Source organism: Xiphias gladius, chromosome 11 (assembly GCF_016859285.1).
Source record: "Xiphias gladius isolate SHS-SW01 ecotype Sanya breed wild chromosome 11, ASM1685928v1, whole genome shotgun sequence".
Lineage (NCBI taxonomy): Eukaryota > Metazoa > Chordata > Actinopteri > Istiophoriformes > Xiphiidae > Xiphias > Xiphias gladius.
This window is the reverse complement of record NC_053410.1, coordinates 24,635,971-24,780,149: the sequence shown is the minus strand read 5'-3', so window position 1 is coordinate 24,780,149 and position 144,179 is coordinate 24,635,971. Positions and strand designations below refer to the sequence as shown.

Here is a 144,179-nt window from a genome sequence, read left to right as displayed (position 1 = left end):
ATCTATTTCTCTCCATCACTTATGTTGTCACCATGTCTGTCCGCTGATCTTTCAGCACCCGTTCCTTGAGCCAGTCAATCACAGAAACCCCATTCTTTAAATATCATTGCAATTCCGATCTACTATTGCGCAACTCCACTCCTCCCCATCACCACTTCATGATGTCCAGTGTCACTCGTCCAAGTTAGACTCCATGGAGTCTAACTACCAAAACCGTCTGTTGCTCACCTAATAAGTTTTCTCATTCACATTCATTTGATTATATTACATAAAATATACTGTAGCAACTACTATGTGCTTGTGCAGCAATTTGGCAGCAATTCTCATTGCTGGAATATAAATGAACAGGACCTGCTTTGCTGTAAATACCACATATTTCTGTAAATGGTATAATTCACAGAGGTGATAAATACAAAATAATTAGATTTTGGATCCTAGATGTCAGTTAAGGTGTCTGAGACACTTCATAAGGACAATTGCCTATTTTCCTACTTCCACAACATCCAGAGGAAACTCTGGCAGTCTACTCCATATCATCAAGTGTCCTGCTTTTGAAAATACAGTTTAGGGGTTCTGTCCACACAAGTAGTAAGTTTTAGTCGTAAGTTTCTGAGTGTTCGCAGTCCACACTGAAGTAAAAACACAACAGAAAAACAGCTCCTCAGTTTCTAAACAACAAGATGCTGCATTACAGCTATCTTCTGGTGAGAAGTAATGTTGGATGTATACTTTGACAGAAAATGGCCTCAAAACTCCACTTCCTTATAGGAGTTCATAGCTCTTATATATGTCATCTCCAACTCTGCAATTACTTATTTGTACTTCACTGTAATTTCACTCATAATTCAGGAGTTCTGTTTCAGTTGTCAGACTATTCCTCAATATAATTTTGTGATTTGAGTCTCTGCTAAACAAGGCTAACATTATTTTTTGTCTGCTGCGAGACCTTTGATAAAATCAGTTTTATACTGGCGCATCGATCTAATGACATTAGCTGCAATACACTCACAGAGCAATTACACAGAGTTTGAGGTGAAAGCAAGCTGGCTCCATGCTGCTTCATAAAGTCCTTGTCAACGTCTGTAAAGATTGCCAATCCTTCTTTAACGTTTCTGAAAAGCTCAGATTTCTATGTCAACATGTGACCAGCAGAGACCATTTTTTGAAAAGGTCAGTTTTCAGTTACAGAAAACTCTGCTTAGTGCAGACTGATGCCCAGAATGTTAGAATTAGCACGGACATAGACATGTTTTTCTCTGCCCCCAGTTCCGGTTAGAGTATAAACTCAGGTTCGTAAGTGTGTGTGATATTCACACCTCAGTGCGTCTAAATATGGCTTGGAGTAGGGTTGAATCCAGCAGCGCTGTCAAAAAAAAATCCACCAGGGCATGTGCTTCAGTAGCAAACTACAAATGTTATTATTAAAAGAATTGATTGGATTTATGTTCATGAAATGATTATTCATGTTTACTGGACATGACTCAAAGAAGATTCTGTTGAATGGAATGAACATATGTTGGACCCGCGAGAACAAGATATTTCAAAACACTCTTTCAGACATAACTAACTTTTGTGCATGCTCCATGTTCGCATATGTGGCTGCCATTTCTAAACCGAGTCTAAATTTGTAAGGAGCCGGAGACACCACTTGAAGACACCAGTGAGTGAGATTAGCTGTTAGGAAAATATGGTTTTGGTGTTTACAGTGCACGCAGCTTGTCCTCTCTGCTCTCTGTGTCGTTGTTCAACGGTTTGACAAAAGGTGGGGCTCAGCTCCTCCACACGCAGAGCAGCGATGTTCATAGCAGTTTTTTTCAGTGTTCCGACTAACTAAGATCAGTTCATTCAAAAGATTTGTTCAAAAGATTTGTTCACCGATTCGTTCAGTGCCTGACTGGAGCTCCGAATGCACACTGAAATGAAATATGACCAAACGGTGTATATTCATCATGATCCCCAGCTTCCAGAGCCAGAAGTGCTGTTGCTCTGACAAACACACACCAAATTCTTGATTATTTTAAAAGTTTTGTCTCTGAATATCACTGGTTTAAATTACTTTCAAGTCTTTTCAACTGAGCCACAGTTTGGCAATGCTCTTGAACTCGCTGGGCCCGATTACAGCAGTTTGAGTTCACATTCACTGTGTAGAAGTTCAATGAACACATCGCTGAACATCAACCGTTCCCCCACAGTGAAAAGTATCTGAGACAATCTTCAGCCAGAAGAGCTTAAGAGAAAAAAATCAGTCCCAGTTCAGTAGGCTACTCGATTCGCATTAGCACTTATAAAGTAAAAAAAAATGTTTTTTTTTTTGAAGCTTCAAAATGTTTTTTTTTGATTGGACCTGACACTGATATTTATTTCAGTGACCTGACTGATATTATTTTCACATTTACTTAGCTATTCATTCAGCAGTAATGTCAAGTTTGCTATGTGCAGTTTAATGGTGATAAACCAATATTGGCTTTCACTTTAACATTTCCTCCTGAATTTATTGTATATTGTTGTGATTTTGTTCTGATTTCATGGACTCATTAATGAGTTCATGTACAATATCCAATATATCTCTGCTGTCTACAATTTTCCTGCGATAAACTGGTACTTGCGATGCGAAACTGGGGCAACTGGCAAACAAATTAAGATATATCATGGTGCTCACCTCTCAGATTTGTATTGACTTTAAAGGGATTTTTTTGATAAATGTGAGGTTACAGTTCTCTAGTAGAGAAACCCTGATGCAGTGTTTCCCATTTTATCCCTACATCATTTACCCATCACTGCGTGGTGGGTAAATGTGCCACACCGTCTAAAGAGTGTGCAGATTTTCACGGAGCCAAAAACTGATTTCCTAATCTATAGACAGAGTGAAATATTTTGGGAAGAGTGAAAACCAGCATATACTTTGCACACTGTGGTACATTGTTGTGTTGGGACACATGGATGAGACAAGGTTTCAAATATTGAACCAGCTTGTTTTTAGTCTTCCTAGCCCAAAGTCAATGTTACTGTCAGTGTTACAATGTATACTATAACTATGTGCAAGAACAATGCAAATTAAAACTTGCTAACAAAGCTGCTGAGGGTTTCTTTCCTCTAATTGTTATAGTAGCAATAAGTAACTGTAGATCAGTCCCAAAAAAGCACCGTTATGTTCTTGGTTGAAAGAAATACTGTCCTGCTGAAAGACTAAGATTCTCTTGTGGTGGCTTCTTTGATTTTGTTCCTTTCTTCTTCACTTTAAGCAACATGCCATGGCTCTGCTAAATAAACTGTATCCACATTTGATATTGCATCAACCGTATTTCACAGTACCTGGTAGTGTTCTTGAGGAGGTATTGTTTTCAACAACAAATCCCTCTCCAACATCTTGGATGTCACTCAGTTCCGCTCTGGGGGCGGTGCCTTTGTAGCCACACTCCCACTGTCCAGTTTCATGCAAAGCTCTTGGTGTAACTAACTGATGCACCTTCACTCTCAGCAGCTGAGGTCTGTAGCTCGTTTATGTCTCTTCTGGCCACGTGTTTTGTCTCTTCTTCCATCATTACTCTCACAGTGAATACAGCAGTTCTCACTGGGATATCCAAGCACTTTTATTTCCTTTTTTTTTTTTTTTTACCATTTTAATTATGAATGCATCTGTATTACTTCTTCACATCACTTACATCCACCCGATGCTCTTACGTCTTCATTTTCCCATCTTTTCTTCATAAAATGATAATTTTTGAATACGTGACCCAGAGCACATTGGTCTCCTGGACATCTTGGACTCTTGATCAGAATGGAAAGAGGTGTCCATCAAAAGACCACTTCCTGAAAAAGCTGTTGGTGTGAGTGAATTTGAAAAAGACTGGTTAACATCCATGTAAAAATCATGCATATATCCTGAAGTATTTGTCTCTATCCCAGACACATTTTGTGTTTTTCCACCAAACCAAGTACTATTTGTTAATTTTTCTTAAGTTTTCTATCCCACACATTTGTGTGGATGGAGCAGTAAGACTTTTAACTTGGTAATATACATGCAGTGTTTTCACAATGGATATTTAACAGCTTGAGCAGTAACACACCCTTTCACCTCTTGTATGTTTCCACAAGAGCGTTAAAGTGAGTGGTGCAGTCACGTTTGAACCTTTTATGAAGGTTACAATATTCCATTTTTGTTGAAACAGGTTGAAAGAGGTGTTTCCAATATTTTGTTCAACCAATTTTTCTATAGAGGATTGACCAAATATTAACACTCTCAGTATAAAGTAATTCAACTGCAACACAAACTACATCCTCCATCATGATCATTCACTTGAATCAACACCTTTCTAAAACAAAAACTGAACATTACAACGTTCAAGAATGTAGAATTTATGACAGGCTGCTGGATTAGACTGCACTAGTTTTAGCTATGTGTGCCTGTGAGTTCATTTCATGCACTGAAAAGGATATTGAGTATCTTGGCAGGTATCTATTGTTAATGCCAGAAAACAAATTAAATATAAAATTGTTTTTGTAAGTTAGTGGACCTTCGGTAATTTAATCGGAACAAATGCTTTTTAGTACTAGCAATGAAAGCAGCATTAAATGAAAAACAACAAGACTGGTATTAGAAAAGCTATCAAAAATTCTATTAGTTCATTCAACTAGACTTATATTATAAAACAGATAAAACCTCTACTGGTTCAGGCAGCAAGGTTGGGTTTTGTTTTACTAAACAGTCTGACTAATGTTCATTAAATGACAATGCATATAACTGAACTAACTAAATAAAAACAATTTCATTTAACAGAAACCAAATCAATTGTATTTAAGTATTAAAATTAAGAGTCTCAGTCAAATGTATTTGCTGTTCAAATAACATAATCAAGACAGTAGGAATGTTAGCATCATTAAATTGCATTCATCCGATAATTTAATTTTTTTTGAATGTGTTAAATATGCACAGTGAAATCCATCTTACACTTTTGGTGAGGGTGCAACCATCCCCACTACCCTGTCCACCCAACCTGGCAACGCACAAGTGTCAGCCACATCACCAAGCCCTCAACCTGGCAACACATAGGTGTGATCCTCACTACAAGGTCTATAAATTATTCAGGTCAGACGGTGATGATAAACCCGTCAAATTTCCTTTCTTGTCAGGAATGCTTGATGTTGAGCAGGCGGCAGCAGACTGGAACTCTCTGCAGGCATGAGGGTTTATTTCACCCAATTATAATTCAACCTTACGACTTCAGGTGATCACCTGGAAAAACAGGAATAAAGTAAGGAAATAAGCAGGCCACAGAGTTAATGTAAACACGCAGAGAAGAACGTTTGTAATAGGTTCCAGAAAAAAGAGTATTCCCAGTGAAGGATACGGATCATGTCACATCCAAATGAAGGCAAAGACGGCTGAAACAGCTTAACTAGATTTACCGACACTTTTCTTGACCCCATTTGACTAATTTTCACAGACATGAAGCTTGTCTCATTCTTCCACATAAGTGTGCACTGATCTATAGAACCATTTTTTTTTCTGCTGAAAAACATGTTAGCTGTTTCCCAGATTCAAACAACATACTAGTTCGAAGCAGGTTGTTAATATCTACTGTGTCCACACTGGAAAAGTGCCAAAAAATATACTCATTACCCAAGCATGTTTTGATATCCGTGTGTACCATATATCCAACCACTATTGTCCCACAGTGCAGCGCACAAAGGAGATGGAGGAGCTTAGATGTTATAAAAATGGGAAACTTGAAATTGAACATTTTTTTGACCGTGGAAACAGCAATTCAACAAAACTCAACTCAAGCTTGTTTCAAAACTTTTGACTGGATCACACAGTCTTAATGGAGACAGTTGGGACTGCTTTGCTGAACCATTGGAAAAACATTTTGCTTTCTCTTGTGTTAAGTTTAATTTGCAGTGGCATTCCAAAGTCACAGTTTGATTGATGTCTGTTGCATGTATTGCACCATAGTCTGTTAGTTAGTTTAACATTCTTTTCAAATATTAAAGTACATTGACCTCTTTTTGGTCAATTGCAATGCTGCAATTTGTAGTTTGGTAGTACAACACTGTGCTAAATAAGGTGATGGCACATTTTTACAGCACTGACTTCTCCATTTCCAAACAAAGTGAATTACAGTTTCTATTGCTGACTGTGCTTATTTAGAAGGCAAAGTTGAAAAAAAGTGAAATTTTCACTCTGAGGAGACACGTTTTTTTATTTATTTTTTATTTGTTACACGTACTGACTTTGATTCAAGTCAGTGGGAGACAGGCCAGAAGTGTAGTGTGACTGTACCTTAAGCCATCATGTTTAAACACACAAAGAAGACACAGAGAAGAGCAGGGGCTATCTGACTGGTCCCTACATCTATGATCCAGCCATGTCTTGCATTGCCCTCTCAGAGACAAATTACTAATTGTGCGGTCAGTGTTGAGGCCCAATCACACAAGCCTCAACATGAAAGCTGGCTACTGGTTTTAATGTTGTGGCTGATCAGTGTAAGTTGAAGGTACTTGCGCTTTACATGATTGTTTCCAGTTTGGCCAACTTTATACTCCTGCTTCGCAACAACAAAGAGGGAAACAACGAACGAAATATTGTACTTTTTAGTCCACATAATTTATATGACAGCATTTGTTAGTATTTTCTTCTTAAAAATAACCCTTTTCATACCGAGGAAATTATGCGCTTATAAAATATTACATACTACTATGGATTACGCTGCCCAACAGTATATACAATAGTTAAAACTAGCTCCAACTCGACCAACTACAAAAGTAAAATGCCATTTTCACATTACTCTATCAGTCATAATAATTCAATAATATAATATACAGTGGCAAAGAAAAATAAGTTTAACCTTTTAGAATTACCTGCATTTATGTATAAATTTGTCTTAAAAGACGTCAGATCTTCATCTAATTTATAGTTATAACAATAATACTCAAATCATTGTCTTATTCTTGTACGTATTGAATACATCATTCAAATACTTACAATGTAGTTGGAAAAATTTATGTGAACCCCCTCGGCTAATGTCATCAACAAAAGCTAAAAGGAGTCAGTGGTTAGGAAAGATGGAGTTCAGTCAGTGAGACACGATTGGAGGTGTGGGTTAGAAACACTCAATCTCTCCGAGTTTGCTATTCAAAAGAAACATCTGCTGATGTGAGAAGACTTACAATCAAGAATCGTTGATTTGCATAAATCCAGAAAGGGTTACAAAGTCATCTCAAACAGTTTTGCAGTAAACACCACCGATTACTTTACATGAAAGACTGTAACCCCTGTAGTCTGCAAGATGTGCACTGATACAAATCTGTAGCTATTTTAGGTAGGAATACAGTAAATCCCCCCCGCCCGGAGGTGGGTACGCGCCGTATACCTGCATATATGCACCACTGCACCTGTGCCTCGCCAGTTTCAGTAGTTCCTCAACTAGCCCTGCCAGCAGTTACCATGTCACGAAGCTTCAAGCACCTATTTCAAAAAGACACATTGATGAAATTTCAAATTAATTTAATTTGAACAACATATTTACCTTTTGCAGCGGCACTTTTTTTCATTCATCAGTAATGTTGGGGTTCTGAAGAAGTGACAAAATGACAAAATTTAAATCGTAACATATCACCAGCACTTTCATCTTACCTTATCTCACTTTTATCCTAGCAGATCTCTGGGATTTTGCTGCACAAAAAAAACACAGTATTTCAGTTATTTTCTGCAGTTGTTTTTCATGTTTTTGATCTCTTTTCAACAGCACCTTGTTTATGTCTCTGCTGCCACATTTTACAACACACACACACACACACACACACACACACACACACACACACACACACACACACACACACACACACACAGACGCACCCTGCCAGACTTTTATCCACTATTTTTCAATTCATATCAATTTGCTCCTCATATTTTACTGATATTTCACTTTCCTACTGAGTATCATTGGAATATGAATATCTGTGGCCATCTTCTAGTAAAAATTACTCAAAAGAATTTGGGTATCAGTTAGGAAATAAAAACTTGGTGACAAGAGATGACAAGAGGTGACATGCGTATGCCTGTGAATGAGCACTGAGTTGTTTGGAGATGTCTCGCGTTTCCTGGTACGTGTGTGTTGATGTTAAAACCTCATACGCACATTGCTGAGCACGTGGCTGCTTGCCTGTGTGTGTGTGTGTGTGTGTATGTGTGTGTGTTTGTGTGTGTCTCGTACGCAGCCGGTCACAGGTGAGTGTCATGTGTGATGATCATTATTGCCATACACCTGCTCCGCTCCCGCAATTAACTTTGCCGATGCAAATGAGCCTTATTGCATCACCGAGGCTTAGCCTCCTCCCCAACAGACTTGACGATGTTCATCTGCTGGATCTAATTAATGTAATGAGAGAGGGAGGGAGAGATGAAAGGATGTATGGAGGAGTGGAGGAGAAAAAGAGAGACAGAGGGAGAGTGGGAGAAAGGCAGAACACTGAAAGAAGTTGGCACAAGAATAGAAAACGAAGCGAAATGGGAGAAAGAGGTGGTTTATTTGTGTGTGTAGGCTGGTTTTACTATATTCTTGGGGTCTGAAAACCGGGAGCCCACTATACTTGCGGGGTCCGACAGCTTTGTGGGGACCAAAATGCCGGACCCCACACATTTAAATGCCTGCCTGAGGGTTAAGACTTGGTTTAAGGGTTAAGGTTAAAACTAGGTGTGGGTTAGGTCAGGGTAAAACTTGGGGTTAAGCACGTAGTTGCGATGGTTAAGGTTAGGGTAAGGGGCAAAGGTAAGTTCAATGACTGCTGCCCGCAAATATAGTAAAACAAGGATGTGTGTGTGTGTCTCTGGGTATGGTTAAGTTAAGGTTAGGGTTAGGCATGAATTAGTTACGGTTAACGTTAGGATTTGGGTCTGGGTTAGGCTGTCCACAATGAATGGAAGCCAATGCAATGTCCTACCAAGGATAGCTGCACAAACGTTGTGTGTGTGAGTGTGAGTGAAATGATGAAGTGTTGGAAGAAAGAAAGGAGGAGAGAGAGGAAGGGAGGAGACAGCAGGTGTTCTGACAAGGACAAAAGCCGTCTCTCACACACTCACACACACACACACACACACACACACACACACACACACACACACACACACACACACACACTGACACACACAACAGAGTAAAATAAAATTATACACATGAACATACAAAGACACACAAATGTATAGTTTCCCTCCTTCACACACCTCTACAAACACTCAATTACACACATGCTGAGACCCACATTGATAGGTGCACCTTCCACACTACACTGGTATGACAAACACAACTGAATGTTCCACATCCTCATCATGCAAATAACTTCCTTTCTCACATATCATGCATTTTTAAGGCTAATATACGGTTTCCGCATACCCTCGGACGTACGTGGACAGGCAGGCATCTCTGTACATACTGCAATTGGGGGTACGTGTACGGGGACATGTTCCACACATGACATGACATGACCTCTGACAGCAAGAATAAGAGCTTGTTTGTTTGATGTATTCGTCTGAACAGCAAGAAAAAGTCAAATAAAAGAAAACTGTGTGAAACTTCTTCACGAGAATCACCAACACTGCCATCCTTAGGGGCCTCATTAAATATACAGGAGCTACTCCTGTATATTTCTGGAACAATTTCAGGTAGACAGCAACTACGCAGTGATTTTTAGCTGTGTCTAGTCTTACTACTAGTGCCTTCTGCTTTCACTTACTATAAAGAAAATGGACGCTGCTGAATGTCCTATGAGAAAAAAAAAAAGATTTACCCACATACCATTTCAAATGATTCTGAATCCATATCTGCTAGAAATGTTCTCATTTCAGATAAAGTTGCCTGAACTCCTGTCATTACACACAATATCATGCCATATTGTGTTCTTAGGTGTTACTATGAAACACTACAGCATATGATCCACCAGGTGGTGTTCTCAGCACTTATTGAGTAAATAGGACCAATCTTCAAAAGCTGCTGTAGTCATTGAGCACATCACTGAGCAGGTGACGTGTATTTATGTGAAAAGACAATACAGATATTTCACACGTACTATTTTTCATTGTTTCTTTGTCTCAGTTGTCCTCTCCCTGTTTCTCCTCTAACCCTCTTTCTCATCATTTTGTCAACCTCTGCTGGGTTTAATCTGACTAGCTGCTGGGTTGACTGATTGACCAGCGAATGAGCTGTTTATTGGATGCAAGGGAAACAAATTGCAGTTTGACGTGTATCCCGAGTCGTCTAATGAGAGCCAGGATGAAGTATATCACTCTCTGCCTCTGCTCTCCTCCTCTGTCAGCATGGGCTGAACCTAAAACAAGGTTTGGACCTCTGCAAGGGCAATCTCAATCACTCTGCTGCACAAAGTACAAGCACAAGATCGTGTGTGCGCGTGTGAGTGTGTGTGTGTGTGTGTGTGTGTGTGTGTGTGTGTGTGTGTGTGTTCGTGTGTGTATACTGCATCTGCTCAGTACTCAAAATCATACATGGATGGAACACTGATTCATCAAGTAATAGGCTTTAGCTTATTTTTTTTTCTTCAACAGAATAGAACTTAATCATTTAACAGCACTTAACTACTCTGAACAATGAACACACATACAGTATATTGCTTTAAGTGTGCAGTGATTTCTCATCGGTGATATCATTTTATTACTTAGAACATGTACATCAGACACCCAGGCATCACTGATATAGTGAAGATTTCTTCCTCATAACAGTTATGGTATGGTACAAAAAATGTAGCCCATATGCTGTTGTAAAGGCTTTTCCACTGTCACAGAGATGACACTGTATTGAATGACCAAATGAGATGGACAGAAAATACTTGCAATTCTTTGAGTCTTCTTGCCTATCTACTTGAACAGCACACATTTTCAGCAATTACAAGACATTAGCTACTGTAATCTGTATCATTTGCGTAAATAACAAAATATGTTGCGCTAATTTTCGCTCCAAACTCTAGGTGTTAAACTGTCTGAGTAAGCCAAGGTAATTTGGTGTGCATGGGTCCATGTCCAACTTCTGACAGAAAATAAAAATGAAAGTAGTATTTATTTTAAAGGGCCAGCTAACTCAAATTATCAAAGAAAAGAAAAACATATATTTCTCATATTAAGCAGGACACAGCAGAACAATGAAATATGATCATTTTTTAAATGTGTTAGCAAACAGTTGGAGTCATTTTTCTGGTAACCCGTTGGATTTCTCCTTTCAGCTCTGTTTTGGTGTCTGTTATCTGGCTCTTTAGCCGCTAAATGCGCCACCATGTTCACCAGCTAGTTGCTAACTTTATCCTTCTGCTCTTTGGGGCTGACAGGTAGCGTACAGTGGGTTTATCTGAGCTTTTTCACTAAAAACATCTGCCTTCTACTGCTTAAAAATTAGATTGGTGACACTGAACCAAAACAGTAAAGTTGTGGGCCATAAAACCAAAAAAAATGAACTGAAAGATGCTAAAAGACAGTAAAGCTGAGGGAAACTGAAGTGTCAGGCAATTTTTCTCTGTGGGTTTGTTACTATCAGAGACTCCTTTCACATTGCAAGCAATCATTTAATCCATTTTTAATAGACAAGTATTTATTAATGCAGCCTTAAGCTTTGGACTTACTTGCTTTTAACTACACATTTGTGTCAATGATGGTCACCCCATGTAACCTGCAATCATTTGGAACATTTGTTATATGCATCCTCAGAAATTAATGCCACTTCTCTGCAAGATATAATAACAACAACAATGGCAGAAAGTTTTCAAGAGAAAAGAATCTATGATGATGCTGCTGCAGTATTTTCTGCATTCTCAACATTAACAACAGAGTAACCTCTACCACTAAGTACTATATATATAAATACTACTCTGTTTGGTTGTTCTGACATTGTGCAAAATCAGACATTCTAAAGGAAGATACTTCAATGTTGGGATGATTGGCCCTTGATCTTTCCCTACTGGGTATACTTTTTAATTTTTCACGTACACATAAAGTACGTGAGTACGTAAGTATATGAACAATATATACATATATTATATTATATATATATAATATATATATATATAAACAATGCTAATTGCATCGCAGCTGCTTGTCTATGCATGTGCTAAGTTAAAAAAAGAGTTTGTTTAGTCGTGTCCAGTCCTGCTGCTTTCTGCCAAAGAAATAGCCCCTATGAAAACTGTTGACACCAAACACCGATCACCCACAAAATTAAAACAAGTTACCGGTTATAATGTTGTGGCTGAATCTTGTATTCTGTGGCTTAACCAGACTTAAAGGGACAATCTCTCTGGAAAGTGATTTGGCCGTTGAATTTTATAGACATTTATTTTCTTTTTTATTTGGGTGCATACAATTCTTTAAAAAGGCACCTGCATTGCCTAAATTGATTACTTTTATTTTACAGCACAACTTTGGTGTATCACATGACCATTATAATCAGGTATATTTGTATGTAGTCTTCACCAAATTTAACACAGTTGCGGGTCTCAAATTGAGCCCTTTTACAATTACATTTAGCATATACACATTATTCCCCCAAATTACTTACATACAATATTTCAATACAAAACATCTGACAACCAAGCATCAGTTAGTATATACAGTTAGCGAATAGATGCAATATATCCATCTTTGCTCAGATACATATTACTCAAAAAGTTTGGGGCACATAGTTATGTTTTGTATACAGTGCATTCAGAAAGTATTCAGACCCCTTCACTTTTTCACATTTTGTTATGTTGGAGCCTTGTGCTCTAATCGTTTAAATTAATTTTTTCCCTCGTCAAAGTACATTCAACACCCCAATGACAAAGCGATAACATCTGTCTAAAGAAGGTCTCACAGCTTACAATACAAATTAGAGCTACAACCAAGCCATGAGGTCGAAGGAACTGACCGCAGAGCTCAGAGACAGAATTGTGTCGAGGCACAGATCAGGGGAAGGCTATAAATCTGTTGCATTGAAGGTTCTGAAGAGCACAGTGGCCCCCATAAAGTTTGAGCCAACCAGGACTCTTCCTAGAGCTGGCCACATGGCCAAAGAGAGCAATCAGAGGAGAAAGGCGTTGGGAGGAGAAGCAACCAAGAACCAGATGGTTACTGTAGCTGAGCTGCAGAGATCCTACGTGGAAATGGGAGAAACTTCCAGAAGGACAACCATTACTGCATCACTCCAGCAATCTGGGCTTCATCGCAGGGCGGCCAGGCGGAAGCCTCTCCTCAGTGAAGGACACATTAAAACCTGCTTGGAGATTGCAAAAAAAACACCTAAAGGACTCTCAGACTGTGAGAAACAAGCTTGTCTGGTCTGTTGAAACCAAGATTGATCTGTTTGGCCTCAATTCTAAGCGTCATGCTCATCATCTGCCCAATACCAACCCAACGGTGAAGCATGGTGGTGGCAGCATCATGCTGCGAGGGTGTTTTTAAGAGGCAGGGACAGGTAGACTGGTCAGGGTTGAGGGAAAGCTGCACGGAGCCAGGTACAGCGGTATCCTTAATGAAAACCTGGTCCAGGGCTCTCAGGACCTCAGACTGGGCCGAAGGTTCACCGTCCAACAGGACAATGAACCCAAGGTTAAGACAACGCAAGAGTGGCTTAGGGACAAATTCTGTTAATGTCCTTAAGTGGCCCAGCCAGAGCTTTGACTTGAACCCAATCGCATATCCCTGGAGAGACCTGAAAATGGCTGTCCGCCGCCAGTCCCCATCAAACCTGAAAGACCTTGAGAGGATCTGCAGAGAAGAATGACAGAAAATCCCAAAATGCAGGGAATTCTTGGGTTTGATGCTTGTTGCGTCAAACCCAAGAAGTCTCGACTGTAAATATATATATTAAAAAATAATTATATATATATATATGTATGTGTGTATATATACGTATCTATGTATGTATATGTATATATATACATACACGTATCCATATGGCCACACACATGTCAATGTGATAGTTCAGTTTTCCTTTTAAATAAATTAGCAAACATTTTCTAAAGGTCTGTTTTTTGCTTTGCCATTATGGGGTATTAAATGTAGAATGATGGGAGAAAAAGTGAATTCAGACAATTTTAGCATAAGGCTGTAACAAAATGTGAAAAATGCAAAGGAGTCTGAATTATTTGTGAATTTACTGTAAGTAGGAAAAACAGTTCTACACAAAGGAGAGCTTTACAATCACTACACCGCTATTCAACAATGTAGTGTAGAATTAAAGTTCCAGAAGTTAAGAATAACTAATGCGTGCGTAAAAAAAATTTGGGTGGAGGCATAAATCTCAGAGATGCATATCACAACACCCAAACATATACAATTCTGTACAAGGCTAGATACCATTAAAGGTAAGTGAGAATTTTTTTTTTTTTTCATTTCCCACTGAATCCATATTCACCAAACAGTAACGTAACGTTAGCAGTAAAGATTTGGTATTCATGAGGCGTGCCGCAGGATTGCAGCACACTCATAAAAGCTCAGCCTGAGTCCATCGCCAAACAAACGGGAGCTGCATTTTTTTCTGATTTATTAAAGGAGCTCTCCCTTCTTGTTCTCACCCCCCCCCTCTTAATCTTTCATTATAATCTTTTCTCTCTCTCTCTCCCTCCCCTCCTCTCCCTCTGTGTTAAAGTGTGAGGGCAGCACACATCCGCTTTTCGGCGTGTGTGCTGCTGTCATTGTGTGCTTGAGTGCAAACATGACGAGTGTGTGCCTCTGCGAGGATGTCACATGACGTCCTTAATAACAATCTGTCTGTGATCTCACATTTCACCCCTTAGCCTCTCCTGTTGATGAAGCATGATGCTTTCCTTTTGTTGCCTTTAATGGAGGCTTAGCGTCTCTACTCACAGATCAATATGACTTTATGAAATATTTGCTACGTGGCTGATTTCTCTCTCGCTTTCTTTTTTTTGGTTTTTGTTTATTTTTAACAGGGCCTACACTTGCTCATTAGCATGCCGTCTTTATAAGCCAGGGCCACCAGTGCCTACTTCTGGTCACGTGCGTGTCCATGTGTGCATGCATGCATGTGTGTGTGAACATGAAGTGTGTACTTTAGGTGTTTTGTGTGTAAGTGGTGGTGTAATTAATCTGCTGGCCCTCAGCTCTGATTAAGCTCAGATTCTTCCACACAGCTGAACACTCTCCACCTCCCGTCCTTTTGGCTTCTTCTCAAAACACTGCGAAATACACAGACTAATATGATGATTTATGTTTCTGTGTGACATGGAATTCAAAGACTGATAAAAGAAACAAGAGAAGAAGCAAGAATTTTTTTAATTCTCTAATATGATATTCCCAAAATGTTCTCTGTTTAATGGCTGAAGGTCAACACTTTTCTCAAAATCATGTCAGTAGGAAAAAGTGTAACTAAATTATTTCATTGCCCCAATCAGCTGATATAAATATATGTATACAAATATATGTGTATAAAATTAGCTACAGCACCCGGAAGAAGGGGAAGCAATTCCCACATGCATACTCCAAAAAACAAAATTAATATAATTCCCCTATTTCATGGGTGTTGCCCTTTAGGTAATATGAGAAGTCAATAAGCGCTATTGTACAGTTCTAATAAAAAGCTGCTTTATGTGTGTGTAAGTGCACTCACAAACACACACACACACACGCGCGCGCGCGCTCTTCTCTTCCCTTGACGTAATCTGCAATAATTGTAGCTGTAATAATCTAGCAAACAGAGTAAAAGGTCAAGTCTGGGAGGTTAATATGGGAGGAATGAGGAGGAAAAAAGAGAAGAAACAACAGGAGAGTGATTGAGAATGAGAGAAGAGGTAAACAAAGATGATGAGCATCTAACCTGTAATCCTCTGGAAAACAGAGGAGAAAATTCAGCGTACCACCGCCTTTGCTATCTTTCACCACTAGTCTCTGCTGTTGCATCAAGGATGAATGATCCCTTTTCGTCATTGGTTTGGACACTGCACAGTTTCCTCCCTCTCCTGTTTGTTTCTATCTTTCTTGAAAGCCCAAGGTCTCCCAGGCAGCGTTGAATTCCTGTCTAACTACACGTACAGCGGTGTTACAGCCTGTGCTGAGAGTTGTATTATTCCATGGCAGAGGAAAGAGTACGTTGTTTCACAACAATGAGCTCCACTAACCATGTTTCCTATGGAGAACGATGGTGACACAATACTTAAAGCATTACGTGGAGCATTATCATTATAGAGTATTACATAATGTTTCTAGTGCGTTCATTATATTGTCATAGTGGGTCTAATAAGCAGGAGTGAATTGGAGGGTAAAAGCACCTTTACTCATTTTAGTCACTCTTTTACAATTGCTATGTAAGATTTATTATCAAATCAATCTCTATTGCGTGTTGTTGAATTTGCAAAACCACACACAAAATGAGTTGATGCAGTTAAGGTCAGGTCTCCTTGTTGGACGCTGAACATTGTGGGAAGCCTTGCTTTTGCAGTGTTAAATAACAACACAGTAACACCTTTCTGAAAATGCATTGTACTAATAACTAACACTTTATTTTAATTCCCCCTTTTATAAGCAGTATATAAAGAGTTAACAAATGTTTTAATGTCACATTATAAGACACCATAATGTAGTTGTAAGGCAGAAATGAGGAAATATTTTACTATTTTAACTTCTCCTGTGAAGCACCCACAACCGGTGTATAAAAAGATCATGAATGATTGACACAGTAACAATTTATGTACATCTGAATTATGAAGTACTTATGTATTAATTAATACTAATTATGTTTTATATATTTATTAATTAAATATTTGTTATTTATAAAGACTTTGTCACTATCTGTAACAACTGAGCAAACTCCATGTGCTAATGAAGGCCATGAAATAAAGCTGAAAGATGTGGAAGAAATCTACTCAATTGAAGTTGTTAATAATAATAATTCATTTTTTACAGTCTCCAAGGTCATGAATGAACTTTCATGCTCAACATGTCTTCATGAGTTTTGCACACATTTATAAACAGTTTTAAACCTGCTTCATTGTCGCCATCAACTTAACTGGATGTTTGCTTGCAAACTGAATACGAGCCTGGCGATACCCGATGTGAGCTAAATGTCCACAGGGACCACCTGCTATTTCACAAAAACAATAGGGAACATACACAGCTACCTTTTAGAAATTCCACTTTGTGTAAGATTTTTTACACATTTTGGAAGGATGGGGTGATCTTGCTCTAAGGGCAGATCCACCATTCACAATTTATCTGCTTTTTTGAAGCTGGAGTCTGTCATGCATATGGCGTCCTCTTCCTGCTGAACTAACAGCATTTGGATGTCACAGATGCGTGATGCAATCCATTTCACCCCGGTTATCATTTGGAACTAACATCAGAGTAGGAAAGGGAAGTTTGGATCACCTGCATCTGCATCTGTATGTTTAATAGTTTAAAGGTTTGGCTAAAGTGGAGAGGCTGAGCTTCTGATTCATGAGCAGGGCACCTGATTGGACCCAATCCTAGTGTAGGATGTGCAGTCACTTGCTTAAGTGTCTCTTGACATTACCTGGCTAATATGCTCTTTTCTTTGATGGGCTTTTCTCATAAACAAGTAACAAACGTCATGAGTTTCATAGAGATCATCTCTTATTTTATAGATAAAAAAACACATTTGAAATTATACATACCACAAAATTTAATATTGTTGTTGGCCAGTGAAAACCACACATCTCCACATTTGGGGATTTTTTTTTTTTTTTTTAATTAAATACTATTTGCGGAAATTTTGCTAGTTCCTCAACAAGTTTGAAAATGTGGGGAAATGGGATTCCACAGTATTATATAATATAGCAAGGGAATAGAGCCAAGAACTTTAATGTTGCTTTTTTAAAAAAATATCTTTTTATTTACTTCGATTATACCCCAGCTGCACTTTCCTGTAAGTTCTCATTTAGACCGTAATGCCCAAAACTTGATGTTGTCTGTTGACCTTTCATATTAGACATGCCTGTAAGAACAGACTGAACTGGGAGGTGAATATCAGTATCCCAGATATCGGTTTTACACAGAAATACACACATTCCTTTTTGCTCCTAAACCCCATCTTTTCAAAGGTGTTCCATGACAGACAGACAGAATCTGAGGAGAGAACTTTATTTCAAAGTAAACTTTATGTGGCTTTGGAAGAAGGAAAAGAGAAAGGGAAAGTCATGCAAGGCAAATATCATACAGCGCTTATTCATCGTGTGACCAAATACTGAGCCCAAGTTGAGACTAATGAAGTCTTTAATTTGGTTATAGTTTATTAATGTCAGAGACACTCTGCCATTAATCATATTATAACGCCCCTGAGTGTGCATGTGCTCGCACTAATGTGTGTATAGCCTGAGTGTGAGCATGTGTGTCTCTTTGTAAGTGTGTTTGAGCATATGCCTGTGTGTTTCTACGTGTGCTTGCATATGTGCACACACATATGTGTGTTTGTTTGCGTGAGAGAGACAAGTGTGCTGGTCTCCACCAGCAATAATATTGCATACATTATAAAGGACCGCCATTATCGCTGTGGGTTACCCCGCAGCCCCCCATTACAAACCCCACAAACCATTTTCATTCCAAACTCATTAATATGCAAACATATTCAAATGAGATTGTAATTAAGCATCTACTGAGTGGGAACCCTTTTCATGATAATTTATGATAAACTCCTTGCCACCTTTGATTGAGATTGATTTTCGGCGCAGGCAAGCCGACCTGAATACAAAGCTACACCTGAGAGACCTGGAGGGAGAATAACACTTTTAAAACAGCAAACTTATTTCATGGCTGATTGTGCTACAATCATCTTGGAGGAGTAACAAAGATCTATTTGAATAATGCATTCCCACTGTGCTGACTATGTGCTCAGCGTAAAAAAAACCTTGAAAACTTGGGCATATCTGTTCTTGGCATCGAGGTGACAAAAAGTAATGTGTGTGAATGTGAGTCTGGGTGAATCTTTTATAATGGAAGATAAACCAAGAATAACTCAGTTTATGCAGTATTTTTATTTTTTTTAATATTTAGCACCTTTTCTGACTGAAAATGATGACTGTTTGAAAATATTATCAGTTTTATATTCATTTAGATGGTCTGTTGTCCTTATAGTGTTTTAATTTAACTATGACTTCATTATTATTCCTTGCATATAAAATTGCATGTAGACATAACAAAATGTTGCTCCAGCACAAAAACTCTTTTATGTGGGAGACATACATCCAGAGTGAATTAGTGGTGAAAGGAGCATACCAATGTTGTAACCTGTTTTAGCTCCTTAAAGGTGTCAGCCAGGTATTTAGTATTGCACTGCAACAAAGTTAGAGGACTCACAAAAGACAGATTAAAAAAGAATGGAAAAAGTCAAAGCGACACTTTGATTTTTACCTTTTAGTGCCAAGGGTCAAGGTCCAAAAACTCTGGATCGTACACTTCCCATAATGCATCTTCTTTCAAACTCCATGTGTCCAGTTAGGGGCCCATGGAATATGGATAATCCCGATGACATGAAAAGCCCACAAGAGCCACAAGAGGCTATATAGACACGACACATAGGTGGAGTGCCTCTTTAACTACAAATCATCACTTTTTTTTGCTCTGCAGTTTTAGGTTTTTGGATGTATTTTTGGTTTCAGGACATACATTTGTTTCCAGTCAGTTCCGTACAACATGAAAATCAATTAGCAGACTCTGGACAGTGTTTGGTCAGTGTTGTGTTACCACAGCAGTAAGTGCAGATTGACTTAAAAAACTTTGCACCCCGTTTCCTCATGACAATACTGTAACTTAAATAATAAAAAAAATAATGCAGACTTGTTCACTGTGACCACTCAAGCAAGTTTCAAGAGTCTGCTAATTGATTTTTCTATTGTAATGGAAACTAACATATGGCTGGAATATTAAAAAAAAAAAAAACTTTTGAGAAAGGAAATCGTACATTTTTTCTCTTACAAATGAAAAGTTGAATCCACAAGCAATAGATCCTTGCAACCTTGCACCATTTCAATGGTTTTGCTGCTATAGCCTTACTTGGTCTGGTATGACCAGTAGCCTATTTTAGCTAATGTTAGCAAACTTTAGATATTTCTTCGTACCTGACAAAACAGTTCATTGACTCAATGACTCTTCTGTACTTACGCTATTGTTACACCATGTTTTAGCAGGACACACATAAGCATTTCAATCAATTTATCACAAAAGTAAGTAAAAAGTGAATGAGGTTGTCTTTAAAGCAATTGACTCAAGAGCATTAGTTTTCTCTCTTGAGTCAGACATTTTGATATGTCACAATTAAGGGACAGGTGTAAATAATAAAATGAATGATGGTCGAATTCCATTAAGCTGGTAAACAGTATAAAGTGTCAAAACTTACTGCAATTGTTTGCTTACCTTTTTACATGACAAACAGGACAAACATCTGTCTTATAATCTGATTTGTAGCCTTCCTCATATTTTTTCCGCTCACTTAATTGCTTCACTTTCACCAATTTTTGTATTTAAAACCAAATATGACCGTCTGTAGAATGCAGCACACCATCTAACATGATGATCCACTTTCCACCTAACTTAAAGTCCTCTCCAGAACTCTGTGCAACCCTCATCGGAATCCTTACCCACCATTTGGGAGACAGTGGTTTGGATGCAGATGGTAATCGCCTAGGTAATTAACACTCTGTGAATACCAGTGAGGGATGAAGCGAGGGAAGGCATTGTTGTTTGAGGAACAACATCAAAGGTAGTTTCCAGCAAATGATAGTTGTGTAATTGCCCTGCAGTACCTGCGAGCAGTATGACCGTAGTCTCCGAGCTAGTTAGGAGACCCAGGTGAGAGAACAGTAGGGCCAGATCTCTTCATACCCTGTAGTCTGCACAACATACACACATCTGCTTAAATTGGAAAGAATCTTTGGGATCAACATCAGAGATTCTTTTGTATTTTCAAAAGTATACTGTTTATTGGGGTCAGAATGATTTAGGGGCAGGACTTGGGATGAAAGAAAAGAAAGCAAAGTGCTGTTTGTTTGTGCAACTACAAACTCTAGTTAGCATAGAGAATGAATCAATAAATTCTTCTCTGCCAGCAGTGTTCCTTTGTTGTTGTTGCTTTTTTTTCCAAAGGTTTATGTTGGACGCTTAGAGTTGCTGTAAGGAGATAAAATAGGTGAGTCTTGTTAGAGTGAATGGCTCGCAGCCTTTCTCATGTTTGTGAGGCGTATGTGAAGCAGCTTCAGGTGTTCACAGAAACAATGTGGAAAAACATGCAAATTGAATATGGACATGGTTTTGCAGTTTTATATTCATACTACAATTGGGGGTATGCGTACGCAGATTTGTTCTACACATGCGCACGACAAAGTATGATGCCAGCTTTCTGACAGCAAGGAGAAATGCTCCTTTGTTGTATTTTACTGAACAACATTAAAAAGTCAGAAAAAAAGATAGCAGTGTGTGCGGCCACTTAACAAAAATATAGGACCAAGGATGGGAAATAAACAGTACATACATACGATGGACGAAATGAGCATCCAGTGTATTTGTCGGGTGCATGTGCGGTCGGTATGCTTGCAGTGCGGACGGTCCCATATGGAAAAATAATAAAAAACTTGAACATATATGCCCCTACACCAGTGACATTGTGCCATATTTTATATATACTGTACAAATACATTGTAAATACAATGGTAAATACAGGATTGTTTATGTATAACACATCCATGTTACACATATATGTTGTACATGCCGTACATCTCACATAAATGAGAGGAATATATAATAAATCTTTTTTTGTGCATCATGTAAATGTGCTTCCCCTATATGTCACCATTATGGTGGTAGACATACATGTCTATGATGATACATGAAGAAACCATAAATGTCAAGTAAAAATATCAATGTAGTATTTATGTAAATCATATATGGTGCCTTTTTTTAATCTATGTCAATGTGTCTGCTTGTCATGAATGTTCACGTATCTTGGAAACTTGTACATTGCATGTTTAACAAATACATATGTTGTTGTTGTTATATATTGTTTTTGACGTGCATATCAGAAATATTCACATACAATTTTAATATGTAGTTATACTATATACATTAAAATTACATTCCCGCCCAGCACAAGAAACTCGTGGATGTTGTTTTATTGGGCTAAATCAGGTTGGCCAGTCATGGCCATTATTTAGCCCATAAATAGATGTTTTAAATATGTTTGGTCAGTCCATTTCAGTCCACATTTAGTCCAAATGTAGACTACCACATAAGTGGAAATACAACATAAAATAATGATTTATATTTTGATGAAAACTGTTTTTTTCGTTAAATTATCCCAAAGCTTCTTGCAATACTAACCTCGGTATTAAATATATGTAACAATAGATGTAACAATACATGTATCATAATGTGCAATACTAATTTTAGTTATGATGAAAACACAAGCTTGGCTGAGAGCCCATGCTGGGTAAACAGAAGTCTTGGCACATTTAGAAAGATAAAACCTGATTCGTAATTTGGTCATGAGCATTTTATTATAATACGGGCTACACGGACAAATTCTCTATGAATAATTCATAATGATTTACAATTTCTAAACTTAAAAAAATTCTTTGTTGTATTTATTGACTAATGTGTGAAAATAGGGGCTGTTAAACTGGCTTGCCGGTTCAGACCGGAATATTATCTGGAACATCAACGTCTCTGTAGACACAACATGTAATGAATCTGTTTTCTACTCCTAACATTTGAGTTGGAATTAAGCTCCTGTGTCCAAAAACCAAGCAAAACAGCTGAAGTCTTTTGTTAAAAGAGCAGTAGGTTAACGCGCATCACGTTGCAATACAGCTGTGACAATCTGAGACACATGGCTAGCACTAACACAATGTCTGCATTTTGAAAAGATTTGCCAGAGTTACATTATGCTAAATGTTTTCAGTGGTATTGAGAGCTAGAGAGCCTTAGCCAGTTACATAGGTCGGAGAATTTTGTGGGGGCTTATTGTTAACAGTACTGGGAATGTGGGAGTTGCTAATAATGTTAGCTTCCTGTAACCAAAGGGTTAACTTTCTAACTTCTTTCTTTGGGCAGAGGAGAGCAGCCGTGAACATGTTCCTTCTCATATCTCATACTACACAACACCAAGGTAAGTTTCATTTCACTTACTCCTCTGACTAACAAAATATTATTCTTAATATTAATATTATTATTCTAAAACATCAACAGTGTAACTGGAAAGCTTTCAGTGGCCGGGGAGGATAGTTAAATGAGTATAAATATGCACATCAGTGCTATTTAAGGAAATTGAGATTTTACATTTTTGGCAGAATGTATTAAATAAATGCCACTTGTTACCATAAGCCCTATCAGCTCTTGGGTATATTTTTATAGAACAACCTTTTTTGTATTTTAAATTAAATTTTAAACATTTTGAGCTGAATAAGATTCAGTCTGGATCAAAATTTTCTGCTTTAATGGCTTCAAATAAATGTGGAGGTGCTACTCAAGTCATACGGGAAAAGATAATTTAAATCCAAAGCTTTCCTTGAGGTGTTGAAAAACGAAAACTAGGTTCTGTTGCTTTAAAGTAACAAAGAAAAAAAATGATGCTGACATGAATTACTTTTTGCAGAGGAACCATTTAAGAGCAAGGATGTAGGTGATGGAGTATACTGTAGTTTTGATGTTACCCCTCTACAAAATCACTATCACCAAGGGAAGACGACACATCTCCTGCAGGTACACACACACACACACACACACACACACACACACACACACACACACTTACTGTAATAATACATAAGAATTGGTCAGTTATGTCCAGCATTCTTATGTTTCATGCTTATTATGCTTAGTTTTTTATTTAGTACTGTTGAGATGAGGATTAGAACTGAGGCCAGTCAACAGAAACAAGCAAGAACTGGACCAGACCATCAAATTCATCTTTTATTGCCTATGTTGTGTACAAGTTTTATTTGATTCCACATTGTACCTAAAACCTTAAGATTGCATGAAGTTGGTTCAGATATGTGATGAATCTGAGATTCCTCATTCAGCAACTGAAACGCTGGTCCAACAGGCCAAAGGAGTGGACAATGAAAATCCCTTCCCAACTTAACACCAGAAAGATACTGCTTACTCGCCAGGGACCTCCAGAAGTATCCCAGTGTGACTCGCTAGGTGATGGGCTGTCGCACTTCTAACCAGTCAGTACTTACTACGAATCACTGAAGACCATCAGCTCAGGTAGGGAAGACCAGAGTGGTGTACCACATCATCATGGCATCATATGTGACAGCAGGAAACACTACATGAGTGAAACTCCAAGGCCGCTACAAGAAACTGAATGAACGCTTAAACACAAGGTCTGGAACACCAGACGAAAACCAGTCACATCATAGTGTAGGAAGAGGTCAAAGGTCATTGACCAGGAGAAGTGGAAAGGCATAGAAAGATCAAGAAGGACATCTACATTTGCCACTAAAGACCATCTTTGAACAGTGATAGGCTTTACACATGGGTGTAAAATGATCTTATGCCATTATTTACACGTTTGTGTGGGGTGCACATCATTCCCTCCCAACTAATAAATGATCTCCTGCTCTAACTACTCTTCATCCTGAATCTACACATGGGTAATAACTTAAAAGGATAATCAACATTAAGTGTCTTTCTGAGGTGTTCCACCATTAGCCCCCAGAAAAGCTTCACTGGTCTCTGTCATACATTCTCCAACTCTGAAGAAGACTCAGACCTGTTGACCAGTAGTGGAAATTGTCTCATTTTCATTTACTCAACTTGACTTAAAAGTAAAAGTAAAAGTAAAATTTCGGGGTACTTGTACTTGAGTAGTACTTTATACTTCTCTAAATGGTAAATGGTAAATGGACTGCACTTATATAGCGCTTTTCTAGTCTTATCGACCACTCAAAGCGCTTTACACTACGGTCCACATTCACCTATTCACACACACATTCATACATCGCATTCACACAAAAACTCACACATACTAATGGCACAGGCATCAGAGGCAATTTGGGGTTCAGTATCTTGCCCAAGGACACTTCAACATGCGGACTGGAGAGCCAGGGATTGAACCACTGACACACCGTTAGTGGACGACCTGCTCTCTAATTTATTTGACAGATAATTTACTAATTAATTTACAGATTATTTTTTTAAACTAAAAAACATGATCATCTTAAAAAATAAAATACATTATATATTATATGTATTTTAGCATATATGACTAATATAGGTTTTGTACTGTACATTCAATGCCTCCAATACCAGAGGCAGCAAAGCAGCCCCACAGCATGATAGAACCTCCACCCTGATTTACTGTAGGTAGGATGTTCTTTTCCTTATGGGCTTCATTTAAGTGACTATAAACAGACTGAAGCACTGCATTCCCAAAGAGCTCTACTTTGGTTTCATCTGTCCATAGAACATTATCCCAGAAAGACTGTTGCTTATCTATGAACGTTTTTGCAAACATTAGTCTTGCCTTTTTGTGCTTTTTTTAGAGAGTGGTGTCCTCCTTGATCTTCACCTATGGAGGCCTACTTGGTTTAGTGAGTGGCGTATGGTACAGGCTAAAACCACCACTCCAGATTGCATCAATCAGCCACAAGCAGTTTAGATGTCTGGCCTAAACCTTCGCAGACTTCTCTCATTGAGCTTCTTCTTAGCACCAAGCCCTGGAAGCGTCTTAACAGTTTTGTGACTGTGAAACTTCATAATAACATTACAAACTGTTGAAACAGGGATATCAAGATCTTTGGTGATTGCCTTTTAAATTGTTATGTTTTTTGATAATAGCAATAATATAATGATGATAATATGTTTTTTGTCTTCGCCATTGTGAAAAAGAAACTGGAAACAATCAGGCCTTTTTATGCAGTAAAACCATCATTCATTGGTTGATTCAGGTCATGCTAACACTGGAAATTAAGCACAGGTGGGTCTTATTTGTTTTTTATTTAGTTGAGGAACTAATTTGATGTCATCACAGGGGTACCAATAATTGTGTCAAGTGTACATATATATATATGAACTGAGGGAAGACAGCACACACATATATATATATATATATATATATATATATATATATATATAGTATTAATTATTCAGACCCCTTCACTTTTTTTTTCCCATTTTGTTATGTTGGAGCCTTTAAACACAAGAAAACATAGGAAGTTTAAGTTTTATGCTCTCCAACAAATTATATAATACTTCAAAATGTATAAACAAATACCATATCAGGAATTCTGTCCATTAGGATATCAAAGCTGTCTCTTTGCTGTTAGCAGAAGTTAAACATCATATTAATTTTCCATGTATTTAATTCTGTAAAACTGAATAATCAGAGCCATTACAAATGTAGTAACTGCAAAGAATTTTGTGCATCAACCTGATTCCAAGCTGGTGTCAGCTTATAAAGTCAGTTATATAGTTATATACTATTATTATATACTTATATTTTTTGTATTAAGGCAAAAATGTTTTGATTCACTTCTCAAATTCCAAAAGACCTAGAAGGATTCACCCTGAGATTCCTTTGAAATCTTACAAAAATTTCATGGTCTCATATTTAGACATGAATGGACGAAAATCTAGTGAGTGCCAGTCCTGATAACAAAAAATAAGTGTGTGTCCAGATATGTCTACATTCAAGATAGAGAAGATTTAGTCATGTCTCTTTTTCAGATGCTAGTATTAATACATGAAATAGTACATATAAGTCATAAAACACTGCAATTTTCTTTTGACTGATTACTTTTGCTAACTCTCAATTTAGACTCTGGGGGTACAACGACAGTACTGATGTGATGTGGGACTGCTTTGCTGCAGTGACTGCAGTCCATGAACTGCCAGACAAAGCCACATAGAAGAGCGAAAAGTGAAAGGAGGCATGGTCAAGCAATGGTTTTAAACCATATCCAATCAACGTGGCTCAAGGTGAGTCATGGTCGAGGCAGATGAAAAGTGTTTCAAAATTCCTTGCGCATTTTCTTTCTTTCTTTCTTTCTTCTTTCTTTACTCCCCTCACTAATGCTGGACTTGGTGTTGCCTTGGCCAAGGTCATTGAAGTGAATGCATCAAGCTGTGAATGTGTCAAGTGCTTGAGCATTCTGTACAGGGCACACTGCTTTTTATGACACACAACAAAGGCAGCTGGGCCACTGCTCCAACCTTCCATGCAACAGATAAGACAATTGATTTAGTGCAACTTTCTCTTTTTACTTTTTCTCCATGTATGCAGGAAAGCATAGATGATGTAAATTGAGAAACATTTGACTGAAGAGCTTCCAGTAGTAATGTATCGACCATTGTCCAAAGAGGTAACTGATACTGGGTGTTTAGCTTAGGCTATGGCTACTGTCAGGGAGACCTTGAACAAATACAGTGAGGCTGTGAAGGGAAATGATCTCAGTGCCAATGTTTCCAGATCCAAGAGTACAGAAGAATTTTGTTTCAATTTTAAATGTTGAAATTTATTAATTTCCGAAAAGTGTGGATGTTTCCTTCAAATAACAAGTTAAAGGTACCCTGTGCAGTTTTCTTGTAAATGTAAAAAACAAGAATAAAGTTGTTTTCACACATGCACTGCTCTTTTGTGTGCTACATGTTGGAAAGGGCAACTCTGGACAATGTCCAGAACTGATTCTCCAGACATTGTCCGAAATTAATATAGGAAAACGACCTAAGAGTCAGCAGCCATGCTTGCGACTCTGTGAGGCTGTACTTAAACATAATGGTGCTTAGTGTTAAATGTGATCAAGCTAGCAGTTTGTTCCCCCAACCTCTCAGCTTGTTACCGCTATCAACTGTTGATTAGTGGAATAGCAAGAAAACAAGGGACGTAATATAGCCTCCTATATGTTGCTAATCTTTGAGGTTAATGCCAGTTGACTGTTCATCGTCTTCTTCGTATTTTATGGCTTGCATGCACCACATAACTGCTTTACTGCCTTTAGCAAGCAGCAAGTATTAGTATTGTGTCACCTGCGAGATTGTGTGTGTGTATGTCATAAAAGAAGTAGAGTCTTGCCCATTCATTCCAATGATAACTGCCAAGCCAGCACATATGCCAAAAAAAGAAAAAGAAAACAAAAAACACAGCCTCCCGGAAAGTGCCAGCCCACTCGATTCACTTCACTCTACAGCAACATACTTAAGATAAGCTTCTATGTTTTTTTAAGGCTTACAGATATTAAACCAGCTTACCAGATATTAAACCTTCATGTCACATTGACATTGTTTTCAGGTCAAGGAGTGTGCTGTGGCCAAAAAGCTTCCCTGTACCAAAAAAGTGTAGCAATCTTGGAGTCCCATACTGGGTGGCCCTCACCAGACTGAACTGTGATCGTTCGTCCAATGTATTGATTAGCTAATCTGTCAGACTAACAACATTGGTTTCATAGCTGGTCCAGTAATAGTTTGTCTACCTCTGATATGATGGATATGAGGCAGTATGATTTTATTGCAGAATTGATCCATATTGTTTGTTTACGACAGGCCTCTAAGCTGATTTGACTGCAATGCAACATTTTAATCCATCTAGACATATTATTACAGTTTCTATTACCAATGAAAAAGATTTAAAAAAAAGATAAAATATGAAACAAAATAATTAATTTAGAAAATATCAATATGGCATGTCGCGTCCAAATAGTATTAAAAAATCCTGTATTGTGTAAACCTTGATGTGTTTGCCTGGCTGATAACCAACAGGGGAAAAAATAAAAATCTAAGCACTTAAACTAAGTACTGAAATCATTCAGTTCATCGGGAGGGGGCTGCTGAGTGGACGCAAATGAACAGTGAAGGCATCATAATGCAAATCCAGACATGCATCTTTGTTCATGTACAGCATCCTGTTCAATGCGATGTTTGCATGAAACAAAGCAAACTACATTTAAACAGTTACATGTCTCCGTTTTCCACTTGCTGGTTGACATCAAGAAATGTAAGGACTAAGTGATGTTTGGTTTAGGGTTTTACATTTCAGTTTAGCCCCAGGCCTGGAAGCCATTAAAGCCTAATCTGAATCCTGGTCAGTGCTTGCTCCCTGGAGCAGAAAGTATGGTTTTATTAGCATCAAATCATACACAGCATTGAGAATGCACACACACACACACACACACACACACTGGCATAGACCCAGCCCACATCCAATAATGGTGAAACAGCATCTCATTACTGGCCATTAGATTTGTATTACTTTCATTTGAACTGGCTTAATTTCATATTCATAAGGGAAACAAAGTCACAACATGAAATAGTGGCACAGCTGCATGATAGGAGCTGAGAGACAAGACCAGGAACAAATGATTCATAAAATGAAACAGTTTGAAAATGTCGTTTATGATACGGGGGCAGGATGTCCATAATTACTGACAAATTGTAACGCCCACTAATGTGCTGTCAAGTATGACTACTGTAGGTAATTAAGCACATAAATACATCAGGTTTTTGGGTGACAAAGTTTTTTTTTATCAAAGCTGAAATGTAAATGTATGTGTGTATGTGTGAGTGGGGATGGGGGTAGAGTTGGAAAAGAGGCAAAGAGAGTAAAACCTCCTCCATCTTTTTGGCACAATGTCCATACTGAGTAGCTCTTACTGATGGACACAGCACATTAACTGGCTCATTATCAGCCTCCCACCATATGGACTAAGGCTGGGGTGGGTCAGAACCACAGCCGCCCCAATCCATGCCCCTCTAATTAGGACAATCATACCATCTCCATCATGAGGGCCAGTTACAAAAAATGGTGTCATGCCCTATGTGAGATTGGTGTCACCAGGCCAGGACTACGAGAGGCAGGGAGAGGAAACCGTAGTGTGATTCAGCAAGCACCGCCGAACTCACAAAGCAATTACACCGGATGAGAGTTGGCAGAGTCAGAGGGGGAGAAGAAAGAGAAGAGAGCAAAAGAGGTAGAGGGCAAGTGAAAAGAGGGAAGACAACAGAGAGAAAGTGGTACAGAGATGAAAGGAGGTGAGGGTTAAAATCTAGGCCACAGTGTGAGGTTACAGTATCAATGAAGTTAACACTGGTGACTTCTGGATCAATTGGGTGTAAGGCCGTACAGCTGTATCCTGCTGGACAAGGACAAAGAATTTATTCGATGCATTTATCCTCTTTTGGTCCCATTGAAGTTACGAGTCTCTTCAGTTCAAAACTAGCTGTGGGAGCTATAGGAGTTGCATGATATCTCTCGGGATCAAGAGTTTATCCATCCATTCAGCACTTCTGTGCAGCATCTCAAGCTGTAGCATGGGTTGCCAGATATTGTCAGTGAGCAGCTTTTAGTATGGTGCACAGACACAATGGTACCAAACCTATGTCACTTTGATATCTCGACTCCAGGAAATCACTGTGTCCCAGATGTATATCTTCCCCTAAAATGAAAAATGGACATTTTACTCTTCTTTTTGTGTACAGATGAAACCAACAGGATGCAACATGTTAATTAGTGAGCTTTAGAGGTGATAGTAAACATATTTCCTAATTTTAGACAGTGCCTAGTTGTTGTCCCCTGCTTCCAGTCTCGATGCAAAGCAAGGCTAACCAGGTCCAGCTCTGTTCTTTCAGAAAGAAAGCGATATCCATCTTTCTTCCAGTGTTTAACTACAATTTACAGTCCTGGTTGAAATAATCTGCACCCCTGAATTTTGAGTACAGAATGCAAATTAACCAATTTTGTATAATCAGAGTATTTAATTAAAGGTTCAAACTAAACAACAACAAAAACAACAAAAAATGCTTTCATATACTGAAAATAAGTAATATAGGCATAAAATATAGTTTCACACAATTATTGACACACTTTTGATTAATTTAAATTAGTTCCTCAAACAAAATAAAAAACAAATAAGACCTACTTGTGCTTAATTTTCACTGTTCAAAAAAACATAACAACTCCAAAGGGTCCAAGGCAATCGCCGAAGATCTTGAAATCCCTGTTTCAACACTTCTTAACGTTATCAAGAAGTTTCACAGTGATAAAACTGTTAAGATTTTTCCAGGATGTGGTGCTAAGAAGAAACTCAATGAGAGAAGTTTGCAATGGTTGGTGAAGATTGTGGAAAAAACCCCATGCAGGACATCTAAGCAGGTTCAGGCTGACCTGATGCAATCTGGAGTGGTGGGCTCAGCCGATACCATACTCTGCACACTAAACCAAGTGGGGCTCCATTGGCGAAGGCCCAGGAGGACACCACTATTGAAAGAGAGGCACAAAAAGGTAACACTAATGTTAGCGAAAACTTTAATTATAATAAAATAAACTACAGTCTTTCTCGGATAATGTTCTATGGACAGATGAAACCAAAGTAGAGCTCTTTGTTAATAGTCACTTAAATGAAGCCCATAAGGAAAATAACAGCCTACCTACAGTAAAGCATGGTGGAGGTTATATCATGCTGTTTGGGTGCTTTGCTGCCTCTGGTACTAAAGGCATTGAATGTATCAAAGGAATGATAAAATCTGAAGATTACCACAAAAGTATGGTTGAAAAGGAAAATATGGACTGTTTTAAACTGGCCAGCAATGAGTCCTGACCTAAATGCCATTGAAAACCTTTGGAGAGAGCAGAAATCTGCCATTGCAAAATGGACTCTTGCAAACCTAAAACAGCTAGTACACATAGCAAACTACCAGCAGACAGGTGCAAGAAGCTTGAAACATTAAGAGGCTGCCATTGTTGCCAAAGGTTCTGCAACCAAATATTTGTGAAGGGTGCCAGTAATTGTGTCTGGGGTACATTTTATTTTCATGTTATTTCACTATTTTTTTGTTAAAGTATTGTGGTTGTACAGAATTGCTTCATTTGCATTTATATCTGAAGATATTCTGAATTATGTACTTAAAATTCAGGGGTGCCAATAATTTCAACTGGGACTGTACGTACACTTTTACTGACCTAATGAGCACTTCTGGAATAGCATATCCATAGTTTTTCCATGTTGTGTTATTTAGCACTTGAGAAATCAAGGAGCACTAGATTATACAACAAAAGCGGTATAATTTTTAAAGGGGATATGTTATTCTCTTCCTTATTTTCTGTCATATAAATAATGTGACAATGTCAGATGTTCATATTTAACGTGGCCAGAGTTTTAAATATGGATGTAAAAATAATCCCTGTGAGACAAAAGTTCTGGTGTCAGACTGCTGTGTACGCTTGGATTTTTTTCAGCTCGTCACAGATTTCTTTATACAGTAATCTGCTCCACGCACAGCTCCAGGGACACTGTATTAGTATTTGCGTAGTATTATAGGCATTTAATGTACTTCGGTATACAAATAACTGACATTGCAGGTTTACTATACAGTGATTTGGCGACAGAAGAATAACGATTTTACACAACATTACCTTTGGTATTTCCTGATAGCACTTCTGTCTGCATTTTAGTGCATTTCCCACAGGTACACCTATTAACGGGCATATGTAAAAAAAATGTATATAAACGGATGATTGAAAGACTAAATCCAACTTTTGTCACACAATAAGTAGGTAATGGGTTTAATATTGAACAAACAGAGACGTTTTGCTGTAATCTTTGTTGCTGTGGATGTCCGTGCTGTCCATTTGAATATTCCGCATCGGATTTGGGCTATAACATGCATGGATGGATTTTAAAATTTGACATTTCCAATCAAATATGTTCTGTTGCTTTGTAGGCTTAAAGTTTGCTTTCAGAACCACACTGGTAAGAGTTTGGTGCTGAGTGCTGCCCTTTGGCAGGCTTCCGGAAGTTGGCCAGTCAGAAGAAAAGAGGGCTTGTAGGGAGGTGGGCCATAAAGAGCCCAGAGCTTATATTGCCTGTTTCAGTCAGAGGCTCAACTGAGGGATTGCATAACAGGCAGTATGAGATAAATAAGGATTTTTTTGGAAAGGTGAATCATGCAAAGCTACTCTAGTGCACTCCCAGAATAAAAATATAGAGCTGGGAATGAACATAATAGGTCCCCTTAAACAGTCCAAGCAAAGAATCCTTGAGTCTTAAATTAGGCCCTATGTTTGCATGTAGATCGACAGACAGGTGCACACCGACAAGAGCAACGAGAGGAGGCATTTCCCCTCCACTTTCATTGGAATAAGACGAACTTGATGGGGAGTGATGAGAGGAGAGAAAGGTGAGTTTGTGTCCACCAACTGTTACAGCATTTCATTTGTTCCTGCAGTCTGTGTTCATTAGCCAGGCGTAGTATTTGCCATGTTGTATAGCTGTAGTTTATTAGATGGTGTTGATGATGTGAAGAGGATGAAGGAGACTCCGCTGACACCGTCTTGATTGCATATAAGGGTTTATTACAAAGAAGTACAGCGTCAAAACAAGCATCTGCAGATCTGCTTCTGAGAGGGTGTGAAGCCCATAAACCAGTCTGAAAATCAGCCTTGGTCACTGACTCTTAAATAGGGCAGTTGTTTTCCTGAAAAACGTCACTAACATATGGCTTTAGCATTACCTCACTTTTCAGACTGCAAGGCACCTTCTGAGGACCTTTGACCTAAGGCCTTTGACCCATGCCTCTATTTAAACACATGGCTTCAGCTCTACATATATGACCATACACCTCATAGCAAAGAGAGATGAAACAGGGTTACAACAGGGATGCATTAATTCCTGAAAACCAACAGTTATTGATTGTGTAAGTAAGGTGAACAAAAAATAGCGAATAGTGTAATACTTTGAAGGCCAAATCCCATGTTAGAGTCCAGCACCACCCCTGGTTCCATTTTACTGCATGTTGCTGCTAACACCGTGTCATGGCCTAGGCTGCGACTCCAGTTTTTCCCCCTCATGTTTCTAGTGTTTCCCTTTTCATCATGTTTTCTGTCTTTCCGTCTGTCTTTCTGTGTCTGTGTGTCTGTGTGTGTGTGTGTGTGTGTGTGTGTGTGTGTGTGTGTGTGTGTGTGTGTGTGTGTATGTGTGTGTGTGTCTGGGGCGTGGCGCTCCTCCCTCTCCCTCTCTCCCTTTCTCTCAGCCACCTGGTGCCAATCAACCAGCACACCTGCAATCCATCAGCTCATCAAACTTGAAGTATGTGTGTGTGTATATATATATATATATATATATATATATATCCTCCTTGTACTTCCAGGTCTGGTAGATTATGTGCAGGCCGCTTAGAACTAAACATTGTAAGTTTAGCTCCAGTGCTCTTTTCTTGATTTAATATTTGTCTCTGTGTGTCCAGGACCACTACTCGCCTGCTTGCCTGCCAGCCTTCTGTGTGCGATGCTCCAAACCTCTAGCTTGCCTTGCCTGCCATCAGCCCTCTTCCCGACCCTGCCTGCCTGCTCATCTATTCCATCTCCTGACTGCTGTGTCGCCTGCTTCCCTCACTGCTCCCTCTCCACCTGCTACTCACTTCCCTCTGCCCCACCAGACCCTCTCTGTCTGCCCCCTCAGCTGATCATTCCCCGGCACTCAGGATTTCCACCTTCCCCTCACCCTTGCTGCCTGCTGCCTGCTCCCCTTAGCCCCATGCCCAATTTCCCCATTACTTTTCCCAACCTCACCTCTGAGTTTAAAATAAAACTGGCTTTTGTTGATTCTGAACTCTGAGTTTTGTGTCCAGCGTTTGAATTCCTTTGTTACTTGTGACACACCATGTGCCCTTATGTACTATTTGGTGGATAGAACAGGATATGGAGGAAATACACAAGTTTAAAAACACACATTATATGAAAACGTCAATCTTAGTGGGACATCTAGTCACCAAGTTTAGGTTGTAGATTACATCCACTGGTGAGTCAAAGGAGATCTTCTGTGCCTCAAATAAAAAAAGTATTATTTTTTTCTACAAATGCTGGGGCCACATTCAGATGTGGTCAACAATGTGAGCCAAACTGACTCTCTAACTCCAGTTAGTCTCCAGCCATATCCAGGGACTGAGTCAGTGACCCCTCAGGTGGGTGGAAGCCCCAACAACGTTGGCTTATTCTGTCTGTTCTGGCTGAACTGCATTCACCAGCTGACTCACAGACAGGGTCCTTTATATGCATGCATTCTTGAAAATCTTGATGATAAAGAGAAGTATCATATAGTTAATCTTTTTTTAATTGAAACAGTGCTTACTAGGTGGGATTTATCTTGCTCTTATTCATAGATTATCCAATTTGTATAATATGCATGTTCTACCTTTCAGTCACCTATAAAGTATTCTAAGCCTTACGTTTTACAAAGTCAAACAATACACGAAGGTATCAAATTTTAAATGAAGACCATGGTCTGAAATAATGAATCTGGGGTTAGCATTTATTTCCTCAGATAATAAATTACATGTACAGCATGTTGATTTGTCAGTATGAGTGCATATTGCTGCATAAACCCGCCTCCTTCGCCTCTCTATGGCCATTGGTTGTTGAGAAACATCGTGAATGCTACTGGCTGGGCGGGGTAGCGGGAGGGACAACTTTCAGGAAGTGATAAGGTTTTGTTTTCTGTTTCGCACCGAGCCATTAAGAATCAGTTTCATGGGAGAAGGCTAAACATTTCAGGAAGGCATTTACTTTACACTATTAATTGCTACACCTTATCGACTTCTTTCTGCCCAAAAAGTCCAACTGACGACGTGCGGTTTCGATTCCTTCGGAGGTCGGTGCATATTTTAGTTTTGCAAGTGATATTAAAGCGGTTCTAGCTAAGTTAGCTGCTAGTTAGGTGCGACTTACCGTTAGTTTTCCAAACGTTGTCTTCTGAGTTACCCTAAAGACTTATTTAGCCAAATCCTTACTTATCGCATGTCAGGTAACGTAACGGTTCATTTAACCGCTGCAGTCAACAGTCGGGCTATTTCGGCTTGTCGTCCTTTTCCCCAAGTGTTGAATTATCAAAATTTAAGAATGGTGTACAGGTCGTTACAGCAGTGTTGTTGATCTTTTGTTTTCATATTTGACCTGGTATTCTCATCTATAATTAAATTATTATCTCCTTTAAATTGTGTCAGAGGTTTGGGGGTCGCAGCTACAGCCAAAAATGTGATGTTAATCTTTTTAGCGAGATTGTGTTATATTTTCCTACTATTAAAAAAAATATTTCCTGACATATTTTCTGTAACTTGTTCAGTTTCCATGGCACCACGAAGAAAGAGTACGTTACCGAAACCACTCCCAGACGGCTTCATACTGACAGATACTGTGAAAAAGAAATGGAGGCTGGGGAAAATCATCGGTCAAGGTGGCTTTGGACTGATCTATCTCGGTATTGTAATGAGCACACTGTGCACACACCCTGTGCATCCACACTCTGCCACATACGTATATACATGGATGCGGACTAGTAGAATCACTATCACTCTTTCTCAGCCAGATACATACTGTACGTTGTTTCAGGAAGACACTACTCTGATTGATCTCCTTTTCTCTTGGTTGTGAAAGCTGTTTGAGCAAACAAGATTGCTACAATAATTCCAATGCATGTCATGTTCCCTGTAACAGTTCTGTGCCTGTCTAATCTATGGAATCCTTTGTTTTCCAATCAGCTGCTCAATACAGCATTTTGTAAATTCCCCACAGGTCTTGGATAAATTTTAAAAATCCATAGGGTTCCATCAAATCTAAGAGTTAAGACTTATCATAATGTATCATAACTTTGAATCCTTCATTTTGTCCCACCTTTCCTCACTGTCTGCTGTCATCCTCAAGCCTCCCAGGTTGTGGACAGACCTGTGGCAGCAGACACTGACTTTGTCATAAAAGTGGTGAGTACATTTGTGCTGCACAAAGGCAGCCTGTCCATCTTCTGGGACACATTAATGCTTTTTGAAATTTTAGTATATACTTCAAGATGCCCTTACCGCAGTCTCTGCTGGAAGGAGAAAAAGAGCCATTACCATGACTATGGACAATACTGCATGGATAAATTAAAAAGTGATATTTCCTCTTTTCTAGTTTCAACTTCACCAAACAGCATGTGATTAAGTTGAAGCCACGGTGAGAACGTATTGAAAAATGCTGCAAAATTGAACTTTAATCAGTGTAATGGTTCTTCCAACTTTTCTTGCACATGCACTACTGTTTAGGGGTAGTAGAATATCCTAAGGTGGCACAGATGCATTGCACAGTCACTTGCTGCTGGGTTATATGTTCCATGTCCACTTTCCATTAAATGTGGAAGATTGGCTGAGTGAATAGAGTAAGACTGCAGAGGCAGGTTTTAGTTCAGGCCTTGGACTGTATTCAGTTTCAAATGGGCAAATCGTCATCCCTCGACATACGCCTTGTTGTTTAAGGGACTGGACTAGAGAGGGAACAGAACTCTATTGACAGCATTGCTACTATTTATCATAGTAAAGAAGGTCACCAAAACAACATGCAGACAACAGACATAATCTGAGTTCTTTTTTTAAATTTTTATTTTTTTACTTTTAAACAATGATGGATTTTACTTCAAACAATGTCACAAATATGCATTGACAGCTTGAGACAGGATTTGGATATGTAAAATGAAAGGTTCAAATTTTTCATGCCCATATGCAAATTTAATCAACAGCCCGTGTTCCATTCATGAATGCCTTTTACATTGCAGCTCAATCCAAACAAAAACCAAAGTTTAAAACTGACATTTTGCCATGAGCAGTAACTTCCTGGAGTATCTGCTAGTTGCCTGGCAGCCTCACATTGACTGCAAGATTTAAGGAAGTTACTCCTCCCAGCCAGGTAATACTCTGTTGCATGGTTATGATTATGTAAAACCACAAATGTGAATGATTGTGAATGTGAATGAATGATTGATTGATTGTTTTTACACCTTTGTTTTTGTATGGATTGAACAAGAAAGATTAGAGGTGTTAATTAACGGGATTTAGAGGATTTAGAACTTTGGACAGAGCCAGGTTAGCTGTTTCCCCTGTTTCCATTCATTATTCTTGATTAGGCTAAGTGGCTACTGGCAGAACTATTGCTATATGTACTGATACCTGTAGTATTTACACCTTTGGTTGAAGGGTCGAAAGAAACAAGGGAATGAGAGGAGACAGATTTTCCTTTCTCTTCAGTTAATTCAAATGGAAATTCCCTTTGTTCAGATGCCATGTACTTTCAAGGTATTTTGGAGTTTGTGCTTTTATGTGCAGGAGTACCAGGAGAATGGTCCCCTGTTCTCGGAGCTCAAGTTCTACCAAAGGGCAGCCAGACCAGAGAGCAGTAAGTAGCACCACCTGTCCAGTGTCCCAGGAGCTCGCTGGAGCACAAGTGTGTTTGACTGATGAAGTGGCCGCAGACAGAGGCTTTGCTGCGTGCCGCACAGTAATTAATAATAAGCCAAAGCAAACATGCACCTCAGTGGTAGTTAGCCCCCCTCTCCATGCTTGTCTGGGCTCTCCAGTGCCTTCTCTTGGAAAGGAGCAAGAGAGAGGAAGCCACTCACACGTAATGATGCCCGGGCCTCCGCTGAGCCCCTGACCACCTGCTAGCCTGGTTGAGCGCCAGTTTCAACCAGTCGCCATCAAGCCCCGAGCCAGACCCACTGCTTTGTCTGGGGCCTCTGTGTGTATGTGTTTGCAGTTGTGTGTTTGTACCCTCAATACTATATGATTGATATTTGTATGCATGCATTATTACACTTACAAGTACAAATGTGAATTCTGGACAAAACATTTGCCTACTTTTCACAGAGTTTAGGGGCTTTTGGTCAGAATCCTCTTTGAAGAGGAGAGCTTTTAGACAGGGGCTTAGGTCAAGGTCAGGAAATACTAAGAATCTGAAATTGTTGGAATAAGTAAGATAAAAAAATTTTCTAGCTCCTGACCATTCCCTTCACAGATTCAATACTACAACTAAGTGGTCCAAGGTAACAGGGTTTCTGCGCTCTCAATATAGCCATTGTGGCTTTGTGTTCTAATTTATTTGGTAGTTTGAGTCCTGTGATTCTTTTCAGTCACTCCATATAAGTACCTGAGGAGTGTAACAATAGAAATGTGTGTACACACATTTACATTATTCCTCTTCTAATTTTGTTTCAGTGCAAAAATGGATGAGAAGCAGGAAACTGGACTTTCTGGGCATCCCAACCTACTGGGGATCAGGACTCGCTGAATATAATGACCTCAGGTATTGACATAGACGGCAGGGGCTGGACAACATGTTATTAGATGGTTAGATAATGAAGATGTAACATGTCTGCTCCCTTTTTGAGTGTAAAAACATATAGGTTGGCCTAAATGTAACCAGACTTTTATAATAAGTTGGTCAGTAAGATAACATTACTATTCAAACAGAGGCCATTTTTCTGACCGGAGTATTTTATCTCTGAATTGTTTTAACATAAATGAGAAGAAATGCAAATAATAATTGCAGGTTTATTTTCTTGAGGTTTAGTTTCTTAAAATGAGCTAAAGTAGACTTTATGGGCAGAACTTCAAAATAAAAGGTACTTCACACAATATAAAGTATTTGGAACATAAAGTAAATTACCTGCTGCGCTTTTACAATAAGGCCAAGCTGACTTGTTTCCGTGTTTTTACATTTGACCCAGCGGGCATCTGTATTTATGTTTGTTGTGCGTACAACACAACAATCATTGTACATTTGGGATGTTTGGGCATTGTGGGGGGAAAAACCCGTTATATTGTTAGCCTTGAAGTGGGTTTCCCCTTTTAATTTTTACACTTACATTTTTCACATTTTTTGATATGAGAATTTTTTTTTTTTTTTTTGAGACTTGTGTCTACGAAAATTATGTTAAAAATCAGCCCGTTTCCTACTTTTATTGCATAACCCTCGACTTGGTAAATTAAACATCTTTTTGAGACATAGAATATTAAAGTCATAGCCGCTTTCATCAATGCACTACCTACAAGTGAATAGTTTCTCATGAAATTCCATAGCATTTATTATTTTAAGTTGTTTAAAACATGTAATTTCTGGTTGCTAGATGTCTGATTCAGACTTTCTACTTTGATTAGTTTTGTTTTTATAGTACTCTCAGTCCAAACAGCCTGAGACATATCAGGAATTAGGAGATGGGGTTTCATTTAAAATCAGGAATAAGGTTTTGACCTCTGATCTTCCCCTCTTCCGCTCAGGTATCGTTTCATGGCCATGGACCGGCTGGGCTGTGACCTTCAGAAAGTCTGTGAGCACAATGAAGGTCGACTGAAAAAGGCAACCGTGCTCCAGCTTGGTCAAGGACTAGTGAGATCATATTCATGGAATTCTGTTCTTCTGATGTCTATTGATTGTTGTATAAAGAAGCTGGATGGAGCTGGAGCTCTAGCAGTTCAGATGGAAAATTCAGAGTCAAAGCCACTTTAACAGATAATGTCCTCTGTCCTTCTTATTCTTGTGTCTAAATGCTCTGACATTGGCTCTTTTGTCAGGTGGATGTTCTGGAGTATATCCATGAGAATGAGTATGTCCATGCAGACATTAAAGCTGCCAACCTCATGCAGGGTTACAGAGACCCTGAAAAGGTTTGTCCACTGTAGCTCTCTGATGATTGCATGTGTATAGTAGTGAGGTCTGTTCTGTAGTACAAGCTATACACTTTATGTAGCACAATCAAGGGCTATGCTTATGTGTGTAAATTATAGAAATAATGCAAATAGTCAGTTATCAGCTATCCATTTTAATGATTTATCCCATCTCCAAGAAGATGGGATAAACTTGTTTTTTTTGTTGTTGAATGTCTTTGTATTAACTAATGTGTGTCCATTCTGTTGTGTTCTGTAGGTCTACCTAGCAGACTATGGGCTGTCCTACAGATACTGTCCTGATGGAGTCCACAAAGAATACAAGGAAAACCCCAAGAAGTGCCACAATGGAACCATCGAGTACACCAGTCTTGATGCCCACAAAGGACTTGGTAAGCCTTCCATTTCATAAGCAGATAAACTCTAAAAACAGACTGTGTGCTGTCTAGTTGATGGAAAGATTATGTGCTGGAGCAATCACAATTGAATGAATTCTCCCCACTCTTGAGCAGTTGATTTTGTCCATAAAGCAAAAATCTGCCTAAAACTGTTCACCTATGCCCAGGGAGTCTGTTAGGTGGAGCATAACTCTTTCTGTCTGGTAAAATGCACAGTCCTTTTACAAATATGTCCAGTAGAAAATATGACCCAGAAATTGATCAATTAACAACGTATCTAATTGGCACTGGAGGAGCTATAAAACTTGTTTTCTAGTACAGGTTGTTACTGTAGTTACCATTTCATTTAATTTCACACAAAACAACAAGGACTGCTGGGTCATGAGGTGGGTCAGTAGACAGGCTGTGAGCTGATGAAATATTTAAGCAAGTAATTCAAGTGTTACCAAGACAAGCAGTTTTGCTAATATTCCAAAAGGCCAGTATTTACAATAATATGCCAGATTAGTCATTTTAGCAAGCTAAACTTAACTCAGATACTTCTGAATGTGTTGCAGTTATTGTAAAGAATGAGTCATGTTAAGCATGAGTGAGAAATGAAAACATGTGACATTATTTTTCTCTGTTCAACCAATAAGTTTTATAAGAGGATGTTGGGTAACATAATCATTACCAGAACATCTATAGATATGCAATGTCAAAAACTTGGGTGCCTGCATCATTCAAATTAAAGTTGTTTCCTTTGCCCCTTGTTGAGTCCTAAGTTAAATTAACATACAGTAGCCCTGTGCAAATTTAATCCTTACCAGTTTTTGACACGTCAAGGCACTTAAGGAAGTCTTTGCTTTTGTGATGTTGACTTTAAGTCCAGATCCTACTGCTATAATTGGAGAGGTGTGTGTGTGTGTGTGTGTGTGTGTGTGTGTGTGTGTGTGTGTGTGTGTGTCTCTCTCTGTGTGTAACTGCTCCGTCAAGGAAGAAGCTAGGGGCACGAAATTTTGAAGCTACCAATTTCTTAATGAGTCCTTTCAAATGACACCAAGTTTGCCCAGTTTGGTCGTTCCATTCTTTTTTCCTTAGTGCAAATACTGTGTGATATACTGTCAAGAGCCAAGTCTTCTCATCTTTTCAGTCAACCTCACTTCTAAAGCAGTAAGTAATTGATTCATAGTTTGTTTAAATTTATGAATGGCAGTATTATAAATTGATTTTAATATTTACACTTTCTATCTATCAGTGATCTATTATTTATCTATCTGTGTAATGCATAAAAACAGTGGAAAATGAAGCTATACAATTCATACAGTTATTTGGTAATATATTTTACATGTTCTTCTTAGTTGTGGACATGTGGACTCTGTGTACCAAACGCAATTAACACTGGTATTAACATCACAAACATTAACATTTTAGTAATAAAGGAGTCTAAATTTTCCCAAACAGACCTTACTGACCTATTGAAAAAAACAAACTACCAACTGAACCCTGCAAATTTTTCAAGGTATTTAAGATGAATCAGAAAACATTATTTCAAAACTTTCTCTACAGTCCTAGGTATGTAACTATAGGTACTAAATCCCTTGTATTTTGATTTTATTTATTTGCCATAAAACTGTCATTTTTAAGATATTTGATTTAAAAAATATCAGTCTTTCTTGAAAAGACACGTATCTAATATGTGTAACCAAAGAATTTAAACTCTCAACCCCCCAGAAGTCACAGAAATATTACCAAGGATCTGTCCCTGGTGCCCTCAATTGTAACTATGGCCCTTTGTGCATGTGCAAGTTAGGTAACAAACCTATCTAGCTAATTATCTTATCTATATACTGTATAAGAGGAAGGCCCAGAGGAACCTGAAGAGACACGTCTGTTGACAAGTTTAATACTGCACTTAAAGGTAGAACCCATTGAAAACCAATATCGTAAATACAACTTACTCTACTAAAACAGAAAGTAGACATATAAACCAGAAAATTAAGTCACTACAAGAAGACTCTGACAGGTAATCACCAGAGGGTCAATAGTTGTGTCAACTTTATGTAAGTGGTCTATAGACATTTGCCTATATCTTACATACATTAAGGTGTCAGGATAGGTTCCCTCTGTTAAACATTTAGAAGCAACAAATGGTGACACATGTTTTCAGTTAACTGAAAGATCTAGTATAAAGCTGACACAAAGTTTGTTTTTTTTCAGTTGCTTTACAGAAAGCTACTATTGTGTTACACAGGAGATGTCTTTAATTTACAACTAGTACAAGCAAAGGGGCACCTAAAGGAAACAAGACCCTTACACCATATCACTGACAGCAAAAGGCTCCAGGAAACCTTTCCTACTGTTGGTTGGTTAAAGTGAATTTGTTTCATAAGTTTTTTACATTTATATGTATGTTTATACTTATATTTATGTTGCCTATTTTAAAATGTCAGTCAGTAAATGGCTTACTTGTCTGGAATCCTGAAATCTTAAAAACTACACTAGGCTGCAGAAAAAAATGTTGACAAAACATCTTATCTCAAGTTCAATTTAATAGCTGTTGTTGAGCTTTCAATCATATTACACGATCTTCATTTGCAGAATGTGTTTTTCAGTTTGAAATTAATATTATAGAGGTTAAAATGTCCTTTTTTTGAGCACTCTTAAGGAATTATTGCCCATATTGGCTTAAAAGTTGAGCTTCATAAATCAGTGTGGAATGGAAATAAAGAACAAAGCAAAAATAGAGCAAAAAACAAACAAACAAGATTTTCACCAGTTTGGAATTGAATACTGTTAATTTTGATAAAGATTCTATATAATTTTGAGGTTTGTCTGGCAAAATAATGCATAACTGGTCTTTCTCTTAGGACATTTCATTTTTTGAATATTGAATTCTCCTAACATTATCAACAGGTTGGTAACAAATAATTGATTACCAACAGGTCCTTCAATCAGTAGTTTCAAACATGAGCAGCTCATTGTTAAATGTAGAAACCAAAACAACCAACCAAGACAAGAGAGAGATTTGCTTGATTGAGAGTGTGTAATTTACCTACATTAAGAGCAAAAAGGGTTGGATTTGACTTTTTTCAACTTTATCCCCAGACAATACACACAAGCCATATTGAAACTGAAAGACTTATTGGTCACTGTAAGTATTCCTGGGCTACACACTGGCTATGTAATGATTCCTTTGCAGCATGACTACACTGTAAGATATGGGGTACAAAATCCATAGCACTCATTCCATTCAAAAATCTGAAAGTTCAGGCAAAGCAAATCTGAAACTTGAGCAGGCTGTGTTGGCCATATTGAGTGGGTAACTTCCCAAAATTTCAATCTTTTTATCTCCAAACTTCATCTTTTTTTCCCCAGACAGTGTTTCCTTGGTGAGCCATGGCAAGTATAGTATGTCCTGGTAGGTGCATTACTGGGACAAAACATTGGCAGTAAACCTACACACAACTAAGAGGAAAAAGATACACCTTTGATTTGTCTCTCAGGCTTACTTAGTAAGTGTGGGAAGAATGATAGGCATTCACAATGCTTGCATTTTGATATTTTCTGAGCAATTATTTTAACCCTACTCTAAGCTTCATCCTTAGAGTTTGCAGTCTTTGTTTGTCAATACATGTAAAATAATCTCTCCGCCCTGCCACCCTGCTGATACTGGGAACACATTAACTGGCAAATTGCCTACATGCTCCCTCCCTTCATTGACCATCGATTCTCCATCTGCGGCCCCTGCTGAATTCCCTGGCACCGTCCTATCTCTATTTCCTATTCCCTAAATAGCTGAAGTCATAACCTGCATCGTGTATTCATATCCCATTAATTAAGGCTTAGGTGTATGGTTAGAGCGAGGCCCGAGCCAAAGATAACCTCTGTGAGCCCCATGCCGACCAACTCACCTACTCCCCCAGTTCGACACTCTACATTAGCATGGCTCAGACTGCCTAATCGCCCCGGCAGTGTTTCTGTCTTCATGATCGATAATTAAAAGAGGCAGAAAATGTCCTGTCAGCAATCATCAAATGGAACTCATGTTAATTTTAATATGATTATGAAAGGGGGAGGGAAGGAGCTGCAGAAAATTGTGACGTCTTCTAACATGAAGCAGCACAGGGTAAATGTTATAAGTGAGCATCCTTTTTCCACCAAGCGCTCTCATTGGAGAAAGAAGTTTGCTGGAATCCTGACAAAGATAATGTTAATCATTGTTTTTAACACAAGTTAACCTCAACTGTTTATTATAGTAGTCCTTCAAATAATTGAAAAAACCTCCAGCTATGGGAAGAAAACATTAAAATGTGTATCCCTGGATTTGTGTTAGAATTTTTTCTACCACCATATTGAGATTGTAACCGAGGACCAGGTCCTTGTTTGCCCTTCTCTATCCTGATGGCACAAATACCCACAAAGATGTTGACAGGTTGCCATGGTGAGGTTTGGCAAACACAGCTTGCTAATGGCAGGCCTTTGAACACAGAGCTAATCGGTGTAATTATCGCCATTCGGTGGGCGTCCAGTGGACAGAAGGCCGTCTCCCAACGACAAGACTGTTAAGCAAAAGGGTTAAGAGTGTGACTCTGCAGCACGCTTTAGGGAATCTGAATAACAATAGGAGATAATTAACAACATCATTGCTGCCTCACCTCCTTGTCTAAACCATGTAGGGAATGTGTGTGTATTTATTTGGGTGTTTTGCATTTATGTATTGTGCATGTGTGTGTTTTTAAGCATGTCCAAGCTCCCTTTGAGAGCTGTGTATGTGTATGTGTATGTGTATGTGTATGTGTATGCACATGCATATCTCTTCACTGTCCTGTGCCATTCCTCATATGAGGGCAAAACACATTAAATAGAGAACAGGAGACACACAAACACTATTATGAGTTGTGATACTGTGAGTAGAGCACTTGCAAAGGGCAGCAACGCTTAATGTAGTTGTTGATCTTTTTAATTGTTAATCTATTATGGTGCTCAGGGAGTTGCTATACTTTTTCCAGTGTCAGTATCATATGCATTTTTCATCTTTATTCTCCTTCGACAGGCTCTTAGTAGCAATGAAGAACTGTAATTATTTAAAATAGGAAGCCAAAGTGTAATGTTGACTTAATACATACTTTACAACTACAAAGGAAAACAGACCTAACTCTTATGGTCAGAGTTGGTGAGATTAAGTGTAATAGGCAACGACCATTTCGTATTTGAAGCTAATGTACACACTTTGCTGTTTTTAACTGCAGGTTTATGCACACCTTTTCGGTTTAAAAAGTGGCCATTAAAGATATCAGTCAACACCAGTTTTACTGCTGAAATATCTGTGCTTTGGTCCCTTTGAACAGGGATGCAATATTTCAGTCAAGTAAGTAGTTTTATTTACTACACCATTCAGCCACACCATTGAAACCAGCTACTGGTTTTAATGTTGTGGCTGATCAGTGTATTTCTTAGTTGTAGATAAAGTGTAATGAAGAAAAGACATCAGTGATAATGTTGAGTATTTATAAAAAATAAGAAAAAGCATGAGCGGAGCATGCACATTAACATGTAATCAGATTACCAGCCTCACATTCCATGTAATCTGGTCAAGTGTGCCAGTGACCATGCTTCCTCTTTAGACCAGACTGTTGTCTGGGGAGGATCAATGCTGGCTGTAGCTCAGGGAGGAGATTTCTCCTCTCTGATGGAGACAGTCAATAGGTAATTTCTCCGGAGACGCTTGGAAGCCGTAACAGTATTGAGCTGCAAAAATTCCCCGGGCTCGACCCCTCTGGATGGACTTCATTCACATGTATTGATAGATCTCACACATTGATGTAGACCCATGCAAGCACAAACACACTCTCAGTGAGACACAACACCCTCTTGATTTGTTCTTCAGGAAGTCTTAATTCATGGGAAATCACAAAAATATTACAATCACAATACGCAAGTGTGTGTAAATGTGTTTATATATGTGTGTGTAAATATACGTAAGTGTATATACGTGTCTGTAAATATATGTATGTGTGTATATGTGTGTGTAAATATTCATGTGTCTATGTGTGTAAATATACGTGTGTGTGTGTGTGTGTGTGTTTGTGTGTGTGTGTGTGTGTGTGTGTGTGTGTGTGTGTGTGTGTGTGTGTGTGTGTGTGTGTGTGTGTGTGTGTGTGTGTGCGTGCGTGTGTACGTTTGTGTGTATACACATATATGAAAGAGAGAGAATTGAAATCATTAGCTTAATTCAAAATTGCACTTTTTCATAATGTATAAAATGTGTACACTGAAAATTGAGCTATTAAAAAAAAAAAGTCACAGATCATAGCTGGCTACATTTGCTGACGTGAGTCTCAACAGTTTCATAAACTGTGATGTGCCACAGTTTATGTCCCTGTTGTGACTCCTGATGGCACTGTTGTGATTCCTGGTGTCCCCCGACTTCAGGTGGCCAGCTGCCTCTAGCTGTTGTTTGCACCTGCAAGTGATATAGACTGATAAAAGGTTCTGCTCACTAATATGTGGTCTTATTCTTCATATATGAAAAAAAGTTGGGTTTTTTTCCCAGCCAAGAACAAAATGCTGAGTTTTGACCAAAAAAAGTAAAAGCTTTCAGAAACTGGAACTTCTAATGGAATTAGGGGTAATTTATGAATAAAAGCAGCAAGTTGGATTTAAAAATATTAATGGCAAACCAAAATTCGTTTTATTGTAATTTCTAACAACGTAATTTTTCTGTCTTGCTATAGCCCCATCTAGACGTGGTGACCTCCAGATTTTGGGTTTTTGTCTTCTTCAGTGGTTGTGTGGGTCTCTTCCTTGGGACAGTGTTCTCAAGCACCCGGCTCAGGTCCAGGAAGCCAAGACCAGGTTGGTAGTCCCTTGTACTGTTTCTGCAGAAGAGATTTAATGAAATGTAATGAAACATGTAGCCAGATACTCTTGAGGGAGAAGTCACGTGTGTCCTAACTTAGAATGTTTTGCTTTAACTTATACTGTTAATTTGTGCTGATATACATAATAGTATCTTTGGTTATTATTTGGGTTAAGGATGCAACAGCTTGTTTGCAGAGGCAGCAAGGCATTAGTATAGGTAATGTAGCTATTTTCAAAATCTGGTAGTGTTTCCATTATTAAACTTTTTCTTTTATGGAGTAGTACCACAGCATAACAAATACTACATGCCTGGATAAAGCAATGATTAAATTGCATTTAATGTCTGATACTCCAACAGATTTTTCATTTCCAATCCCCCGTCTCTTGAAATAGGTACATCACGGTCATGCACCCTTCACTTGATTTCTAATAAAGATTTTTAAAAGTCAGTATGTGTAATGTCAGTATTAGTACCCATTCTTCCACTATTTTTTGTCCCTCAACTGCACCTAAAAAGCTGTGCATAATATTGCACATTTCAGCTGTCCCACTGTCACGTTTTTATTTATATTTATCCAAAATGTCCTGGTTTATAAAATACAGTGGAAACACAAGGCATAACGTAGCACCAAACCCTTACAGGTTCTTAAAATTTCTGGTTATGGTAAGTTCCTGGTGCCGGGGCGAGAGCGAGAATAACACAGGAGGCAAGGGGGCTCTGAGAAGTGTGCCTCTCTATAGTCTGAAGTATGGAGATACAAGACAATTTGATTTCACAGCTGCAGTAGGTTCTTTATACATCAGGTGCAACTAGCTACAATAGACCTTTCCGAAGCGCAAACACTTCGTACCGTCGTTTCTGACGGACCACATTATATCAGTCAAATGTCACAAATTTTCTCTAGCATGACGAGTTGGTAGAAACCTGACCTGGTCTGGGTGGAACAGGATGGGAACAACCTTCTTTAACCTAATCTCCAGGACTTCTGAGAGAATACAGCTGTCATAATTAGTCAAAGAGAGAAGTCTATAACTTTTCATCCTTCTTAAGAATAAGAGTAATTAGGACCTGGGAAAGTGTTGGTGGCAGCGAGCCCCTATTAAGAGAGTCAATAAACATATCCAACATCAGGAGAGCAAGTTTATAAAACTCGGTGGTGAAGCTGTTGGAACCTGGGGCTTTCCTTTGAGGTAAATTTGAAACAATACTTAGAATTTCATTCACTGAACTGTCCAGTGTAACCCTCTGTTCAACAGTGAGTTTTGGTAGGTGTAAATTCTTAAAAAAATGCTTTATTTCTGATTTCCCTGCCTCTAATTCAGATTCATACAAATTCTCACAGAAGTTTTTGAAAACATTATTTATATCACCTCTGTTTGTATATAATATACCCTGCTGGTCTCGAACCTCTTGATGCTTAATAAACAGCAGTTAGCCAGCATACCCAGCCTTGTCACCCTCTTCAAAAAAGCACTGTTGTTGCCTAAACAAAGAGAATTCCACTTTCTGAGATAACAAAATATTGTATTTATACTTGAGCTGAGTAAGGTTTCGTAAATTGTTCAGACATTCTAGCTATAAAGTTATGCTTGGCTTCTTTCACCTCATTCTCTAAGCTCATGAGATCAAGTGTTTTTGCTTCCTTCTTATAAGCAAAATACTGTATCATAAACCCTTGCAAAAAAAATCTTTTAATGCCTTCCAGGCTATCACTAGAGATGGTGCTAAAGGAATATCAGTTTCTTAAAAAATATTTCTGTTCTTGTAGTAGAAGTCTAAAATGTTTTTCCTGTAGTAGACTTGAATTTGGTCATCTGCATGACTCAAGGATATTACTAAACAAGGACATAGATCAATTTATTACTGTATGGTCAGATATTAGAATACACCCTATATCACATAAGGGTACATAAGAAAGTAGGGGATGGGATATCAAAAAATAGTGTCATAGTGTAAATCCCGATGACAGGCAGAATAAAATGTATGATTTCTACCAGTCAGATTAAATACTATCCACACACCCACCAAAACAGCAACGGCTCTACGAGGTCTGGAGGGCTGGAGTTGTTGGGGGTGCTACGATCAAGAATTTATCTTGGAACTGATTAAAGTCCCATGCAATATCAAAAGATAATTATGCCCTTGCTCTAGCTCGCCAATTCAACACTATAGCATGCCAAAATAAGTTAGGTCACCTAAATTGAGTGCGTATATGTTGGCAAGTATAATAAGGTGGCCTTGAATTTCAGTTTCAACAATAACCATTCATCCATTATCATCTGAAATGATTTTTTTAGTCTTAAATGGGAAATGTGTATTATTAAAATTGTGATCCCTCTACTTTTACTTGACCCCACAAAATAAAAACATCTACCCACTTTGGAGCTTCATATTTTCATTTACCAGATATGTGTCATCTCAAGAAAGACAGTGTCATATTTCTTTGCCTTGAGACTACTTAGAACGTTTTTCCTTTTAACAATATGCCCCATACTCTTTACGTTCCAGCTGCAGAAACTCAGTTGCCCACTATGGTCATTTCTGCTCATAATATGAGAGGCAAAAAATCTGAACTAGACACAGCCTCAAAAAAAAAGAAAAGAAAACCAGAGTAGTGCTAAAAACAAGTGACAACTGACAAGTGACACAAAGAAAACAAAAAGAAAAAGACAAAATATAATTGGTCCATCCACAATACCTCGGGTGGACTGTAAAACAGAAAATGCCAAGTTCATGAACTGCACACTTCCTGCCCACCTGCAGAGGCGCCTCTACATGGTTGTATTTATTTCTTCACTTCCTCACTGTATTAACTTCCTTTACTCCTCTCCCAGAATGATGGATAATCTGCCAGACTCAGTCCAGCAGCTGTCAGTGAGCAGAGGAAGCACAGGTAAGCCAGGGCTGCAGGGCATCTTCTAATTCAGACTAATTCAGGTAGTGGGCTGACTTCTCAAACAAAATGAATCAGTAAACACTGACCAGGCATTCTGACCACGGTTAAAAGCTTTCCTGTAATTTTAGAATCATGACTTATTGGGAATTTATCACTATTTTCGAGGGTTTCTTTCCATAAAGCAAGTTTGATTTTAAAATCATCACTGCAAATAATTAATCAGGAAATTTTCAGGTTTATTCTAATTTTTCCGATGTTATCCTTTTGTAATCATTAGATTATGCAGTATTTTTTAGTACTTTTAGTACTTCCTCTCAAAAGTACAATTTCTTTTTTGTGGAAAAAACACAATGCTACAGGTACAGAATAATTTCTTGCTGTTTTTCAGTTTTACTTCTGAGTGGTTTTAAAGGAGCAAATGAGCATCTTAATGGAGTTGATCTGAGGTTATTACTGCGTGTAATGGCAGGGAAAGAAAATCTGCCAAACAAATGCAGGCATTTCAGCATGTCATTTCTAACAGTTCACTGTAATGTTGGGTTGGTAATTGTTTTGCAGAAAGGTATCTTTGTTTGTCTCCTATATTTTACAATATATGTACATTCCTGGCTGAAATTTATTTTAAAATTAAAATTATTTTTGTATTTTAAGTACAGAATATCTTGAGAAATAAATGCAAATTAACCAAATTTGTATAATCAGAATATTGAATAAAATGTCCAAAGTTGTTGGACAATAACAACAAAAAATGCTTTAATATAGTGAATAAAAAAATACAGACGTAAAATTTACGCTCAACACAATTATTGGCACCCTTTTAATGAATTTAAATTAGTTCCTCAAACAAAATAAAAAACAAATAAGACTCATCTGTACTTAAATTTTAGTGTTCACATGAGCTGAATTGACTATTGAATGATGGTTTGACTGCATAAAAAGGGCTGATTGTTTCCGGTTTCTTTTTCACAGTGGTGAAGACAAGAGAGCTGTCTGAGAGTATTAGAAAGGGTACTATCAAAAAAACATAATTCCAAAGGCTACAAGGCAATCACCAAAAATACTGAAATCCCTGTTTCAACAGTTTGTAACGTTATTACGAAGTTTCACTCAGAACTGTTAAGATGCTTCCAGGACTTGACTCAATGAGAGAAGTCTGCAAAGTTTGATGAAGATTGTGGAAAAAAACCCCACGCAAGACATCTAAGCAGCTTCAGGGTGACCTGGATTGATCTGGAGTTGTGGTTTCAGCCCGTACCGTACGTCACATATTAAACCAAGTAGGGCTCCATGGGCAAAGGCCAAGGAGGACACCACTATTGAGAGAGAGGCACAAAAAGGCAAGACTGATGTTTGCAAAAACTTTCATAGATAAGCCACAGACTTTCTGGGATAATGTTCTATGGATAGATGAAAGCAAAGGTAGAGCTCTTTGGGAATGCAGTGCATCAGTTTGTTTATAGTCACTTAAATGAAGCCCATAAGGAAAATAACACCCTACCTACAGTATAATATGGTAGAGGTTCTATCATGCTGTGGGGCTGCTTTGCTGCCTCTGGTGCTGGAGGCATTGAATATATCAAAGGAATGATGAGATCAGAAGATTACCAAGGCATTTTAGAGAGAAATTTGTTACCCAATGTCAGAAAAACTAGGTTTGATGCAAAGGCCTTGGGTCTTTCAGGAGGACAACAACCCAAAGCACACATCCAGCAGCACAAATGAATGGTTGAAAAGGAAAAGATGGGTTGTTTTAAACTGGCAAACAATGAATCCTTGCCTTAATCCCATTGAAAACCTTTGGAAAGAGCTCAAATCTGCCATTGCAAAAAGGACTCCTGTAAACCTAAAATAGCTTGAACGAGAATAGCAATGGAAGACTGGCAAAAACTACCAGCAGACTGGTGCAAGAAGCTTGTAGATGGTTACAATAAATGTTTAGAGGCTCTCATTGTTGCCAATGGTTCTGCAACCAAATATTACTGAAGGGTGCCAATCATTGTGTCCTGGGTACATTTTGTGTTTGTATTATTTCACCATTATGCAAGTTTTTTTTTTTTTTAATGTTTTTTTTTTTTTCTTCAGTAACCTTTGACATTTTATTACGCTATTTGATTATGCACAGTTGGCTAATTTGCATTTATTTCTACATATTCTAAAGAAGATTCTGTTCTCAAAATTCAGGGATGTCAATAATTTGTGTGTTTATTATGTTCAGTTTTTTACGGGCAACTTTGCACAACACATGCCTTTCAAATTTTTTAGTGTTTATCTCCTCTTTATGAGGAGAGGTCACACAAGTTTGAGGGCTTAGTGTGTGTGATGTATGGTTGGGACCGGATGCTTGCTGCCCACCACAGATAAGAGGCAGTTTATGCATCAACTAAGTGTGTCTGTGTGTTTGTGTATGTGGGAGAAAGATACAAGTTCTACTGCAGTATGTGTCATATACGTCGTCTGGCCAGTGTGTGATGTATTGAGGCTGACTGTGTATGACACTTCCACACGTAGACACAATGCATATCCAGAGGTGTGCGCATGGCTAATCTGCTCTCTGTGGGGAGATACATTGCCAGGCTGATATATATCTGGACTCTGACACCCTCAGCTTCATCTTGCCTTTGCTGCTGCACGACTCAAGACTCCCAGAAATGTTGTAATACTGAGGATGCGCCAGAACTGAAGTTGGTAGCAGTCCAAAATAGTGCCTCGCAGTTAGTAAAATTAAACTATACTGCTTGTGCAATGGATCACAAATAATACCAAATAGGTTGATTGATCTGGATTTATTCAGTATATTCTATAAGATATTTGAGTTTAAACATTTTCACGTGCTGCAACTCTTGGAGTTGTTGTTTGACTCCTCTGTTCCTGTCCATAGATGAGGTGGCTGCGTTCCTCCTTTATGTGAAAACTCTAGACTACCAAGCTAAACCAGACTACCAACATCTCAAAGACCTGTTGGCCAGTGTTGTCAAGGGAAGACTTGACTTCTCCAAGCCTCAGGGACCTGCAGGGAAGTCATCCACCAAGGTAGTAGATCCTCGCACCAGGGAAAAGGTGAGAACTGAGGCCTCGTGTCTAAACTTTTAACTGCATCAGTGTATAATTCGAGCAGTGGCTAATACATTCAGTATATCTTCTTCCTTAGAGTTATGCATTGAAATATGAGATTGTGTCAGTGACTGTCACTATTTGAGCTAAATTAGTCTTTGATTGATTCCAACAAAAGATTTTTAACACTGACTGAAATGTAAAAGATGTAACTTCCTGTCTGCCTGAATGTTTTCCACAAAAGACCTATTTCACACAGGATCATAAAGGGTGCTTTCACAACTAACCTGTTTGGTTTGGTTAAAGCGAACTCTACCACATTTACCTGGTTAGTACCATCCGTTTGGTAACTCGAGCATGAACCAAAACAACTGGACCAAGACCACTTGAAAAGGAGAATTTCGGTCCACTTCCAAGCAGACTCTGGTGTGGTTCATTTATCATCAGAAAGCAAAAACGGATCAACCAAAGGATTATTTTGAGATAGTAGATTTTTGATTTTAGCATGAATTCCTAAAATATTAATAAATCTATCTGCTGATAGTGTTCAAGAAGCAATGTATGCAGTAGCTTCAGAAAGTATTAAGACCCTTTCAATTTTTGCACACTTTATTGTGTTCTACATTTCATTTTAAATGGATAAAATTGCCATTTTGTCCATCAATCTAAACTCAATAACCCACAATGACTAAGGGAAAACATGTACTCAATTATTAGATTAGATTATTTTTGAAAATGTATTAAAAATCAAAAACGAAAATCTTTTCATTTTCAGAAGTATTCAGACCTGTTGCCGTGGCACTCCAAATTGTTGTTAGGTGCATGCTGTTTGCTTTAATTATCCTTGAGATGCATCTAGATTGTGACGGGAGTCCAACTGTGGTAAAATGAATTGATTGGATATTGTTTCGAAAGGAGGCACACACCTGTGTATATAAGGTGTGCCTTTATATAAGGATAGAACTCACAGTTAACACTGCATGTCAATACAAAAACCAAGCCATGAAGTCCAAGGAACTCTCTGTAGACCTCTGTTATAAAATTAGATCAGGGCAAGGGTATGAAACCATTTCTAAAGCTTTGAGGACAACCATCTCAGCTGCACTCAATCAATCAGGCCTTTATGGTAGAGTGGCTATGCGGAGGCCATTTTGAGTAAAAGACATACGACAGCTCACTTGGAATTTTTAATCAAATTATTCTAAAAACATGTTTTCGCATTGTCGTTATGGGTTTTTGAGTGTAGATTGATGGTCAAAATGGCAACTTTATCGATTAAAATTTAATCGACAACACAATAGTGTGTTAAAGCAAATACATTCTGAAGCCACTGTATATTTAAGCAAATCATTTAGTAACCATGGTAACTGGTGAGACCAGACAACATAAATACACAGAAATGAAGCATTGACGCACTGCATGACCTGCTGTCTGTCACCAGAATTTAATTTCCCTTTGTGGATCCTGACGAGGAGCTAATGATGCAGGTTGACATCACCAAAACTGTCCAATCATTGGGTTACCTGCCCGTCTGTATAACTTCATGTTTACAGCTCTTGGTTCATTTGTAAAACGTCAGAGTGACCATGAACCAGACCGGAACTAAAATGCAACTCATCATTTTTAACCTTGGTCCAGGCCAAATGAACAAAACTACAGGTGAAAAAAGCACCCTAACACAGTCAGCAATTAAGGCTACCAACAAAAATTTGAACCCTTTGCTGCCTCCAGTCATTTATAGATCTGACTGATTCAAGTTCTAGATGGGTTCAAGTCAGATAATCACAATACACATTTAGCAGGGCCAGCCTTCTGTGAAAATGTCCCTGCCCTTATGTTCTTGAGCTCTACAAGCATGTCTACAGCAAGTCCACCCTATCAAATATGTTTGCCAAGGACTGCTGTGTCATTCTTGGGTGACCCCGCCAAGTATAGTATTGGCTGCACACATATATCATAACCCATTTTAACAATGGCTTATATTCTTACACTCAGTTTGTCCCAAGCAACAGTCCTGCAACTTGTAAACGTCAGCTCTTGTTAATTTGACTAGAATGGAAGCAAGGAATGATGCTCAAATAAGAAAATAGTGCACTGTGTACACACCAGCCCCAACAGAAGATAGTTTGGAAATGATAAGATGGCTGTGCTGCTCGGAGACGTTCACATGGGATTATGTATAAGTCCTCCCAAGTATATTTTTGACCTGTGGAAAACGCTGAATCTTATTTGTCATTTGGGTGTGCGGTCAAATAAAGAGAGAAAGAGAGGTCATGCCTTCACAAAAACGTGCAGGATTTTACAAAAGCAAGTGAACCTTCCAACAGTCTTCTCCTTGTAGCGGACTACTTTGTATTAACTTACTTTCCCGTTTAAGTGATACCATAAGTATTAATAATATTTCTGTATCCTATGATAACTATAGCACAGAGTATGGTGCACATACAGTAGACAAAGTAATATTACAATAATGACAGACTTCAGTATGGAAATGCTAGTGTGTAATGCACACAGAGTTTTGTATAGCGACAATACTGTGTTTGAGGGAGTGTATGTGCAAGATCAAACTATTAACAAGTGTGAAAACTTTCAACACTTGTTAAGTTTGATCACTGGTGTTCTAGCCATTTTATCATTGGTGTTTATCCATCCATCCATTAGCTATACCGCTTATCCTTGGAGGATCGCGGGGGGGCTGGAACCTATCTCAGCCAACATTGGTCCTCACTGTTGAACATTCAACAACTTCAGTGTTGGTCACAAATTTTCCTGTTTCCCTTACTGAGTCCTTAACCCCAGAGCGGGGAAACGTGACAGCAGTAAAGGGGAGGGTTAATATCCTCCTGAGTTCCCCCACTGAGAATGTCAACCAGAGGTGGTCAGGTCTAAAGCTGGAGGAGAACCGCGATTCTCCTCAAATTCACCAGAATCACATCTTGACCCTTTGGGCCCAGAGAGCACCCTCTCAATGGCCCAATTTGAAGAAGTTGATGACACATACTTTACACAGCACAGGATGTCTCCAATTATGCTCCTGATTTCCTCTCCTCTCCTTGTGTCATTAAATTTCCATGCTGAAGTGCTGGCCAGTTTGATCCCTAGTTAAACAGAAGTGGCCATTTACGGGCGGTTTAGTGAGGAGAGTAAATGTCAGCTGAGATAAAGGCCATTCAGTGGGCATGCTCACTGAATCATTTGCCACTAGTGTCATATAAATATATTATTTTATATTTGATAATGGTTATGAGGAGTCAAAGTTTTGTTTAATAGAAAGTGGTCCCAGATAGGTATAAAAGGTTTTTTTTTGTTTTTAAATCATCAGGAAAATAAAGTTACCCACCTTTTTGGAAGATATTTCATGACAGGGTTTAAAAGACAGGAAGTACAGGAGGGTATGAAGTCTAAACCAGTGCCAGCACATTACAGAAGTAGACCACTCCTCACTAAATGTCAGTCAGAGGTAAGGTCTGAAACAACTCAATAACACCTGCGTGTATGTATGGTCTGTGTGTGCTTTCAAATTACATCAATTTAAGATCATTTAACAAAAAAACCCAAAAACATATGGTCTACTTAATATAATCAGTGGCCACTTTATAAGGTAACCTACCCTCCGAACTGCCTGAATTGTTTGTGGTATGGACCTAACAAGGTGCTGGAAACATTCCCTAGAGATTTAGCTCTACATTGACGCGATAGTATTCATGCTGCACATTTCTATTTCCACCACGTCCCATAGTTGATCTACTGTTAAATGAGTTATTGTGAACTCAAGGTTCATACTGGTGAAACCAGCTTGAGGTGATGTGTGCTTTGTGACGTGTGTTACTCTGCTGGAAGTATTCATTAGAAGATGGGTAGACTGGCCATAAAGATATACAAATAGTCTTGCATATGCTTTCACAGCATGCCAGGATGCACCTGCATGGAGACATGTTAAGGGTAATGGGACAGGATTGTTTCACTGAAATAACTGTCGAAGTTTTAATTTCTCTTGTCATTAAAGAAAGCCTTTTAATATGGCCACATTCAGGGTGTAAACACAGATACATGTTCATCATATAACTGCAGTTAAACTGAATAATACTGTCAAAAATATTCATAAATCAATAATACACTTTTTTGCTGCTTGCTCACAGAAGGAAGAGGCTTCGCCTGCTGTCAGAAGATCACTGAGGCCAAGGCCTGAACCTGTGAAGACTTATGAAGATAATCGTGAAGATGAGGATGAAGATAAGACCAGACCCAGACCCATTCTTGCATGCTATCTCAGAGGCCCTCCAGTAGGCCCCAGAACTCAGTCTAAGCAGGTGTGAGGTTAAGATTTTATGTATGACTATGCAGTTTTACACAGACAATTATAAACACTTTTACTATTTGGTTTGAATCTGTTATTGATGAAGTTACAAAAATGGCTCCAGAGCAAGTGTTTTACTGTCGGGAAGTCTTTGTACCTAACTCTAAAACATTAAGACTTCCTGTTTTGACTCAAGCTCTCAAGGATACAATACAAAAGTTTTCAGTTGATAATCAGTCTTTCACAAGTTTATTTTAGGTTATTCACATATCACATAGTGCAGTCGAACAGTTCATGTTACAGCCAGTTCTAGAAGAGCAAACGCTTGAATTATCCTCTTTAACAGAAAAATAAATCAAACGGGACCCCCAGGAGAAGAGAAAACCTGACTGTTACCTCAGCAAGACAGGAACAAGGAATCCACCCACAAAGGAGAAAACAAATATTCCTGGACTGTGACAGTAAGAGTGGTGGTACAGTAACCTCTGTCATGAACACAGAGACAGCTGTGGTGATTGGTAAAGGTCTGCTGCCAAAGGTCCAGGACAGTAACCTCTGTAATGAACACAGAGACAGCTTTGGTGATTGGGAAGGGTCTGCTCTCAAAGCTCCAGGACGGGAAACTGGATCCGCAAAGAGGAACAGGCGGTTGCACTGGTTTGTCTTTGTAGGTGTCTTTGTTTTCTTGGGTGCTTGGAGTTTGTCAAAGTGCATTTAAACCCTTTTGAACCAGAAAACTTTGAGCATGTTTTGAGCAGGTTCTACTAGTTTTACTTCTGTCTTCTTCAGCTATTCCCCAAAGCCACTTCTCAGGTTTTCTGGACTGACATTTTCACTGTAATAGGCTGCAATAGAAAGAGAAGCCTCAGTTTATTCTGCTTACTAAATAGCCTTCATAGTTATATGTGGTATGAAGGATCACTTTATATAAAAAGGAAATGGTCTCTCAATTCTGACTGGATTGTAGACGAAGAACTGCCGAATACACTGAAAATCATATGCACAAATAAAGCTGAATAAATATGCTGCATTCACAGACATTCAGCATCACATACTTTACTCCTTTATCACAGAAGTAGCCTCAGTAGAACTGACGGAATGTAGCATATTGTTGTGAACACACTCAGCCGCCTTTCAGAAAGGAGAATGCCATTTGATGTATAGAGCCACGCCAATTAAGTATGCTGAATATCTACTGACTGTGCAGACGTACCTTGCTGCAGTAAGGACACTCTCCAAAAACAATGCTGAAGCTTTGCCTGCTGGAGGGTAGTGCTCGCAGCCACTGAAGGAAAAGCAGAAAAGACTACTTCATCACATCGTTACCTTGAATCTGATGTGTCAGTGTGTCAAGTGATTATAACACTTGTTTCAATGTACACTTCTTACTGCACACTTTAATGGTATATTCAAGATTAGAAGACACTTGGAAGCATTTTAAGGGCTTTTATGTGGAACTTTAGAAAGTCCCCCTGTCATTTTTTCTAGGCCTTTAAAATAAAGATCACTGAATAGAGCATACAGTATATAAACGTAAAGTAATCCCCGCTCGGGCAGATGGGTGGAAGACAGGAACAAGCTTTCAGGAAGCAGCATCAGTCCACCTCAACAATCCCTCTCTTTAACTGAGTGCCAAGCAGAGAGCATTGTGTGTGCGCGCTATGACTCAGCCAGGGATCCCACTCCACTGTCAGCTTCTGAGTGTCATAAGCAGTGTGGCTGTTAAAACATTTGTACCCAAACGGACAAGTAACTGTGACAAATGACTGTGACTATCCAAGTATGTTTAAATGGAAGAAAAAGCAGTGCTTTGCTCATGCACTGTCTGTATTCTTGTTTTCCCAACACCTCTAATTAAAAACCAGTTTGCTTTTACCTGCTGCATTGAAAACCTCCAATTTTTCTTTTCAACATTACAGGAGTTTGTCTATTGTAACAGGAACATTCATTTATGTACTTGTGTCACAGCAATGAACACAAAAAAATGTATGAAATGTATTCAATCATTATTCAATTAATTCACTGTTGGTTGGCTGCCTCCTGGCCTAAATAAGACTTTGTTTAAGAAACATGAGAAAACTACCGTAACATCAGTAATTTTTTTCATAATATGAGTGTTGCACATATAGTTATATATATATATACATAAATAACAATAAAAAACAAAACAAAAAAAACGAATAAATATTTTGCACAAACCGGCTCGGGTTGTATCCTTCAGTTTTTGGTCTAAAGATCTTTACAAACACTCTTCTGAGCTGTGTTGGTAAAATCCTTCCTACATTCTTAGTAACCAACAGTGTTAAACCAGTGATTTACTGAATCTGGATGCAGCATTATAACTTCTGGAATGTCTAAGCTAGCAAAGAGTAATGTGTAAATCTCTTTCTAGAAATCTAATGCCATTTAAATCTAAAGCAATTAACTATGTTAACAAAGTCAGTGTACACTTCTAGGAGGTCACAATATGTGCGTTTCAGAGTTGCTGTAGTTGTACTTATGCAGTTTAGAAAAACTGAAAAACTTCTTTTACACTAACCTACTATCTTTAGTTAGTGCCATAACATTTTGTAGTTTGAGATATATTGTTATTTTTGTAAAATAAATTTTTTTCCCTTATTCCACTTGGTCATTATTAAACAGCATTTTGATCATATGTCAGGTCTTATGTATTAAACATCAGCGACTTAAAAAAAAGAGTAATAATTATTTGAATAATTATTCAAATTATCTTGACAATTATATGACAAATCAGTAGATTTTACTGTATAAATTCCCAATTTCGATTATGAATCTAATGACAAATATATTTTACATGCTGAGTGGGTCTGATCAAAACATCACATATTCAGGGTCAAGGCGTCACACAGCTAACTGGTGTAGTATTGATATTTGATGTTATACCATTATTTGGAATAAATAAAAGTTCTCATATCCATCACACTCAAGCCAGACAACACTTGGCCAACATTGACCTATTATTTGATATATGAATTTAACACCAGTTAACAGTTTAGGGTTTTTTTTTTGCCCCAGTGGTTAAAAATTTAATTAAGCAAAAAAAAAAAAAAAAAGTGGTGAAGTTTGCCTGAAGAGCACTTAGAAATGATTGCATTGTTACTGGACACATTTGTCCATTCTTATCATAACTCTTTCATTGATCAGCGCTGAGGAGAGTCCCTAATCTGGAAAGAAGCCTGCTGACAGAGCCGAAAATCTGTGTGTGTGTGTGTGTGTGTGTCCGCCCATACCTCATGCAAGCAGGCCTGGTGGAAGGGTTGGCCACAGCGAGGGTTGTTACACACCTGATCAGGGATCGCAGCTTCAAGGCGATAGGAGTAACAAATCCCACACTCAACGCTGAAAACCTATACACACAATAACATCAATGAATGGAAATGTTCAGCATGCCTGCTCACATACACTCTAGCTACAGATGCTGAAGATTTGGGCAGGGCCTCTGTAACCACCATGAGACAAACATTCTTCTAGTTAAATCTAGTTTTGACCTCACCCTCTAACACCCTGAACTGTCTCTCTCTCCAGTCCCAGCATCACACACATGCGCGCTTTCTGATCTTGTTTGCATTTTGGCGTAATGAGAAGCTCCTGTTTTTGTGGAGCCATCCATTAAGACAGAGGATGGCAGGTTTAAAAAAAAAAAAAAAAAAAAATCAACATCTGGTCAACTCAACTTTTTTGCACTGCTCTGAATGTTAATGAAGCTGAGGCATTAATCACTGCGGTGACAGGGGATAAACACAACGCCCTTTCAACCCATCTGTAGAGAGGGGAAGGGAAAAGAACGTGTGTTTAAAAAAAGAGAGATAAATGGTTTTGCATAATTAAAGTGATTTGATAGTGCAGAAAATTCTGCCATCTCTGTCATTCTAATGATCTTATCTGTTAACAACCCAATTAAAGGAGAATTTGTGCCCACCTCTTGGAAAAACAAAACACACAGAGAAAGAAAAATATGGAAATGGACAGAAAAAAAGGCAGTAGTGTATGTCCGCCCCCTTCTAACTTAAAGCTGAAACAGACAGACAAACAGAAGTATGCATGCATAGATGTCAACAGACACAGCTCCTTGAGGTAATCATGATAGGAGGGAGCAACTGCGTGACATACAGATTTTTCGTGGGTGGCAGGTGATGGGAATTCGATCTCCAAAACATCCTGGAGGTTGTGCAAGACGCTGGAGTCCGGGTTCCTGCCAGCAGACCACAGACAGCTCCTTCACACACTAATTAACCACATGCAAATAAGCCTGCAAAAACACTGGGGATGATTAGGAGGCTTTCACCAATGGTATTGAAACAAAAAAAAAAAAAAAAAACAAGAGCATCTCTGCTGGTTCAAACTGAACTGTGGTGGAGGAAGATTTTCCCCAGAACATGTTTTCGTTTTGTAATAAAGTACAGATTTAAATGTATGTACTTCATAACAAAATGAAGCGTGATTATGTATTTTTTTTTCCTGACTGATAAAAAGATGGTTCTTTCCTCTCAAAGTAGTGGAGGTGGTATGCGGGTTGTGATCTTGACGCTGATAAGGCTACTGCATGTAAGGGCAAGAAAGAGCCCAAGTAGGGCTGGACAATATGCTCACGAGCTCCCATGGAAAGACCAAAGCCAACAATGAATGCATCCTATTCACAAGTATTGTGTGTGTGTGTATGTGTTTGTGATACACGTCATTTCTCTGTGCCAGAGAGCTCAACTGTTGCCCAACACTGGTTAAAAACACATCAATGAGCCACACCGTTGAACTCGGTGACATGGTCCTTCATTACCATGAACCCACACTTACTAGTGAGTATTTACCATCCTGCTAAATACTCACTAGCTCAACAAATGTGTTAGTGATTATTAACCCCAGCAGGCAGTTAAAATAGTCTGCAGCAAATGCACTATTACCTGCTGCTTAAGTAACCTTAAGTAAACAGCGGCCAGCTGTTTTAAGAAACTACCGAGCCTTTTTTCATGAAACTAACATTGTTTTTAAAGCAACATTATTCAGTGTTATGGCTCCGTGGGCACAGCACTCTACAACAAACTGAACATCACTCACAGGTTAGAAAAAATGGCTAACGTGTAAGCAAGCAGTTGCCTATTCACACATTCAGCAGGCAAAGAGCGACATTAGCATCCATTTGGAGTTGTGTTTGTGTCCACTTGAGGAATGCAAGTTGAAAATTCACTTGCTCTTTAGCTCTGTTTTTGGTCTGTACCAATTCTTGAGAAAAAAAAAAAATCTGGCTCTTTAGCTGCTAAATGTTTCAGTATGTTCACCAGCTCTTTGCTAACTTTGCCTGCTGTTTGGGGCTGAGCAGGTAGTGGACATTGGGTTTATCAGAGCTTTTTTCTTTTTTAATGAACCTGGTTGATGAGAGTTGATGAGACTGAAACAAAATGATAACTTTGCAGGCCCAAAAACAAAACACAGTGAGCTGAAAGATGCTAAAACACTCTGTGGAGCAGAGGGGAACTGCACTTGCAGTTCTGGGCAACTGCACGTCGTGCCATGTAGCAACACAGTTGGTGATAATTCTCTCTGGGTTAGTCACTACAAGCGATTACACACAGTCATTTGGCTCATTGTTAGTATAAAAGATTGTTAAGTCCAGCTTCAAAGTTATACGTCTTTAATAGGAACTAATAGGCTTGGAGCTGAGTGTAGAGAGATCAGAGAGTGTTGGAAGACCGACTAACACATTGTTGATTTTGGTCTTTTCATTGGCACTCTGACAATAATGCAAAATCCCATTAAACAATGAAACTGATTTACACTGTTGTACTAATCCATTATGAATGAAACCTGCCAAACTGTTCATATCTAAAACACAACCTTTAATAACTAATTCTGTTCATTTTTAATTACAGCTTGACAACATTTAGACAACAGAAATTTGGAAAATAACATGGTAATCATACCATCCTGACAGGATTCCACTGAAAGTTGATATAAATTACTGCACTGAATAATCACACATTCATTTATTCAAGTAAAAGCTCGGCAGAGGACCTTACCACAAGTGCATATTGGCGTTAAGCTTATTCCTCAGCGGAGTCACCACTGCAGCAACAAAAGAGAAGAAATTATTTGGTATTGGATATAAATTGTACTACTAATAAAAGCCTTAAATTTGAGTCTTTTTTCACACATTTCAAATAGCTGCGGATACACTATTGCATAAAGTATAAGCCCTCAGAAAATTAGACTGTCTTGGAAAAACATCCTCTGCATACCCTCAAACGCTGTCTTATGTGACAACAGCCCAGTTCACCACCGACAGCAGTGACCAATGTCGGATATGAGCCATCGTTGCTTCTTCTGTTCCACAGGGGAACTTTGTCTCCGTGCGGCACTCATCACTTTCGATATTTGTTATTCCTACATGCAAAAAGCAATATTTCTACGTGAACCCTCTTATATGAGGGTCACCGCGCGCCTCCCATCTTGGCTGAAGTGTGTGTGTGTGTGTTTAATATCTTCTGCGTTGAATTGCTAGGCAACAGGCTAGGAGTTGCATGACCTTGAGTTTACAGAAACAATAGCCAAAAATGACAGGGACTTAAATAGAAATCTGAAGCTCGCGGGTTGGCGTGGTGAGAATGAAAATGTGCCATACTGGGAGCAAGTCCTCTGACACGGCGACAGACAACAGTCAACACAACCAGCCCGGTTGAAGCCGAGACACGTCGAGATCAGCGGAAAAGAAGCACTATTCCTTTGTCATTCTTGCCTGATGGCTACTCGCTGATCTGAGTAATGACAGCTCAGGCAGAGTTTAAACTGCCTGGGCTGATCCTCAGTTGGCATATTACTCACCATGGTCGGGCTTTCGATTATGAAGAGGCACAGGACACAGTTGGTCCAACTAATACTAAAACATATGGCGGATTAGCTGATCAACAGCAAATTAACAGATATAACTAATCTGATTAATTATTTAACCAATCCAAGAAAATATGGCAAACATTTGTGTTTTCCAGCTTCTCAAATGTGCCTACTTTTCTTTCTTTACCAATGTAAACTGAATATTTTTGGGAGATTTAGCTGGATAAAAATAATGTCGGTTTGTGCTCGGAAATTTTGATAAGCATTTTTCACTGTTTTCTGACATTTTATAGACAACATGATTAATCGAAAGAAATAGTCAACGCATGAGCCAATTAGGTTAAATAACCCTAGCTTCACAATGCAGATACACAAGGGCATGGGTTTTAGGGCTCTGTCAGTCCAGCGTATAATGGCAACAATTCTGATCTAAATCAGTTCATTTGAATAGGATGAAAACAATCCGCGGAGATTCTCTGTGCTACTTCTGCATAGAGTTCAGTTTTGGTGAATTTCAACATGTCAATTTCATGGTTCTCGATCGAAGTACTCTGTTAAAGTAAATATAATTTTAAGGGTTAGCACATTAAGGAGAGAAAAATAGGCCACAATTTGTATTCTTTTGTTAGACCTCTGAGGCACAATGACCAAATTCATTTGAATGTGATATTAGCTAGGTTAATATAAATGCATGTAAATAAAGTTTTAGTTTTGTCTGGTTAAAGGACTCCACACTTCATTCTGTCAGCCCTCCTTCTGAGGCCAAACCCAGCTTGACGGTGCTGACCTCTGACGGATTTGAGACCCAAGAGAGTCCAAAATAATGGAAGCTACAATGTTAGGTGTGTCGCCTGCCAATGATGCAAGAAGCCACCTATTGTATATATAGTTTTTTTTTGTGCTACTTTCTGGTGTTACCTGACACTTGCACTCTCACTGATCTGTCAATAAAGTCAACAACAAAAATACCTTAAAAAAAAAACAATCAACTCACAAACCTCATTGGCACCTGATGAATGCATTATAATGAGGGGAGGATTTTCCATGCCATAATATATTATGTCAGTTTTGGGCGTGTAATAGAGCAGATACACTTCTTATGCTCTTGCGCTGCCTGAGACCTACGCACCATGCTCGGCTCCCAGCAGGCAGCACTCTGGCAGCATCTTAGGGTGTCTGGGATCTACCTCCACATTGATGGATGTGTTGTGTCCTGCACACACAGACAGGAATGTACCCATCCAAACAACAACCTACTTTATCATATGAAAAAAGTATTAGTATTACTGTATGTGTAATAATTTACGTTGATCAGTTGCATTGAACTGTCCAATGAGACACTGCAGAGTATGTGATACTAGATCATAGAAATAAAGTGTCTGGATGACTGGAATTAATTGTGCTGAGATCTGCCTGCATGTGTTACGCAGTACCAATGGTGATCCGCCTCATGGTGTCGGACCGGCTGGGTTTTTCCGGCTCCAGAATCCAGGTCTTGCTGTCAATCTCATCCAGGACGTCCCAGAACTCTGTCAAGGACTCCAAAACCAGTAGAAACTGGTTGTGGAGCTCCTCCAGAGTACTCTACAGAAACAGACCAGGACAAAAACAAAGGTCATTTACAATACTAGAGTATTCCAAAGTGCTGCAATAGCAGTGAAGCCTCTGTAATAAACTACCTCTTCTCTAGGCCACTATGTCCAAACTGCTAATGCCACTTCTAGCTAGCCTGGCTCTGTCCAAAGCTCTCAACTAGGCCTACAAACACCTCGAAAGCGAATTAATTATCACCTTGTTTCACGGTTGATCAATCTCCACACAAACAAAAATGTAAAAATTACATTTCTTTGTTTTTCGGGGAGCTACGTGCTGTAACTATTTCTTAGCAAACAGCCCGTTGCAGAGGCCTTCGGAAGGATTATCACCACAGTGAGATTGCCAAGTTTATTTATGCCTGCACAGAGATCTATACCCATACCTATCTGTCTTCACCGAGCATATCTACTAAACTAGGCTATTTCTATCTTAGGTTGATACGGTGAATTCAGAAAGTGTTCAGACCGCTTCACTTTTTTCATATTTTGTTATGTTGCAGCCTTTTACTGCAGTCATTTAAATTCATTTTTCCCCCTCATCAATCTACACTCAATACCCCAATGACAAAGCAAAAACAGAATTTTAGAAATGTTTGAGAACTTACTGAAATGGAAAAACTAAAATATAAAATAGACATAATTATTCAGACCCTTTACCCAGTTTCTAGTTGAAGCACCTTTGGCAAGCTTTGCACACCTAGATTTGGGGATTTTCTGCCATTCTTCATTGCAGATTCTCTCAGGCTCTGTTAGGTCAGCTAAAGGAAGAGTCCTAGTTGTTCCAAACGTCTTCATTTGAAGACTTATGGAGGCCACTGTGCTCTTCAGAACCTTCAATGCAGAACATTTTTTTGGTAGCCTTCCCCTGATCTGTGCATCGACACAATTCTTTCTCTGAGCTCTGCGGTCAGTTCCTTCAACCTCATGGCTTGGTTTTTGCTCTGATAAGCATTGTCAGCTGTGAGACCTTGTATAGACAGATGTGTGCCTTTCAAAATCATTTCCAATCAATTGAATTTACCACAGGTGGACTCCAATCAAGGTGTAGAAACATGTCATTGATGATCGAGAGAAATGGGAGGCACCTGATCTAAATATCAAGTGTCATAGCAAAGGGTCTGAATAATTATGTCAATGTGATATTTCAGTTTTTTTCTTCTTAATAAATTTTCAAAAATTTCTAATATTCTGTTATCGCTTTGTCACCATGGGGTAAATCAGTGTAGATTGATGAGGGAAAAAATTAGGCTATTTCCCAAAACTTCAAACTATTCCATTAAAAGAGCAAAAGAAATTCAAAATATTGTCCTACTTTTAGTGTTCTGCTTACACCTGTAAGCAGTTGCTTAGCAGATAGTAGTTGGAAAAGTTATCAAAACAAAAAACCCTAACCAAATCAGACTGCTTTTTCATTATTGGTTTGGACATTAGTCAAATTTTTATAAAAACTTAAAGATCAATGTTGTAATGTGACACTGGGAGATATTTTAAACACCAAAGGAATCTGTGGATTAACAAACTACTGTACAGTGAACCTACAGTGAAGTACAGCTGAAAAGATTACTCGACTAGTTGATTCACAGAAAATTAACAGGCAACTCTTCTGAACATGGATTAACTGTTTAAGTCATTTATCAAGCAAAAATTCCAAACATGCTCTGGTTCCTGCGGCTCAAATGTGAGGATTTGCTTTTTCTTTGTCTTGAATAATTATAAATTGAATATCGTTTGGTTTTTGCTGGTTGTAGGATAACACACAACTTGAATTCCTCAACTTGTGCCCTGAAAATTAATGATAGGCATATTTCATCGTTTTCTTACATTTTATGGACCACACTATTAATCAACTGATCTATTAATCATGACAAGAACCATCGGACTGATCAATAATGAAAATGATTGTTACTTGCAGCCCTGCTGTTAAGGGTAAATAAAGCTAATTGCTGTATGAAAGGCCTCCCACAGTAGCATGGAAACAGCAAATTGTGGTTAGGTTTGTGTTCAAGAGAGGTCCCCCAGAATTGTTTAAGTTCATTATTAATTTGAAATTAAGTCAAAATACCGAGACCAATACTGAGACTTTAGTTTTTGATACAACCAAATTCGGAGGGCTTCTACTGTCTCATCTGGGGTACTGGAGTGAGCTGAAAGTTTAGACAGCAATCGACCAGTTGGTTAAAACCGAAAAAAACTTAAATTACACATATGTTCGTATACACACACACACATGGAAAAGAGAAAGGGAGGCTGATGGAGGAGTGTTAGCGAAATACAGATGGAATGAGAAGGAAAAAATTAGGGGAAAAAATGAACCAAAAATTATGGGTCATTGTGCCAGCAGAGTGCACACAATTAAGCATCGTCCAGGTGCTGAGAGCCTCAGCAATTACAGCCCAATTAATGCCAGTGGCATGATTACAGTTACTGCTAAGGAGAACTACGCTAGGCCCAGTTCAGAAAGAAAAAGAGCTGGTAACTGAATCCCTGCCGTATCTGAGCGAAGAACACGGGTAAGGGTGGAAGGCTGTAAGAAAGTATGAAAGACTCCGAATCTGAGCTGAGATTTGCTCCTTGGCCATCTCAATCAGTCCGTGTTATCTATTTATGATATCTCTGACTGACCTCAATTTAGCTCCAAAAGCAACCAGGCTGAAAGACTCCACTCCTCTGTACATGGATGCTACTAAATTTAACTCTTTTTAACCTTTTTTTCAATGAATCCTTTACTCACTGAGCAGCCCCTCATTGACAAACGATTTAAGAATTATTCTTAATTATTGTAAAAAAAAAAAAAAAAATAGACTACTCTCACCCTATATTTTCATAGAATTGCACAGAATTGGTTATATAATTTGCGGCTATATGTATGTGTTATAAGCTACTATAAGCATGCCAACATTACTGTATTCGCCATAGAAGACATGAAGACACCTGAGTAAGAAACAAAATCAGGTGAAGCGATCGTAAGTTAGGTCTATAACAGTGTGTCAGTGAATGCACACTGGAACCGCAGACTGTTTTTGTTTGTCTAAATGAACAGATCACAGCTGAGAGAACACACAGAATTACTGAAATCAAACTGATCAGTGTTTTAAATGGTCTTTTACACTATTTGGAGAACACTTCTGACTGCATGTTGATTGTATGAGGCATTTACATTTAACAATGGACTTGGAATATGAAAGATGACCTATATTTGAATGGATATGACCACCTCTGACCTGTCTGAGGTTCTGCCCTGACCACGTTTTTTTTCTTATCAAAAATGTATGTAGTTATTATTTTTATATCAGGTACGTCAAAGAGGAATCATTCCAAAGTGCAGAGTCTGTCAAAGTTCATTCTTGATCTTGCAAACACATATCTGTACTAAAATATTTTAAACTCAATGCTAACTTACTAGCGTTCTCTGGAGCTTTTGACTATATATAATGATCTTCAGCAAACTGTACCTGTTCAGGTGTCATCACCTGACCTAAGTACAGAACCAAAAACATAACCAAAAAACCTCAATTACGTCGCCGGATGACACCTGAGTTCCATTTGCTGAACAAGGCTGTGAGATACAGCGGAAAGCTCTGGTAAAAGCTAGTGAGTCTTGAATTTAGATTACTTTTAAGGAACTCACCTAAACCAAATTCATTAGTCCACATCCGGCCATGACTAAACACCTGTAAGAAACATCCGCTCATTGTAGGGGTGGACAAAAGGGGTAGTTTATCAAAGCATATGTATCATGGAAGATATTGTGTTATGATTAATCATCTCAAAAATCAATTGAGAGACTGTTTATGGATAAAATATGACACAAATGTCAATCTTTGGATCATCTCGTAAATTAAACATCTGAAAAATAAAGGTACATAATCACACAGATGCAAAATTGTGCAATTTCCTGCTCATTGATTTGTAACTTTGGCCACAATGGCTTAATAAAATTAGACATATTAGAGGGAGAGATACTAGAGTATAAATGATGTGACAAATTCTCTGAGGGCAAATAAATTTATATTTTCATATGGTAAATATTTTCAGATTGCCCTACCGGTTCCATTTATAGATATTAATAATTTTTGGCACAACTGTCAAATAGTCAACCTAAAATAAAAAAAGATGAAATATTGAAAGTAAAATGCTATATACTGGCTAGGGCTGAAACAATTAGTTTAGAACTGAATCAAATCAATAACAAGAAAATTAAATGATCATAAATTTGTCATTTCATACATTATTTAAATATAAAAATTGTCAAATATTTTTTGGTTACAGACTCTGAAGAGTGAGGATTTTTTGGTATATTCTGGTTCATATGCAAGTAAAATGAAAACTTGGGATTTTTTAGATGCCAAGGTGGGAATCAGGGCCTGCCCAAGGAGCTGGAAGATAAATCTTATGGTTGCGAGATGATCAATGGGATGGGAGAGAAGAAGAGATACATTTTTTTACATTTCTTTTTTTTTCCTCAAATTTTGCTCTCTTCTTGTTAAATACTGAAATACATTTACCTCCTCAGGTATCAAAAACTATCAAAATGAAACATTTTAAAAAGGGAATATCCTTCTTTGGTCAACTTGTTCATAGACATACTGTATGCAGCATATGATGAGGGGTCACAACCTACAAGTGTTGGCCGTGTTTTAGTCTGTTGATCAGACGAAATGAGCAAAGTCGAAATGAAATTTTATAGATGAAGTTAATCAATAACAAAATTAATCACAAAAATGATCAACAGACCAATCTGTATCTATAATGACAATCATTATTTTTAGCCCTTACTACTGATAGCTTCAACCCTCAGTCCTCACACATTCACACTTAAAACTTCCTCAGTATCTTAATACATGCACACAAACTACACACACACTTGTTTTACTATATTTTTAGGGACCTGTCATTGACATAAAGCTTTCCCTAACCCCTTACCCTACTCTAAACTATCACAAAAAAATGCCTAACCCAACCCTTACCCTAACCCTAACCTAAACCTAATCCTGACCTGAACCCTAAGACCCAAGTCTTAACTCTCAAACAGCCATTTAAACTTCTGGGGTCCAGCATTTTGGTCCCCACAAAGTTGTAGGACCCCCCACAAGTACAGGCGGCTCCAACACACACACACACACCCACACACACCCCCACCCAGAGGTTTATTTTTCTTCCCAATCTAGTTCCACACAAATGCACAGAGTGGCACGTCTTGGCCCTGCAATAGAGCAAGCAATAATTACTCATTCAAATGAACATGTCAGGACTGCCGACAGACAAGCCCTTCCCCCCGCCCAACACAAACACACACACACACACACACACACCACACAAAAACACACTTGGCACACACACACACACACACACACACACACACACACACACACACACACACACACACACACACTTCATGTTGCAGTGTGGGAGAGATCCATCAACAGCACAGCAGGCAGACAGGCTCCATACGGTACTGCTGTTCTAAGCTGGTCCTCACTGTACGCCTGCCATGTATCAGCTCAGCAACACATACACATACACACACGTACACACATACTTGTACTTCTGTCTTTGTGAGAACACTCATTGACATCATGCATTCCCTAGCCCCTTACCCTAACCTTAACCATTACAACTAAATACCTTACCCTAACCCTTACCCTAACATTAACCTAAACCTACTTCTAACTTGAACCATAAAATCAAGTCTTAATCCTCAAACAGCCCTTTAAAGTTGTGAGGACCGACCAAAATGTCCTCACTTTCTCAAAATCTCCTCACTCCCAAGGTTTAAAAGTCAAGACTCGCAACCTGTCCAGGGTGTACCCCGCCTCCCGCCCAATGTCAGCTGGGATTGGCTAAAGCCCCCCCATGACCCCTCAAACGGATAAGCAGTATAGCTAATGGATGGGTGGAAGCGCATTGTGGACCTTTTTTGTCCTAACTTTAATGTCTTGGACATCCTAGACAGTATGTGCATGAGCAAATGTAGAACCTTGTTCATTAATTAGTGCATCATCTCTTTGCAGCTTTTAAATTCAATTGGCAGTTATTTTTACAACTGTATATAACATGCAGTTTTTTTACACACCTGTGGTGTCCATGTTATGGCCAGAGGGACTGGCAGGTCAGCTGAGCATTCGGGAGCCTCTGCAGGGTGCTGTTGGTGCAAAACATGGGACAGTTATGTACCATAAATTAAGGCTTCATTAAAATATTAAATCTAGTTGATCCTCTCAATCCCTTCTTTACCAAGGCTGGGACAGGAAGCCAGATTCGGCTGCCCTTTCTTTTTCTCTGTCTTTAGTTCTTTCTTTCATCCTTGCACTTCCCTCTTATGTGATCACGCTATGTAGGCTGTCCATGAGTTTCTGTGACTTAGAGTAGATTTTTATTCGATTGTTTCACTGAGTGTAAGGTACAATGTACAGGCAGACAACCTATTAAATAGACCAGCTAAAGTTTAAATGCAAACTCAAAAACACAAAATGGCTCTAAATTACTTTATCTATAGAGGAAATTCAGCATTTATCTGAAACGGGCCTCTCTTTCCAATTTTCCCAGTTTATTAAGATTACTATTATATTGTAGTAAAAAGCCTCTGTTTTCTGACCTGCACCCATTTAACTTGCTGTTGATACTGTTTGCTGTTCATGCAAACAGTACTTTCCAAGTTTACCTGTTGTCTTGAAAAATTCTATACGATACATATTTTCACAGCACTAATTACATCAATACAACAACACAGTCATATCAAACAGAATTCTGCTTCTCTGAGTTCCTTTTATTTACCAGAAACTGTGTTTTCATACACAAATTATTTCCAATCACTTCTATTTTGATGTTGTTTTCAACTGCTGTTAAGCTGCTAATAATAAAACTAGACACTTGTACAGATTTTTTCACATTTAAAGCCCTCTAGAGGCTCAAAGAGCATAATCCCTATTGTTCCTTGTATGCTTTTAATGTGAAATGTTTTTTTCTTAAGGAAATAATTAGTGGATGAAAACAGTATTTCTGTTAAAAAGAGAAATTTAAAGCAGTACAGAAGAGAGTAGAATTTGTTGTACTGATGGAATATATGCCGCGGAAATATACATTATGATGAACTGATCAGGTTAGCTTTTAAAGTAGAGGTAATTCTACCTGTCCTCAAGGTCTTGTTATAGCAACTGGTCTTTATTTGTTTGTGTTTATTTGTTGTGACTCAGTCATTTGTATACCATCTTTTATTTAAAATTTTCAGAAAACCCTAGCATCAGTGCTGGTCAGCCAAAACTTCATTAACTCTTCAATAAGAAGCTTGACGGAGACATACAAGCCAGGACTTACAAGCCAGATTTCCTCTCTCCTTTCACCTTCAACATCACACTACTCTCTGTCCTTTCCCAGTGTTCTTCCTTTCTCACTCCCCTGCCAGCCAAGCCTCCATGTGTCCGTGCCAGTGCTGCCTCCTCCCTAACTGTGCCTGGTGAGGGATGACCTGGCGCCGGATCTGATAGAAGCAGGTGGAACGCAGGGAGGACTCCAAGCTATTTTTACTTCGTGCCAGAGGGGTGAGGAGGGCCAGGTGGGCAGGTGGGCACAGAGTGAGGTCCCACCACCCTTCTTTGTCCCCAGTGGATGTCATCTGGGCTTAGGTAAGCACCACCTCACCATGCCACCCACCCACCATTCCGTAGAATCTGCAAGACCGCTAGAGATACTTACAATCCTGCCAGCTACTAGACGCTCGACGATTTTAAGAAACGAGTTTCAAAGAGGCAGGGGCGAGAAACATGTCTTTAATTGTACAATAGTAAAATATAACTTAAGTATTTGAAGTTTTTTGAAGTGACAATTTTCTTAATTTTGCCTCTGTACACCACCACAATGGATCTGAAACAAAGCCATCAATATGTAATTGAAGTGTAAACTTTCAGCTTTAATTCATGGGTTTAACAAAAATATCACATTAACCATTTAGGAATTACAGCCATTTTTATACATAGTCCCTCATCTTCAGATGCTCAAAAGTAATTGGACAATTGTATAGTGTATAGCGTCACACTATCTGCTCAGATTCAGTCAAATGCTGCAAAACTGATGGATAATGACCCAAAACTTGCAATAGAAAACAACAAACAAACAAAAAAATAGAAAGAGCCTCTCAAGGCACAGAAAAATGAAATATTCTTCAATGGCCAGGTCAGTCACCTGATCCCAAGCCAATTGAGTATGCTTATCACTTACTGAAGACAAAAATGAGGACTGAAAGACCCACAAACGGTGGCTGCAGTAAAGCATCTCGAGGGAAGAAACTCTGCATTTGGTGATGTCTATGGGTTCCAAATTTCAGGCATTCATTGACTGAAAAGGATTTTCATGTAAGTGTTAAAAATGATCTTTATATTTAAATTTATGTTAGTTTTTCCAATTACTTTTGAGCCTCTGAAAATGAAGAACTATGTATAAAAATGGCTGCAATCCCTAAACGATTATTGCGATATTTTTGTTAAACCCCTTGAATTAAAGCTGAAAGTCTACACTAAAATCACATCTTAATAATAAACATTATCATAAACATTTCAAACACTATATTACAGTACTATTCCACCAGACTACCTTTATCTACAGTAGATAAAGCTTCTATTTACTTCTTCAATAGCAGCTATGCAGCTGAGTGTGGGTGTATTGGTTTTTTTTCTATGCATAGAGGAAGCTTTTCCATCATGCGCAGGTCTGTGTACAGGTGTTTTATCTGTGCAAAATTTTAGTCACAGTTAGGTATCAGGTCTTTCGACACCCTCTCCAGTTTGATCTAGATTTAGGGGTGCAGATATACTCATTTGCTACGACCAAATTTGACATCCAAAATGCATTTGGTGAAGTTGACCTGTTGGGATTTGGATTGACTGTAGGTCAACTTCAAGCTGTAGAGTATTCCATGATGACTAATTGTGAAAATTATTCAGTCCTTACAGGAAACTTTGTGTCTGTTCCTGTGCATGCAGGAGAGTGTGTCTTACCTTAGGCTTAAGTTTAATAGTGAGAATGTGCTGCCTTCCAGAGGAGTCCTGCGCTTTCAGTCTCAACGTTCGGAACTCCATGTCTATGAAAAGCAGCCTGAAGATGGACACACAGTACAAACACAATAAATCAACATCCATTCGCAGAGAAGAGTACACACAACGTTGTACACTGACAACAGCCATCATCCATCATTAATCACAGCAGCAGAGAGCAATATTGAGATATCAACTCTCCCTTCAGATTTATTACTTTGGGTAACAACACAGTGACATCAGGCTACATCTCCACATTTACAACCAAATCTGGCAAGATATAACTTATATTCAAATTTGTATTCTTCACCAGCAAGTGGTTTTTTAATGCTTTAATAGTGGAATATGAAGAAACCCAATCATGTTTAGGCTGAGTGCATTATTTTCATCCTGAATCAGCAGAAACACAGTGGATTTTATGCTTTCTAATAAAACTCTAAGGAAACACACTGACTATATGTACACTCTGTTGCATGCACAACAGTACATAATCTGAGGACTCTTCCGCCAGCACATCACCTGACTGATGGAAAAGAACTGGTGTCAAGGTTATATCACTACAAGTCCTCATACTGTGCTGTTTTAATACAGCTTTCATGACACTATACAATAATGTTGCAACTGTATACTAATCTACTCAGACACATTTGAAGAATAATTGTGATAAACAGGGGTATATTTGATAAAACAAATCCTATGTACATGACAATTTAAAACTTACTCAAAATATTAATCCATTCAAATAAATTCTAATTATTTCTCAAGCAGTTCCCAACAACCAAATAGGATATTCGGTTGTTGGGAAATATCTGCTTATCCTATAATGATTTCATCAATGTGGGTTTCAAGCAAGTTTTACTGTCTGGTTCAGTCTCCCCGCTCTCATTAACCCAGTTTTTATTCAGCAGCAAGCAGCTCTTTTCAGTGAAAAAGCTTTGGTAAACCCACCATACACTGCCAGCCCAGCACCAAACAGCAGATAGAGACCAGCTGGTGAACATGGTGGAGCACTGAGCGATTAGGGGACCAGAAATGTTTTTTTAGGTATTGGTGGAGACCAAGTCAGAGCTAAAAAGAGGAGTCAATAATTGACTTATTTTCGTCAGGTATCAAGAGACAAGACTCGAAATGAATTCTAATGCTGGTCCATGTCTGCTGGATATGTAAATAACTCCACCTCCTCCTGCTACCACAAGCTGCCTGTTAAAAATCTGCAGATGACCCTTTGCGCAGGAAAGGAAGGGTCACATGTCTGACAGACTTGTCTTGATTACCTTACATTATAAGTATTTAGTTAACAAGGCTACAGAAAACTGGCCTACCGATGACTTTGACAGTCTCCAGCTGTTGTGTGACCCTTAACTTGCATGTCATACCTGTCCCTTGAGAGTGTCCTACATTCCTTCCCTTGAGCTGAGACCCTTGTTGTCAAGTCCGCCAGCTCCGCCTATATCATTTGCATATTGAAATCCAATCCCAATGCAGGCAGAATTGAGATATGAAATGCTTAGTAATACCAGGTGAAAATGGGGTACTTGGGGTATTAATGCTATTGTTGTTTTGTTGTGGCTGTTATCCACAATGTCACAGCAAGTATTGGTGTAAAGTTTGCTTTAAGACACCTTGACAGGCCACGACTGGTCAACTGACTGCCAACGGGAAGAAACCTAAGTCAACATCACTCTGCAACTGTTGCGTCACAAAGAAATAATAATAATTACACGAAAGGATTTTAGCTGTTACAGGAGTCTGATTCTAGCTCTCATAATATTAGGTTTCTTTCAATGACCTTAAGGTAGGTTCACATTTTCAAGCCTGAGATGACCTGTAAATTAGACCCCCCTCCATCCTAAGGTAATTTTAACCTATTGAGGCTGAGGACAAAACACTCATCTGGCCAAAGCAAGCATCCACACTACTGTCATATTTACTGCTGCTCTAGTCCATCTCTAGTTTACTGAGACTTAGTGACAAAATACTGATCTGAGACAAAGGATTTGGACAGTTCTCCTCCAGATGTACAGAACATTATGATGGACGCTCTGTGCTGAGGCCGACACGGCTGTATATCGGCTGAGGATTTATGGAGTATGGTAGTGGGAAGTGATGTGAGCAGTGTGCTCAGGAATGACACACACACTTAACGAAGTGATGGAATGACGGGAGACAGTGTCCAATTTGCCCGACTCACAAAAGTGTTTGCTCGTTCACACACTCGCAATCAAATGCGAAGGGCAACAGTGTTAAAGTGTCATATGCACACTAACATCTACACATACAAATTCATGATATCATCATCATGCCAATTCGACTCAGTGAAGCTTTCTTACAAGCTGACCTGATAGATAAATTTCTGCTACCACGCTTACTCAGTGTGCCCCCCCATCACTACTCCATCTCTCTATCTCTAAAATTATCTGCGTATTACACACACACACACACACACACACACACACACACACACACACACACACACACACACACACACACACACACACACACACACACACACACACACACACACACACACACACACACACACACACAGACACAGACACACACACTTCCCATGTTTAAAAGGATGTATCGGTACTGATATCAGTGCTACCTATCAGGCCAACAACAGGCAAGACTGGTTAGTAGACATGTGCGAGTGAAGAAAGTGACAAGGATCCAAATGAACAAATCAATACAAAAAGAAGTTCAATCATAGAAATAGTGCAGGTGCTTTGCAGAGGGCATGAATAAAAGAATGCTGGTTCTCAAGAGAAAAATCTTTCTCACTTAAATCTTATTTAAGTCATGACATCTGAGGAAATCACTGCATATCCTTTGTCTTTCTGCAGTTATAAGTCTGTTGGGTCTTGCTTTTTGCAGGTTTTAGCTTTGAAATTTGCAAGTAATTACAGCTAAAAATAACTAAAACTCAAACACCTGTATTCACCTTTTGTGCACCGAGAAGGCAGAAACACTAGTTTTTCTTGAAAGTTTAATTGGGACATTCCTCTGAAATTGATCTAATACAGTCAGCTGAATGATTTCTGTAGAGAAGAGCTGCAAAACTAGTGGTCTTGATGAATTACAGAAACACACCGTTTGCTCACAACTGTTTTGAGTAAGAATGTTCCTCTGCTTTCACAAACCATCTTTGGCTGCATACAGACATCCAAATGTAGATAATATATAAACTAGACACAGGCACGTTTCATTTTTTATATTATTGAATTAACAAATAAATTAAAGATTAAGTTAATTCCAGACACGTTTTAATACATATGAAAGAATTTGCTCAGGGTAATAATATGTTTCTGATAGCTTTTTTCCTAAAAAAAAGTTTTACCTTGTTCTTAAAATTACTCCTTCACCCTCACTGAAAAATCTGAATCTCTTTATATGCAAATGTTTTTCATTTCAAAACTGCTTGGACACAATTTTTTTTCTGCTTCACTGAAAAGTCTGGACCAAATTGGCTTCCAAACTAGTTGTGATGTCAGCTTCTAGATAAATGTCCTAAACTGGGATTTAAGGTAAGCACTATGAAACTGTCTGTGCAGATGAAAGTGAAACAACCTTCTAGTGTCCAATTCTGCACATGCATCATTCTGCACAGTGAGGCTCAAACACCCAACTGAAATAACAATAAGCCAAAACACATTTTTGAGTAAAGGGAGATTTTAAATCAGTTACAGCTGTTATAATCTGCTGCTGGTGATGTTTGTAATTTTACCCGGGGTAAGTGCCTGGCTAAAAATGAGAAGCCAGCTACCTAGATGTATTCCATATTGCTCTTAACTTAAAAAAAAAAACAAAAAAAACCCACAACCATGAAGCGTAGCGAACTGAGGCATTTTATCAACTGGAAACTGGACCTTAAATGAAACCAGCTATTGGAACTCAGAACCTAACATTCTGTTTCAAAACTGCAGCTTATATTTTGACTTTCTCATTCATTGTGGTCATTTTCAAGAAGCTAAAATATAAAAAAGTACAATGCCAGACGGAGTATATAAGTAAAACCTTTAAAGTATGTTGTCTCCACGGCAGTGGATGTTAGGAAAAATAAGAAAAATATTAAGGAGGTAAGCTGGAATAATAGTTAATATCCAAGTAGGGGTGGGCGGTATGTCGAATATACTCGATGTATTGTGGCTTGTAGTGGGATGTAGTAAATGACTGTATCATGAGCATTGATTAAAAAAAATTGTCACCTAATTTTTTTTAAGCCGCTGGCATGAGACTTGCTTTGGCGATTTGTTCTTCTCGCTCTCTGCTATAGCTCTCTCCCTCTCACACAGAGAAAGGAAGAAAAAAAAAAATTCACATACATATATCACACAATCGCCCGCACATCCAGACCCCTCTCCTGGGCCAGTATGCGTGTTGTATATAGGTGAGAGTTGCGTTTTTGTATGTAGAGGGAACAAGGAAAGAGCCTGGAGAAAGCGAAAGAAGTGAAGCACCAAAGCGAGTTTATGTGTGTTGAGTTCGGAAATGGAAATATAAGTTGGAGGCGGATGAACTGGTTCCAAAAAGAAACAGCATTGGATCGATCATCTGGCATTGGTTTATGTATCCCAAGGAAGATGTTGAATAAACAACGGTTATCTGCAAAATATGCAGCGAAACCGTTGCCGCAAAAAAGGTAGCACTACCACAAATTTGTTTCACCTGAAACTCTGCATGTCCACACATGTCCACCTATACCAAATAAAACACCAAAGCAACCAGCCCAGAAGCAGATGATTTCATTTTCCAAATCAATCACTTTTTTGTTGCTTTGAGCTCTGTTTTATTAAGGGTCTTTCTTGAGCTTGATCGCTACAGAACTAGGCTACATTATGGAGGCCTACATTATGCTACTATTTATTTTCATTTAACAGCTGTTAAAAGCCTATGTGTGCAATTGCCTGGTTTGAATAAATACTTTTTTTTTTTTTTTTTTTTTTAAATTTAACTTCGTTGTGATTAACCCAATTTGCGTGCAAATTTTAAAATTGTTTCAACAGAAACTATTAATGAATATAAACAATAAGGTTTTAACGCAGACATATGTTGCAGGGACTACTAGAATCATCATACTGGTGTGAGTGTATGCATCATAGGGTTAAATTCAGCATTTATGAAGTGCTTTAGAAGAGATTTCAAAATATCGAGATATATATTGTGTATCGCGATATAGCCATATCACCCAGCCTTATTCCCAAGTGGATATTAAAGTTGTAAAACAATGAATGTGCTGAGTGCAAAAAAGACTAATAAGAGGCATAAGATTCAGCTGCATTTCATAAAGCAAATATAAGGGCAAGTCATACCACTTATTTAAATTTCTATTAAGAGAGGACAAATCAGACCAGTACTCAGTATCGACCAACTTTTAAGGTTTAGGTCTGCACAAACAGTATAGACAGTGAAAAAGTCATTGGTGCATCGCTAACACACAAATTTCCATCTCCTCTCTTCTGGGATCTCATGCCAGGATAGCAGTGACTAGCTGCCGCCCCTACTTGGCCATGATGGAAACAGCATGACAGTCAGATGTCCTGCTGGGAAGACTGATGAGAGCATACCATTTGCGACTCCACAGCCAAGTGTGCTCCTTCCAGACAGTGCACACCACGCACATTTGTGCGTGTGTGTGCGTGTCTCTGAATTTTTTGTATGTGTTGACAAAGTGATTCATGACCAGTGAGTTCAACAGATTTCACCTGGATTTAACTATAACTCATTAACTAAAAATAAGGAACTAAGAACCTTTTGTTAATGTGGAGCTGTGTTGCTGCAGCCTCCTCAATCAGTTTAGACTGCTGGGAAGAAAAAGACAAGAACTGCTCGATAATGCTATTTAAAGCAGTGGAGTTTTCCAGCCATATAGCCACCTCAGTATGTTAGTCTTAACTCTGGGGAAATACACAAAGTAAAAAAATGATAATAATAACTTTTCCTTGTCTTGGGCTTGAGAGATGCTTACAACTGCCTATTTTTTGCGGCATTAGTGATTGCTTGTGTGTGTGTTACATGAGAAAGTCACATGCAAAATGATAGCGTACACAGGGTACCATCAGTCAGCAAGGAAATAGAGGAAAATGTAAGTCACATACACACAAACATAATGTATGTGCAAATCAGGGGCACAAAAAATACTAATTTTATAAATAATATAGACACCTATTTATTTACAGTCTAACTGATTTACAGTCTAACTGTACTAATTGCAACATTATCATCACTTACTGGATGTAACTGCATAACTGCATAGCTCCCAATACCATTTGTGACTGCCTTTAAATCACAGAATTACAGGAGCAATTTATTAGATGGCCCAATAATGTAACAAACAAAAAGATGAAAAAAAGAAAGAAAAGAAAATCCATGTTGGAAACCATCTACTCCCTCAGCCCATGGCCTCGTTGGCCCAACAGAGCCCTGCTGTCAGGGAGCCACTATAACTGGCCTCAGAGGAGCAGCAACACAGTGTGACAGAGTGATAACACTGTGATAAGAAGAGACGACATTCTGTACGTACACCAAGAGGCTGTGAACATGGAGTGCCAGCTGTGCCCATAATGAGCCCCAGAGCTTCCTGGGCCACGTTTTGAGGCCACCAAGTGATGGCGGCTGACCTACTTGACCTCATTTTCCATTAATTAACACACAGTATGCCATCTCCAGCCAATTAAGATGACCACGCTCTCAAATGCAGAAATGGAGACAGAGAGAGAGAGAGAGAAAGACTCACTTACCTGGTCCAATCAGCATAAAGCATTAAAGCTGAAAACCCCTGGTGGCTATTAGCACAGCCCTTACAAATTAAGACGCCAAGTGAAACTTGAGTGCTTTGGAGATTGAGGTTCACTGTGTATAATGTCTCCTAACCGTAACATGACACTGAAAATGATGTTGGTCTCCGGCATAAAGCATACCTTCACCTCCCCTTCTCCTATTAAAACCTGAGACTCTTCAATTAGAGCCATTTGCATTTCGCTAATATCATAATTGTAGCCATGGTCATTAATAGGAGAGTGGAAAATTAGTGTAGTAGTCAAGGCTTAATGCAAGCTGGGGGAGAACAGATATCTTCCCACTAACCACCACCACCCCCTCCTCTTTCTCTCCTGACGAGTGGAGAGGATGGTATTAGCTGGGCCTGTCACCGCACGTTGGCTGAGAGTTATTTAATATGACCTGGATTAAACTATAACTCAATAACTAAAAATAAGGAAGTCACTAAGAGCCTTTTGTTAATGTGGAGCTGTGTTGTTGCAGCCTCCTCAATTAGTTTGGACTGCTGCTCCATTAAGCCATTTAAAGCAATGGAGTGCTCCAGTCATATAGACACCTCAGCATGTTAATCTTGCCCAAGGGAAAATATGCAAAGTCAATAAATAAATACACAAACACTACCACTACTACTACTACTAATACTACTACTAATAATAATTATTATTATTATAATAATGATTTACAGTTTCGATAATTTTCCCTTGTTTCTGGCTTAAGATTCACTTATACTGTAATTGCCTTTTTTTTTGCAGAAGTTCTGGGTTGTAGAAGCTGAAGTTCCTTTAACAGCTTGAACAGAGAACAGGCAAAAATGCAGTGTTGATATCTAGATAATCATGAAACAAGCTCCATCAGCAAATATGTCTGCAGGAAAATGAGTTTCAGAGTATACTTGCACCATGCAAATGGGGAAGGGAACAGGGAACATAATTTGATTATCACTTGATTCTCACTGTAAGGCAATTTAAACAACTATTTACATTTAGTGGCAATTCATTCATCTTTAGAACCACTTTGAAAACCGGACGAATTATCTATAGAGGTTTATTCCATACATTTGATGAAATAAATGCAGTGGCCGGGACTGCAATGAGGGGAGATAAACATGCTTTAAATTTGCACCTGCATTCCAGTCAATTAATTTGACAGTTTATTTACCATTTAGCTAGCTAACGAGTGAAACAACCCTAGATTTACAATAAAAACTGCAGTGCAATTGTACAAAATCTGAACATGCACTGAGATACTGACCCTTAGTGTTAATATCAAAACCACTTACTGGTGCTTATGGCCAAATACAGTAAAATTAAAGTGGAATAAAACGAATTTCAGAAAGAGTAGGGTTGGGCAGTCGTCTATGTATTCAGATCGTTCAATCATCATTGCCTTTGTTCACCTGTACCTGATAAGACTGGGCAGTGAGGGATAACCCATGTTTGAAGCTGTCACTGTGTCAGGCAGACTGCATGCACTGTATATACTAGCACATGAATGGAAAAGAGAGAGAAAGAGCGATGGAAACTGACCACAACGCAGCCTGCAGATGTCAGCGCAGGCTCATTAGGATTAAACAGATGCAGAAACTAATTTAATAATGCTGCATATAAAATATCAACCTCTCACACTGTATGAAACAGGAGGTGTGCCTAGAATCTATGGCAGCTCTGGTTAGGCTCAGCCTCCTGATGAGGTAGCTACCCAATAGCTCAGCTCAGCTTTAGTTTATCTACATTAGATGCTTAATTTTTTGGATAAGAATTTGATCGTCTCCAAATGTTAACTTCCCTCACAGTGCACAGTGCAATGCTTTAGCCAGTAGGAAGAATGGAGTGTTTGTATCAAATCACATATGGCATAAGAAGTACCCACTGATTAAGTAAACTAAACAAAATATAGAAGCAGAGCATGAACATTATGTTTAGAATACATTGACATCACTTTCCCAAAACATAACTTCCCCTGTTTTCCACAGCCAAACATTATGTTTTAGTTAAAATCATAAAATAAATATTTGGAAAATTACTAGCAGATTACCACAGCATACTGATTACGATTTTTCATAAATGGATTTTGCACCACTGATGGAAAAAAGAAGTAAAGAATAATCATCTTAAAATCAGCAGGGGCATCAACAATTGGCAATCAGCCCTTCATCCTTGTTAGTTTATACGATAGTTAATCAGCACAACTCAAGCCACAGACAACACAGGTAAGCTACCTGTCAAAGTGACATGTAGACCTAGCAAACATGTTGGTCCCATCCAACTTTCCCAACATTTGACAAACTTAATAATTAATGCTTGTTTAAAACCTTACTCCAGAGCCAGTGTTATTGCTCCTAGATGCCCACTTACTTGTCCCACCCAAGGGTCTCCATCTCAGAGATGAGCTGCGAGTAATACTGTGGAGGTGGGATGGAGCTGCACTCAGGACGGCTCTTCAGACCCACTTCCTGCAATGACAGAAAGAGCGCTTCTCATTTTAAGCCCAGGCTAGTAGGCACATCATTACACAACTTAACCACTCTGCACCATCATCTTTCTGCTAAAAGCAAACAAGATGAATCCAGCAAAAGTTCATCAGGCCCACAACCAAAAGACCCTAAAATGCGAGCAGAAAGGGACAGTCTGTACACACTGTGGCGGTCCAAAAACCTCATACAAGTAAGTTAGAAGAGAGCCTGAGCAAATGACAGCTTTCAGTTGTAGGCTACAACAGTTTTAAATTCTTTTTCCATATGTTCTCATGTATGAAAAGACCCAAAAACTCTGTAAGCGGACTACTTGATAGCTATAAGCAAATTATTTAAACAGCATTTGTATAGGAATGATTCTGTCCCAGGCTTTTTGATCCATATAAGTGGTTAATCACTGTAACCTTGATCACTATAGTTTCCACTGTATGTTCCCATCAACATGATCACGAGTCACTAGAGATTCATATTAACATGGGGTTCCCCAAAAAAATCATAAAACTTCACATTGGGATTTTATTTCTTATTAGTGTTACACCTGACAACACAACTATTCGCAATTACCATTACTGGGGATCCATTGATTTGTGGCTAAACTGCTACGTAGCTGCTAACGCTAGGTAATGTTGCAAGCCTACTGTTTCCCCACAGAATAATACGGTTTACCCAGCTCTAACAATTCACAACATAATAACACAAAATGTGCCATAACCTTTTACCTAAGGACGACGTGAAAAGCAACCATTCATATAGCCAAGTGTTACATGTGGCCATCAGCTGGCTAGCTTATTAACTTAGCAGGCTAAGTTTGCAGAAGTTTGTAATTTAGCTACATAAAAACAGTGAAATAAAAAGCAACATATCAAGCCATGGACCCTTTCTTAAGGATCTGCATGATTCAAGTGGGTCGCATTTTCAAGTCGGAAAATCCGAAATTCCGGCTTGATCTGGAAAAATCACATCCCAAATATATCTACATGTGTGCCTCACAATCGACGCTACTGATAATACCCGGAGGTTCCCATGTACTTCCTAGTGTTAAAGCCACAATGTCAAAGTGAACGTGTTAACTACTGTTTCATTCTCCTTCTTACCAAGACAGTCTTCACCTCCAGTATGAAACTGACAAGATCGGCTGATTGCTGCAGCCTCTGTGAGAAGTTGAAGAAAAGAGAAAAGACATCCTTGAATGTGAGGATAATGAAGTGACAGTGTCTACCTCTTTCCTCTAGCCAGGCATTCAAATCAAACACAGTGTTTGTGATTAATGGGGGCTGCCACCAGCTTTAATAATTAATGATAGCTTAAAGGCTGTGAAAATAATGAACTTTGCAGCCCGGGGTGAAATATCAATCTCATCCAAATAACCCTGAGGGCCCACATAACAAATAGGGACATTTTCTAGGCAATGTTAATTAAACAGTGAAAAATATTTTTCTCTGCCTCTGAGTGAGGCAAGCCTAATGGGTGCCAGAGAGTACAGGAACGACGCCATGCATGATGCAGCAAACACAAAGGAGCCAAAATGACATGACCAAAAACATTAATTAATTGAGCACAGAACGATCCACATGATCTCAATCAAAGCTGACCGACACAAAACAACAGTAATAGTATGATGCAAAAAGCAGCAAACACACCAAAGGGTTTGATGCTATATGTAATGCTGTAGAGTTTACCTGTTTCACTACGTGCTCATATCCATGCAACAGGTTTTTCAACTGCCAACTGCAGTGCAGCCTGCGAAACAAAGGAGATGAACATTTACAACCATAACACAGTAATTAAAAAAAACATTCTGTGGCTGTGTAAGGACTTAGAAATGGAGTAACTGCTTATTACACCAGTATTGTACTTTCTTGAAATGTTAGCATAGTTTGTGACATCAACAATACATCCTGTAAAGAGAAGGTGAGATGTTCATTTGTACTTGGCCCGTTTGAGTTGGCGATCTGGTGGTAGTAGTATTCTGATTCTGAAGTCTCGTTCCTAGGAGAGCAACATGACAATGACAAATGTGCTACATTATGATAGCAATATTTAGAGCTGCAATATTTTTAAGCTAACTATATAAATTAGCAAGTCAGTTATGAGTAAAACTAACTTACTAATGGAGAACATGCCGAATTCCCTCCAGAAATTGGACAATATACAGTTTCTTTGCGTAAATGGAAGAGGCACGTTCAGGGTTGAACTTAACTTCAGACCACGTCTGAATCAACGGGATCAGCTGTTCAGTTCGGCATAAAGCAAGTACTTAATATCAGATTTAAGAAATGTTAACAATAAAATATCGCTTTGTACAGTTTCTTCCCATTTTATTACAGTGCACTTCTGCTAACACTGAGTAAGAGGCGGTGGGTTCAAATGTAAAAAGAAATATATGTTTTTAGGTGAAGGCCGAATTTACGATGTTCCCAGACATTCGTGAAATGTCTGAAGTCATAGCTGGTCTACCACACAAGTAAATCTGTCCATCTTTTAATGCATACATTCTTCGATGCAGATTGGAGAATCCTTCTTGTGTCGAGAAAGTAATAAGTTACCTGGACAGTGACAAATCCATCATAGACGGTTTTCTCATTGTTGAGAGGTAAAAGTAATGGGTTGTCTTTTACCAGTGAACTCTCCATTGAACTTATCTTCGTTAAACTTTCTGTCAGAGGTCAAAACGGGAGGACCGCTTCCTTAGCTAACGATAGCAAGCCTGGCATAATAGCAGTGAAATTACGATTCTAAATAAGTCGGGAATCTGAACCAAACGCGTGATCTCAGATATTTCAGCTAATGCTACTAAAGCCCAATCCCCAAAGACATCCCATGGTATTAGCTTGGGCTAAACACAGTGTGTAAAGTCATGTTTGAAAACTTTACATCCCTCCATGAAGAACATACGCCGACGTCACCCAGCTGCCTTCAGCAACGGATAAAAAACATCGGAATTTCCGAGCGGGCGCCCGGTGGTGTGGCGTTTAAATGTCGGTTTGTAAATAAGTTTTCCTAGCTGTATCACAGAAATAGCTGGGCAAATAACTTTTCTGAGCAGCCGTCTGTCGCTAGGAGCTGCATGAAGCTTCGTTTTCACTCGTTCCTTTAACCAGGCTCACATATTCTTTTCTACTGGTCTTTCATTGCTCTGCTCAGGCTATAACTGCTGTTGTTCTAGAAAGGAGAATCTCTGGGACCGAAAACTAGCCAGATGAATAACCACAGCACAAATTATTCTGATAAAATAAGCCATAAAAAGTGATATCAAGTAAAAGAAGAGTGAGTTAACTTGTGGCCTAAAGCTATGAAACTGCAATACAATTGCTATAATAATAGAAGAAAGACCCTTTTTCTCATAACAAATGGAAATAGATTAATGCAAATTACAAATAATCCATTATATTGAGGTGTTTTGGATGTCATCTTTAGTTTATACACATCTCTCAATAAATTTCTTTCTCACTTTTGTCCCACTCATTCTTTCCTGTTTCTGAAATAATGCGATGTTGACAATACACTTATTTAGTGTGTAGTATCAAGGCGGACATGGAGAGTAATCCTTTATAAACAACTGGTATGTTTAATTTCATAAAATAACATGACAGATGTGTTCAAAAAATTTGGTGAACTGGCAGCCCAGTTTGTTGTTTGCTTTTTTCCTTGAGTGATTCTCACTATAACCGACAGTAAAAGTACTTTCAGACGGCTAGTGATTACTGCTGCGTCCGCCAGCTGAAGACGTCTGTGTTCTGTATTTTGAATGGACGGCAGCAAGGTGAAACTCCCTACCTCCGCACATCTAAAATCCTATTATACGATATGCTAGGAGATGCTGCTCTCCCCCTACTCCAGTCTCATCACCAAACCCAATAGAGCGGGATGTAGCTTAAAGTATAGGAATTGTTAGCAATATTACAAGATTAATATAGAAACTTTAGTTGATATCATACACATTGTTTAATTGCACAAATGGATAAATGAACTTAAAAGCAGATTCAGGACTGTGTTTTCTCAATTCATGTTTGTTCACCAGTGGTAAAGACACATGTTATTCAGGGAACTCAGATGCCAGTGAAATTAGATAATGCTTTGTTTTCTTCTGTGTGGTTTTTGTGGTTGCTTTATGCCAAAACATTAGCTGCACCTTTTCAAAAGCTCTTACTTTAATCGTTTCCTCCAGATCTCGTCTTTCCAGATCCTGCAGCAGCAACCACTCACAGTCTGAAAGTACCTTAAAGCTGCATTGAGTGATTTTTTTTAGCTACTTGGGGGCAGTGGAACAAGCTGAAATTACAACATTGACATATTATCCCCTAATGAAATTGGCAAATATGGCTACATTTTTTCCAAACAGTCGCCTGTTTACATATCAGGCCATTATGGAGCAACATTATCAAAAATTTGGAGACTTGTTTCTAAACCACCTGATAAATTTAAGTTGAGTATTCACTTTCCTTTTATCTTTGTTTGGGTCTCCACCAACTCCTTTAGCTGCTAAATGCTCCACTCTATCTCGACTCAGACTCAACCCCAATTTGGACTTGATCTTGAAACTGCTCACATTTGTTTCGAATTGCATGGCTACAGCCAAGCTACTTGGTATTAACCTGTAGTTACTTGTTTGGGCTACAGAAAGCATTTGTAAGCACAACGACACAATTTTTGCTATAAAGTGGTTAAAGAGGGAAAAAAATCAAACAGACACCTTGTGATTCTGGCTCATGATTAGTGTCTGTTGCTAACTTAAATCTATCAGCCAATGCCCTCCCTCAACCAGTGCGCATAAAAGTGCCTAAACATATGGCAAATGGAACTCTGGAGATGTAGCAAATTCCTATTCTAATCCAATCAAAACATGATTACCACAAAAGCACACTCCAGCAATGCACACTTGTCTTTCAGTTTCCTTTTGAGCCCATATTCATTCGGGGTGCCATGAGAGAGAGAATAGGAATGTGTGATTATACTGTACAGAGCTGGTGGGGGGAGTGTGTCAAAGCATGCATGCCACACAGTGTGCCTGGAGAGATTGATGTTTTTGTCATCCACCTGCTTCAAAGCTGTAAAAAGCCGGCTCATGCAAATACAGAAACCTAGCCAGGCAGACTCACAAACAAAAGAGGGAGAACCTCACTGCTTGTCTTTGCACATCTGTTTTGGAGGAATATCTGAGTTTCTGTTGTGAGGCACACTGGGCTCAAATGAACACTGAATCTGACTCTTGTGTCTGGGAGTGGGTAAGTGTTGAATGCCCTTTTTTGTTCTCTTAGGAAAATGGGAACAATTTAATGATTTTTTTTGTTGAATTTGAATGTAGTGCATCGGCACAGTGGCAGTGGGAGAAAGAAGCAGCTGCGGCAGTCTTCCGTCACTCTTTCTCTCTTTCTCTCTATGTCTTTCTCTTCGGCTCGCTCTCTCGTTCTTGTCACTGAGAGTAAATCTGCAGGCGTGCAGTGCGGCCGGCTTTAATGGCATTCCAGTTGCAAAAAGGGCATCAAAATGTAGCATCAGAGGATAGCAGAGGGGCAGATGCATATAGGCGGTGAGCTATCTGTCGTCTCCTGTCTCTGTCTGCTTTTCTCTCTATCTCCTTTCTCCCTCTCTCTCTCTCTCTCTCTGTCTGACCGTTCTCCCCTCCGCTGCCTCCAGCGCTGGGCTCCGTTTGAGAGAGGAATGATCTATGGTGCTTTGTTTATCACTGGCCATGGTCACTTCTCTGGAATGCAATTGGCTGGAACTACACCGTGTGGGTCCTGCACCCTGCTTCTCTCTCTCTCTCACTCTCGCTCTCTCTCTCTCTCTCTCTTTCTCTCTCTTTGAAGCAAGACATGAGCAAGGGTGCCTCATCCAACGTGCCGTTTTATCTCTCTCGTTCTTTTCTTCTTTTTTTTTCATGGCGTTTTGCATGTATCTGAATGATAATAGGACATATTGTTGCCTGGACCGGGGATTGATTGAATGGCTTGACAGCAAAATGTGTTGGAACCATTCAGTAGTTTGTGCATGCCCAGTTGTAGATTATCTTGTGTTTTGTCCCTTTTGAGCACGATTTTGCATTTGTACTTAGTCTTTTTTTTTCTTTTTATATGTCTATACAGTGGGAGGGTTTACAGCTTTTCATCTAATTTTCTATCTCAAGAAATGAATGTCCATGAGTCAGACTTTGGTGTTTTTAATAGACAAAGCATCTTCTATTTTATGTTTTTTGGGAAAACATCTATAATATGTCAGCACATTGGTCGGATATCGCGTATCGGCAGACACACACCCACAGACTTGGCATATGTTCTCTCTGAAAAAGATGTTAATTGTTCACAAATTAGTAGCATTTCTTTCTTTCTTTCTTTCTTTCTTTCTTAGCCTGTTATATTTTTTTTTACAAAGGATTAACTGATATATTGACAAAACAAAAATTAAATTTCCTCTCTTTTTTTAGTCTTAACTGTACAGACAGTATTATCCACATAAGAAGTTCCTGTTTTTAGGATCCAATTCAACTTCTTTTTAAAGTATGTCAAATGTATGCATTCATGTATACTGTATTTGGCTCGAGTTTAATGTAAACCGTGCAGAATGCTTAAAACCTGGCAGCACACACTCTGACTTGACAACACTTTCATGTATATGCTGATTCTCCCTCTATATACATATCACAACTGATACTCAAATTGAGTGAAGCAACCACCAGCTATCACTTTTGTTTCCAAGTGTGTTTCTCTATGAGTCCGTGTGTGTCTCCAGACAGGTGGGAGTGTGGCGTGTGTGAAGTCCTAGCTGTGGATTACAGACCTCACTGATAGGCTTGTATCCTGACTCTCTAACATGAGTTGATGGGAATTTTAGGAGGCGGGTGTCTGTCCTTCAACCCAAGGAGGAGACTCTAGGTGGAACTGGGGGTCACTGTGTGTGTGTGAGTGTTTGTGTGCTTATGTTCGCATTAGACCACAGCAGTCTGATGCTGATACTTGGATGCAGGTTGCAAATAACTGTTATTTTGTGCAACTCTAAGTGCAAAATTGAGGACATTGGAGCATGTCTAGGGTAAAAAAGAATACAAAATGATACAAGCATGTGACTTTTTTTTTTTTTAAGTTTATTTCTCAATCTGAATTTTGACAAAGCGCAAAAAACAAAAAAAACCAAAAAAATGTTATTTTAACTCTTATTTGTGGAATGGCAGCACTGGGAGGGAAAGATAAATCTTCATAGGCCTACATGAAAATCATTACAGGTTACATTGGAGTTTGCTGAGAAAAAGCATGGTGTGTATGCTACTTCCATGATTACTTCTGACCCTCACTTTGCATTCAGCACTTTATTTTATCGATAAACACCACAGGAATCATCCCTCCCCGTTGTGCCTCGACATACTCATCCCTTTGGCTGAATCACTGATAACCTTATCTATTGATACTATCTAGACAATTTCATAATCTATGCCAGGTCTCATATCCATGAGGCAGAAACCAAACACAAGGATGTGGATGCAATATATGTCCACTTGAGCTAATTAGTGTGTGAAGTGTTCTTGTTAGGCATACTGTGAAGTGCGATTGTTATATCTCCAACCCTAACGCTTGATTACTGCTGGCGTTTTACTGCCGACGGCTGCTGCAGAGATAGTGCTGGGATCTGATATGTCCGATGACTAATGGAAATTGGGAAATATTAGCAGCCCCTGTTTTGAAAACATGAAGGTTTTAAAAGAAAATTGGATGAAATTAAATGACATGACAGCCAAGGAAATCTTTGGTGGCACACATTAATTCTTAGAATTACCTTAATAAACTAAAACCTAGTAAATTAACATATCCTCCAGCAATCCTTTATATTACCCAAAATCTACTATCTCATTTAACCTTATTCTATTCTTTACACATCTTTCCTTTTCTCTTCTTCTCAACAGCTTTAGTACTTGAAAAAGCCTAAGTAGTGCCAATTGAATATGTTATGCCATACGCTGTATTATTGGACATGCTCTTCCATAATGCATGCATTCCAACAAGAATCCCTCAGTAATTGTGTGACTGAATCTAATATGGGTTTGAAATACAATGTGAACTTTGCGTGGGGGTGGTGGGGCGTAGCCTGCCGTGATTCTCCATCTGGCCTAGGCAGTATTGGAATGGACCATTCTCCGTTACCATGCCCAGAATAAGCTTCACTTTAGGGGATCAATTCTTTTATTATTAAAGTCGGTCTCAGTAGTGCAGGCTAATACATTCTGCATTGATCCCCACCCCCCCTCTCCCCCTTCCCCAAAATCTTTATTGCCATTCCTTCCAGCGAGGCTCACATTTAAAAAGATATGTTCGGCAGAATAAAGATTTTACAAAGTGACTGGAGGACAAATAAGCCTATAAACTCAGGTATTCACATTTTAGTGAGAAGGAAAGACAGGGGAGAAAAAGGAGTCAGAGTTGCCAGCAGGCATTTTGAATATCATTACCAGCTTTGCAGGGAGAAATTGAAATCATAAGCATGAGGAAAGTACCTGGTAATTAAAACTGTACCGCTGCGCCAAGTCTTTGATACCTGCTCAAGAAAGTATATGCAAGTGTGTTTCTGCCTAGATGTAGATATTGTGGCTGCACGAATTTCAGTGAGGTTTGACAGAGGATGTGACAGTGTATTCTGCACTTCTTTTTCCCTCTGTCAGGACGATGTCTGTTGATGAAAAGCCGTACAGTGTGTGTGTGTGTGTGTGTGTGTGTGTGTGTGTGTGTGTGAAAGCAGCGATGGACTGCTGTGGGTGGTGGCTCTGTCTCTTATTACTATGCACATTCCTCTGACTAGACCTGGTTAGTCTCCAGTTGATGTTTGCCATGAGTGCTTAGACTGAGTAGAAGTAATGTGTGTTGAAATTGATCAATTATTTCACCTATTTCTGAAATTATAAGCATTAGCACTGTTTTTTAATTGGCATTTACCATGATATTCATAAAGAGGAAAAACATATGCTCCTATCACATGTTAACCGAATGTGTCTTAGGTTCGTGGCCTGTGAAACAGCCACAAACAGCTTGACGTGGCTGTATCAAAATCAAAGCCTGAAGCAAGAGTGCCAGACCCTTATTGAACAAATTTGCACCAGTGAAGCCAGCAGTTGAGGACATTAATGATCTGGACCCACTGGGGTCTGGTGTGCCGCACCCACAGGCTAAGCGCTCGATCCCCAATCAATAGCTTTTTATTAAAATTGTTTGCAAGGCAACACAAATCCATATTGTTTTGCCTCGTACAGGGGTGCCCATGTGAAATATGTCGGACATATTTATATATTTTTTTCCAGATGAATGCAGAAAATGATTGGTTGATATGCATGAGAAAAAAAACAGAGGGCCAGTGGTTTGGCATTATTGGAATATCCATTTCAATATCGATTTTCATAAGAGATGCATTTGTGATTATCTAATTTTCCTTTCCCTCAACAGGGTTGAATTACATATTATATTATCCCTGGTATTAAGGCAAAATTAATAACACAAGTAATTATAATACTTATGTCTAATGATATGCTGCGAGAGCTCTATTGATTCAGTCGAGATGCATCTAGGGGAAATGGCTTGGAGCTTTGCCTGACGACAGGCGCTGCCATTGTGCTAAGCTCTGTGTGTGGAGTGGCAATATACGATCGACAGCAGAAAACAAGTCTCAATCCACAGTCCGCATTCAGTGTCATTTCATACTCACATCCCAATCCGTGGTCAGTGATTGAACTCCATTATCTAATCTGTTTTTACCTGTTTCTCATAATGTAACCCTCTGACGCTAGTTATGGCAGGTGCTGATTGGATTTGGACTTTAGATCTATTAAAAAAAAAAAAAAAACCCAAACATACAAAATATAAGATTTTTTTCATTTTACCTTTTTTACCTTTATTGATTACTGTGATCTGAATGAATACATCTGCCCTGTGTCTAAAGATGTCGTATGTTATATTACTGGTGGTGGTTATCTCGTACACAACTGTACTTTGTATGCCATTCCTGAGAGGCCATCACTGCACCAACTGATTGACTTTTATATACGGTATAAAGCTGTCCTTGGGCTGGTTCCTCCTTATCTGTGCGTATACATATGTGTAGAAATCAAAACCAATATGGCTTGAGCTTTCACAACAACAGGTCTTCGAACCCAAACAAACATAAGTTGTTAGTCCCTACCCTTTAAAACAACCCATAGGACTGTTTCCTGAATTACCATCCCTACAGCAGCAGGAGATATGCCACAGATAAGTTGTTAAAGATCATTGTGGAAAAACAAATATTTCATCCTTTTATGATGTGCGTAATAAAGGTTTGTATATTTTTAGGGAAAAAAAAAAACTTTTAGCGAAATATCATGCTTTGGGTTACAATAAGTACTTTTTAAGGTTTAGAGGACTGTTTGTTGTCACGGTTACGGTAATAAACAAATGGTAAAGGTCATGGTTAAAAAAAAAGCATTGACTGTTGGTTTGAAATGGGAAATGAACAGCAGTCTCCAGTGTTAAAGTCCAATGTTTTTTGGACTCATCCATCCACCTGGACCTCCTCCTTATGTGCACTTTGCCACTATATAAAGATATCACCTGACTTCCTCCCTTGCTCCCGCCATGATGACTGGCCACTTGTGGGCTTTGCCGCCTGAATTTAAACATGTCGTTGTGGGGCATTTTCTGAAACGACACTAACATGACTGCTAGATGAAGCTTAACAATAAAACGAAACCCCTTGGCAGTAATAAGATGCCTGCACACACAATCAGTGGGGTCCTTTTTTATGGAAGGATAGTCTCTTTCATAGTGTTCTACAAATGAATTAGGATAAAGTTGAAGCTTTGCATTACACAGCTTCTACCTGAACAATGTACAGAATTTCTTGAATTTGACAGGGGTATTAACTTTTGCTGAATTTACGTCACTTTAAAAATGTAAAAAGTAAAAAGCACTCTTTTGCTTCTAATTATTATTTTTTTTTAAATGTTCTTAAGATCAGTATTGGATGCTTATACATACCTATCTATGGATCTTCACTAGATATCCTTTATACTCTTGTGGCAGTGGTCTTTGCTTGCTTATATTGTCTGTATAGTATTTGTTGGTTTAAAAGTGGTCTTATGCTGCCTTTCTATTGTGATATTATTGTAAAAGACATTTTTTAACTCAAGGAGACGTTCACCTGCTTTAACAAAGGAAAAAAAAAAGGAAAGCATCTGTGGAAAACGGATGTGTGAGAGAGGAAGAAGATGAATAAATGGGGGCAAAGTGGGGTAATCACAAGAATTTTGTTGTACTTAGCAGTGGCTTGAAATTCGTGCATTACATTTTTATTACTATCATGACATAGATGTAGATTTGACCCCCACCTTGGCGTGATGTCAGCAAGGTAAATACTTTAGAATCAAACTCATCATGAGACTCTTGTAAAATGCACAATTTCAGTAATTTTTCAACATACTGGTGCTTGTCCCTTTTGTCAGCCTTTTTATTCACCTTCCCCAGATTATCACTTGTCCTTGATATCATGTCTCATCACTTCATTGCAGACTGAGTTTTTGCCTTTAAAGTGAGAGGACAGTGAGCTGCAGTTGCAAACACCTGCCAAAAGAGGGCAACATGATGCCAGAATTGGCCCCCCACCACCACCACTACTACCACTACCTCCTTCCAGAGATCAGCGCAAGCCGGTAAACAGGGAAGGTGGGGGAGTTGTAGGTGCTGGGTTAAATGTGTAAGTAACAATAATTTGCATTTACGCCTGGAACGGCTTTCCCCACGCTGTCAGTCTGCAGTTCAAAGCTCTCTTCCATTCTCCTGGCAACAAAGGCAGCCGTCTTGTCACACATGTGCCAGATAGTGCGGTGGAGTGGATGAAGTTCCTCGCAGTCAAGGTGTCATTATGGAAGACCTTGCCTTGGTGCAGAAGCCTGCTTCAAAAAACAAAAGGGGTGGTGGCGTGATGCAGGGGTAGAGATGGGAAATTAAATATGCCACTCTCCCTCCTCTCATTCTTCGTCTTTGCTCAGAAGTGGCGGTTCCAGACCCCTAAATGTGGCTTTGGGCCTCAGCCAAGGACATTCACATGCAGAACAGCCTCACGATGCTGAGATGATTTTGATTTTTTTATTTTGATTTGTCAGATTTGCGTTTGCTCTCTCACCTAGTGACTGTTTTCCATCCATTTTGCTCACCCTTTGATGAGGTGAAGCACAGTGGGCGACGCTCGTAGAAAAGGGCACAAAGAGCAGTAATAGATAATATGCCAACTAACACCTTTTGCCATCCCTTGTTTTTGGGTGGTAAAAATCCCACAGCTCATTTGTTGTATGATGTGACAGCACTGATGATAGGATGACAGATGTCTTATCAGCCCACCCCTCTGTGCCAACATCCACTATCGACCCTTCCTCCTCACCCCTCCTACCCCACCCACACACATTGAAACAATTTGCCGTTCGGATGGGAGTTGACCACAGAGCACAGCTGCATTGCTCAAGTATGGCAGAGCCCCCTTAACCCTACCCCCCCCCCCCCAGAAACCTTCTCTCTTCCTCCTCACTCCCCTTTACCCTCCCCTCCAGAGGAGAGAGAGAGTGATACGCCTCTTTGGCACAGCGCTGCCTCTTTGTTCCCTGCCAGGCCGTCTACAGGCGGCAGGGTCAGCATTAATTCATGCTCTGGCCAGTAGAGGACGACATGCCCTGCGTTGCAACAGGGGCACAGGGCCTTAAGGAGAGGAAGGAAAACCTTTGTGGTGACATTTATTCTCATTATTAAAACCAGCTGCCTATACCTAGTACTAATATTTGTTACCAGTTACTAATAAGCACAAGGCCTAATTACATGTACTGTAATTGGTTTCACATGGAACAACACTGTAGTGGTAGCGACTGTAAACCATAACACTGCAGCACTGCCCGTAGAACATTTCAATTACTTTGCACACGCAGTACAATTAGACATGTGGGATTTAGTTTGAAATCACTAGCATGTATGCAAAGACCCAAGGATGAAAGGATCTATCAAATAATCGATAAGTCATTCGATAGAAAATGAATCCACAACCGAGTCAAATTTCAAAATAAAATGCATTCTCTGGTTCTAGCTTCTCAAAATGTTAAATTTGAGAGGCAAACTTGGGACCGGACAGAAGGTTGTGGATGAATCCCCGAGCCCTTGAGCAAGGCCCTTAACCCCAACCGCTCCAGTGGAGCCGCTCAGTGGCCAGTGGGTCAGACCGTGGTTGTACTGGGCAGCTTCCAGGTGTGAATGTTTCCAACTGTGTGAATGTGGTCAGGGTGTTCTGGAAAAGAGAGGATGGCTTACAGCAAAACTTCCCTGAATAAATGAAGTTAAAAGAATGGTGAGCCTAACTGTTTCATATAATTATAAATTGAATATCTTTGGGTTTTGGATTCTTGGTTGGATAAGAGTACACTTTTGAAGGTGTCACCTTCAGCTCTTGAAAATTGCGATGGGTGCTTTTCACTATTTTCTAATGTTTGATTGACAAACAATTAATTGAGAAAATAACTGTCAGGTTAATCGATAAAGACAATAGTTGTAAGTTGCAGCCCTACAGAGATCATTTTCATTCTGTGTGTGCGTGTCAGCGAGGGCCATGGGGTGCAGGGCTGACAGGTTTACCATTTATCCGTCGCAGCGATTTTGTTCTATTTTGATTTGTTGCTCAGGAAAAAGAACAAAATTGACTTGTAATACCGTGCCAGGTGTCATCCTGACACACTGCTGACCTCCTAGACTGACACACACACACACACCCTGCGTTGTGTCTCTCTAGCTCTCTAATCCATCTGCACTATCTGCATCTTCTCCTGTAATATTCCTAATCCCACGCAAACTACACAGGCAGCAGCAGGTGCATTTAGGCATATTGTATGTAAAACAAACTCTTTCTTATCGTACAAGCAATTGAAACAAACACACTCATTAGAAATACATATCCTGCTCCCTTTTTGCTCTTTGTGATATTTTATCTAGGCTAATGTGGTATGGATATTCAGACTTCTGCTGAAGTCGTCATTTCGTTTCACCAACATACACTGTGTGTTTGCATATTTATTATTTTTGCCTTTTTTCCTTCTTGCCAGGTTTTTGTAGAACATTTAGCTAATTGATTATCACATGCCTTGGCCTCATCAGCAAACCGTTATTTTGTAAATGAATATTCAAGCGAGATTTCTCCTCTCTTTGCCTTTGTAGTAGATTATTTGTGGACAAAATATGCAAACATAGAGAAAGGCAGCTTGCTTTTCTGCCTCAGTGCCTAATTACATTTTGCGCTTGCACCTATACAGAGACACAGTGTGTATTTATAGCGGAGGAGAATGAATTCACACGCTCCCCCGGCTGCAATCGTATGCCAGGCATCTGCTTATGAAGTGGCTCTTTCTCTGGGATGGTTCTGCAACTGCTTTCCCCCCTCCTTCTACAAGAGAGATCGAGCTTGGGAAAAAGCGAGAAAGAAGAGAGAGAAAGGAGCTTAATTGCTCCTGCCTGCCGCCTCCGTAGCCCATCGCCAGGCTCATCTTCTGTGTGATCAATTTGACTTGTTTATGTTTATGCCCTATCGTTCTTCTCGCCATCTTTGTGAGGAGCCTTGTCAGGGGAGAGGAAATGGATGGCAGCGACAAGGAGGAAGAGAGAAATAAAAGAGGGGAAGGAGGGAAAGATGGACTGACGTGGAGGAGGTGGGAGGTGTGGGTGGGGTCAGAGAGTGAGGGATGGAGAGACAGAGGGGCTTTGACAAACAGAAAGCGAGACAGAGAATTTGGTGGGGGGGGGTATCTGCGACATCTCATGTCATCATATATGCAGATGCCTTTTGAAGTTTGCAGTGTGTTCCTGTGCCCGGTAATGTACCATGCATCTGTGCACTAGATTGACTAAAAAACCCCAAGCACCTAACTGCACCCAGTTAGGCTGCAGCAGCTAATCGTGCTTGGCAGAACATACTCTGCTTTAATTTTAGCCATAATGATGATGAGAGGGGCGAAATGATACTTTAAAGAGCAGAGGAGAGTGGAGGCAAAAAAAGAAAGGGAATGAAAAGAGTGAAAAAGGACAGAGAAGAGAGCGAGAGAGAGAGAGAGAGAGAGAGAGAGAGCGAGTGAGAGAAGCTGTGAAGGTGATTAGTTGTACTGGCGGATCTTGGCGGTGGAGGAGGTTGGAACACTAATCCTTGCTTTGGTTGGAGACATTTTCGCGCAGTAGGTCCCTTCTTTCCGCCCCCTCTCAATTTTAAGCCCCGTGTCAAGCTCAAGCCCTTCTTTTCCAGCGCTCACTTGCTCTCATTTCCTCTGCCTTCTGGCAAGCCATGCTATTTATAAGAAAAATCATTTTTCTTTTTCTCTCCCGCTCTCCCTCTCTTTCTCCTTTAATTCTTTCCTGGCGTGTTTGATTTTCTGCCCTGCTTAGAGAAGGTGCCCAGATGAGTGGCAGCCAGCCAGGGCTCGTCTCTTCTCGTCTCTTCCTCCCTCTCCTCACTTTTTTCATCCTCCCTCACATGTGACTTTTAACAGGGCTGCCATAAGCACAAAAACACATTCAATTTTACATTGAAAAACAGTAGCAGGCTGTTGCTGTTGTATATTGATGACTAGCTCATGTTCAAAGCCTTACTGCTGTTTTGCATAACCAGTGTAGCGATGTAAATTGGCCCTGTGCCCAGACAATAAGCCATAGATTTTATAGTATGACATCATTTATCCAGTGCATTATTTGATTGTTTTGGCTGGTTTCTAATTTGATGGATCTCACTGTTGTCTCTTAAAATAATCAGTATCACTTCTTCTGCTTATTCGTTCAGCTCAAAAGGAGAAAAAATATGTGTGTTTAGCACACTGGTGCTGCTGGAAGCTTTACTACATCTACTACTGCTTCCAATGCATATATTAAGCAACGTTAATCAGGTAAAAATAGCACAAATTGTAGCTTTGGCCTGCTTCGCTGCATATAAAGAAAACTGCGCTTTACAACACATTTACATTCATGCCAATACTCCATGGCCCGTTAATGCTTGGGGCCAGATATCATCCAAACTGCCATTGATTTGTTTGTCCTTTAGCGCTTTTCCGTGGTTCGGAAAGTGAATCATAACTTTTTTTTGTTGTTGTTCGTCTTGTTGTTCGTCTTGTTCCATCTGTTTAATCCATACATTCCTCGTTTTCCATAAATAACAGGGCTGAACTCAGCTTGTAATGTTGAGTGGTTTTGTTCTCAAAAGGATGACTGCAGCGCTCGAGGTGCTTCACACACACACGCACGACACACACACACACACACACACACACACACACACACTCTTAACCACGCTTTTAGAGGTACATTAAATTCTGAGAGCACCGAAAAGACACACTTCCATATCTTTGAGGCTACAAGTTCAAATTTCACAATGTATGCACAGCAATAACTGAGGAACACGTGAACATGGAACTAACTCATCAGCTGTTGAATAACACAGTTTAAAAGGTTTGATCTATAAAGGATGTCTTATTGTATTCATAACCTTTCTTCCCCTCTTCATTTCTTACTCTTTTTCTCATATTTCCTCACCTCTGCATGGCCCGAACAGCGAGGGGTCAAATTTCAACATTCATTATGCTGCCGTTTTATTTCACTATAAAATATTTGCAACTTGATAACGAGAGCTTGGGGAATCCCAGTATAGATTTTTATTTCATGATTCTGGAAAAAAAGATGAAATAAATCAATGAGAACAAACAGTCACCTGGTCAGATGGGTGGTTGAAACACAAACTTTAAAAAAATGACTGAAGTGGTTGGGTTTTCCAGTGTGTTTGTGGGAGATCAGAGACGCAAAATGGTTCATGTGATGGTTGTCTTCCAACAATCTGTATGTCATTTTGTGTACGTGCCGTAATGTAATGCAGACTCTACACTGGCCCTCGTGATTTTTTGAAAATCTCATAAACTGCAGGCTTTCAGGCTGTTTCAGCAGTGGAATTTTAATGTTTGTCTTCATACTTTGGTGCTAGCTGCTATATATCAACCTCAAACTTAAATTGTTCCTCTTAGTTTTCAGGGAAGTGGGTTGGGGCCTTATATTCATTTTCTAGAGGTTGGTTTATATGGTAATGCACACCAAAGGCAATTTAGCCAGGTGTGTGCCATGAACATAAACACTGTGTAAGAATGGTAATTGTGCCATTTATTAAGCCCGAGCTGTGTGGGTTTACCTCCAAATAACCCTCACCAGCCATTGAACCTGTGGCCAACAGCTGCCACATAGCACTGTCAGGACTCAGAGCTCTGTATTTAAAATGCTGTAGGTGGGGAGAATCAAATCTTGCAAAGTTTAGGCTAATAGATAAAAGGAGGCAGACTGGATAACCCTGTACATCCATTTCTGTTCCTTAAACAGAATAATGTAATTGCTAAACATCAGTTGTTGCAATGTTGAGCTAGCTAGAACGTTACCTAACAGATGTGCTTGAATGGCAGATGCAAAATTATAACAGCTTCTTTCTTTTATTTTCCAGTCCTTAAGCGAGCATTCTTCTGTGATAATTATGTATTAGTGTTACTAGTTAGAACCTGGAAAGTCATCCACTAACTAACTTGTTATGGCTAGTATTGTTTTTCAGTTGGATGCAAAAAAGTTTGCCTTTGAAATACAGAACAGACACTGTCATTTGAAAAGCATAAATATGGTTTATAGCAATGTCTACTGTGTGTGTGTGGTCATATTTTCACAGCTTGTTACCATTTCTATCAGTTATGACATCATATACTCACCAGCAAATTGTTCAGAACTGGGAAAACGCTGCCGACGCTACAAGGAAGTCCGGAGGGGCGAGAGACACGAGCAGTCAGTCCATTAAAACAGTTTAACCAGATCATCTTAACCATTTCATGTGGAGGAAGACACAAAAGTGGGTGCACCCATAATGCTGTGGTAATAATTCCTAATTGCACTGGAAAACAACTGCATGTTCGGCAGCTCAAAAAAGAACCAGAAAGTGGACTAAAAGCAGGTAGTATGGGTGACAGCTTTACTGTTTGCCTTTGCTTTCTTTTCCAAACAAGTGTAACTAACTTAAATTAGCCATTTATTCAGGTTTTTGTTGTCTTTTTGACTTTTTAGTGCTGTTCTTTTGTTCCAAGATCTCAGTAATAAACTTTGTGAGTACAGCGTTAACATTACTTGTGGGAATCATGGTCAAATTTACAGACCAAAATTGTAATAAACTGCAATTATCCTTTAACTGTTGTAATTTGACAAACCTGATTAACATTTTCCCAGTAGCAGTGCATCTCCGACCACCATAACTGAGTCTTTGTTAACATTTGACTCCACCATGATAATGGATATCATAACTTTATTGATTAAAGCATTATGGATTTAAGCTTTAGCTCAACCTATAAAGTCATGTTGGCCTTTGAATAATGTTTGCATAAAATTTGCAATAAAGTCTGCTACAGTAGGCCCAGTGTTTTGCTCACAACATGAAAATATATAGCAACTGTAATTACTGATCTCTAGGTTAAATATAAATATAACTCCTGAGATCCACATTAGCTCTCAAATAAAGCTAATTACATAAGTTCTTATGATGGAGTAGGCCATACTTTACACGGGCACGCACACAGAGAAACACCACACACATTATCATTGCCTAAAAGACCTGAACAAGAACATCCTTTCAAATTTGTCAAAATGTCAGTCTCACCAGTCAGTAATGGACTCCATAGGTGTCGGATCCCGCTTGATTGATGTCCCCCACTTCACCCTCCTGGGCAAGAAACTGCAAACCGTCCCTTCCCTCAAGTAACTGTACACATCAGAAAAAAAGCAAGCAAATCTCTCTTAAGCCTCCCACCTTTGCGTGCTTGGTAATGGTGTGAAGTGAATAATGTGCTAAGCCTCCTTGAAAAGAAGTCATCCGATCAAGGAATTTTTCCTTTTTTTTTTTTTGGACTGACCACTGGGCTCTTAAAGTCAGCGTCTGGTAGTGTCGTTGCCAGCTTCCAATCATTCTGGAAGAGTGCTGAACGATAAATGGAGTGAAAGTTTTCGAGGTGTATGTCATAGGAGTTGAAGGGAGATGGGGGGGGGCAAGTGTGTGAGGAGAGGACGTGGAAGGAGGAAGAAAGAGGGGGCATTCGGTTCTGATAGATACTGATAGAGATTGTAATGAATGTGGTTGGGGCATGGCACCCTAAAACGTTGCAGTGGTAATGCAGGGTGACAGTGTATTTGTACTAATAACCATTTAAAGTGGTGATAAAATACTCCACTCCCCTACAGGAGCCCCCTGATGGATGTGCTGGGAGTAATTAAACTCCATTAGTCTGCGGGTCCACTTACCCTGCGTCTAACTTTGCGTGCGGGAGTGTGTTAGCATGTCTTAAAGCACCACTCCCCTCAGAGATCAGGCTATTCCAGGTAGAACAGTGCTAGTGCTAGTGCACAGCCAGTGTCCGTCTGTGTCTATGTGTGTGTGTGTGTGTGTGTGTGTGTGTGTGTGTGTATGTGTGAATTCTGTGTTTGTGTGTAGCAAAACATATATTCCTTTGGAAAAGCCTGCAGAATGACACATAGTGTACATCATCTGGAGCCGTGATGCTAAGTAGACACTGGCTCTTCACACCAGTGAACTCCCAAAGGTTGGGAGTGCACAGTCGGTGCAGTGTTGGCGTGTGCATTGTCATCCAACACGTTGCTATGTTTTGCTGTTGTCAGGGAAGTGCACTCCGCTGCTGTATTTCTTCTTCGTCTTTTTTTTTTTTTTTTTTTTCAACAGGAGGTGTTTTGACTCAACATTGAGCCAGGGGAGAAGCCTGCGGCAAGACCACCGTACGAGGCTCACTGGGAATAGCACCAGTCCTGCATCTACCATCATGTTTTCACTTGGCACTCAACCACATACACATACAACCACAAATGCATGTGTGCAGACATGCAACTGACAATCGCACAAACACAGGAAATGCGTGCACGTACACACAGATATGTAGTGGTAAATAAAGTGGTTAGTGATCTGCCTGTGACCTACACTTGTTAATCATGCAGCATAGAGTAATAATGGCTACAAATATAACCAAAGATCAAACTTAACGTTAAATGACTCATAAACTTGCACACACATCTCCCCAAAAAAGCCCAGAAACACACCTGTCTCTACTGCATTGGATTCTGGAGGCCTCACATCGTGGCTGGTAGGTCTGATTTGTGTGGCATCTCTGCTTTTAATGACTGCTGGGCCAGCTTCAGCCAACATGTCCAGGTGCACCAACACGAGCATTTTATTAAAAAATCGAAGCCAATGTTTTGTAGCAAAGCTCTCAGTTGGCGTGGAGTAAAAGACGGAAGAAAAAACACAGCAAATTTAAAAAAAAAAACCAACAACAAAAAAACAAAAACAAGTCGTTCTGGCACGGGTCCAAAACTAGATGTACGTGAGCTTCTTCTGCTTCTTCTTCTTGTTCTCGTCTATTTCATTTCCTCCCTCCCCCTTCTCTCTCTAATCACGCTCTGACTTTACTTGACCTTTCTGTGGCTAATTAGTCAGCTCGAGGAAAAGGATTGTGGGTAGTATATCTCCAGCAAAGATGATGATGATGGCGATGCTCTGGTCTTTCTACAACATGCAAATGTGCCGGTGATTAATTTTTTTTTTTTTTTTTTTTTACTCTTCTCCTTAAAACAAACAAACTATAAAACACCAGGGGCTGTGGTGACCTCAGTGCTGCCTACGGATGAAAGGAGAGGGGTGGCTGGAAGTTTGGCCTAGGGTGGCGTTGGAATATGTCCTTATTATGATAAGTTGAAATTTATACCTAAATAAATTTTTGCTTCATCACTTTACAGACCTTTTTCTCACACAATAATCCCGGTAATTTTGTATCAGTTCAGTGGCTGTGAACAGATGCTTTATTAAAACTGAATGTATGATGGTGCTGTTTAGACTTAGAAATAATAAACTAATGCCAGTTATTTGTCTTGGGGGAAATCACAGCTGATTGTGTTAGTTGTATTAAGAGGGTGGAATAGCACTGGGGAAACAAATTTTCTTGTTCCTTTATTCATGTCAAATGTGTTTTTGTATTCATGCACACATGCCGCCGAAAATGCTTTAGCATATGTGTTTGTCTGTATGTGTATGTGTTTGTGTGTGTGACGCGCTGGATATGACTCAAGCCCTGAGCTGATGGCTGTTCTTGACGGGTTGATGCGCGCCTTCAGGTGAACAGTGTTCTCCATTTCACGCATAAAAGAGTTAGCTAGCGTACACGCACGCACACATATGGTACGTGCACACACACACACGCGGCGGCAAGGTAAATACATGTAAAACATCCACCCACATAGACAGACACGCTGAAGGGAAGGAGAGGTAAAAGCAAGCGTTTGTGTGTCAGATACTCAAAGTGAATCCTGTGTGATTGACTATGTGTCTGATGTTCAGTGTCTGCTGCTTCATTATTACAATTTACACATGGTGTTTTTGAGACGAATAATTGATCTTCCTTTAAATGAGAAAGTAAATGCTAGAACACTTAACTCTTCCAGTGGATCTGGATTTCTATAGTTAATAATCATCTGTAGGAAAAAAAAAAAGCTAATTTGGCAGGGTTTATAATATGTTTAGTCATTAATGGTATCATTATATGTATGTGTTAGTAGCAACACATATAATAAGCTGGTTTTAGCAATCCCTGGGGGAGGTTACATTCTGTAATTAAATAAAATTTACACATACGCAAGATAATTCCCATTATTTTTAGACTCGCTAGGTTTAAATTTTACTACCACTGAACCATCAAAATAATAAATAAAGAATCTGGGCAGAGAATATTTTGAAACACCATTTAGGCCTTCAAGCTGAGAAATGAAATTTACAGAAAGTATAATTAAATTCAATAGATAACTAAAAAAAAAAAAAAAAGAAACATACAGTTAATCATTACTTATTTATTTTTCTTTCTGGTGGGACTACTAACCTAGGGATTTCTAAAATCCTGGCTATGGCCCTGACTTTAATAATGGTAATTTCTATGCAAAAATATACCAATCGTGTTTCTACAGTAAATTCCATTGGGATTTATAGTTAGTTTTTTTGGTACAAAGTAAATAAAGGTCAGTATAAACTGACCTATTACTGTTAATATTATATAAATGTTTATGTTACATGACATATAGTTGCCTTTCCGTTATTATTATTCCCTTTAAATTTCAATAGGAACCTGTGTAGTATCATTTTAAAATGTATTGCAGAATTACTATCATTATTTTGCATATCAATTACTTTCCCACGGCATCATTTTTAGTATTTTGTAAAACTGAAAATTTTCTCCTGATTTATGATTTACTTTGTTATATATTATATGTTATTTTGTGGTGATAAATATATATGCAGCACTCTTTCCCAACCTTTTTTTGCTTCTGTTCCAATGAAAAAGAGAAACTTCTCTGTATGGTTGTGGGTAGCAGTTCAACCAAAGGGATTTTTCTTGTCTGAAATTGTTTTGTTCAAATACTTCTCAGGGTATCAGTATTTCACATGAAAAAGAAATGATTAGGGAGAAGTCAGAAAAAATACACAGAATTTTATATAGCAGAAATATCTTTTTGATTCGCTGCTATCCCATTAATCATTTAGTGACCCCTCAGCGACCCTTTGGGCGAGTCCAGGGGAGTCCTAACCCCCAGCGCTGACCTACAGTGCTTATGTGTGTGTGCGTGTGTGTGTGTTTTAGGTCAGATTGCATGTTTTTACCTGCAGCCTAAGATCTTATTGCCGTTGTTGGTTTAATTTACTGCACTCCGTCATCACAAGCGCACCGCACCTCTCATTCCATAACTGGTAAACTCTGTTCAATTAAATCACAGTTCATCTTCTCACAGCCTCAGACGCCTGGAACAAATAAAATGCATTTTCAGTTTCTCATCCCACCACTCAAAGAAATACCTGCTATCAAAGGTATATCCATCAAACCTGCATCAATTAAGTGCTGATGTGAGGAGAAAGGAAAATATATAGTTTGGAGGATTTATTCAATTTGCATCCGTAATTGCTTGCAATTTACAAACTCATTATTTTACAATTTAGTGCATTTAACAGCAGCTGGAGGGCAGATAATGGTGGGGCTATAGGGGGCTAACACGGGCCCCAGATGGACCCCAAACATGATGCAAAGCACTAAAATGATGTTCATCTGTCTGACTTTAAGAAGTCAGATTTCAGTGGAGAAGAGCTTGAATAATAATAGCACAAAATAAAGGGGATACCAGGAGAAATGCAGCTCCTGGTAATGTAGATGCTGGTAGTTTTACAACCTCACAGGGGTAATGTGCAAGATATCATCTCTGAATAATTCATAATACAAGTGCAATCATACAGTATTGATTATTTTTAATTGAGTTTTGATCGAAATATCCATTTCAATGCTTAATGATGAGCTTGCACCGAATGTACAACGAATATCAGTGCTGATTATGAGCGGAACCATGACTATTTGAAAAGAATTTTAAGGCACATTTTAACTTTCCGGTGCCATCCGGCATCTCTGTGAAACCACTTTAGTCACTGATACTTTGAGGATGACAGCTATACAGCCGATCAGCCTTTGTGCTTTTATTACATTTGTCATGTCCACAAGAGCCGACGAAAGACATTTTTGCAGCAAAGGTGGTGGGTTTGCTGCTTTTTAGGCCCTTTTGGATTCAAGCTTGTTGTGCGGGAAAGATGGCCTTGTTAAGCTCTAATGAAGTCCAAGAATTCTTCTGTATATGATGCTGTACTTAAAATTGGATTGTGTGTGCCTCGGTGTGTCATACTGTGTGCGCGTGTGTGTGTGTGTGATGGCCTCTCCCTTCCTCTCCTCTCATAACTGATTGTTTACTGAGTGCCTTCCACCTTTTTTCCCTGAGCCTGTAAGTATAAAATTTTAATTAGGAACAGTGACAGGCCTGGCGCATGATCCACAGCCTTGCATCCATCACAGAAAAAAGGGAGAGAGAAAGACAGAAAGAGGGAGAGCAAGAGACACTTTGTTCCTCATCTCTCTCTACTTTCTCATCTTTACCGTCTCTGTCCACCCCCCTCCTCAATCTCCCTTCTCCTGATGCGAGTGCCGGACTTGAGCAGCAGGTGCCATATTACTGTGTACAGAAAAGCAATTAGGCAGCATATTGGATGAATGAGGAGTGCATTAATATTAGCAAGTGCATTTGTCAGTGGCGTTTGATGCGAGTCCTTTTCTTTTCTTTCTGCAACATTAAGACTGTGGCACTCATAAATTCACTGCTTAAACCACCATCTGCTGTGCTGTCAGCCCACACCAAGGAGAGAGGAGAGGAGAGGGGGGCCATTTATTCCCTTCTGTCTCTCTCACTGGGGAAAGGGAGTGAAAGACAGATAGATAAGAAGAAAATGCATTCATTCCCTCCCTTTCTTTGCCTTTTTTTCTGTTCCACAGGGAGAGACTGTGTATTAGGATTTATGAAGATGCTTGCTGCACACCAAGCGACAGTCCTCTTAAATCTGGCTCTTTTCCTATTGTCTGGAGTTCTACCTTCTGCTCGCCGGCACATGCGTAGACACGTTGCTCCTCGCTCAACAAGGAGATAAATTCTTACGTGTGCATCAGCTCAAGTAAGCATAGAGAATAACTTACACTAAACAGGTGGTTTTGCGATCATAATTCAGCGCAGCGTGTGGCTAGAGGTTGTGCTTCTCTGTGACCTCTGTCGTTTATTTTCTCACTTTTGCTACATGTGGTCTCAGCTACATACGGCAGAGACATTCTATATTTTTCTTACTGTCAGCAAATCCCGAGAAAACAACAAAATCAACAATGATATGATCTTACCAACAATTACTGTGTATGTATCCAAAACCTGATATATATTATTTCTCTGTGCATTAGACCTCCGTTGTTGTCCAAAGATTATTAAAAACCCATCAGACTGTTGCGCTGGGTGACACGGTCCTTCATTACCAGGAACCCACAGCCTGTAGTTTATTTTGGGTCTATCCCTGTCTTGTTACCATAATTTCTTAATAGTACAGCAAATGTGTATGAATCCACACCTGAAACTAGTCCCCGACAAATGCACTTTTTCCTCCTGTTTGAGTAACGTTTGCTAAGAACTACATTTCTCAGCTGCTTCAGGAAATTACTGAGCCTTTTTAAAAAAAAACTAAGCTATACATTTGTGACCCATCTTTAAATACTTAAATAGGAATTAATGGGCTGGGACTGAATGCCAGACAGGGAAGGGAAGATGGACAAACTTGGGATTTGCTGACAATAAGAAAAAAAAAAAGCTAAATATATAGAATATGACCAGCCTTCGCCTTTAAATCCTAACCTGACATTTTGTCCTTATTTCATCCTTATTCTGGATATTATTCATATTTACATCTAAGACACAAGTTGACATACTGTTTTTTTTGTGCTACAACTAAACCTTTTAAATTTGTAATATTGTCTGTCAGCTGGGATGGTGGTGGGTGATGCTGGGGTGGATAGATTACCATGCACCGGTGCATCATTGCATAAACCTATTATCAGATGCATTGTTTGTAAGTATTTTTAGAGCCGACGAAGGGAAGGCATCTCGCTGCTCCTGGCTGGCTGTGCTGGTGCCGGCAATGTGCTTCATTGTGCTGCTGTGTTGCTGCCTTCTCTCGGGGCAATCGTCTAAGTGTCATGGTACCTTTACCTCCCCACTCCCCACCACCCCAACCCCCAACACACACATACACCAATTAGAAAAAAATGTAAGAAAAAAAACAGAAAAGTGTCACTGGAAGATTACTGTCATACTACCGTCACGATGATGGTGCCCCGCGGGCAGTATGGGGGCGGGATTGGTGGGGTTCGGTTGGTTGGATTGGAAGGGGGGCAGTTGAGAATCACTTCCCTTTCCTTTTCTCTCTCTCTCTCTCTCTCTCTCTCTCTCTCTATCTCTATGTCTCATAGCCCCTCTTCCTCAACCCCTTGCTTTCCCTTGTGATTAGCTCGCCCCGCGGTGAGCGCTAAGCGGCCTAATCTGCAACCGTGAGCTGGTGGGTGTAGAGAGGCAGACAGACGGAATGGGAGACAGTAACAATACACAATCTAGGGTGAGAGCAAACACAGACATATAGACTCACATATACACAAACAATAATCATTTGTAAAAATTCTAATAATTATGAAAAAGTAAAAGTGTGCTTTAAAGCATATCTCCTGGTCTTCATCGGCATCATCAGATGCTGTGAAATGCTGCTGAAAGCTCTAAGAAATACTAGTAAGTGGGTCAAAATACTATTTCCGAGGTCAAGAATGAACTTTCACGCTCATGTCTTTTTTGTTTAGTCTGGGCTGTCATTTGTATCAGTAATGATAACATTGTACTGACCCAGTTAATTTCCGAGACCTGGAAACAGGATGACATTGCCAAAAAGAAGTAGGGGCAAGAAATATAAGCTTTTAAAGAAGACCGGAGGTCAGTCAAACTCATTTTGAAGAGAAAATGATGGAGAATGATAAGGTTACTAGCAAAACTGTGTAAACACACCAGTTTACAGACTTTTTGGTTCAACTTTGACCCACTGTACCCACAGTAGCTGTCCTCATACAGTTTTCCTGTATGTTTTCCTGGATGGATTGCACCCTGGTAGTGGGCCATGTTGTGAACACAACATTGACACACACAACTCAACATATCATCGTCTTTTAAGATGATAATGCAAACTTGTTAGCAAAGTGTTGTTTATTTGCACATCTAATAGCCATGGGGCAACATTCTCATTTATATGGAGTTATGTCTCTGTCCAACTGATGAATGTCAATCCAAAATTCACTCTGTCTTAACTCTGTTTCTCTCTCTACCAACTTCGGAGGGAAATATCTTGCTCTAAATAAATGCTCCTTTCTGTTCACCAGCGGGTTATTAACTGTGGATATACTTGAGAAAACAAGTTCAATCATATTAAGATATTAAATTGAATGAACTGTTTAGTTGCATAGATGTTATTACAGACAGATTTGCTTTTCTTTGACATTTTCTTAGGTTAAAGAGTCAGTTCTTCATTTGACATTAAGAACTTAAGGCTGCAGCTGCTGAGGCCATTTTGTCAGTAAAAAGACAGCAGGTGAGACAGCTCCCAGTGACTTGTATTTAGACTGAACTCAGTACTAACCTTCACTGTGGTTAGCATTGTTTTTCATTGTAAACAAAAGAAACAACCATGACTTATCATTGCATATATTTAAGACCCCTTCTTTATTCTAATATGAAAAAAGTTACGAGATGGAGGATGTTATGTCATTTTAAACATGTGTCCTGCTTGCATAAGACACTTGGGTCATAGGGGTCATGTTGCTGGACTTATTGTGACTGTAGTAAAAGTTGTCATGAGGGATAAAGACACAACCAATGATTTTAAAAAAATCCATGTTCAGTTATAAACGGAAAATTCCAAGTGGGTACAGCATACAAATTTGAGTTACTTTAAAATGTGGAAACATTTGGAAAAGTTCGATTCTTAAGCCTAAATTTAAGAAATTAAGTTAAACCACCAAACTCAAAATTTTACTGGTTTGTTGTCTTGAAATTTGGAGTTTTCTTATCTTTTTCTTTTTTACAGTGTATAAAGCTCTGCAAAGCCGAGGGGCGCTGCAGATTCAGCTGATAATTCTCTGTAGGTTCATTACTATGAGCGACTCCTTTCACATAGCCATATTGTTTTCATTGTTTTCATGTCATTTGATACATTGTTAGTATGGAAATATTAATTACAGACACTTTAAGTATTATAAGATATTATTCTGGTTATTTGCTTAAACACAACTCTATTAGCAGTATGCATCATGTGAGCACAATGTACACTAAAATAATAAAGACAAAACAAGTACATAATATTTGATAATAATACAGGACCTGTCTTAGTTGAGAATACTCTTTTGTGATGCAAATTCCCCAACAAATCTAGAATTAAACAAATTACCACAACGAATGGACACACATTGATAATATGGCTTTTCAGTCCTGGGACAGTTGCCCACTTTTCCCTGTAGGTAATCCAGCCTTAGCTATGAGGGATTATTACCTGCATTTTAGATGTGCTCCTTTTTGGATTTACCTCCAGGATAAAGTGGTTTAGATAATCAGGCTAAACTGTTGATTGTCTGACTGCTCATTTTTTGCCCAGTTCATTGAAGCAACGTATTCCAAGATGTCAGCAGTTACTTTGTTGAGTACAATCTTATCATAACTGAAAGAAAGAATGGCCACAGATGCAAAAATGAGCTTTCATTAACTGGCATTTTTTCTTTAATGGAATGAATTTAAGGAAAAGGTGAGTGTGCACAGGAAAGGCAGACTGACCTTTTTCCTCTGTCTGAAAGCGAAAGTTAATCTTGAGGATAGGTTGACAAAATACATTCAAAAGTTGGGAAGCTAATATGAGGCTTCAACACCCTGAGTTAGACAAATCAAGTGGCTGTCTTCCAAGGTCTTTTTTGGATTAGATTTCCTCTGCCGTATAATCAGGGGAGCACTGTTTGTGGAAACACAAACAGGGAACCTGTAACCAACTAGAACCACTTGATTTGACTGATTAAAACTGCTGAAGCCCCACATTAGCAACATATAAACTACTGCAGACATTTTTACACAGAATGAGGTCTGTGGTTCTCCTCCTCATCACTCACAAAGAAAGCCCATTAGGGCAGTATTAACAGGAATGATTACAGCAAGACTAAAACTGTTTCAACGTTCATAAGAGCACCTGACTGTTGTTTTAAGACAGACTTGAAAATTGTGAAACTATCTTTTAAGTGGTCTCTCCTTGCGTGGTTTATTCAGACCCAACATGGCTCCATGCCATGTAGTTCCCCTTTGAATTGGCTCATCTGGATGCCATCATGGGCATATGGGCACCATCTTGCGTCTGACAGTGGCGACTGGTGGCGTGTGGTTTCGTCATGGTAAAGTGGTGGTTTTTGAAGTGTTGTGAATTCAGCATTTTGGAAGTGTAGACTATTTGTCTGCGAGAGTCCCTATGGGCTGTGTACCACCGACACCCTCTTATGTACACAGATTGTGTAGTCAGCCTTAAACAGGGACACAGGCAGATGCAGATGTACTGTACTCGCTGCACATACATACACACTCAGCCACACACGGACACACTCTTTCATTAAATCTAAATCAGCTGTGCAAGAGCCCTACATCTGCCTTAAATCATAACTGATCAGTCTCCCCAATCAACCATTTTGGCCCCCTTCAAAATGCTCCATTTCCTGATCCAGGTCCTCGTCTCTCTCCTCGTTATTACTGAAAGCCCCGCTCTGTTTTTTCTTGAACAATCCTTCCCCAAACTGCTACTGCCAGGTTTGTCAGCCGGCATAGATTTAGCTGCCTTGTCAGTAACGCTGCTGTCCTAATCTCTATCACAGCCTTGACTCTGGCCTGGAGGAATGATGAGACACAGAATGAGAGACGGAGAGAAGATTTTGTGCCAGAACTGCATTATTTTTTCAAATAAGCAAATAAGTAACATGGCAAAGGTCCAGTGCAGACCTACTCGCTAGATGTTTATGAGTAGAAAGATGCAGCTTCCCCTTGATCCTGTGAAAGACAAAGGGTTTGGGGGGAGGGTGGAAGTAGGGGGGTTAGAGAGGAGAGAAAGACTTGGCACAATGCTCTGTCTAGTGTTCTGAAATAGTAAGGGTCTCGTTCACCCCCTTAGCTGCCCCTCTATACCTTCCCTCCTTTCATTTCTTTGTGTTTTTATCTTCGATATACTTTATTTTTCTTTTTTTTCACTTCCTCATAATAGCTAGTGACTTGTCATAAAGTAGGTTAATTTATGAAAGCTCTACTGTGCTGGCCTGTGATTATAAGGATCGCATTAGCAGCATTTCCTTGTTTCTGGGTACCTAAAAAGTGAGTGTGATTATGTGATGTCTGTGTTCAGTCAGTACTGTGCTGCCCTACTTTCTTCATTTTCATCCTCATTTCTACAGATACAAAAGCAGTGAAAACAATTGAACCACCATCATTTTTTACATGCAAATGGGCCTGTCACTTACATGTCGTTGCAGTGTTTTTGTTTTAATTTTTAATCCACTCAGCTATCTGCAGAGTTTGGTTGCTATAATGACTTTTCTTGGATGGATGGACTGTACTGCTATAGAGGAAGACATTTTTGTACATGCATGACTATTTACCTACATGAGGAAATCTGGGATTTATTTGGTTCCACAGATTTTGGATGTATTTGCTTTTGAACATTCAAAAAAGCTTGAAACATCAAATTGAAAATGCTTTAAACTCATATGACACTTGTGTACTTTACAAAAAAAATTTCAAATTAATCTGAATTGTTGTTAAGTAAAACTGTAAGTCTTTCTCAATACAGTATGTTCCAATTTTGATCTCATGCTCATGGGATTCTGAACTTTGCAAGCTTAACTTGGGAGTCAGAACTCCCAAGAATGGGGGACGCAGTGCGATAATTTCGCAATGGGGACAATAACATGATTGATGATTGAAATTGATTACACTCCAACAAAAGATACTGTGCTACGCCAACCGTGAAATTACAGACCAAAGAACCTAACTTTACCATCAAACTATCCAATCTGGTGCTGCTAAATTGGTAGTTTAATGGTAAAGTTAGGTTTTTAGATTTTAACTTTAGATTTTAACTCTTCTTCCAGAAGAAATTATATCTCATGTTTTAAAATAATACAGAGACACCAGAGCCACCTGTAAATTAGTAAAGGGCTTGCTGAGATAGGACTGTTCTCCCCTGGACGACTGTGGATGACTGTCCGGTCTTGCCCTGTTAGTGGGCCCCGGCATGTCTGAGAACATCAGTTCATCTTTTCAAGTAGGCACAGTGGTATTAAAATTATAACAGTTTTGGCTTTGACTCAAATCCTCTGCCATCACTGCTGGTTAAGTTGAAATGTATGCTGGGATACATGTCTACCACAAGTCCGCAGAAGTCTGCTCCTAAACCAACCTGGATAAAATGCATGGAGCAAGAACACATGTGGGCAAAAGCACAATTTCCACTGGGTATGGGGGAAACATGGCCCCCATCACTTTAAAAAATGTTAGTTTGTCCCCCTCAAAGTTATCGTTTCAGGCTCATTTTCTTACTGAAGTCTCTTTGAACACTGTTCCCTTGCTGTCCAGCCACACAGATGTGAGAAGATGTGAGTTGATAAAAAAGTTGATACACTCATCTGAGTTGCCTACAGTTATTAATGTGTGCTCACATTAATTAACTTAATAAGCAGAATACGTGCTGCTTCAGAATGAGTGCCTTCTGGACTTTTATTTGCCCTCAGCTCTCACCTCTCAGGCTACATACAGGCTGCCCAACCTTATTGCTGATGGCAGTTTGGTGCTGTCTGAGGCCTGAAAGGAAGACCTGAAGACACTACTTAGGGCTGAGGAGAGGAACTGTAGCATATTTTTTTTGAGTAATAAGGACATTTACACTTCAGCACAGCAATGACCCCAAACATATAATAATGCCATCACGGCTGTATCACGGCTCTTAATAATTCATATAACATAAGGATTTTGTAACCAAACAATTATTTCAGCTTTGTTCTTGGATGTGTGCATGACCTACAGCATTGTTTATTTACCAGCCTATAGTGGAAGCTAAGCAATTAGCAGTTAGAAATTTGGTAGCTGTTTAACAGAGTTGCATTGTGTTTTATTTTCATGCAAAACTTCAATGTCATTTTTTGGAGATTTTAATTTTTGGTAGAACTTGACAACAGGAATTTCATTTAAAAAATTAACAGGGACAGGTTGCAGGTTTATACACTAAACTCCTAGGGAGAGATAACAGTGGAATCTGCTGATGATAATATGGGTGATATTATAATAATATGTCCCACTACTGTAAGCAGGGACTGCTGGACAGGTTGTGGGTTATTATATACATTTTAAATGAGGGCTGGTGCATAGTATGGGGGCTATCTCACAGATTAAATCCAGTCAAATGAATTCATACTTTTGCCAACTACACGTTTGCGGCTCTTTTGCACCTCAGTGATTCTGCTTCTGTTGGTGAAGATTTTTGTGTAAATTCATCCTCCACCATACATATACATATACATATACATATACATATACATATACATATACTAGACAGCAAGGTCATTGCTAAAAATGTGTCTCACATATATCTAATCTTACTCAATATTTATACACTCACACACACAGATGCCTGAAAGCCCATAGATATATAATTTTCTTCAAATGTACCCTATCGGACTAGTTTGTCTGTATCCTCACTGCCCTTTTTCAGTATGAGCTGCCGACTCATCCTGTCGTGTCCCATCCTTCACAAATCACAGAGCGGCAGGGCCATGATCGGAGAGGGACAATTTGTCAGCTATATGCATGAGTAAGCCACAGATTCACTATCCATTACAGTGACCGGACAGAAGAAGGTGGAAAGAGAGGGGATGGAGGGGATTGCATATGTGTGTGTGTGTGTGTGTGTGTGTGTGTGTGTGTGTGTGTGTGTGTGTGTGTGTGTGTGTGTGTGTGTGTGTGTGCATGTGTGTTTTTGCATTATTATCTTTGAGAGAAATAGTTTGGATTTTAGACCTTCAGAGGAAGGGTGATTTTGCAAAGTTTGGTCGTTGAACTGTGGTTTCTTGTTTGAAAAATTTCATAAAGGTCTTGGGGAACTGGTCCAATGGACAACTTCGGATGAAAATGTAGATATCAAAATCAGTGCTCTTTGCTGACTTTTGTTTTCATCATATAATTATGGTGAGTGACAGTGTATTCTAAAGATTAAGCGTTGAGCCTGCTATGTAGAGTGATCATCTTTTTCTGCTGGCTTGGTAAAGCACACTGGAGTCATAGAATTGTGATGCATGCCATAATGATGCACATTTTCACTCTGTCCTGCAAGATTGCTGGTTGCTGCTGAAAATTTTTATTGTTAAGAAGCTGAAAGTTCTGGAACGTTAGGACCCTATTTCGTGGCAGCACAATGACCTGCGCAAAGCACTGTTCTGACTGTTATTCTGACCGGTATTTTCCTGACCTTGAAATTTGCTCTGCCTAGCTGTATGGTATTTTGGTGCCCAGAGAAGAGTACAAGGTGCACGGACAGGTGGGAGGTTCGTTCAAATGAAGCTGCACAAAGAGAGTTGTTGGCATTTTAGTGGAAAATGTCTCTTTGCAGTGAGAACAGACATCTTAGAACCATGTCTATATCTGGTAAACATTAATCTGATGCTGCTTTGGTGATTTTATCATCAAGAGCAAACTAAGTCCTTGGAGTTAGTGTACAGCAATGATGGAATAATGCTAAAGATGTAAAGGAACCATTTTAATTTAAAACTGCTGAGATCAACATTAACTGTGGTTAAAGCATGAACATTGGTAAAGCGGTCTGCATTGACCTATAAAGTAATATGAGTGATTCTTATAGTATCTGCTGTCCACGGCTTCTTTATACTGTATGAAAATCTTCTCCTTCAGTTCATTAAATCCCTGCAGCCATCTGAAGACAGTAGGACAGATATGTTGATAAACCTGCAGCCTCTGATTTGAGAAATGCCGCGCCAGACCACAGTGCCACGTTGGATGACAGTGGCCCATCAATCCTGTGAAACGCGGAGGATTTACTTCTAAGATTTTCTAAGATTTTCTTTGTTTTTAACTTTTTCTCTTTTTTTTGAACTTTTTTGTAGTACACATTGACACCTCTGTGAGCCTGAGACACAGAAGCCCTGTTTATACCTGCGTCAACATGCATCTTGGGGGATCTGATCACAAGTGGACAGCTATAAGTATCCTGCTCAACACCCACTGCTTCAAATATTATGATTATCATCTATTATTATATTTAGTTTTATTGGTACTATTGTTATAATTATTAGTTTTATTATTAGTCTCATTATTGTTACAAATCTTTATGTTATACCTCTACTGTGCTATGTCCCCCCACCCCATCTCTCATTTCTGCCCCCATCTCTCTCTCTCTCTTTCTCTCTCTCTCTCTCTCAACCCAGCCGGTCGGGGCAGACGGCCGCCCACCATGAGCCGGGTTCTGGTCAAGGTTTCTACCTGTGATAAGGGAGCTTTTCCTTGCCGCTGCTTGCTCATGTGGGAGTGTTGGGGGTTTCTGTAAATATAACTTTAAAGAGTATGGTCTAGACCTGCTCTACATGAAAACTGCCTTGAGATAACCTCTGTTATGATTTAGCGCTATATAAATAAATTTGAATTGAATTGAAATGGAAAGTCAGTTCACACCTGGCATTAGAATGTGTCTTCACACGCGTGTTGAGTGACCTCTTGTGATCAGATCTCACCTCCCAGCTCAATTAGAAAAATAAACACATACATCAATGCCGTTTGAAAAGACCAAATGCGTTGTTGTTTTTAACTGGGGGGAGGCAGCAATGCACTTTCTGTGCATAGTCTGCCGGAAATTATCACAAGAAGAAGAAGAAATCAAAACAATACAGACTGGGTATATTCCTTCGCGTGTTCCATACAAAACTAAATTCCCAAGATGTTTGATGCATTTGTAATATATATCTAAATATTCAGACGTTGTGGACAAAGTCAGCTTACACGATTTGTATGACTTGTATTTGTTTTTGAATGAATACATAAATTCGCTTACGCAGTGAAATGCATAACAGTGCAAACACTGTTGTGTCACATTTTACGATATGATCTGATAATTTATGACATGAGATACAGTAGAATCAAAAATAGCATGTATTAATGTGGTCATATAAACAGCTGTTTAATGATAAACGCACAGTTAAATTAGGCCCAGAGTCTCCAGGTGTAGCAACGGATTACTAACTTCTGGCATGCTTTGATAAATGGTCTACATTTAGATCTGAATATTGATTATTGTTCAGCAAGAGGAATGAGAGAGGTGGAGGGGGTCATAATTTATGGACGTGCATACAGTGTGGTCCAAAAGGCTGAGCCCAATCTCTGACTTTTGGACCCCACTGTATGTATGGATGGACAATCCAAAAACATGTGGTGAAGACTTTGAAGGAATTTAAATAGAAGTAATTAAGTGTATTTTGTCATAATTTACGTATCAGTTCTTGAGCTATGACCAGAAACATGTTTTGTGGGGTCACATTTACCTTGACTTTTGACCACCACATTCTAATCAGTTCATCCTTCAGTTCAAGTGGATGTTTCTACCAGATGTAATGAAATCCCTTCCAGGCATTCCTGATATATCGCGTTCACCAGAAAGGGACAGATGTGAGGCCCGAAGGCCCTTGACCTTTGACCACCAAAATGTAATCAGTGCCAAATTTTGAAGAAATTCACATTTGGTTTGCATTCCTGAGATATCGTGCTCACGCTGAATGGGACGGGTGGACGTACAGATGTACAGACATATGGACGGATATATGGATAAATGAATGTATATCTGTATTTCACCAGACCACATTCTTTCCCAAACCTTAACCAAGTGCTGTGAGTGCCTAAACATAACTGTGAAAAAGTTTAATAATGCTGTAGTAACTCCAAATGGATCTTGTACTGCAAGATTGGATATTTTGTTGGGAAACAAATGCATAATCTGTGTTATCAAACAACTTGCTAATGTTGCTGACAACATTTCCTCATTATTTTTTATAGAAAACATAATCTGGTCATAATTAAGTTTAAAATACATTTTTGTTTTTGCAGTTCACTTGTTTAGTTTAGTAACTTTTAGGAGACAGTGTTAATATCTATATAAACATATATACTGTGTATATACACACACACACACACACACGGACACACACACAGACAAACACACACACACACACACACACGCACACACACACACACACACACGCACACACACACACAGTATACATACTGTAGTTACACATACATAGTAGCTTTCATCTGACTGTTTGGTGTTCACTGTGTGTTGGTTAATCTTATATGCAGCACAGCAGCACTGTTGCATAAACTTTCAATACATTTAAGTGCAAAAATACACTCAAACACACACACGTTTACCTACAGATGTTCTCACTCTGTTATCTGCCCTCCTGTGTCCGTACACAAAATTTACCTACGCACACGTGCGCACACACACACACACACACACATATATACACACACACACACACACACACACACACACACACACACACACACACACACACACACACACACACACATACGTACACACACACACACACCTCTGGTGTGAATGGCCTTTGGCCACAGGCAGAGTTTTCACAGCAAACTAGCCTTGATCAATAACCTGCTTTGGACCTCAGCAAAACCCACTGTTCTCCCTACTGCTGGATTTCAATATCACGCCCGTTTTAACACTGTAGCCATGGGCCAACTGTGTGTGTACAGATGTGTGTGTGCACATGTGTGTGTATGTACATACAACTGCTGCTGCTGCATGAATTTACAAGAGCCGCTGATCATCTGTGAATGCGTTTGTGGCCTCATGTGTGCTTAAAGAAATCTCTGTGCATGAATATCAGTGTGTGTGTGTGTTTGTGTGTGTGTGTGTGTGTGTGTGTGTGTGTGTGTGTGTGTGAGAGTTTGTGTTTCAGTAAAGCCTCGGGGTCTGCTGTGAATGGTGCTAACTGGCCCTCTGAACTCTTCCCTGTGAAGAGAAAGAGAAAGCCACCGGGCATGTACAGAGGACAGCATGCCATTTACCTGGGCTACGGATGTTTTTTTTAAAACTGGCAAGAGGGACTTCTAAGCACACACACACACACACACACACACACACACACACACACACACACACACACACACACACACACACACACAACACATACAGAAGATACTCCTGCCTTTTGCCTCAAACGCAAAAGCACACCTTTGCTCCCTCGCCTCAAACACAAACACACTTCAAAAGTTTTTTTTTTTTTCTCCATTTTTTCATTTTTATTTTTGGAAGCGATACAGGCAGTACTACCCCTGCGTTTAAAGAGCCTAACCACTCTCTTCATGTGCCCTTTTCTCACTTCCTGCCTCTGCAAAAAGGCACCATCGCGCCAAGAAAACTTGCTAGTTTACATCCAGCGTAACAACTAGCGAGACAACCTTTTGGCTCTCCAAGGTGTTTGTCTCACAGTGCTCTTTATATACAGTGAAGTGGGGCCGTGCATTCAGTGCCTGCTCCTGCTTGAGCTGGGCCTTTAGAAGAGTCTGATGGTATTTCAACCAGGGTAAATACTCAGAAAAAACAATTACTGGTGAACTCTGGATGTTGAGATGTGGATAGAACACAGCAGCATGTACAGACGTGGCTGAAAGTGTTGGTATCCTTACACCTCATAGAAACAACTCTCTATTTTTCCTGGAAAGGCTTGAAATTAAAAATCTCTTTTATCATGCCTTTGGTTTGCCATAGAATGAAACAAAGGAGCTGTGAAAAGAGCTGAATTACTTATTTCTGATTCTAAAATGGCCTGGACAAAATGATTCGTACCACTTAGAAGTGGTGATAAATGAGAGGATTGTAGTGATATTTCAAGCAGACTATTATCTTCAGTTAGTATCACAGGTTCTTTCTTTTTTCTATTTAAATAGGCCAAACGACTGAAAAGAAAATAAGAGGGTTGTCTAAGGAGATAAGGAAGAACATTTTGGCTTGGTATGGTTAAGGCTACAAGATCATCTCCAAGCAGTTTGATGTTCCTGTGACCACAGCTGCTAATATTATTAGGAAGTTTAAGGTCCATGGGACCGTAGCCAACCTTCCTGGATGCAGCCGCAAGAGGAACATTGACCCCAGATTGAACAGAAGGACAGTTTGAATAGTGGGAAAATAACCAAGGAAAACGTCAAAACAAAATGCATGTTAATAAGGCCACAATGCCTCTGGGACAATGTCGTTTGGACAGAAGAAACAAAATTAGAAGCTTCTCAAAGAAAATAACACCATCCCTACTGTTAAACATGAAGGAGAGTCAGCTATGTTATGGGGTTGTTTTGCTGCATCTGACACGGGGTGCCTTGGCTCAGTGTAGGGAACAGTGAAATCAGAAGATTATCAAGGTATTCTGGAGCGAAACATACTCGCCCGTGACACAGAGCTCTGTTTCAGTCGCAGGTCATGGCTCCTCTAACAGGATAATGATCCAAAACGTACATCTAAAAGCAGCCAAGAATGGATGAGAAGAAAAAATTGGACCTGTGTGAAGTGGCCTGCTATGATACTTGATCTTATTCCAACTGAATGTCTATGGAAAGAGCTGAAATTTGCAGCTGTGAGCAGGCACCGATCAAACCTTAGAGAACTGGAGTTGTCGGCTCAAGAAGAGCAGGCCAAGCTACCATCTGAGAAGTGTAGAAGTCATTGTTACTAAAACCTACAGACAGTGCTTGATTGCCTCAAAAGGGTGTGCTACAAAATATTACAAAAAATTAAGTTGAGGGTCCCAGTATTTCTGCCCAGGCCATTTTTATTTGCTGTATTATTTAAAATGAGAACTTACACTGAATACAACATGTCTGTTCGATTACATATGGAATAGAGGAGAGAGAAGGAAGAGTGGATGCCAATAACTCTGTTCAGTTTCAAGTTATTTCAGATAAAATCACATTTTTATTTTTTAGGTGGAAGGTTGCCAACACTTTCAGCCACATCTGTACTTTTTCTCAGTAATGAGTGTTGGTCAGCCATAATTTTTTTTATATATTCGATATACCTCATGAGTAGTGTCAAAAGAAACTCAAAGCCATCTGCCTTATCTGAACCTGTGTGTGTGTGTTAGTTTGTCTTATTGTACATGGCTGGGCATGTGTGTATGTGTGTGTGTGTGTGTGTGTGTGTGTGTGTGTGAGATTTGGTGGTTGAATACAACTGACCCAAATGTGTTAAGTGGGTCATGGGAACACCACCACCCACACACTGGGGGTTATTGGTAGGCAGAAGCATTCTGGTGTGTATATGTGTGTGTAGATGGGCTTAGGACACTGGGGCAGTGCCCTGATTATGCTAGATTAGTTTTGGGAATTCATTGCTCCTCCTCCTGCCACATTGTTTGATGGTTAATATTATGTATGGAAACTTTGGGATCTCTACCAGATTTTAAGATCATTGTGTTTGAACAATGTTGGGCTTGTTATGACTGGTGCAAAGGTGGACCAAAGTTTGCTTGTGGGTTAAAAGAATGCGTTAATGCTAAATTCACAACGCATCAGTATTACATTTTGCGTCTTCTTCAGTTAATTTTATTGCATCAAATTTGTTCTTCTTTTCTTCTTCTACTCATGTTTTTATGTTTCGTATTCCCATTTCCTGATGGAACTGTTCCAAAGCGTGGATTTCTACACAAATCCAAGGTGGAAAATGTTCTTTAAGGATGGCCAAGTGGCTAAGGCACACAAACTGAGACAAAGCCCAGTTATGCATCCAAGTGTGTTTATTTATGAGTGGAAACCGACAATCCTGTGCAAAAATATGTACAGTGTAGGGCTGGCAAAATAAATAAATAAATAACTGAAGAAAGAAAAGTGAAAACAGAAAAAATAACTAAATGCAAAACACTGAAAAACAAAGAAGAGACAGCTCTGAATTACGCAAATCCCCTTTACCTCTGGGCCTTTGCAACTTTATTTGCCTGCTTGTCTCTGTTTCAAGGTATGATAACAACTGAACTCCTAGGGACTCCAGCTGCTTCCTTTATATCAACTACGTCCTACTGAGAGACATTGATTAGTGTTTGATTATCAATTATCCCGCAGCAGATTAACACCTGGTCCACACAATATCCAAACATTTACAATTGCATTACAAAACATACTAAAACACATTTTAGGAAAGTACTTATTCAAAAAGGCAATTTAAAATAGCATTGCTTATTGAAAAACAAATCAGCACCCCTCCAACTCTACCATATTTGGTGCCTTCCACCGCGAACCCCTTTTCTTAAGCCAATGACACATCCTTGTACAGTTTCAGCAGTTCTGGGTCTAAACAAAGGTGCACAAGTAAAGCTGAGGATAAACAGGTAACAAACAATTGGTTTTGCTTGCTAAACACTTTGAACAACAAATAGAAATGTTTAGCAGAAAGACTGTTTAGCAGAAAGACTTCTTATTTAAAAATACATTCTGTGTGCTGTGTTACAGTATGACACACAATAGAAAAAAAAATAACGCTTTTGTCCGCGGGCCTCTAGACATTAACAAAGAGGAGCAATGATGACAATGTGAAATCATGCTTTGCTAACAATATAACACCGACACCTCCGAGCCGGCTTGATGTAATTATTAAAAGAAGTGGCTCTGTAGCGTGTGTGCATGTGAGTTAGCATCTTACTTTATAGGGCACAGGCTAACCATGTGACATGGTCCTCTGTTGCTTCAGAATAGTGTTTCAATGTTATTTTTAAACAAGGTAATATACTCACCAAGCACTTTTATAGGAACACCATAATAACATTGGGTAGGATCTCCCTTTTGCTCCCAAAACAGCTTCAGTTCTTCTTGCCATGGATTCCAAAGATTTTGGAAACATTCCTTTGAGATTCTGGTCCATCTTGACATGATTACATCATATAATTTCTGCTGATTTGTCAGCTGAACATTCTAGATGCCAATTTCCTGTTCTACCACATCCCAAAGGTGTTCTATTGGATTCTATTGGTGACTGGGGAGGCCACTGAAGTTCACTGAACTCACTGTCATGCTCATGAAACCAGTTTGAGATGACTTTTGCTTTGTGACAGGTTGAATTATCATGCTGGAAGTAGCCATTAGAAGATGGTAAATTGTGGCCATAAAGAGATGCACATGGTCAGTAACAATACTTGGATAAGCTGTTGCATTCAAACGATAATTGATTGGTATTAAAGGGCACAAAGTGTGCCAGGAAGACATTCCCTACACCATTACACCACCACCTGCAGCCTTTAGATTCGTCTGACCAGGCTTCATTTTTCCAGTCTTCAACTGACCAGTTTTGTGAGCCTGTGCCCACTGCAGCCTCAGATTTCTGTTCTTGGCTGCCAGGAGTGGAACCTGACGTGGTCTTCTGCTGTTGTAGCCCATCTGCCTCAAGGTTGGATCTGCTGTTCGTTTTGAGATGCTTTTCTGCTCACCAAAGTTGTTAGCAGTGATTATCTGAGTTATTGTTGTCAACCCCTACCAGTCTGGCTGTTTTTGTCTGAACTCTCTCTTCAACAAGACGTTTCCATCTGCAGAACTGCGGCTCACTGGATATGTTTTTATTTTTGGCACCATTCTGAGTAAATTATAGTGACTGTTGTGTGGGAAAATCCCAGGGGATCAGCAGTTTCCGAACTACTTAAACTAGTCTATCTGGCACCAACAATCATGCCATGGTCAAAGTTTAGTCAATGTCTGATGTGAACATTAATTGAAGCTCCTGACCTGTATCTGTGTGATTTTATGCATTGAACTGCTGCCACATGATTGGCTGATTGGATAATTGCATGAATATGTAGGTGTACAGGTGTTAACAAAGTGCTCATTGATTATATAGTTAGTTAAAAGTTAAAAGCAGTTAAAAACAATTTTGTCCCGGACCTTTTATTACCATGGACCTTTATTTGTTATACTACTTCTTTTCCTTTAAAAAACTTGATAAACTCTGATAAACAAGACCATCACCTGCTATGCTTCTGTATGCATCTTTTATATTTTCTTGGCTGAAAAAAAAATAAATATTTACACATATTTATAATTTTTAGACTGAGCTAGAAAAGTCGATATATTGAAAAAGAGATGATGTAGTATAGGCTGATGAAAGTTTAATACACCATTATTTCAAGGCACCTGCTTTTTCTTTTTCTACTGTAGACAAAGCAAACAAAGCAAACTGCGATGGGAAGCAACAATTAAGTATCAGACTTACTGTCCTTTTGAATATGTCTACATAAATGTAGTTGAAAGCAACATGCACTATTTCACATTTTATTTTGCAAATTTTCAGCTTAAGACTTGTAAAGCAGTTTAATGGAAACAAAGCTGTTATTTCCCATGAAAGTTGATTCATTTTGTCATAAACCGAGGGGACGGGCACTTATTCTGAGGGAAATAGAACAGGCAGGCTTTGATTCTATTCAGCTTAAGTCTGTTGTTTAGACGAGATTCAAACTAAATTTAAATAATTGTTCCAAAAATTGCATTATTTTCTCTGAGGTTCAAATGGTAACTTGTAAGTGTTTATAACAGGAGGAAGTATGTTACCACCTGGCACTGACTTACAGCATTAAGTGGCCTTCCCCTCCTTTGTTTGATCCGGTGACGACCTGATTAGTGACTAGTCCTCCTCTTGTCGCTTCCTTGTGCTTTTCTGGTGTTGTCCCCAGGGTGAGTGTAAATGGGGCACGGAGCTTGGGCGGGATGACTGGGAGGAGAGATGACAGCACGGGTGGCACGCTGGAAGAGTGCCAGCCGCTCTCAACCAGGTAGGGGTTCATGCCAAATCTGCCTCCATCTCTCTCTGTCTCTCTGAACCGGTGGCCGTCAAGCTCGCTGACATTCAAAGTTTGTTACCAGCATCGCCCGATTCACTACTTTGTTTCCATTACTTTATCTGTCACCCTGCCAATGGTGAACATGATACAGTACCACTGTTATTAGTCAATATGACCTGCTTTTAGCTGTTTTACTAAACTTTTATTCTGATCGATGACTGTAACATAATATATTTTTATGTTTCTAGTCTGCATAATGGCCTTTGCATGATCAGAAGTCGACAAACTCTTATTTACTTCCTTCACATCCCTGGTGTGATGAGATTTTCAAGAGATGAAATGTGGAGCAAACAATAAATTCATATTTCTGGTCTGAACCATTCGCACAAACTTTTTTTTTTTTTTCAGACAAACCAGGCTAAGGAACTGGGTTTGGAACATTAAGAGAATTAACAATTATGTGTTACTAAGTAATGTGTTACTGACCAACACCGATGAGGAGTTGTTTTCATTTGTCCAAGGAAACTACCCTGAGCCTGACTGACGAGAAGTACTGCGCCGTGCCAACTTAAGAAGCCACAGCAGCTCACCACTGCAACAGGTCTGCACTCTACTGAGATTTTATGCTATTTAAAGATTTTGTAATGATACACTGATTTTTTTTTTCAGTAAAATGTTCTTGTAACTGTTGAATACAAACATTTTCTGCTGGGGTGAAAAGAAATGTGCAGTCTGACACAGTTGCTCGGTCAGCCTTGGGTTTTAGTTTGTAAAAAGTCTCCATTTACCTAGAATTCATGGCAAATTATTCCCAGTTTAAGTAAGTCAAAACCTTGACAGCTTTGTGCAATGGATGACTTTAGATGTGTTTTCTAATTATTCCTCCTTTTTTGGTCGGGAAACAATAAAATACCACAGCTGATACCTGGTGAGGAGTGGGACAGACACTGCCTGTATGACAAAACCTGTATTGTGTGATCATCTATATTGACATTTAAAATGAGCAATCACAGAGATTTGGAGGAAACAGGAAGTTATTTTCTGCCGGTATATGATATTGTTTTCCAAAACTCCGTTTTTCTTGCCCTAACTAAAAGTCCAGCATTCTCAATTTTATCCACTCTGGAGAAAGTTTTGAAAGCTCAGTTTTTGGTGTGAATGAAAGGCGAAGACAGCAGAGAAAACCAATGTGTTTTTAGTTTAAGCCATCTTAATGTGGATGTTCCCTGAGCTGGGTAATGGAATTTTCCCAATCATGGAGTTGATTATTAAGTACTTTGAGCAGCATTTGCTTGTTTTCATAAATGCACTCAGTGTAGTACTCTCACTTCAATGCTACTATCCACATACTGTCTACCTCCAGGCTGCCAAAGGACAGTGGCTGTAACTGGATCTGAGACAGATTGAGAACATCAGGTGTTTTAATTCAACAAATGTTGGCCTGTTAAACATAACTGGTGAGGCCAAACTGGCCCTCGGCTACAAACTCTAATGTTTATATGTGTAAATAGGAGCCAAACACATCCCCTCAACAGACAAGTCAAAAGCTATAAACTCGGAGTGGGCATGTGCCAGAGACATGCCCTCACACACATACACACACAGTTGCTAGAAGCCTGTGGCCAGATGGCGAGTATACAGGGGTCAGGAGCAGCCAAGTGATGTCCAGTGAGGGATACCCTGGCCAACAACGCCCCCAGGATGGCTGGACTGACTCGACATGACTGGTGTGTGTTTGTGTGTGTGCATGTGTGTGTGTGTGTGTGTGTGGACAGAGTGAGAATGAGAATCTAAGCCTGTCGTCCGTGGCTTTGCTTTGCTGTTCACTGGCTAGAGTAGGAGATGAGGCCTGGGTTGGATTATATCCCTACCTTTAACATACCCATTGTTAACATTTGTTATTCAGCATTTGTTTCTATCTCCACATAGGTAATAAAAGCAGCTATTTTAGATCGCTGATGCTCTATAATTGAGGTTTTTTGATAGCCAGCATTTTTGATGGGGCCTTGTGTTTTTCATTGAGAATCCACCTATGTATGGTGCTGATGGACAGTGTCTGTAGCAGGGGAGAAGATGAGGGCTAGTTTTTGGTAACATTACGTTGCATGTGTCTGTTTTTTCAATTGTTATAGTTTTATTACTTTGTATTTTTTTTATTTCAAGTTATTTTTATGTAAATTTTATTGTTTTGTTCTTTCTTTCTTAAAAAAAATTCTATTATTTTATTTATTTTATCTTATTTTTCCATTCCATGTATTTATTTCATTATTTACTTATAAGTATTCATTTTTCAATTTCATTGTTATATTACTTTTTCATTATTATTATTTTTTATTGCATTCATTTTTTGGCCTTGATCTCAATAATTACCAATAGGTATCTGCCACTTCTGAGTTCGATCTGTTACATTTATTTACCTAAAAGTTGATTAAATATTAGGTTATTTAACACACTGAAATGACATCTGTAGCCTACTAAATATGGCACACCTTTTTCAACCAGCCAATTGATCCAAATACTTAATGTCCTGGTACATATCTATAAAGCTGATCAGTGTTATTTGTTGATGGGACATGTTTGCTAGAGAGAAGATCTACCATCCTGCCGGAGTTGTCAGAACTACAGAAACCCTTTGTCTACTCGTCGTGCCGAGGAGTTACAGAGTGGCGATATCTGCTGGTGATATCTGCTATTGGGGGAGTTAGCGATGGAGCTTAACGAGTCTTCGTATTTTGCAGACCTGTACGTCAGAACTCAGTAGTACCAGTCCATACTAATACAACCAATACAACAAAGAAATGATCAGAATGTGATTGGGTTTATATAATAATTATTATTTTTTTAATCTTCTTTTTATTCTTCACATTTGTCTGTTTTATCTTATGTATTTTTAAATTTTTTATTTGATTTTAATTTTAATGTTATGCATGCATTATTTTTTGTTTTGTTCTTTATTATTATTTTTCTTCTTCTTCTTCTTTTTTTGATTAATTAATTTTCACAACTATTTCTAGTGTGTGTTGCTCCGGGGTATTTTTCTAATAGTTTTTATTGCACTGATCACTAATGAATGTCTGACATCAAGCCTCTTTTAAACAGCTGTCTGCTATCACTAATTAAAACAAAAACAGTTTTCACATATTTAAACCTTTTCATAAAGCCTGAAGAAGCATCGAGTAAACTTGTTCCTTGATCATATACTGTTAGCTGCTGAGTGTGTAGCCAGTACCACAGATACTTGTGATTTATTTTTAATGAATATATATATATCCATTCCCTATGGACATATACTGAGGCACACACTCATACCGTAGATGTTACTGAAACAGAGCCGACTCTCCTCTGGGTGGTCAGTGCCTTCCTTTGGCACAGCACTGCCTGGCACAAGTCCAGTGTCCTTGAGGTAAGATGGCACGGACCAGCTGTGCAGTGGCCAGCGTCTCTACTATCCTTTGTACACAGTGCAAGTGCCACCAGGCTAAACACACACACACACACACACACACACACACACACACACACACACACACACACACACACACACACACACACACACACACACACATACACACGCAGGCTCAGCATAGCCAAAGCTGAATCTACCGCCAAGTCCACTCACAGGCCATAGGAGGATAACTCATGCTTTGGCTAATACACATTCAGCCAAAACCAACTTCGACCACTCTGTGGCCAAAGGCATTTGCAGCACAGTCCCTCTCAGCTGGGAATCCCAGTGTTTGGTTCTCCATCTCTCTGGGAAAATCCATCCCAAATGAAAGAGAGGGAGGGAGGGGTGGTGTTGAGGTAAGAAAAGATGGTCAATTAAACATTACATAGTGTTAAACACTTCATTTTCAATCCCAACCGATTCCATTCCCCGCCAGTGTAATTGCTGCTGTACTACCTGCCACCAGTGGTCCTTTATGAAATTACTTCTGAATTGAAGCACATGGACGAGGAGGCGCGACAGGAGCTGGGAACGACTTGAGGAAGGGTCCCATTAAATAAGAGCTGGCTAATTACTTTGTCCTCCCTTTTGTCCTGTGCTATGCGGGCTCTTGCTGCCATTCATATATCTTACTGTAATGAGTTAAGCCAGAGCCTGGCACCTGTGCTCAGTAATTAAACATATAAATTCTCCCCACACAGAAATATGTGTACTCACTAGGATTGATTTATAAGGCCCTCTAAATTGCACAGTTGAGCTTATTTTCATTGGCTGTTTTTTTCTGAGGAACTGGGAAGAGGAGAGTCGTTCATCAGCTCAGTGGTGGAAAGCTCGATCCTTAAAAGCACTTGTCTGCTCAAAGTAAAATTCCCTTCTTTCCATTGTTACTGTTTGTGTTGTTGGTGAAGGTGGTGATGGGGGACTCCCAGGCAGGCCTTTTGGATACTGGAATGAGCTGTTACACCTTCACAGCCAAGAAAAATGTACTCATATAAGCATACTATGATCAAGTAGGGATCCGAATGAAACACTTCTATGACTCATTTATAGTTCCTTCTGTTCATAACTTATTCATACTCTACTTTAGGAAACAATGAGAGCAACGGAAGGCTTAGTTTTGGTTTGCTGCAGATTTCAGCTCATATTTCCTTGTTCTAAGTGTGAATATGCATGGCAAGTCTCATATGATGGGTTTTATACCAAGCTATGTATAAAATATTACCTTCTCATTCTCAAATCATTTTCAGTATTACTTCATTGTGTAGAGTATCTGATAAAACAGTTAAATGGTGGATATGTCAGGTCTGTAAGAAGCATAATCCTTTTAATTCTTTAATGATAACTTTGCTTATTTTGGTCATAGATTTACACTGATATACCGGAACAGTTGGCTGATACGTGAAGCTTATGTAGGTCTTTTGGAAAGGACTTTTGTCAGTGCCATCCACCCTTCATATCATGGTAATGACGCAGTTTGACAACATATATGTTGTGTAATTGATCAAGTGATCTTTTATTCTCATCTTAGATTTCAATGAGTGCATATTTTAGTGTGTCATTTAGGTCTAAATATTTCAGTCCCGGTCTTTTCAATCCTGACAAGAATACAATAAAATTGCAAATGGACAAAAAAATACCAGTATAAGCCTTCAAAAACTGCTTATGTAACCCCAATGTACTTCAGCCTACTGTAGATACAACTGCTCAGAATTGCTTTTTACCAGGGGTGTGCACAGATATAATGAGGGGCAGGGGCTCAGTTCACCAAATTGTCATCCCACTTTCAAAGTGTGGCTAAATGAAAAGGTTAAAGTGTGAAAGTTCACCCTTGACCTTGAAAATTTGATTTTGACGAAAGAATCATAACTTAAGGTTCCCACTAGTTTTTTTCTGGAGGTTTCAACCCCATCCTATGGTGATGACAAACTAAGCCATCTGACCACTGAGTAAACTCCATCTGCTGACTAAAACCATGAGATGCAGTTGCAAGCTTCGGAAAAAGCTAAAAAGGTAAAAGAGTGGAAGATGTGAGCACAGATGGTGCCAATAAAGGCTAGGGGAAGCTAAGCCTCTCCAAAATGATCATGAAAATATACTGTAGCTTTATGTAAATTACTTATTGCTGATTGTTTTTTATATATACAGACTGGTGAAAAATTAAAGGAAAAATCAACATAAAGTGTCTTAGTAAGTGTTGGGCCACCACGTGCCACCAGAACAGCTTCAGTGCACCTTGGCTTTGATTCTACAAGTCTCTGGAACTCTACTGGAAGGATGGAACATCATTCTTCAAAAGATATTTCCTCATTTGGTGTTTTGATGATAGTGGTGGAGAGCACTGTGTAACACATCAGTCCAAAATCTCCCATAGATGTTCAGTTGGGTTGAGATCTGGTGACTGTGAAGGCCATAGCATATGATTAATATCATTACCATACTCAAACCATTCAGTGACCTCTCGTGCCCTGTGTGGAGGCATCTGTATTTTCTATGTTTCCCCACTCATTTATTAAGGTTTTTCCTTTAATTTGCAGAATGGCAGAGCGGCCATTGGGGAAACCGGGACTTTTCCCTGTGGGCCGCTACACAAATTGGGCCAGGGCCTCAGTGTGAAAGAAATAAAACATCAGAGAGAGAGAGAAAAAAAGAGAGAGAGTGAAACAACTGGTAACCACAAAACAGGAGACTCAAAAGCACGATTCAGGAGTCAAAAACTGGGTTCCAAAAATCAGAGTCTTTACTGGGAAACAGGTCTGTACAGAGGTAGACAAAACCAAAAGGGACGAAGCAAAGGTAAGGTAAAAAAACTAACAAAGGCAAAGAAAACCAGGAAGACTAAACACTAGGAAAATGGCTGGCATGCTTGTCACAGAGGAACAAATATGAATTGGCACAGAGGGAAGGGAGCACAGAGACAAAATACACTAGGAAGAGGGGAGACAATGAGACACAAATGCAACACATTAGGGTGGGGCAGACAATCATAGTGGCGGGAAACACACAAGGGCAGGAAGTGGGATCTGAAATAAGAGGGAAGGTCAGTGACATCAACATAAAAGAGGAAATACTGCAAGCAATGGAAATAATTATTTAATTATTTAGTAGGGTATCGGAAAGATATCAGAAATTCTGATATGCTAATTAAAGTACTCAACATCTGTGTGACCAGAACAACAGAATATTATTATAAAAAGATCCAATGAAGGAAGAAAAGCCACTAAAGTTAAAATGTGTCTGGTGCTGTATTTACTGCTGTACTGTCCAGTTTGAATTCTAATCCCACACTCTCTGTAGCTACTAACTTTCAGTTATAGACGATGGAAAGTGAAGAATAGAAAAAAATCTAATACAATGCAATCTGAACAGCAGGAAATAGCAGCTACCTTACTTATTTATGATCAGTTTTTGTTGATACGTCTTAGTGTACTGACTCAGTTATATGGCCATTTTTGAGACTGCAGCTACTTTGTTGTTGTTATTGTGGACTTTAATGTGAAAAAGTGTTTCTGATCCAGTTTTTCCTCCCAGACTACAGCAATAATATCATTATAAAATCTGTGATTGACTTGTGTAAATAACAACTACACTACAACATTACATAATTATAAAAATATAATTTATGTGCAGGCGTTCCTATTTCATGTTTTATTCCACAAAAAATCATAGATAATTTATCCTCTGTTTACTACATGATTCCCGTAGTGTGACACAGGCAATATGTGACGTGTGTCTCCAGATGTGTTTTGGTGGGCCAGATGGAGTCCTGGGCCAATTTTTATTCCCACTCCTCCCCTGGAGACATCTTAGATGTTGACATGTGATCTAAGTATGGAACTTACGTCTCGTGATGACATGAGGTCATATGTTGGAGTATAGTATATGGGTTGAAAGCAACGTAGTAGGCTGACTAGACGTTCTATGCTTAGTGGATGCAAGCTTCCCGGAAAATTCTTTTTTTTTAACCGAGATTAACTCAACAAAACTTTTCAAAACTACCTGTGACAACTATCTGTCAATTGACTGGTGTGTTTAGTATTTCATCTAAGTCACCAAAGAAGTACTGTCTGTGAAAGAAGCAAAGCGTCCAACCATGCCTACAGTACATAACAAAAACGACGGGCCCAAAAGAATTAAGACAGGTGAGATGGAGTCTGACCAGATCTAATGCCACTCTGCTAACTGCCTCTCAGTCCTTAATTGAACATTTTGACAGGCAAGAATAGAAGATTGAAGAAACAGCCAAGATAAATGAAAACTTTTATGACAGCATTGCATATTGAATGCAATGCTGTCATAAAAAAAAGTCAAGTCGTTATGCACTTCATCAAACACGTTCACCGTAACAACATATGGAGAGCATCATTCAAAAAGCTGTTTGCTGTTATGCTAACCATTAAAAGCAGCTATTTAAAAACAGTCCTGTGCATAGCACACAGTTTAAGCTATTTTTCACATAGCTAAAAATTCAGTTCTGCTTTTAGATTTAAAGTGGTTCTTAATCTGTGTTTTCTATAGTGCAATGGTCAGGAAGATCAGATTGATTTTCTTCAAAAAACATATTCACTGACTACTGATGAATGGTTTTGGATTAATCAGAGGGATGAAAAAATTCACTACAGGCACAGTACTTCAAGATCAACTGGTGAAGCCATCTTGTTGAATAAATGCCTTGGGCAGGCGCGTCACACCTGTGGGTGCACTTTCACAGAGACATGACCCCCCCCCCCCTCCATTTTTTAATGCGGTACTCACTTATGAAACTACACTGAGTTCCCCAAACATGAATACCTATTGGTCAAGTTAGACTGATTCAACATCCAGCAAATCACAGCCATTTGACCAACCCAAAAGTGCAGAAAAGAATTAGCAGTTGTAAACAGCTGAAGTACAGTAAAATTACGTGCCTGCATGCAGAAACGGGGCTTCTGTCACTCACTGCTGGTTCTCAGATTAGGGGATAACAACTCAGAGGTATGAAACTCGATAGTAATATATCATTTTTTTTTGTAACTTTATTTTGTTATTTCTTTGTCTTGTTATGTGATGTGGCAGCTGATATTATTATTATTGAACATAAAATGAAACAGGTTATTTATTAGGCTAGTAATTGTGCTAGCGAGTTAACTAGCTACCTCAATCAATCCAAATACAAGCCAGGGTGGCAAACAAACTTAATGCAAGCTAATGGTAGTTGACAATATTTAGCTATATATTTAGCTATATGTAGGGGACATCTGTTGCACCTTCAGTTTATAATGTCTCTTTTCTAAATCTGCTAATTATTAGGCTAGTAGTATTTAGCAGACCAATGTTGTCTAGCTTGATGGTATGTGCTAACATCAAATGAGTTTGACATTGTTCAACAATCCCATTATTCTTTTTGCTATGCAAGATACTAGGACATGTACAAAGGGAAAAGGCAGATTGACTCCATTTTCAAGTTGTAGTCATATAAGTGGAGTTATAGTGACATTGCCTTGCTAGGTCTTGGCTTTGGAAGGAAACAGAAAACTAACTCACAGTCTGTGATTCCAATCATTCAATTTTATAGTAAAACGTTTTGTCTTCCATCATCTCATCCCTATTACTGCTGTGTTCTGCTTTTTTGAGATAGGAAATCACATCAGGAATCAACCTCAATGAGAGAGGATGAAGGTAACGTTGCACAGGTGAGTAGTCAAACGAAATTAATTTTCCGCGTTTGCCCTCATTTTATCAGAATCAGAATCAGAAATTCTTTATTGTTGCCTGAGGGGAAATTGTGTTCATTACGGTTGCTCCAGCATGGAGAAATTATAAGAAAAATAGAAATAGAAATAGAGAATAAGAAAAAATGAGACTATGTAAAAATATTTACATTATACTACAGCAATATATATGGAAATTGAAATTAAGAAATAGAAAAATGTAAAAATATGTGCATCATCATACCCTATGTAACTCGATGTGAATAATTGAATAATATACAGCATTTGCATAATTGCCCAGGGTATTGCACAGAAAAAATTGAAGTTTGAAATGGTAATGCTAATTATTGTACTTTTAAATCAGTATTGCATAGTTGAATTATTTTACCGTTAGTTCTAAAGGCATTGGTTAATACTATGGTATGTGAATGCTGGTGAATATAGTATCTTAGAGTGAAGGGCATGGCGCTCCAATGTTCATTTTGATCTCAATTTTATTTGCATATGGCGGTCAAGGAAATGTAGAAATGCATGCCATTCATTTGGATTTGGCATGTTGCGGAGACTGGAATGGGGGCCGAAGGCAGGGGGTTGTGGTGCTTGTGTCTCACCTTTGTAACCCCTACACTTTGAAAATCGCTGTGCCAGTCCTGGCCCTGGGTCAGTTGTTACAGTTAAATGTGAGGAGTTTGGTCACAGGTTAGTCATGGTCATGAATATTGACAGCTCTTTTGTGATGTTATGCCAACATACAGTATATGGTTATGGCAACAGTACTCAGTGTAATAAAAATGAATGAATATCTCAATATATCAGAAATTATATCAGCCCTTAAATGTCTTTATCCTGCAGAGAACATTAGAACTGCTGGTGATTTTAATTTTATTCCAGATAATTGGTTAGATAGATTCCCACGTAAATATAATGATAATCACTATAATGAAACTATCCTGGGTTTTTGCAATAAATTAATGTTTGGAGAGAGAAAATGGTAACATACAACAGTTTTGCTGGTTTAAGCCAAATGCTTGTTCAAAATCTAGAATTGATTTCCTGGTTAGTTAGCAACAGCATTTCCACTAATGTATTAAAAAATCTCCATTGCTAAGGCCCCTTTGACTGGCCATGCTGTTATATCTTTAAAACTAAAAACATCCGAAGTTTTGAAGACAAATAAAGGATACCGGAAATTCAATGTAGCTCTTTTATTGCATGAGGAATGTTGTCATACAGTAAGGTCTATATTAGATCAAAGAAAAAAGGACAATAAAGAACAACAACAACAACAACTGGCCAATAAAGCAGCCTGGTATCACCACATGGCGTATGAATAAGACACGAATTTCCTTAAGTCATATCGTGTGCTATCACTACGTATTTTTCGCTTTTCGTCCATCATTTCACGTGAAGTAATTTCTCTACTGACTAACCCCTAACCCTCCCCCGCACCCCAGCCCTAACCCTAACCAAAACAGTGTTAAATGACAATAGAAAAGCTTAAAAATGCATAGAAATGACACACAAAATGTCCCCCAAATTGGTGTACTATTTTAACGCAATCCCATGAGATCACGTCGAGTAAAAATAAGACAGAGGAAAAATAACTAATTAAAGATTCAAATGTATATTGTAATACAACTAATCCATAAAATGTAGAAAAGCAAAAAAAACAAAGAGGTACATGATAAATTAGACTGCATCTTCCAATCTAAAGCAAAAGAAACTTTTATCACATCAAAAGCCAAATGGAGGAAGGAGGAAAAATTTTTTTTTCCTTTTGTAGGAAAACATTTCAAAACAGGAATTTTGGCAATACTCATCAACAACGAGGAATGCTCTGACCCTAGTGTGATAACCAAAGATTTTTTTTCCCTTTTGTAACCAATTATATACATCCTATTCTTCACCAAAAGAATGTTCAAGATGCTGCAATACAGTAGAAAACAGTATCCCACAGGTTAATGAAGACTCAAAAGACCCATGTGATTGTGACATGCTGATAGAAAGATTGGACAAGGCTATAAGCAAATTAAAACTGAACAAATCCCCAGGCTCAGATAGGCTGCCAGTTTTTACAAGCACTTTCAGAATGATTTAAAATAACTTTTGTTTTAGGTGTTCTTTGAAGGTGTTGACAATCACAACCTGGAGTAACTGTCTTATTTTATGAAGAAAGGATGGACAGAAATATTTCATCAGTTTTGGATCTATGAATGGAATCTTGTTAACATTCAGTGGTTTTTTGTTAACATTATCATTAACATTACCAAATCTGTTTTGAAGAAATCAAATTTCCTGATTAAAACAGTAAGAACTGTATTTTTAGACAGACGTTGACAAAAGACTGATATCAAAACAATACAACAGAGTACTTGATTTTAAAGACATGGATCCTGCCAAAGCACCAGGATTAAAAACTAAATTCTTACATTATTTTATTACACAAAGCTAATTAAACTCATTTTACATGTATCAATGATATACTCAATATCCTTCTAGCAAATTACTTAATTAAGATTCTGTTTTAAGAGTAATGTTTGTTCCTTCTGCAATACAGATTTTGGATTGTTGTCACCTCCAACTGGACAGGACACAAATGAAAACATAGCCTAAACAAAAGAATGTATCTGTTGAACTCAAATCACATTTTGATGTAGTTTATGACCTGGTTAAGAAAGAGAAACTAAATTTATGAAAACCCCACTCGTTTTTGATGCTTTTTATAATGAATTTGGATTGTTAATCCATGAAATGTATGAATTTAAAATCTGCCAAAGAACTGCTAAAATGTGTGAAATTGTACAAATTAGTAGATCCTGAATTTACAAAAACCTTAAATTTAAGTTGAAGACCAATTTATGTAAATTTATTCATTCATTTTTAAATTATTTAGTGTTATTTTATATATTTTATTCTGTTGTTTATTTTCTATTGGTTAAATTTGATTATAAATCACCAAAAAAATAAAAACATAAAAACTAAATAAATAAAGGTATGCAATATATGTGTACCTCCATGATAACTAACTGAACATGCTCCTTCTGCTGAGGGAGCCCAAGAGATGTGGTTGTAAGCCAGGAAAAAGCTAGCAGACCTAAGTGGATCGATTCACAGCTGGGCAACTGTTATGTTATGTACTGGATCTCCCCGACAGACATACACAATGGCGGGGCCGCTGCTCCAGGTACAACACAGGTACCCACATGGTGACTACCTCAAAGGGGCCTAAATGTGCTTCTAGCGATGGCCCAAGCTCCACCAGACTCCCTGTTTTTCAAATGGAGAGTCGGACAGGACGTAGTTAGCTCCGATCACCAGCTCTATGCCTCCGTCCATGCCGCATCTCACACTACTCAGCCATAAGGCCACGCCACCTACAGGCGTTACTCCCTCACTCCTCTGTTGCATTTTTTAAATAATGCTGGGAGGGAGGGTTCTGGCAGAATTTGAGGTTGTAATTACCCTTTAAGCAAATATACAAATGAAACATACTCTAACTACTGAGTAAATCACCTCCATAAAGAATAACATCATGTTCATTCATGCAAGCGAAAGAAAGGTGCATAGGGGCAAATTTGAATTCCCTCTAAAGTCAGTCACTGACAGAGAAAAAAAAAATGCAGACCTCCGCCAAGGCCATTGTCTAACAACATACACCAGACTTGAGAGAAAAAAAATTCAAATTCATAGAACAGATTCGGATCTGCCCTACAATTGAGCGGGTTATTCCCTGGCCCATGCTCCATCCCTCCACCAAGGTTGTGCAAGTCAGCTCAGTACTTTTTTGCGTAATCCTGCGGACAAATAAACCAATAAACAGACATGGGTGAAAACAAAAACCTCCTTGGTGGAGGTAATTACACAAGGAGCAGCAACAACAATTGTTCTAGTGAAAATAGTACTCCTTTATTTGGTCCAAAAGGCCGCTGTACTCAGAGAGGGGTCAGCGGCTACACTCACATCACCGATGGTCCTTTTGTTAAAGTATGTAACATACGCAGTATATATAGAGTCTGCGAGGTAGTGTATAAACAATGAGGCCCAATCTCTTTTATGGCTGATGGAATTCCGTATTTGCTGACTGGAGAATGATTTCCAGCTGGGAGTTTCAGTTTGAATGTGCTGTGTTAAAACCTAATGAATGTCATAATCGACTGGACATACTTTACATTTAGAATGGGATCTGCTGTTATAAACCCATCTACCTTTTAACCCTTTATTCTCCCCTGTTAACCCCCTTTTTTGCTCTCATATTACTCAGTTCTGAAGATGACATTTCTTTCTTCTTTATTTGGTTGACATTATTTTTTCTTGTTCAGTTTCAATTTTTTTTGGTTTTTGGCCGAGGCCTGAAGCTTTCACAGCATTCTTGACACTTTTGTTAATAAATCATTGGGAAGTTAATGAAAACGGCATTCAGGCATATCCAAAATGATTGTGTTCTTTGTCATGCTAATAAAGTGAAAGATGTTCGTCCAATGGGTGAATGCCTGCACATTACCAGCAACTTCTGATTATGTGTGCGCTTGTTGCACCTCCTTCTTTCTCCCTCGCCCTATCCTTGTTTTCTCTCAATCTCTCCTTCTCACAGACAAATGTTTTAGTATATTTATCTCATTGGTTATCATGATGAATCCAATAGGTTCTGAAAGCACACATTTGTGTCGCTTTAAATTGCTTGGAGGGAAATACAAGGAGATGGTTGCCTTGACTTGTTGTTGACCTCTACTTTTTCTCTCCTTCTCACTCCCCCGTCTTGTCTCCATTTACCACCTTTGTGTCTACGCTTTACATACAGGAGAACTGAACTTAATTTACCTCAAAATAAATCAAAAAGATTCAAATAACTCAAAGGTTGGCAGCTTCTGCCGATGGTTTGATGGACGCTGAAGCATGGAGTCTTCCGAATATGTCAAGACATGATGATAAAAAATCATATTAAAACACCAGAAAAGTTTTTAGCTCCTGATTTAAAAAATCATCTTAGTATTTAGTTTTCTATACTTTTAATGATGATTTTTTTTATTTCTGCCGGCTCCTTGGTGTTTTTTTTATTTTATCTCATCTTACCATACACAGTACATGCTTTATGTTTTGTTTTTTTTGCCTTTTCTTTATTCACCCGCTTAAGATCACAGATGAGTCCTAAAAATTGTATTTGTCTTTAAAAAAAAAGTGTGAACATTTGTTTTAAGCCAAAAACTATAGTGTGGGGATTTTTTTTTTTTTTTTTTTGCTTTGGTTGAAAATATTACCGTATTAATTTCCATAACAAATGGCACTGCGTTGAGAACAAGTAAAAATATTTGATTTGAGACTAAAAAGGGTTGTTTTGTAGTGAATACGGAACAGTACAACGTTGCACATAATCATCCTTTTTCTTGTTATTCTGTTAAACTCTATTTATGCCTTCTAAATAAAGTAACACCACTTTAGGCACAAGTGTATTTTACAGTAAGATTATTACCCATGTGAGCAGCATGACAACATAATTACTATTAATCACTTCACCATTACAATTCAACTCTGCCTCTTTACTGTCAAAATTTTGTCATTTATTGACTTTCTGTAACTCTATTGCAAATTGTACAATATGGCCTCACTGTATTTTTAGAGCTCTTACAAATGTACAAGTGATTGAAATATTTAATGTTGGGTGTGTTGAATGAATTCAGTAAAGTATGATCAGTACATTCCTACAAAACAAAATGATGCTTGTGTTGGTTTTTGATCATTTGTGGGTTTAATAATCAAATTATTGGATGTTGAAAGTAAACAAAGTGAGAGAAATGCATTGTAGTGGTGGTGAAATCATTAGAAATGATTTCGCTTGCCTTTGTAATTCTGTTACAAAGATATGTTTGCAACCCCATTTGGCATTCCAGTAAAAAAACAATGTGAACCTGCATGTGCTGATATGAGGAGACAAGTGGGCATGTGATTAATTAGATTTGTACACATTGTATGTATGGACAGAATTGTGTGCCTAAAGGTAAAAATTTAGGGTTTTACATTAATTTGTAAAATACTGTAAATTAAATATAAAGTTTTCCAAAGGAATTATTCTAAATACACACTTAATAAATAAATTCTTTCTAAGTTGCATTTCTTTCTCAGTGATATTTGTATAATTTTCCACGAATTGATGACTGCATCACTGCTTAGCTTAGTCCAGTTCGACCGAGGAGTCATTTTTTAATTACATTTTATTTTGGGATGCCCAAAAAGGTAAACTGTCCAGTATTTCAGTAATTCATTAGAAAAATAGACAAAGATTTAAAGAAAGTTCAAGAAAATGAACTGAATTTTGTGTAAAAGAAATATTCATTTATTTTTTTTCCGGTTCCTCTCCTATTATTTATTTCGCGTCCACTCAACATTACCTTTTGACCCCCTGAGGGGGTCCTGATCCCCAATTTGGGAACCAGTGTCGTTTGAAATATAAATTGCACAATTAAAAGGTTTTGCACATTAAAAACCTGTTGTAAAAATGGAGCCGAAGCAATCATAAAATAGCACTGAAGAATTCTTTTCTTTAAAAATAAACTTGAGACGCTTTTTGTTTTTTGCTCCTGTGTGTTCAAAAGTACAGAACTTCACTTCATCTTTTGTCTCACATACTAATCCACCTACATGTATACCCTTTCTCTTTTCTGTCTCCATAGATTGCAGCTCCAGGTACATTGGTCCGATTTTTTTCTTCTCTTTTTTTCATAAAGCCTGAATGTGTAAAAGGGAATGGAATATTTGATGGGGATGTGCTCCCATAATCAAGCTCAAATCTCCATCATCATACTGTACCAGCCGATCCCTTTTAAAAAAAAAAGCACCGGTAGTTACCGCTTTTTGACATGAATTTTGGGGCTTTGCAGCGCTACTGGGAGCCAAATACATTTGTACATTTGCCTACTTATAAATGCACTGCATGCAGTGTATATATACACACACACACACACACACACACACACACACACATACACACACACACACACACACACACACACACACACGAACACACATGTACAGATATAATGCTGTAATGGTGAAATCACAAATGAGGGGTGGGGGAGCTGAATAAGTGGATACTTTGTGTGTTTGAGAGAGATAGAAAGACAGAAAAATGTGTGCATTTCAATACAGGTGCATATCATTTCAGATGGCAATTAGGTTTTTTGGTTACATTTTTCCAGCAAAAGCATATTTTGGGAATATTTCTGTCTGTCAGGAATCCCAAAAAGAGACACAGTCTTTTCTATTCTAGGATGTGACCCCTGTCTCAGACCACTTTGAACTGACAGCAATGCTGAAAAGACACATGTGCATGGAGTAAAAATAACCAAAAAAAAAATCTTCAAGTTTTGACAGAGGTTGTCAAGAGGGTGCAAAAATCAATCAAATATTTCTCCCTTTTACCCATTTTTTTGTTGTCTTGTCCATAGTAATTCTGGCCTTATGTTGTTCTACATGATAAAAGAAGGACGACAGTCAGTCTGTGTTTCAGATTTTGTCATTGTACTGGCAAATCTGACAAACTCAGATTTTGATTCTGTATCCATGGGGTCCAAAGACACAACTGAGAAAGTGACAGTTCTGTGCTATATGTGAGGAAATAATCCCAAGTGGGACGGTTTCGCCAGCAGTGTTAACGGAGCCAGATGGAAGACTTCCTTTCAGAGTCTTTTCGGAATCTCCATGTCGCCTTAGATGCGTTTGTATGTAAATGCTGACTAGCAAGCTAAGGGGGACATATGCTTGTCGTTTGTCTGGAGGTAGGAGCAGGCATGTGATTTGTGTGTGTGTGCGTGCGTGCGTGCGTGCGTGCGTGCGTGCGTGTGCGTGTGTGATGTGGTGGGGGTGGGGGTGGATGGACAAATGAGAGGGTGGAGGCAGACACAACAAACCAGAGCCCTGATGTGGAGCAGGTAACCGCAAGCCGGGCCAGGGGGGATCATTGACAACAACAATACTTCACTTAGGTCTAATTAGGAAGGTGGCAGGGTCAGAGTCTGAGCAATATGTTGCACATACCGAAT

The 144,179-nt window shown here is 39.0% G+C and overlaps 2 protein-coding genes and 2 long non-coding RNA genes across 6 annotated transcripts; 2 read left to right on the top strand and 2 right to left on the bottom strand.

The window, feature by feature from the left end:
• Nucleotides 1-4,877: 4,877 nt before the first annotated feature.
• Nucleotides 4,878-8,226, bottom strand: LOC120796594. 2 transcript variants are annotated; one of them, XR_005708398.1, is made up of 4 exons: nt 8,139-8,226; nt 7,634-7,672; nt 7,371-7,465; nt 4,878-5,233 (listed from the first exon to the last, which is right to left on the bottom strand). It is a non-coding gene; the product is annotated as an uncharacterized LOC120796594 (long non-coding RNA). The 2 variants fall into 2 exon arrangements; XR_005708397.1 differs by lacking the exon at nt 8,139-8,226 and adding an exon at nt 7,856-8,132.
• Nucleotides 8,227-35,391: 27,165 nt separating this feature from the next.
• On the top strand, nt 35,392-58,607 carry vrk2 (VRK serine/threonine kinase 2). The gene is given in 14 exon segments (XM_040138762.1): nt 35,392-35,577; nt 36,049-36,183; nt 36,627-36,682; nt 38,057-38,126; nt 38,945-39,032; nt 40,007-40,115; nt 40,301-40,393; nt 40,653-40,785; nt 47,508-47,628; nt 50,470-50,528; nt 53,410-53,588; nt 57,722-57,892; nt 58,226-58,569; nt 58,571-58,607. Coding segments are annotated over 13 exon segments (1,590 nt in total). The 5' UTR covers nt 35,392-35,577; nt 36,049-36,053.
• Nucleotides 58,608-58,609: 2 nt separating this feature from the next.
• Nucleotides 58,610-87,515, bottom strand: fancl (FA complementation group L). 2 transcript variants are annotated; one of them, XM_040138763.1, is made up of 14 exons: nt 87,143-87,515; nt 86,527-86,585; nt 86,276-86,336; nt 85,691-85,747; nt 84,478-84,575; nt 75,308-75,404; nt 72,391-72,459; nt 66,156-66,306; nt 65,852-65,935; nt 63,912-63,957; nt 62,011-62,092; nt 61,131-61,247; nt 59,093-59,164; nt 58,610-58,724 (listed from the first exon to the last, which is right to left on the bottom strand). In XM_040138763.1, the coding sequence occupies exons 1-14, from the start codon at nt 87,227-87,229 to the stop codon at nt 58,689-58,691; spliced, it is 1,116 nt and encodes a 371-aa protein (XP_039994697.1). In that variant the 5' UTR covers nt 87,230-87,515; the 3' UTR covers nt 58,610-58,688. The 2 variants fall into 2 exon arrangements, with proteins under 2 accessions (XP_039994697.1, XP_039994698.1); XM_040138764.1 differs by having other exon boundaries at nt 61,185-61,247.
• A 37,019-nt stretch (nt 87,516-124,534) lies between these two features.
• On the top strand, nt 124,535-129,785 carry LOC120796918. Its single transcript, XR_005708441.1, has 4 exons — nt 124,535-124,578; nt 126,904-127,002; nt 127,533-127,612; nt 129,596-129,785. It is a non-coding gene; the product is annotated as an uncharacterized LOC120796918 (long non-coding RNA).
• The last annotated feature ends 14,394 nt before the right edge of the window (nt 129,786-144,179 follow it).

Bases quoted from the DNA above. Each gene is read 5' to 3' on its own strand.
- fancl (XM_040138763.1), bottom strand. From the start codon at position 87,229: ATGGAGAGTTCACTGGTAAAAGACAACCCATTACTTTTACCTCTCAAC. The intron at 65,936-66,155 runs GTACTGCGTAAC...CTGTGTGTGCAG, and splicing joins CATGAGGCGGATCACCATTG to GACACAACACATCCATCAAT. The intron at 62,093-63,911 runs GTAAGGTCCTCT...GTCTGCTGGCAG, and splicing joins AACGCCAATATGCACTTGTG to GAACCCGGACTCCAGCGTCT.